This window comes from Rana temporaria, chromosome 3 (genome assembly GCF_905171775.1).
Source record: "Rana temporaria chromosome 3, aRanTem1.1, whole genome shotgun sequence".
Classification (NCBI taxonomy): Eukaryota; Metazoa; Chordata; class Amphibia; order Anura; family Ranidae; genus Rana; species Rana temporaria.
In genome coordinates, this window is record NC_053491.1 from 113,815,599 (window position 1) to 113,930,664 (window position 115,066).

Consider the following 115,066-nt stretch of genomic DNA (forward strand, 5'->3'; position numbering starts at 1 on the left):
AATTGTAATTTTCACAGTAAACAATGCATTTTTAATGCATTTTTTGCTGTGAAAATTACAATGGTCCCAAAAATGTGTCAAAATTGTCCGATGTGTCCGCCATAATGTCACAGTCACGAAAAAAATAATCACTCATCACTGCCATTAGTATTAAAAAAAAAAAAAAATATTTAATAAAAATGCAATAAAACTATCCCCTACTTTGTAAACGCTATACATTTTGCGCAAACCAATCGATAAACGCTTATTGCGATTTTTTTTTACCAAAAATAGGTAGAAGAAAAATGTATCGGCCTAAACTGACATTTTTTTTTTTTTTTTTTTATAGTTTTTTGGGGGATATTTATTATAGCAAAAAGTAAAAAATATTGCATTTTTTTCAAAATTGTCACTCTATTTTTGTTTATAGCGCAAAAAATAAAAACCGCAGAGGTGATCAAATACCACCAAAAGAAAGCTCTAGTTGTGGGGAAAAAAAAGGACGGCAATTTTGTTTGGGAGCCACGTGGCACGACCGCGCAATTGTCAGTTAAAGCGACGCAGTGCCAAATCGCAAAAAGGGGCAAGGTCCTTTAGCTGCCTAAAGGTCCGGGTCTTAAGTGGGTAAACCCCTGTGCCCGGAGAGACCGCCGTGATAGCGGTCACGCACCTTCGGTAAGGAGACTACGTTACCATCATTTGGGTGTCTTATTGGTGGAAGAAGATCCTAGAAGGACTTTTGCCTCTTTGGCTTATTGTTTGCACTTATAAATGTGGAACTTTTTCACTACTTATTTTCTTATTTTGCATCGCTGGTTTTGATTATATTCAGATATTTATTTACACTTGTGTTCACGTATCAGGTTTGTCACGGTTTATTTACTTAGCGCTGTACCTTGCTATATATATTTTTGGATTACAAATACGAGCACCACCTCACACGGCAGTATAATTAAGCTAGCTGAAGACAAGAAAACTGAAACTGGAGGAACTTTTAATACTTTATTCTTTCACAAGGCTTTACTGCTATACAATTGTGTATCACTCTGAACTGTACTCTGGGGGAGCCATTTAGCAACATACAATTGGAACTTCTAGTACTTTTATTATTGTGTTTCTGCGTGCAGTGGTCTGTGTGCTGAGGCCTCAGTGGGGAGGTGCTTCAATACAGGTATTAAAGTATTCAGAATCTATTCCACTGTGCACCTGTTCACATATACCCTTATCAGATTGCTATTGGATGCAGCGGTGTGACGTTATTGCTTTGAACAAATATCTCTGCCAATCAATACTTGTGTTATTCACACCATTCTTCACTATTTTTCATCATGGTAAACTTTTACAAGTTGTTCATTGATATCTTGTGCGAGTCTCTATTTACTGCCACAACTGATGAAGTGACAGAACCCAGGGTCTTGGTAAATATACTATATGCTCTTTCATTATTGTGTCACTTTCTGTTGCTAGGTTATACACTAACATTGTTAAGCAGGTGTGCCAGAGGCGTCAAGGCAGTTCTTGGGGTTGAGCGGCAGAGTGCAGAACCAAACAAATATTAAGCGGCTCCAACTGGGGTAGTGGTACATAGGGTAACTGCAGGATCAGATTAGTAAATCCAGCTGTCAGTCAGGAGATGGTGGGTGGAGGAGCCCTTGTTACGGAGAACCTGCACACAGATTATGTTTTTGTGGAGCTGTAGTTCCATTCAGGAGCATGTATGTAGGTAGGTAGGTAAGTAGAAGTGGCTCCAGGAAGACCTTGCAAGGTAGTGGAGCCAACCCATAAGCAGAAGTTTACTTTGCCAGATTTTTTTTTAATTTCCTGCACAACAGATAGCCCGGATAAGGAAACCATGCAGCAGCAAGCTAGCACATTATGTTTAATAACTTTATTATTATTCTAGTGTACAATGCTGTGCTTTACCCAACACATCAGTCCCAGGCTACACACCAATTTCCCCAACAGAGTCATACACAGTGACAAACACAAGCCAGTATAGGCAGAATTCATTTATTTCTGGGATCGTTGGAGAAATGGAAACACTGGAGGAAACCTAAACATACCTTTGGCTAATAGTCAAACAACATGCAATCATAATAGCATCCTGATAGAATGGAACCCACCTTGCTGGTAACCATGTTTCGCCACCTATGTTATAGACCTAGTGTTGCAGTGATAAGGTAGGACACTAGAGGGAGCTGGAAAACAGAATCTAAAAGCAGTCTCAGTTGAACAGAAGTATATACCATATCCTTTTTACCTCCAAGTCATCCATGGCATTTAGAAGCACTGTATGCAGATGGTGACTGCCAACATTATGAAATAAGCAGTTTAAAATGATATTAAATAGGGTTGTCCAGATACCGATACCAGTATCGGTATCGGGACCGATACCGAGTATTTGTGCTAGTACTCGTACTCGCGCAAATACTCCCGATACCAAAATAGAATACTTTTTTTTTTTTTTGTGACATCGAACACAAATTGGATGGCACCATTGGATGGCACTGATAGGTGGCACTGGCATTGATTGAATGGCACTCATAAATGGATGGCACTGATAGGTGGCACTGGCATTGATTGGGTGGCACTGATGAGATGCACTAATAAGCTGCCTCCCTGCACTGATGCACTAATGGGCACTGATCTGCACTGATAGGTGGCACTGGCTAGCTGCACTTTTGGGCACTGGCACCGATGAGCTGCACTGACAGTGATCACTCCTTCAATGATATGTAGTTTTCCAGTACCGTATGCTAAAAAACAGCCCCACACCATGATGTACCAGTTCTTCATAATTCTAAAGAAAATATCTTTGGTCTGTATTGTGGTTTGAAAACGGTCACATGACATTAAAAAAAAGTATCGGTATTCGGTATCGGCGACTACTTGAAAAAAAGTATCGGTACTTGTACTCGGTCCTAAAAAAGTGGTATCGGGACAACCCTAATATTAAACCTTTTAAAGCAATTTCAGCAGCTGATTTATTCACTTGCCAAGTATGCAGCTCCTTTATTTTCTGAAACTTGCCTATGTTCCAGTTAAAGCTGCTGCCTCAGGTTTCTGGTTTCAGGGCGGCTCCTTTCACCTGCAGCATCTTATGGAGCCACCCTTGCATGCAGAGACCAGAGTTGTGTCTCCCTACATTGCATGCAGAGACCAGAGTCGTGTCTCCCTACATTGCATGCAGAGACCAGAGTTGTGTCTCCCTACATTACATGCAGAGACCAGAGTTGTGTCTCCCTACATTGCATGCAGAGACCAGAGTTGTGTCTCCCTACATTGCATGCAGAGACCAGAGTCGTGTCTCCCTACATTGCATGCAGAGACCAGAGTTGTGTCTCCCTACATTGCATGCAGAGACCAGAGTTGTGTCTCCCTACATTGCACGCAGAGACCAGAGTTGTGTCTCCCTACATTGCACGCAGAGACCAGAGTTGTGTCTCCCTACATTGCATGCAGAGACCAGAGTTGTGTCTCCCTACATTGCATGCAGAGACCAGAGTTGTGTCTCCCTACATTGCATGCATCAATAGAAACACAGCCCTGTAGCCAGCAGTTTGCAGCTGTAAACTGCAAGCACTAAGGCAAGATTTCTCAGAAAAAAATGGGAAATGTTTATTTTAGTGTGCAGAGTTTGTCAAGCTAAAAAATGCTAAGGGTTTAATACGACTTTTGAGTGGAACTCCACTTTAAGCTCAAATTCCCATCTCAAGTGTGCATGGAAACAAGCAAACTTGATTTAGTGCAATCAGTCAGTAAGAGGAAGTGACAAATCTTTGATGGAATAAAACCATGTGCAATGAGAGTAAAGCCGACTATAGATGGAGTGATTTTCTTTCCTGTAACCACGAGTTGCAGGAAAGAAATTCCAAATTCCCTCCATTAAGACCGACTGAATCCTATCGATAGTTTCAAAAAACTATTAGATAAACACCAAAACGACTGCAAAACACAGGAGGATACAATGTAACACTGACATATATCACACACATAGGTTGGACCTTATGGACTTGTGTCTTTTTTTCAACCTCACCTACTATGTATTATGACCATGGGAAAGATCAGGTGGATCTCCAGATGCAAATGCTCATCTCTGCTGCTTTTTTAAATTGGATAATTAGAAGGCAATACAAAAATAAGTGATAACAAATCAGCCTCACTTACACCCTCCCCATTCAAAATGTTCTGTCTCCTCTTTAGCCCTTTAGGAATATTTCATTTCAATAAAAGGAGGATGGAGTGTAAATAGAATGACGCAAAGTTCAGCTTTTTAAAACTCTAAAATTTTAATGAATGCGTAAGCTTCGCCTTGCAACATTTATCTCAGCACGCTTTATTTATAAAATGGTTTACAAAGGTTCTTCCAAACAGGTCAGTAAAGTAATTCTAATGCATTCACTGTACAGGTTTGATAGAAAAAAAGTATCAGAAATAATCCTTCCCTGTGTACTTATTTACAACATCTACCTAAACGCACTGCAATGTGGATACTTGTAAGAAACCCAAAAAAAAAAAAAAAAAATAGGCTTGGGATAAATATACCAATACATATTATAGTACAAGGTTCGATTTATAATAACATATACTGTTTGATATTAGCTTTAAGCCAGAATAGCTTAATGTTGTGCATATAATAATTTACAGAACATACAAAAACCAAAAATATAGATATTTAAATTGCGATGTACATAAAGAAATATTTTAACTGTATAAATAGCTTCCTGCAAAAGAGTCTGCTATCAGGATTCCGCTAAACACTCAATTTACATATTTAAAAAAAAAAAAAAAAAAATGTTAAAAAAAATAATATTTATATATTGCTGATTTTCAGCATGGGGCAAGATGGATTGTACACTACAAGAAGATATTGTATGGTTTTGAAAAACAGAAGAAAATGAGAACAAAGTGGCAGATTCTCAGTGTCGGGAAACAGAAAATGTCAACCATGAAAAGGTCTGAAAGGTGATTTGCGTACCATACTAACCAGCCACACTCTTCCCTTCCTATGGAAAAAAAGACAGCTGGAATGGAATTGGCAGCAGCGTTTCTTTCAAACACTTTTATACATCAGACTAATGAAAAGTGAGAAGAAAAAACATCCACACATAGAATAAGCAGATTTTACTGCACAGGTCCTAGGAGTGGACTCAGTCTCAAACTTTTTCCTCTTTCCACTGAAGCAGATGATCAAGTGCATTTCTGTTTTCTTCGCTTCTATATTTATGTACAAAAATTATACTGATAAAAATATTGTATTCCTATGTGTATTCTCAATAATCCCACAATGCTTCACGACCTAAAAAATTAAGAAGTTAAACTGAATTAGCAAGCATACATTTCATGTATTGTATCAATGAGTTAGCGATTATACACGGTTTTGTGAAATTGGCAATACAAACCAATGCATCAAGCCAGCTACTTATTTCTGTCTATACAGTGAAACCTCGAATTGCGAGTAACACGGTTAACGAGCGTTTCACAATACAATCATTTTTTTTTTTTAAATCCTGACTCGGTTTGCGAGTGTCTAGCAAAACAAGCAGGATTCAAGCCTCTGCAGGGTGCAGTACCGCATTTGGCCAGAGGTGCGGGGCTGCCGGAGCCGATCGCAAATATTCCGTTCCCAAGCCTTTCTGAGGGTTTCAGAGTTCAGCTGAGCTGTCCCCGAGGCTTTCCGGCTCCCCCCCCACACCTCTGGCCACATGCGGTATTGCATGCAATAGAAGTCAATGCGGAACAAATAATTTTTCGTTTCCATTGACTTTCTTTGATAAGCCAGTGCTTTGGATCACAAGCATTCTCCTGGAACGGATTATGCGCATGATCCAAGGTTTTACTGTAGTTACATGGAAGGATATTTCCAATCTGTGTACCAAGATAAAATCAATTAACACTACTGCCCAACATTCCAATGCTACTTAGGTTTTCATGGCAGCACCCTACATGACTGCCACATATCCACTGCCACATTTCACGCCTAGTGATAATAATGTGCCGCACATACCAGAACCCCTTTTATAACTGCATATGCAAGAGAGCCACGTAAAAGCAGCATTTAAACAATACATGTATATAAAAGCAAACAAAGTATCAAAATTGAATATGACATTTTTATATTATAAATTATATTAGATTGAAAGCTCTAACGAGCAGGGCCCTCGGATTCCTGATGTATTGAATTGTATTACTGTACTGTCTGCCCTTATGTTGTCAAGTGCTGCGCAGACTGTTGACGCTATATAAATCCTGTATAATAATATATACATAGGTGTGCGCAAAGGGTGTGCTTGGGCACATTCTTATCAACCAATGTGCCAGGGCCCCTGATAATGCAATACAACTGGCCCTCCTGTACCGGGACCCCATCAGTTCAAATGGGGGGCCCAGGCACCTGCCGAGGAGGACCAGCTGAATTGCTTATATATGAAAGTATAAAAAAGGGGTTCCAGTGCACCCACTCATCCCTCTAAGCACCAATACAATCGAAACACATTCAAAGTGGTGTGACTTATGTTGCTGGAGCATTAATAAGCTACATAGTTCTCAGTAAAAGCTGCTTCCCATGGGGAAACTCATGGGTGCTTGCTTCCAAGCCCCGCTGCCATGTCCATTGACACGGACAGCAGGACTCGGCGGCGCGCCCCCCCCCCCCCTTGACTGGCTTTAATAGACCACGCTGTGAGCAAGTGGGTCCCAGAACCCCAGCAAAACCCATAAGTAAGGGGAGAGAAGAGCTGCAAACATGTACAGCACTGGATTGAATGAGGGCTCTGGTAGGTAAAAGCGGGGGGAGGGGGATGCTGTTGCCTAAACATTTGTTACCTTAAGACCCCTTTCACACTGAATAGTTTTTATAGCGTTTTAGCATTAAAAATAGCGCTATTAAAACGCTCTCCATGCATCCCTAGCGATAATCAGTCTTCTCCTGGCAGGGATGGCTTCCCTCGCCCCCAGGAGAATACAATGGCTCTGTGGAAGGGATTCCCCTATTATCACTGTCTGTGTTGAAGGGGGAGCAGTGGTTGCAGGAAAGAAATTCACTCCATCAATGGCCAGTCTTACTGTAAACTTGTTATAAAAGTTTAACTCTCACTTTTTAGCGTCTCGAAGAACTGATGCATACAGTAGTTACAGCACACTTTGTAATCTAAACTATACTCACCAAACAGAAGGCTGAAGCTGTACATCTACTTTCTGAATTCTTCTGATAAAAGTGTCCACATCATAAACAAGAATTCCATTCTGCTCCAACTTCTCAGCTTCTGTGCTTGGCATAACTGCATGTGAACAGGGCAAAGCTGAATTAATGCTGTCAGCAGTCCAAATCAATTACACATTTTTATAAAGTACTCCATTTGTATAAAAAATCAATACTTTATAACAGGTCCATTTCTTAATAGCCACATATAATGGCTGCATCAAAAAAAGACAAAATAAATCTGTGTCTAGGCTATGGACATTTAGGCATTTACACCAGTCCACGCTTTTGTGGAATCCACACCATCTGGTGCCATGTCCAAAGAGATCCAACTGATTTATTGACCTCTTAAAAGGAAACCTCCACCTTCCAACAAGTGACCACCTCCACTCCTGTGTAATAACTAAACGCTTACCGTAGACATGATCGGAAATTCTGACAAGAAAAAAGTCCAACACCCCCCTCCCCCGACGGAATGTTGGCTCAAACTTGCGTTGCATACGCGGTCACACAAATGCTGTTGGAAATTCCAATGTGTGTTTTTTTTGCGCATCTAAATTGCATACAGACGATAGGATTTTTTTACGTCGGAAAAATAGAGAACCTGCTCTCAATCTTTTGTTGGCGGAAATTCTGACAGCAAAAGTCTGATTGAGCATACACACGGTCAGAATTTCCGTCCAAAAGCTCACATCGGACTTTTTGTCAGAATTTCCGATCGTGTGTGATTGTGAGTGTCCGGGGCCGAGATGACAGCGGAGAAGACCCCCGGAGAGCGGAAGAAGACCCCCCTGCTAAAAGAGCTAAAGAAGACAGGGGGGGTCCCCCGGAGCTGACTAATAAATTACTTTAAAAACCCTGTGTTGTGTGTTTTTTTTTTCTTTTACACTTTGCCTCCAGGTGAATGGGTAGGGGTACGATGTACCCCATATTCATTCACCTAGGGTGGGGGGCCGGTATCTGGGGGCCCCCTTATTAAAGGGGTCTCCCAGATTCCGATAAGCCCCCGCCCGCAGACCCCGACAACCAACGGCTAGGGCTGTCGGGAAGAGGCCCTGTCCTTAGCAACATGGGGACAGGGTGCTCTGGGGTAGGGGGGGGCCCCCGCAGTGCGCCCCCCTGCCCCAGAGCACCCAACCCCCCCCATGTTGAGGGCATGCGGCCTGGTACGGCTCAGGAGGGGGGGTGCGCTCGTCCCCACTCCTTTCCTGGCCGGCCGGGTAGCGTGCTTTGGATACGGGTCTGGTATGGGTCGTGGGGGACCCCCCTGTCGGTTTTTCGGCATGGGGGGGGGGTCTCCTTACAACCCATACCAGACCTAAGGGCCTGGTATGCTCCTGGGGGGGGGGGGGGCCCATGTCGGTTTTTTATTTAAAATTTGGCGTGGAGTTCTCCCTCTCAGGATTCATACCAAACGCCGCAACTAGAATTGGCGGTAATCCAAGTCGGATCTCCCGTCGCTTCTATGATGGCTTTGTCTCCATCGCGGCAAGCCAGCTCGGCGCTGGCTCCCGCGATGGGGCTCGTAGGTGGTCAATCTCGCCGACAAAGGGAGCGAGATTGACACAATATCGCGGTCACCTACTGTATGTAAAAAAATTAACAAAAAAATTAAAAAATATATAAAAACTTCACTGTGCCTCGTACGAAATACCTTGGACTGTCTTTTTTTTTTTTTTTTTTTAAAGTAGAGGGGGTCATTCATACTGTCCTGGCATTTTTGGGCTTTAAGAGATGATTTTATATAATGTTATATATAGGTAGATAGAAAGATATATATATATATATATATATATTACACACACACACACACACACACACACTATATATATTATATATATATATATATATATAGTTCGTAATGGTGAGTAATGCTTTTTCTGTTGGCTGAAGTATGGATGAATTAAGGATTGACAAAACCATTCTGCGTTCAGTTGCATGCATAATTGACCTGGGTCTAGAATGAGAGGCTTGGGATATGGTATTCTGAAAACACTGGGCTATGGATTACCAGCAAAAAAACAGCAGGCTACCAGGTCTACTCAGGCTTTGCCAAACTAAAATTCAAAGGGGCCTTACAGAAACGCTGTGCCCCTTTGAGATCTGGATTTCCTAAAAGTAAACTGCACGCTGATGTAGCATCTAGCATTTCACTAAACAAATTTTGACATTTTAAAATAGAAGTTTGGTAAATATAACATATACAGCCAAGCAATAATACCTGTCAAAAAAACAGCAAGTCTTGAACGGATATGCTGGCTTTGGAGGCTCAACACACAATCGATATCACTTGAGGGTTCTTTAGACCTTGAGTCACACCGATGATAAGGCAGGATTTCAATGATGTTCGATTGCTGGTAAGACTTAAGCAAAGGAATCTTAACCCGAGAAGCAGACTCTGCCCTGAGAAATAAAATACACACAAATTCAGTCAATACAAGCCTCTGCTATACTTTGGATTGTAATAAAAAAAAAAACCTGACATGGCGTTCCCCCCACCAGTATGAAGGGAGCTTTGAAAGGGAACCCATTTCTTTTTTTTTAATTCAAATATCTAGTATCTAATCTAGTTTCTTTAAGCTAACGCTAGCTTTTTTAGGATGGAATATTTTTTTAACCACATAAAATGTATGCGTCCAAACAGTCATTCAATAAATGTATCAAAGTCTTATACAAAAAATGTCACACCATACATATTTTGATTGGTGAATTACCATTTGCATCTTCTGTTTTCTTATGGCTGCCTTAACAATAGACTGGAACAAAAATAAAATCCAATGCTAGGACTCCACTTGCAATTAAACATCACAAGCCGACTGTCAGCTTTCAGATAGAAGCGATGCTTTGCCTCCAGTTTCAATTGTCCACTATACTGGCTTCTGTGGCCTGGGTAGGTTGCATGATTAGATCCCTGTTGAAGTTGGGTATCACTGTAGTAGGCACGGTTGACTTCTGGGTTCCATGCCAAGAAGCTGCCCTGCTGTCTAATGACGGGCGGTTGCCCTCTTGGCACAGCCGTCATTAAGAACACTTTGCAATTTCTCAATCAATGCAAAGAGTTCTCTGATTATACGACAAAGAGGCAGGCTGGTGACACCACAATCTCCAACTTATCCAGAGAAAGCTTTGATCTAAAAAATGGAATCCCGACCACTACTTTTTTTTTCCAGGGTCACCGCTTTCAGAAACTGTAGACTGTTTAGGGCAGGGGTGTCCAAACTTTTTTCAAAGAGGGTAAGATTTGATGAAGTGAACATGCGTGAGGGCCGACTATTTTGCCTGACCTTCTTTGAACCATTAAAATTCGGTCTAAGTGTGTTCGTCCGAGCAACTAATACACGGCCCAACAAGAATTCTCTTGCCTTTGTGGCTGTGTGTGGTGAAGAGATGAGCTTGGGTGTATTATTTGGATATACTGTATATATTTCTTTTGTGGCCCCAACGAATCCCAGAGCGCTGCTTAGGACTAAGGATGAGCTTGGGCGTGTTATTTGGATATACCATATTTATCGGCGTATAACACGCATGGGCTTACCATTGCAACCAATGCAGCCTCACATGTGCCATGAATGCAGCCTTACCATTGCAATCAATGCAGCCTTACCATTGCAATCAATGCAGCCTTACCATTGCAATCAATGCAGCCTTACCATTGCAATCAATGCAGCCTTACCATTGCAATCAATGCAGCCTTACCATTGCAATCAATGCAGCCTTACCATTGCAATCAATGCAGCCTTACCATTGCAATCAATGCAGCCTTACCATTGCAACCTCACATGTGCCATAAATGCAGCCTCACATGTGCCATAAATGCAGCCTCACATGTGCCATAAATGCAACCTCACATGTGCCATCAGTGCAGCCTGAACAATGCCCATCTGCAGCCTCGGAGGGCAGAGGGAGGGGGGCGGGACGAGTGCCGACAGATTATAAACAGGAGAATCTCTTGTTTACTCTGTGGCCTCTTTAATACAAAGTCCCGCCTCCTATGATAGACAGCAGTCGTCCAATGGCATCCCAGGAGACGGGACTTTCAATAGAGACGCTGCTGAGTAAACAGGAGATTCTCTTCATGTAATCTGACGGCGCTTGTCCTGCCCCCTCCCTGTCCCCTCCAGGGCAGCGCCAATAAATACAGTATATAGCTTTTGTGCCCCTGGGGGCCACAAACAATATATATATATCCAAATCCCCAGGGGGACCATATTAAATGAACAGGGGGGCCGCATTTGGCCCACGGGCCGGACTTTGGACATGCCTGGTTTAGGGGTTTTAGCCAATCCCAAGGCCTAAATGTGCATTTTAACCCGTGTACAAGAAATGCAAAAACAGCTCTGACAGCAAAAAGGTTAAACATAAGGTTACCTTTTATCTTCCTTCAGTTTCCTGTAATCTCCGTAATGAATGAGCCATTTCCAAGCTGAAGTTCGGCTCAACTTCTCCAATATGGTCAGAACTTCTTTTAGTTTATCTACACAGAGATAATTAAATCAATAAATGAACAAAACATTTGCGCTGAATTCAATTGGACGTGAATAATATATGCTACATGTTCTCAAAATCAACAGTTATGCAATACCGTAATGTAAAGTGATGGTTAGTAGTGCTTGCAGAGCTGGCACCCAGAGTACTGGGGTACAATGGCTCATCACATATTAACTAAATGATAACGTGATTAATAGATACATTTTCTTAAACCTTTTTTTTCTGTCCAACAAAAACCCAGTGGTTGTAAAGGCGATTTGTAATAGTTTTGCACAGAGCAGCCCTGAGCCTCTTCTCAGGTCTCCTGCCAATGTTCCTCGCTCCCCCTCCCCCTGCTGAGTGCCAAGCTGCTCCCTTTGGGGGTACTAATGTAGGCTTCCTCCTGAGCTGCACTATGTGCGTCTATTGTCACATACAGTGTGGCCTAGCCCCGCCCCTGCTTACTGGCTGTGATTGACAGCAGTAGGAGCCAATGGCTCCCACTGCTGCCTCTGAGCCAATAAGCAAACAGAGAGCACAGGGCTAGATCATCATCAGGCCAGGTAAGTATAATGGGGGGCAGGGGGGAGCTGCATGCAAAAGGTTTTTTACCTTAATGCACAGAATGCATTAAGGGAAAAAAATATGAATCTGCCTTTAGAGCCCCTTTTAGTGGCATTCCCTGAAACGGATGCCTTGGCATTTCACACTTTTATTCAGCATGTAAAAAGGGCAGCCGATTCAAGCAGGGAGCCTATCACCCTGTAGTCCTCAAGAATACTGCACAAAACAGAAAAAAATACAGAATTTGATTGTATGATGCTAAGAAAAATGTAAACAGGACTGATAAATGCTAACCTATAGTTGTATTTTCCAATACAGCTCTATCAGATACCACAAATCCACCACTTTGAAGAAGCTCCTGGTACATCGATTCCGGCAGATCTTCAGGGGTGTCCACACCAGCAAACGTTACGTTAGGGAGAAGCCTCAGCTGTAGCAAGCATGGAATCTGGACAAACAATACACACAGACGATCAAACATGATTCATTTTATACACACTAACAAGATTTATGTATATGGTAGTACCATTTCAAAAATACATGGTCAAGTGATGATCACCTGACAAAGGAGTGCGCATGCTCGGTACGAGTCTCACGCATGTTCTGAAACGCTGAGCGCAAAAATAGTGGTATAATAAAATAAAATAGCAGTGAAACGTCCAATTAGAGAAAATAACACTAATAAAATATGATCTCCAAAGTGATGCAAAAGTGTAACGAATAGTGCCAAGTAGGCACAATGGATCTACAAAATCCAATGTGTAAATGATACAGATAATGAAAAAATAATAAAAAATGTGAAAAAAACCAATTGTGACAACAGTTCATATGTGACAGTTCATGAATCACAGAAGTGAATGACAATTCCAAACGGTGACTGTGTATCCAAGCAGAGTGATGAAAGGATCCACATGAGCAGCTGAGCTCACAATGTGCTTACCTCACACACATGCAATGACAGCATGGTATCTCCACAGATGAAATCCGACACGAGAAACGAATCCTCCTCACCTCTCCTATAGTGACACAGGTCTGTGGATGGTAGAGACGGCGTCCTTCTGGTTATGTCTGCAACTCCGGACTTCACCAAAATGGAGGCTCCGTATGCAAGTGCGCTTAGGATGGTCCTTTTGTTGCTCTGAAGGAGTAATTGTTTGCTGTCTTCACCACACACAGAGACAGCAAACAATTACTCCTTCAGAGCAACAAAAGGACCATCCTAAGCGCACTTGCATACGGAGCCTCCATTTTGGTGAAGTCCGGAGTTGCAGACATAACCAGAAGGACGCCGTCTCTACCATCCACAGACCTGTGTCACTATAGGAGAGGTGAGGAGGATTTGTTTCTCGTGTCGGATTTCATCTGTGGAGATACCATGCTGTCATTGCATGTGTGTGAGGTAAGCACATTGTGAGCTCAGCTGCTCATGTGGATCCTTTCATCACTCTGCTTGGATACACAGTCACCGTTTGGAATTGTCATTCACTTCTGTGATTCATGAACTGTCACATATGAACTGTTGTCACAATTGGTTTTTTTTCACATTTTTTATTATTTTTTCATTATTTGTATCATTTACACATTGGATTTTGTAGATCCATTGTGCCTACTTGGCACTATTCGTTACACTTTTGCATCACTTTGGAGATCATATTTTATTAGTGTTATTTTCTCTAATTGGAAGTTTCACTGCTATTTTATTTTATTATACCACTATTTTTGCGCTCATCTATCACTTTATTCATATTATTCATTTGTTGTTATTGCAATTTTAGATTTGAGCAGCATTAAGTTTATTGTATCATTCTTAGTACTTCATTTTCCACCCTGCACATTTGGGCACTGCTAGCGCTTTAGTTTCCCCTTTATATGTTCTGAAACGCGTTGTGGTTTCCCCTACACTCCTGGTGATGTCACACCCTTAGAGGCGCTGCACTTTGAGCCATACGGTACATCTATACCTGGTCCCCCATTGGATTAGCCGGCTTCCATCCTGGGATACCGCAGTTTCAGTGGCTGGTTTCCTGCTCACACAGGAGACGTTGTAGACGATCCCAGTTCACTCCATTCTCCAGGAGTACATCTTTCCTTACCTCCATGTAAGTGGATTCATTTCTACTATTGTACAATAAACATTGCACTCAGAGGCGCTTTTCTGTTTTCCTTTACATTGTTATCCAGAGTTGGCTTCACTCATGAGAAGAGCTTAGACCGGAGTGCATGTCTCACTTCAAGATACAGCATCATCATCGTTATTTTTAAAGATGCATCACCTCAACTCCTTTGGACTCATTTTATCCTGTTTTTTTTGGACTTTTTACAATTATTGTCGCCCTTAATTGTGACCCATACATAAATCCTGAACGCTGGCATCGTCGGGATGGAGAGGCCGCTTAGTGTCGGCTCTTGCTCCAGTGCAAGGGTGCATTTTCAGTTGGAAATTGAGTGTTATACGGGCCTTCTGCAATGCAAATCTTCTGTGTTTTTTCCAATGTCTCCCATTTGCCTTGTATAGCTATGTGTGAAGGTACTACCCTGTGGGGTACTCACGGAGTAGGCTGCAGAATAGGGTAAGAGTGTCCAGAAAGCTACCCAGGTGAAGACCGCCCTGTAGTGAATTCTTGAAGTAAAGGGATGGGTGAAGGGGCATAAGTGATACATTTCCCTTTGATATGTGTCATTTGAGAATCCATACTGGATTGTTTGTTTCTTGTGTCTGAAGCCTCGTACACACGCTCGGTTTACTCGGCAAGAAAACTGCTGGCAGAGCTTTCTTGCCGAGTATACTGAGCGTGTGTATGAGGCTTTCAGGTTTCTTGTGTAGAAAACTGCCTAAAATCGTGACGAGAAAAATAGAGAACATGTTCTCTATTTTCTCGTCGTGATTCTCGGTAGCATTTTCCTGCTGAGAAACCCGAGACTGTGTATACTTACCTGTCGCCGTGGAAACCCGCGCATGCTCGAAATGACTTTGTCGCATGCGCGGTAGCTTCCTAGGCATCAGTAGGGTGCAGCAAGATGACGGCATTGAATGTGACGAGCGCATGCTCGTCGTACGCGATGACGTCACCGTGTTCATGCCTTTCAAAGAACCGCGGTTCTTCTGAAAGGAGTGTCTGTACACTCGGGCGGCAAGAGATTCTTGCCAAGAATCTCGTCAGAAAAAACAACGTTTTTTTCCTGACGAGATTCTGGCCTGTGTGTACAGGGCTTGAAGCTTTTCACTTTTGAGAGTATATGGAAATTAGTTTTTACTAATAAATGTTACCTGCAGTAATGCACAAGGTTGGTGCACCCCCTCTTCCTCTTGTCTTATAACAAATGCCTGATATACATAAGATGTTCAGAATTACCTTTGACAAGGTTTTTTTGCATTGGTTAAAATATTACAACCCAAGACAAACTGGTTTGACCTGTTAATACATTGTTCCGCAATGTATACATGAATCATTTACAGTTTATAAAAGCGGATTCCTTTTCACAGGCTTCTCACATTACTAAAAAGGATAAAAATTGAAGGGTACAAACTGCTAATCATCTACCAACACAAAGCTACAACACAATGTCACCTTTAAACTAGAGCAAGCATAAGGTTTAAAAAAAAAAAAAGGGGGGGGGGATAGTAAATATATGTAATGTTTGAAAAATTTACCTTATGTATCTCTGAAGATACATTTTCATTCCTTATGATAACCAGAAGTTTTTTTGATTCTTCTTGCTCGCTGTCACAGAAGTCCCGTGGTTCAATTGGAGTGTAGCCATCTTTTATTAGCAACGACTGTAAAATAAAAAAAATAAAAAACAAACACACAACAATGAAAACATGTTACTGTCAGCGATTACATTGATGTTTTTACAAAATTAGAGGCCCTATGCACACTGTGGGGTTGATTTACTCAAACTGGAAAGTGCAAAATGTGGTGCAGCTGTGCATGGTAGCCAATCAGCTTCAAACTTCAATTAAGCTTTGACAAAAACACAAAACCTGGAAGCAGATTGGTTTCTATGCAGAGCTGCACCAGATTTTGCACTCTCCAGTTTGAGTAAATCAACCTGAGTTTCTTGTTAATATCCAAATTCAAGGCCCCAGCAGCAGTTTAGCTCGGAGCAAAGCATGAGGCTCTGGCATTTAGGTGCAGGTGGTGCACTGTCCAGCCCTGCTGCCTGTAAACAAGAGAAGCCGACAGCTGCTGTGTCTGAATGGTGCGCTTAGCGGAACTTACATTTAGAGCAATATGCGCCCAGGGATGAATACCTGGAATGCAAGCAGTGTGGGTTTAGGGCATTCATCCTTGATTGCGTACGGCCTTCGACATAGGTACCGTTAAAGAGGAACTGCAGTCTACTCACATAATTTGTAATAAAAACATATTTGCTAGTCTGAAGCTTCCCTCCAATCACTTATTTTATATATACACTGCAATTCTGTACTTGCCAAAATGCTGCAGAAATCTCCCTCAAGAGTCTGGCTGCATTCATTTTAACTGTGGGCAGCTGAAGCTGCTGCCTGTTCACTTCCTGGCTTTACACAGAGACACATGAGGCACACCTCCAGCCCTGCAGCTCTCATTGGCCCCCTTATGACCCATCACCCCTTCTTTCCTGGCAAACTCTCAGGAGAGTGAGAGAGCTGTGCACGATGTCCTAAGCCTAGGCTTTTTCCCAGGCAACAGGAAGTGGGCTGTATACGGTATTTACTGGCAGAAAAATAAAAAAGTTTACTATCCAAAGTTAAAAACAAGGGCAGAGAATTTAATAGGTGGAAAGATGAAGAAAATGACTGAAGTTCCGCTATAAGTCCACTGTCCTGCGGCCGCAGCAGCCGTCTGCCTCTCAGACTTTTACAGGCTGCCAGCAGCGGGGCCAAATGCTGAAATCTCCTCATAGTTTATATGCACCTTTAACAATTCTCCCTCGTGTAGATATACAAAGCTCTGGGATGGCTGCTGGGTACAGCCATCATGGATGTCAGCAGCACCAGCAGATATTACGCTATCACTCAAGTGACACCTCTATAGTATTCCCATTCAATGCTCCCCTGTCCGAGTGTCCGCTACATAAAAGGTTATGCAGCGACGGAGGTGAGGGGGGGTCGATGATGCTGGGAAAGCACAGAGCGTAAAAAGAGGGGGGGCTCCGATGTGCAATGAGGGAGGGGCTGCACTAGAAAGTGGACTCTTCACATTGCAAATGAATAAAAAATAAAATGTATGGAATAGAAATCACGTCACAAACAATAATTTAAATAGGTCTCCATTTTCTTACAGAGAGAAGCTATTCAGTGGATTACAAAACTATCAGCTCATGAAATTACCACAGAAGAGCGCAGGGATGTTTAAAGTTGAGCCTCGTACACACGCTCTGTTTACTCGGCAAGAAAACTGCTGGCAGAGCTTGCTTGCTGAGTAAACCGAGCGTGTGTACGAGGCTTTCAGGTTTCTCGTCAAGAAAACTGCCTAAAGTCTCGACGAGAAAAATAGAGAACCTGCTCTCTATTTTCTCGTCGCGATTCTCGGCAATGTTTTCCTGCCGAGAAACTGGAAAGTGTGTATACTTACCTGTCGCCGTGGAAACCCGCGCATGCTCGAAATGACTGACGCATGCGCGGTAGCTTCCTAGGCATAAGTAGGGTGCAGCAAGTTGGCGGCAACGAATGTGACGAGCGCATGCTCACCGTCACCGCGTTCTTGCCATTCAAAAGAACCGCGGTTCTTTTGGATGGAGTGTCTATACACTCGAGCGGCAAGAATCTCATCAGGAAGAACTATGTTTTTTTCCCTGACGAGATTCTGGCCCGTGTGTACAGGGCTTCAGTGTTTGAGATCAGTTGTGCCAAGATTGTAATGCAACGTGGCACCTTAGATAGGACTAGAACTGTATTAATAGGGTAAAATTACAGAAGAGGGCTTATTCCTTTACCTGTTGGCAAAACGAACGACCTGTAAAATCACTGAACAGTCTCCACTGATGAGAAAGAATTTACTACATTTCTGGAAACCTCTTATGTGAAGGTGTACTAAAGATTAAACGTTGTCCCCCCAATTTAGCATTAAAACAGTATTCAAGTGGATGTAAATCCTCCATACACCCAGTGAAGTGAACGGCCACAGATGATACACAGAGATGAATCAAATCTCCCTACATAGGTTTTAAATGTATATCTGCTGTCTTCACCTTTATATAACGTTTAGAAAGTTCAGATAGTGTTTTTTCAAGATTTTCTCTTCCTGTTCAACACAGAGTTTGTGATGTCTAGGCATACAGCCAAGATGGCTAAATTTGCTGATTGGAGGAAAGGCACAGACTGAGGTGTTTTGTAACAGGGCCAGCGCCCTGCTAATTTTAGCAACTTCCCATGACAGAAATGTCAGGCTGCTTTCATCTGATGTGTCCGAGAATTTGTCAGGAGTTATCAGGCTGAAAACAGAGGAACGGTTCAGGAGAGAGCTACGGGACTTGGCTCTTTGAAGAGAGATAACAAAAAACACTGCAGATATATGTGCCCAGCTCAAATTTCATGAATCGGGGTTACATCCACTTTAAACCTAAATACAAAAATGTATTAAATTGCAGCTAACCAATTCCTATATGTCGTGGCTGCAATAGTTTTCCTTTTTTTCTTACTTTCTTTCCATTCCTTCACCTAACCCTCCTGTATTGTAACCGTACTGGAGGGATTTTGGCTTGGAGAGTGTTTGCGGACCTGTGCACTCCTCCCCCCTACGTTCTGTGCATTACGTACCCTCTGCACCAACATACCCCCACCCCTGTGCCGTTTCCTGAGCTCTGCACTATACACCCTATGCTATGTATGTCCTACTTCTGATCACTGCACTGTTTCTACAAATTATTCTGCTGAAATGTATATGCGTCTCTTATGCCTAATACACACAGGCTGAATGTCGGGCAGCATCGGCCGGTTCAATAGAAAACTGGCCGATAATACTCCATACATTTGGTTCTATATACTTCATGAGAGAAGCAGTTATGCATTTTATTCTTTTCATTGTATTGTACCAATATGAATGGTACTATTCTTATGACCTTATGCTTTATAAAATATTCAAAACACAAAACTACATTCAGCCTGTGTGTACTGCAGATGGTCGGACAGAAGCTGGCCAATGGCTGAGAGCGATGACCGGGGTGTTCTGGCAGGAGGGCCGTGCCCCTGTCAGAACACAATAGTTCAGCAGGGGAGATTGGCGTACTAACATCGGATTGTTAGTACAGCGGCTCCTCCAGAGCCGTCGGTGTTTTTTTTTTCACCTCTGCTAGATTAACCACTAAACGCCCGCCCACTGTATATATACGTCCTATATTTAAAGCTGAATATCTCGGTAACGGCAGCAGCTGCTGCCAGAACCGGGATATCCACCTTTACAGTGGGCTGCCGTGTAAACGATAACGGCGGTCTCCGCGGCGGATTCGCCGCGAGATCGCCGTTATCGGTGGCGGGAGAGGCCCCCCCCTCCCGCCGCTTTTCCGCGCCCTCCGCCGCTTACTGGAGCCGTCGGTAGCGGCGGAGATCGGATGTTGCAGCCTGGAGAGTGAGGACTGTAGTGAGGGCAAGATGGCCCCCACCCGTCCTCATAGCTCTGCTGGGCGGAAGTGACGTCAAAACGTCAGTCCCGCCCAGCCTCTTAAAGAGACAATTTTTTTTTTGTCATTTTTTTAAATGACAAATTTTCCTTTTTTTTTTTTTTTTTTTCTTGCATTAAAGCCTAAATATGAGATCTGAGGTCTTTTTGACCCCAGATCTCAAATTTAAGAGGACCTGTCATGCTTTTTTCTATTACAAGGGATGTTTACATTCCTTGTAATAGGAATAAAAGTGATATTTTTTTATTTTTTTTATTTCAGTGTAAAAAATAATAAAATTAATAAAAATACATTAGAAAACAAAAATTTTTTTTTTTTAAAGCCCCCTGTCCCGACGAGCTCGCGCACAGAAGCGAACGCATACGCGAGTAGCGCCGCCATATGAAAACGGTATTCAAACCACACAAGTGAGGTATCGCAGCGATCGTTAGAGCGAGAGCAATAATTCTAGCCCTAGAGCTACTCTGTAGCTCAAAAAATGCAACCTATAGAATTTTTTAAACGTCGCCTATCAAGATTTTTAAGGGTAAAAGTTTGACGCCATGCCACGAGCGGGCGCAATTTTAAAGCGTGACATGTTGGGTATCATTTTACTCGGCGTAACATCTTTCACAATATATAAAAAAATTGGGCCAAATTTATTGTTGTCTTATTTTTTAATTCAAAAAAGTAAATTTTTTCCCAAAAAAATGCGCTTGTAAGACCGCTGCGAAAATACGGTGTGACAAAAAGTATTGCGATGACCGCCATTTTATTCTCTAGGGTGTTAGAAAAAAAATATATATAATTTTTGGGGGTTTTAAGTAATTTTCTAGCAAAAAAAACTGTTTTAGTCTTGTAAATCCCGAATCTGAAAAACAGGCTTGGGGCTTAAGTGGTTAAACAAAACTACTAGTAGTTAACTAGGCTTTAGACTCTTGCGTGTGGCACAGCAATTAATATTATTTGGTTTGGGTGCAAGGACTGTAGCATGTTGCAGTGTACACAGTGAGAAGGCTCGCCCATGGTTACTACAATTTTTGAACTGGATGGACTTGTCTTTTTAACCAAACTATGCAACTATGTAATTTTTTCACATTAGCATTTCACAGCAGCATGCAAAACTATTCATGGTCCTGCTAACAGGGGTGATTACAATGATGAGCTGTTTTCGCTTACTAGTCACAAGTAGGAATTGAATAGGTTACTAAAGTCGCAAAAATTCTCGTACAAAAAAAAGAAAAAAAGATGCAATGTGTTATAGTGCATCTGTATTGTATTTTCAGGGGACAACTGACCAAACGAAAATCGCATGATCTGGTATCATATGAGGAAAATTTTGCTTGTCAGATCGAATAATAATCAGATGAACTGTCATGATTGGCTCTTGAAAGCTCTGTACCAACGATCCAATTATTGTATGATCGCGTTGAAAGCAGTATTTTTCCTCAGATTTTCCGATCGCGTGTACGGGCCATAACTGCCTGTATTAAATGTACTGGCAGGCATCTACACAAGACAGTCTACAGGGCTGTGGCATTACACCCATGATCTGCTGATTGGGGTGCAATGCTTTAGTGGTCCCCAACACACACACAAAAAACGTGTTTTTTTTTTTTAATCTTTTTTTTTTTAAAAAGTGTTCCTATACTTTAACAACTACCCTACAACACTAAGCCCCCATTCACACCTAGGCGTTTTGTCGCCTGTAGTGTTACGCCGCTGCCGCCCCGAGACGCCAGAGGGATGATTTAACATTGCCCTCTATGGAGATGGTTCACATCTCCACGCCGAACGCTGAACGCCTGCCACCTGAAAAAAAGTCCCGGACCTTTTTTTCAGGCGGCTTTCGGCATAGGAGATGGGAACCATCTCCATAGGGGGACAATCTAGGGGCACATCTAGGCGTACAATCGCGGCGTTTTGTCGCCGCAAATCGCGGTACAAAACGTCGTTATTTGTCGCCGCAATTCGCGGGACAAAACGCCGCGATTTTGTCTGCCTAGATGTGAATGCAGCCTTAGACCCCTTTCACACTGGGGCGGTTTGCAGGCGTTATAAATAGCGCCTGCAACCTGACCTGAAAAAGCGGCTTTCACACTGGAGCGGTGCGCTAGCAGGACCACTCCAAAAGTCCTGCTAGCCGCTATACCGTCGGCGGTATTAAACCTTTCCCGGCCGCTAGCGGGGGTAAAACCGCAGTGCTAGCGGCCGAATACCGCCGCAATTCCGACGGTAAAGCTCCGCTAAAAATATTGATGCTTTACCGCCCACCGCACCACCCGTCACAGTGTGAAAGGGGCCTTACTGTAGCAACTAGGAAGATGCTTCACAACTGTATGAAAGAATCTGCTAAGGGAAGTATGAGGAGCTGTGAAATGTCACTTTTTTATCACAGAAAATCATCAATATATATATTTCCGGTTTTATACATTAAAATGTATGTGTTTTGATATTCTCTGAGGTGTACAATACCTTGTATGAATTTTCTCATCTATTCAGGTGGTATGGGCTTTAGAAAAATACACAAACAAGAGTGATGTTGGTAAGTGGTCACTAGATGGTGCTAAAGCACAGTTAATGAGCTCAGTGCTAGCTTTTAGGTTTATATCCCTGCGCGCTAGAGATTCACTTTCCACATTTGTCCCAATGAGATTTGTCCCAAGGAGATTTGTCCCAAGGAGATTTGTCAGGGGACTGAAGGTGAGGGAAAATCAAAACATTTTGCGTTGTCTCCAGAACAGGAATAAACAGTAATCTTCCAATGGGCAGACTTGCTCAGGGGACAACTGTCCGATAGGGGGAGTTCTCACTTTGTAGACCTCATTTCCTGTATCTATAGAACGTGAAGGGAAATCACTCCAAAAGGACTAAATGGCAAACACATACGCATACACGCACGCATGTTTTAACCATTGCCTACAAAGCTGAAGGATGTACTTTAAAATTAGTATTGAAGGCTTAGGTGGGGGTTTTTTTCCCCCCAGAAAAAAATATAACATATATTATACTTACCTGCTCTGTTCAAGGGTTTTGCACGGAGCAGCCCCGATCCTTCTCTTTTTGGGTCCCCTGTGGACGCTCTAGGCTCCTCCCCCTTGCCGAGTGCCGTCATAGCAAGCCACCTGCTATGGGGGACATTCATCCGTGCTTGCTCCTGCGCCTCGATTTTTGTGTTCAGCCAATGAGGCCGAGACCCAGGAGAGCAGCTGCTCTATTGCACGTCACGAGATTGGGCTCAGATAAGTATTGGGGGGGGGGGGGGGGGGGGGCGGCTGTGGGTAGAGCTGCATGCTGAAGGTTTTTTACCTTTATGCATAGAATGCATGAAAGTAAAAAAAAACAAGCTTTACACCCGCTTTAATTGTCCGAACTATAGCTACTGGCATGTCCCAATGCAAAGGGGTTTCTAACTTTCTTGCTGAAAATAAAAGCCCCTTAAAATAAACAGCAATATATTGCCTATTCAGTACAATCCACATGTAATAGGACATACCTAGTTAGTATAGAGAAAGTGTTTTAGTAAAAGATTAATAAAAACCACATGAATATTACCTTTGTTAATGAAAAGAAATCATCGCCTTTGTCATTATCCTGATCCACATTGGTCTTGCCAAGATAAAAGTAAGAGTTTGTTTGCGTAGACTCTCTTGCTATGCCGTGTAATCTGCTGCGTAGGTTAGTGCAAAGATCGGAAATAATATTCCCAACAGTCTTTGATTTGGTGGACGTGCGGTCAAATGTCTGTCTTAATTGTCGGTCACTCTCTTCTGGTGCCGAACAGGCTGAAGTCCTCTCTACAGGAGTGCCACCCAAGCCAACACGGCTCAGCTTTAGGTGATTGGACTGGGTGCACTCCCTAATAATCACTGAGATATCGCTGTTTGGTTTCTCCAGTGAGCTCTCATGCCTCAACCGGTTAAAATGATAAGGAGAATATCTACATGTTCTTACTTTTTTAGGAGTCCTAGAAGAATATGTAGGCTTGTCCCTTAGCTCACCCTCATAAGCTTGATTGTAAGAACTGCTTGGGAACAAGCCGTCATGCCCTCTATAGTCTCTCCTGTGAGGTGTACAACGGACTGTGATAAGAAGAGGGCTTATAGACTTCGTTCTGGACCTTGGGCAGCCTAGAATCCTTCTGGACTCAAACATTGTCTGAAAGGGAGGCTCAAAAACATGTAGATCTGTGGAAGATTTTCTTAAAACCTCTTTTAATTTACACATAAAACGCAAATGCTCCATGTCAATGGTGTTTTGGGTGAGGTCACTTGAGACCATTCTTCTATTCGCAAATAAACTGTCATAGTCAGATCTGCCACCATGGATGCTTTCTTTGTGGACCGTGGGCCGAGTTCTTCCAGCATCTCTTAACTTTTTAGTTATGATAAAACTCTTGTGACGTCTAGGGCTAGAATAATCCGGGTCTCTGTGGTATCTTGGTGCATGTTCACCCGTCTCCCGCCGTGATGCATTTGAGCCAGAATTCCTTTTAGAATGTTTTTCCTTTCTTGAACGGCTTGGTTCAGAGTGGGGTGTGGGCACTTCCACCGAAGGACTGGGGAACTCATGGCTTTCCTTCTGTAAAGGTTTACTTGTTTTATGTGCTAGAGGTTCTTTATAAGCTCGAACAAATTCAATGTCGTCGTCTGAGGTTTCTGACCAGCGATCATATTGCTCTTTACTTATGCTACCAGTATTTAATATGCAACAGATTTCAGACTGGTTCTGGCCAGAATCCTGATCCATGTGATCAGTGAAGTCATCACGAAGTGGGGATACGCATTTTTCTTGAGAAGCTGGCTGCTCTGCTTCCTGACAAACAAGAGATTCGGTCAAACTTATAGAAGAGTTATTTTCTGCTATTTCCTGCACTATTTCCTCTTCAAGAATGTCCAATTCGAGAGTTTGGTTCTCACTGGTGCTGTCCACAAGGTTTACAGTATTTATTTCATCTTTTGACAAACCCTCTATTTTAGTATCTGTCTGCTCCTCTGTGTGCTCCTCTGTGTGCTTTTTACCAGGTTTTTCATGAACAATGATGATCTCATCTTCAGAATTGGAGCTGGCGTGTTGGCCAATTCCTGAACCCCGGCATATAAGTTTTAATCTTGATAGAATTTCCTTACGAAGTCTATTTCTCTTAATTTGAATCGGGTCTTTAGTGCTTTTTTCTGACTTACAAGGAGAAAGGCTTACATCTGATGTAGAGTCACTCTGCGATTCCATGAGCTCATCTACACCTGTATCAACACATGTACTCACTGGCTCATTTGTGGCACCACCCGAATCTTGTATGGTTTCAACTACAGTAATTGCAGGAGTAACTTCGTCCATTGCCTCTGGTGCTTGGAGCACCTCACAGCTATTTCCTATTTCCATTATATTAGGCACCATGTGATCTTCTGTATCCAGATCAGTTTGCAGCAAAACCACAGATGGATTATTGTCCATGATTTCTTCATCAGCAGGAAGGATCTCTATGCCATGAATCTGTAATTCCTGTTCTTTGGCAAGTGTAGAAATCGGAGTTGTAAATATCTCCTCTGCAGCTTTTAAACTTAGCTTCTCAAACACAGAAATGCATTCTAAATCAGATGCCCTACTAGAATCGGAGCCAAGCAATGAGGCCTTTTCTCCTAGGCTTTCGGAATCAACAAACTTGCTGGCTTCTGAGCCATACGATAAGGGTTTTTCTACAAAATCTGTCTCTCCATCTTCCCCCAATGTTTCAACACTAATTAGAGGCCCAACTTCCTGGTCACAAGGTGTCTCTATGTCATCAAGAGGATATTCACTGTCATCTGCTTCAGAGATATCTTCCACTTCTATAGGCTGTAAATAAATGTCAACAGCTTCTGTGTCTTTCTCCTGAAAGTCTTCAGATACTGTGGTAAGGTTGTCGATTTTATCAGCACCAATGTCGCAGGGTTGGGAAGGACTTTGAACTGGTAGGTTTTCCTCCGTCTTGTCAGTTTCATTTATCTAGAAAACAAAAAGGCATATTTAGAGTACAGAACAGAAAGGACCACCAGATGGATGGTTTGCCAAAAACATTGAAATAAAATATTGAATCATCTCATGCAGCTATATTATATATTAAACGATGCCTGTTGTATGAAGAAAAAAAAAAGGAGTTGTAACCGATAACCATGAGCAAGACTGATTTAAATAAATTTAGGATAAATGCTATTGATATAGCAATTTCCCCTTTGCTTGTTTTAGATTACACGCATTCTGTGGAAAACACAGCCCCATAAAGGCAGGTGAGGCACCTTGTTTCACTATTAAGGCCGTTTAAAAGTGGTAGTAAAGTCTTTTTTCTCAATTTATACCTACAGGGAGGCCTATTTAGAAGGCTTACCTGTAGCAAATATCTCCTAAACATGCACTGTATAGGAGATATTTACTTTAGCAGCGCTGGTGATGTCATCGGCCTACACACACACTGCGTTCTCCATGGACGGCATGCCATCCATTGAGAGAGCTGTGCCGCATCCGTGACTCCCACACAGAAGCGACTTCATCATGGCTCGGCCATTCACACGGCCACAGTCTGCGAACCCGGAAAGAAAGACTGGGTGAAGATAGAAGCCGGGATCTACGAGTGGCTGTTCCTGCTTTACATAAGTTGATTAACTTCTATTGAACTTAAATGTTGATCGGTGTATTCTGACACTTAAGAGTGCCTGCTGAGAGATTTCAATGTCTCAGTGGAAAAGATTCCTCCAATTTGCTTGTTAAAATGGAGAAATCCATTTGTTTGCCATTTTCGTTATGCATACGATCCACCTATGGCCAGCCTAAAGCCTCGTACACACGCTCGGTTTACTCGGCAAGAACCAGCAAGAAAACTTCTGGCAGAGCTTTCTTGCCGAGTATACCGAGCGTGTGTACGAGGGTTTCAGGTTTTAGTCAAGAAAACGGCCTAAAATCTAGACGAGAAAAATAGAGAACCTGCTCTCTATTTTCTCGTTGTGATTCTCGGCAGTGTGTTCCTGCCAAGAAACCAGAGCGTGTGTATTTATACCTGTCGCCATGGAAAACCCGCGCATGCTCGAAATGACTTTGATGCATGCACGGTAGCTTCCTAGGCATAGGTAGGGTGCAGCAAGATGGCGGCGACGGCATCGAATGTGACGAGATGACGTTACAGCGTTCTTGCCTTCCAAAAGAACCGCGGTTCTTCTGAAAGGAGTGTCTGTACACTCGGGCGACAAGAGATTCCTGTCAAGAATCTCGTCAGGAAAAACATTTTTTTCCTGACGACATTCTGGCCCGTGTGTACAGGGCTTAAGATGGAACTGCCTAAATAGGGTCAAAATGTAAAAGTATTTTTATTGCACTTTGAATTTTTTATTGTATTCAATAAAGCGTTTATCTGGTTTTGAAAGGTACCGAGCTTCCACTTCTGCTCAGATCGCCAAAGCATTCTGGGACATGTCACTGGTCTAAGGCTGTGGGACCATTCACAAAGTGCAGTGGGAAGCTGACTGTGAAGCCCCAAGAGTCAAAGCCATCTTTCCACACTAAAGATGCTGGCCCCGGGGACTCGAAGACTGGTGAAGAACCAGCTTGGGTGAGGATGGTGCTGGATCCTTGGACAGGAAAGTGGCCTTATATTAAAAGTCAGCACCTACAGGATTTGTAGCGGCTGACTTTTAATTTTTTGTTCCTAGCTAAAGATCCTCTTTAATTCAATAGTAATTAGTAAATATAAGCATGACGTAAAAATAATAAACAAGATAAGAAACACTCATCTAGCTTTTATACTAAAAACATAATGTACAGTTGTTCAAAAGAGGACAAAAAGCTCTGTATTCGAAGAGTTTATCACATTTAATTAAAAAGAAAGTAACTAAAAGAGCTGGCATTCTATTTTACTTTGTTGCTGTCTTGTACAATCCCAATGTATTTGTAATCAATTTTTTATTCATCCACTAATGTTTCCTCAACAGGTCTGAAGCAGTGCACATGATCATATACCTGCCATTCCTCCCCAGGCCTGAGGAAAGAGGACAGCTAGCAAATAAAATATATCTGCTTAGCCAAGAAAAAGTATCAACCTTTTCACTATCCTACGTAGGAAAAAAAAAAAAAAGCCATTTAAAACCAGCAGAAAGCTTTTGTTTTCAAAATTATACTTACGTCAGTGCTATGATGTGTAATTTGTATGGCTACTGTGTTCCTGTTTACTTGGGACTGATCATTTTCAGGGCTTCCATCATCACCCTGGTGGAATGCAGCCACAGGGGCTTCTGAAGATGTATCTACCAGATCAGGATTTTTATCAGTATGCAATGTTTCCTCGACAGTCTTATCTGTATTTAGATCTTCAATGTCTGAAATATCACTGGAGCTTGGGCTTAATTCAAGCTTCCCCATGTTCCCAAATGGAGCAATCTATAATCAGAGGGTAAACAAAAGATAAACAGCACAAGAATTAAGCGCTTTTGGTATCATAATTAACAAGTTTGTTTTTTATGATCATTTTTGTTAACAATGCAGCTAGAAACTCTTAAAGTGAAAACGGACCTAGCCTCCCATCCTGCCGAATCGATCCCCCTGCTGTCCGGGCCCCCTACAGGAGGACTGATGGTACCCCCATCAGTGGCCCTGCCGGTAGCTTTATATATATTAAAAAAAAAAAAAAAATTATTATATAATATATATATATATATATATATATATATATATATATATATATATATATATATATATATATATATATATATATATATATATATATATATATATTATATAACACCCCATGCTATGTACTCAATCTTATGTCCTAAACTGTTGTTTATAGACAAAGGCGGTCAAGTATAACTGTTTATCCTATTTCTTACCAATATGTTTCTGTATGATTTTTGTTAAGTTTAACCACTTAAGGACCGCCTTATGCCGATATACCTGGTCCAAAGCTCTGTGACCGCGCCTGCAGGACCCGATCGTCGCCGGTGTCCCGCGATTGGTCACAGGAGCTGAACAATGGGGATAGGTGAGTGTAAACACACCTTCCCTGTTCTTCTCTGTGGCACTGTCACAGATCGTCTGTTCCCTGTAATAGGGAACGACGATCAGTGACGTCACACGTCCAGCCACGCCCCCCTACAGTAAGAATCACTACCTTAGGGCACACTTAACCCCTTAGCGCCCCCTAGTGGTTAACTCCTTCACTGCCATTGTCATTTTCACAGTAATCAGTGCATTTTTATAGCACTTTTCGCTGTGAAAATGACAATGGTCGCAAAAACGTGTCAAAAGTGTCAGATGTGTCCGCCATAATGTCGCAGTCACAAAAAAAAAAAAAAAAAAAAACCGCTGATCGCCGCCATTAGTAGTAAAAAAAAATTATTAATAAAAATGCCATAAGATTTTGTAAACGCTATAAATTTTGCGCAAACCAATCAATACACGTTTATTGCGATTTTTATCAAAAATATGTAGAATACATATCGACCTAAACTGAGGAAAAAATGTTTTTTATATATTTTTGGGGAATATTTATTATAACAAAAAGTAAAAAATATTGTTTTTTTTTTTCAAAATTGTCGCTCTATTTTTGTTTATAGCGCAAAAAATAGAAAACCGCAGAGGTGATGAAATACCAAAAGAAAGCTCTATTTATGGCAAAAAAAGGACGCCAACTTTGTTTGGGAGCCACGTCGCACGACCACGCAATTGTCAGTTAAAGCGATGCAGTGCCGAATCGCAAAAAGGGACCAGGTCCTTAACCTGCATATTGGTCCGGAGGTTTTTTTGTCTGTAAACCAAAACCTCAATAAAAAAATATTCAATAAAAAAATCTATCCCCTTCAAAAAAAATACAGCTACAATCACCTAGCATTTAAAATATATGTGGAATCACTGTGTGATTGTTTTTCCATCAGTGGGGTGAAATCGACTTTCATTTTCGACTGCAGTGAGGCGAAAATTCAAAGAAGCAGGATGGAAACAATTTCTAACGTGTATGTGGTTTTCGTTCGGTAAAGTCCATTCAATTCAAAATCAAACGGAATCTTTTGAACGACAAACAAATGTTCTGAGAATGTTTGTACGACCTTTCCTAACAATTTCCGCTTGACAATCTATTCATCTACGGTCAGTCTAAGGCCTCGTACAGACGACCGGATCTATCCGCTGGGATTGATCCGCGGATCAGTTCTATCAGATAGATCCGGACGTTTGTAGGGCCTAGCGGACATTTCCCCGCGGATTAAAATCCGGCCGACGGATCAGCGGACTGATCCAGTCGTCTGTACAGACTCACCGGATCAGTCTGTCCGCTCCCCTCCCTCGCATGCGTCGTAATGATTCGACGCATGCATGAAAGTATTTACCTTCCATCGTCGCGGTACGTCACCGCGGATGTATTCCGCGCGGATTTCGATCTGATGGTGTGTACAGCCATCAGATCCAAATCCGCCAGAGGATGTATCCGCTGGAAACGGTCCGGCGGACCGTTTCCAGCGGATATCCTCTGGTGTATACGGGGCCTAACTCTGCTATGGATCTATCGCTACATCCTTCCCAGGCTATAGGGAGCCTTTTCAAGTCTTTTGTTATTTCAGACACAGCGCTATCACTGTTGATTCGAACAGGGAAAATGAATATATCAATCATGCATCTCAAAGATGCATACATACAGTGTCTAACATGCTAACAGAGGACTTTTCCACAGGAAACCATGCTGACATTATTCCTGGGGAACTAAGCATTCCCATCCAGAGATTTTTTATATTCACTCACATTCTTCTATAGGAAAGGACATTTTCCTGTGTTGCACATTCTTCCTTCCAAAGAGAAAGATCAATAATTGTCTCATTCTTAGTAGGAAGTTCTCCTAAAGTCAGTAATAACGTATAAAATGTCACACTTAGACCCCTTTCACACTGCAGCATTTTAGTTTTAAAAATAGCGCTCATAAAACGCTCTCCATGCATCTCAATGGACCCTTTCACACTGAGTTCTGCAAGCAGCATCTTTGGAGCAGCTTTTGGGCGCTGAAAAAAAAAAAACGCTCCAAAAATGCCCCTCTCCATTGAAATTAATTGAAAGCGCTGTAAAAACGCCTTACCCTTTCACACTGAGGCGTTGCACTGGCGGGGCGTTGAGAAAGGTCCTGCAAGCAGCATCTTTGGAGCAGCTTTTGGGCGCTGAAAAAAAAAAAACGCTCCAAAAATGCCCCTCTCCATTGAAATTAATTGAAAGCGCTGTAAAAACGCCTTACCCTTTCACACTGAGGCGTTGCACTGGCGGGGCGTTGAGAAAGGTCCTGCAAGCAGCATCTTTGGAGCAGCTTTTGGGCGCTGAAAAAAAAAACGCTCCAAAAATGCCCCTCTCCATTGAAATGAATTGAAAGCGCTGTAAAAAACGCCTTACCCTTTCACACTGAGGCACTGCAAAAATGCCCTAAAACGTTAGGGTCTTAGCGGTGCTTTACCAGCACATTGGGATTGCAGATGAGGCTTCGCTCGAATAACGCTCGAAAAATGCCCTAGTGTGAAAGGGGCCTAAAGTATAGCCAAAACATTTGTTTTTGTTCTGGAGTATTGAGGCATTGGAACTCCTGGCAGGTTGAGATGTTCTATGTAATGATTAGGTACATTTTTGTTGGTGTGACTATTTGTCATTGGTGTAGAACAGGGGTCTCCAAACTGCGGCCTGAGGGCCAAATGTGGCCCTTTGCTAGCCTTTATCTGACACTTGAGGGACTATTCCTCCCACTGACACCTACAAGGGGGCACCATTTCTTCCACCGATACTAATCATGGGATTCCTCCTACTAATAGGGGCACCACTCCTAATGACCACCAACCCTGAGGCCATATTTATTTTCACCGATGCCTGGCCCTTTGTTTGAAAAGTTTTGGAGACCCCTGGTATAGTAAAATTGAGTTTTCAGCAAAACAAGAATAGAGGGGAATTTCTCCAACAGAGACACACATTCCAGTGACACCTGTCTAAAGCCTAATTCATGCTTCTGCAAACGGTTCCTGCAGCTGCAATCACCAGTAAAGAAAGCGCAGGAGATACCTGCGGCCGCCAATAAACCAAAAGGGACCCACAAGTACTGCAAACCAAGGCAGCTGCTTCCTGCACTGGAGTGAAGGGAAAACTCCCAAAAGGAATTTAGATGACAAAAGAAAAAATATTTTAAAGCTTTTAACCATGACCAAATCTTGTTAACATGTTCCTGCCAAGCGCACACATGCGTGACATCACAGAGGTGGGCTTTCTTCCATTGCACCGCATGTGATGCAGCATGTTTTTCTTCTGGGAGTGGAGTACTCAGCAGAGTCACCAAACCATCTCCAAAAGCTATTGGTCACTACCAAGGATGAACTCCCAATTATGTGATCATTGTGAGGTGTAATCACGATTGGGAAGCCCGTCACTAGATTCTGGGGGTTAATATCTTGCAGCAAGGCCCAGAAATAGGGAAGCCAAAACTTTTCATGACATTGCCGCTCAAACTAAAATTCAGCGATTTATGGAATAAATTAACAAGACATTTCTATTAAAGTGACACTTACGTCATTAGTGTCTTTTTTAGCAGGCAAAGGCTCATTTTGACACTCTTCCTGCTCATCTGATCTTTTTCCTAATACTTCATTTGTTGAAGAACTTGTTGTAGCTTCTTTAACGCTGTTAGCCGTGAGCTTCAAATCGCCGTTAGCCGCGAGCTTCAAATCGCTGTTAGCCGCGAGCTTCAAATCGCTGTTAGCCGCGAGCTTCAAATCGCTGTTAGCCGCGAGCTTCAAATCGCTGTTAGCCGCGAGCTTCAAATCGCTGTTAGCCGCGAGCTTCAAATCAATAATGGAAGCTTTACCATCATTACACTCAATGACAGTACAGGAATCCACTTTTTTAGTGTTCTCTGCTAGCAAATCAATGTTATTTTTCGCTCTGTCTTGACTTCCACTTGGCATACTAGATTTTTCACGGTGCACGAACTCCAGGAAAATTCTTGATGTGTTTGGCCTTTGAAGAGTCAGACGTTTGTCATCATTTAAGCGTATCCCAGACTCTAAAGCCTATGATAAAGTAAAATGTAGACAATGGAATAATTACCAAAAAATTTTAACTAGGCTACAAGATGCATTTTCACTCATCTTCTAATGATGGCCTTAAAACAAACCTGTAGATTTACCTTATTCTAAAAAGAGGCCCTAGGTCTACAGAGCTGTACCATCATGTGATTGCTTGGATTCTACTTGTGGGGGGGAGTTCTATTATACAAATATTGACCACAGCTTTTATGTTTGCACTGTGGTATAAGCCAAACACTGTACATCATATATACCCTCTCCACTGTAAAGCTGGATATACACATACCAAAAAATCAGCCGGTTCAGCTTTATTTCGGAGTGTTTAAACAGAAGCCAGTCCGACAACCAACTTATGTATAATAATAAAAAACAAAACAAAAAAAAAAACAAAACACAGCATTCGATCAGCAATTGCAGCCAATGGTCCCTGTCTCGGAATACAAAGAAAGTGAAAGAGATCCCTGCATCAACATCGCTTGTATTTATGCTGGGATGGATCTGAGTTTTTTTTTATGCCATTCAACCCGCTGGTTGAAAAAAAAACCCTCAGTGTACCCTGCTTAAACACTTGCCATCTACCCACAGTACATTTACTGCAGGCTGGCGGCAAAGTGGGAGGTACGCGCTGTCTACTCCATTGGACACAGCGGAGTGCGGATTTAGATACTCTGGGCCAGATCCACATACATGTAGAACGGTGCAGCGTATCAGATACACTACGCCGCCGTATCTTACCTGGCTCCAAGTCGAATCCAGGAAGAATTTGCGCCGTAAGTTACGGCGGCGTAGTGCATTTCTGGCGGCGGAATTCAAATCGGCGGGTTGGGGGGCGCGATTCATTTAAATGAAGCGGGTCCCCGCGCCGATTGAACTGCGCATGCTCCGTTTTGAAATTTCCCGCCGTGCTTTGCGCGAAATGACGTTGCAACAACGTCATTTTTTGAACTTCGACGTGACTTATGTTCATCCCTATTTACGGACGACTTGCGCAAAAAAAAAAAAAAAATCGAATTTTGACGCGGGAACGACGGCCATACTTTAACATGGCAAGTCTATGTATACGCCCCAAAATACCATCTTTAACTATACGCCGGAAAAAGCCGACTACAGACGTTAGAAAATGCGGCGTACGTTCGTGGATCGTCGTAAATCGCTAATGTGCATACCCGACACGGAAAACGCCACCCAGCGGACGCCGAAGTATTGCATCTTAGATCCGAAAGCATACGAACACGTACACCTGTCGGATCTAACCCAGAAGCCGTCGTATCTTGTTTTGAGGATTCAAAACAACGATACGACGCGGGAAATTTGAAAGTACACCGGCGTATCAGATACGCCGGCGTACTTCATCTGTGAATCTGGCCCTCTGGGTCAATGTAATTGGCCCACAGCTATCACAGCACCCTGAGCCATGTGATTAGCTGTAGCCAATCACAGATCACTAGTATTCACAGCCATCATGAACCTAACCCATTCATGACAGTTTAAAGCATTGCTGGTGCAATCTTCATTGTACCAGCAACCAAAGTGTAGAAAAAAAAAATCCCTGATCACCCCAAAGTAATATAATGTTACTATGGTAACATTGAACTACTGATGAACGTATGAAAAAAAAAAGTTAGATATTAAACATGCTGTCATCAGTCAGTGTCCCCGATCCCGATCCAAAAGAAAAAAAATATGCAATTCCTTCATCTTCTAAAAAAAAATGCAATTGCAAAAAAATTGCCTCAGATTGTCTACTTTCCAAAAAGGGGTAATTTGGGGGGTATTTATCTTGTCCTGACATTTTAAAAGGCCTCAAGGAATGATTGATACATTTTCAAATATATATATATATATATATATATATATATATATATATATATATATATATATATATATATATATAAATATTATACACCATAGTTTGTGGACGCTATAACACACTTAAGTTGATCAAATACCACCAAAAGAAAGGTATTTTTTTCTTGCTTTTGCGTCACATTTTTATGCTTTTACGGTTGTTATGCAGAGCGCTAGAACTGGTATTTAACAAAAACATCAAATTTCTAACCATTTATCCAGGGGTGTCAATACACTCAAAAACTAAGCATACAATCTGCCTAATGCAATTCTGATACATTTAAATCCAACATGCCTCTTTTACACAATTCTCTTTTTAATCTTCGTTTAGACTTAATTTCCATGCTAACAAGCGCATTTACATGCGTTTATACATGCAAGCACATGTTCTTGCATGCAGATTTGGGGATTCTGCATTATGGATTTGATGTTTATGCACCCGTGTAAATGGCTCCATTGGAAACAATGCAGCTGTGTTCAGATCGGTAATTAACCACTTCAACCCGAAATGATTTACCCCCTTAATGACCAGGCCATTTTTTGCGATACTGCATCGCTTTAAATGACAATTGCACAGTTGTGCGATATTGTACCCAAACAAAATTGATGCCCCCCACCAATAGAGCTTTCTTTTGGTGGTATTTGATCACCTTTTTTTGTGCAATAAACAAAAGAAAAATGTTGTACTTTCTGCTATAATACATATCCCCCAAAAAAATTACAAAAATATATTAATAAGAAAAAATTATTCATCGGTTTAGGCCAATATTTATTCTGATACATCATTTTAGTTAAAAAACATCGCAATAAGTGTATATCGATTGGTTTGCGCAAAAGATGTTTTACTAGTAATGGTGGGGATCAGCGATTTTTAGCGGGACTGCGACATTGCAATAGACAAATCTGACACCAAGTGACACTTTTTGGTGACCAGTTCTATAAAAATGCACCAATGTATAAATGGTACTGGCAGGGAAGGAGTTGTCAAAAGTCTTAAGTGTTCCCTAGGGAGGTGCTTTCTAACTGTCGGTGGACTGACTGGGAGTAGAGAGAGATCGCTGTTCCCAATCACTAGGGACAGCTAGTCCACCTTGCAGATCCCCGTTCTACCTCTTCATCGCCAACGCAGTTGGCCGGCTGACATCAAGTCTGCCAGACACGTGGGTGAGCTCCTTCAGCAGCGGGTATGCGCCCACTATATCTAAAGCGCGTACAAGTACATCGGTTCGCGCACCCGGGCCACACAGCCGCAGTATATGTGCAATGGCCGGTCCAGAAGTGGTTAATAAACACTTGTATATGTGTACCACTCGCTCTCTTACATTGTATGTTCCCAAGTGCTACCCTCTGCAAATTTCTTACCCCCATTCTTTCCCCTGGCTGCGGACAGATGCTTTGTTTTGGGGACTATACGAGTGGCAATTTGCAGCTGCCATGTTTGAGACGTTAAAATTTATACATCACAAAAAACTTCAAAATTTAAATATTTCCATTGCTTACCAACCAATGGAAAAGGCAAAATATAAAAACTAATGAATATCTAAACCACATATCTATATAATCGACAATAAATTACCTTTCCATCTTTCAAAGGACTAGCATTGGAGCCATACTTCAAGCTTTTCAAAGGCGACAGGTTTTCCCGAAAACTTGAAGATTTCAAATCCTTCGTTTGATTGTTTTCCTCACATAACCCCAACTTACTACCATTACTATTTGTAATGCCTAAGTGAACATTGGATGTATCCTGTTCTTTTTCTTTATTATGCTGTCCTACAGCCAAGTCCACATTAACACCCTGAAGCTTGGCTTCCAGTAAATCTCTGTCACCAACGGACTCTAATACAGATTCATGCTGCTCAGCGTTTGCCGATACATTTTGGATCTGGGGAACCAAAGGATTTCTCTTCTTGAGAATCTCTTCCTCTGTGTCTGAGTGGTCAGAATGTCCATCGTCCTCATGGAAGACATTTGAAGTACTGTTTATGTTTAAGGCACCAGAGGGGGAAACCTCTTTATCAATAGTGCTACTTGTAACAGAAGTATGCTCATGAGGTATGACCTCGGTTCTGGTTGTAGTTTGTTGGTTCCCATCACTAGTCAGGGATAATGTCTCATCATGAAATGTTTCTACTTGTATACGGCTCACAGGTTCGGGTGAAACAGGCATGTCGTTTTCGGCATTTTTAGAAACTGTTGAACATAAATCTTCATGTAACATACTAAAACCTTTTTCTGAGTCAATGGACATTTGTGTTTTTTCTGCACTGGAGGAATGTTTCGAAAATTCATGCTCGCTTTCTTTGGAGTCCGCCTAGAATTAGAGATAAAAAAGGGATTACAGTAACATAATGTGTACCAGTATTACAGAGGGTCCAATAGCATGTTCTCCACACATTATCCTCCCATATTTTGTACTGCACTGTGCCACAAGTAGTCTGCATTTTACAAAATAGCAGAAAGTGTATGGAACAGAGTACTTTAGATGCCATTGCTCTTTGGAGGCCTGGTCTCCAACTCACAAAAGAAGAATTTTGGCACCGAGGGTATCAACAAAATCTAGTATGCTCCTCCGATATTATAATTTGGTCCTTGTCCTCTTCTCACAAATCACCATCTTTGAATATCTGGAGCATGTGCAGATGTGCCAAAGGGTCTCTGCCTGGTCTTTTGGACCCAATAGAGACGTGTGCCACATCTGCACACGTGCAGGGGATCTCCGGCGCATGCATACACGTGCTGGTATCTGGGACTTTGATACATGCATCCTCTCTACGGGAAATACGGTCATGAGCAGAAGCGCCAAAAGACTCTGCACCATATTATGCGCATGTGAGGAAACCTGTGGTGCACATGTGCAGCAAAACTGCAACCTGGGACTACATTTCCCATGATGCTCCTGCACACTGCAGTGTAGTGGAGCATCATGGGAAATGTAGTTCCAAAACATCTGGGGTGCCAAGGTTCGCCATCACTGGCCTAGGCGATCAGCAGGGCTGTCTTTTCCATTGGGCACGCTGGGCAGTTGCCCGGGGGCCTCACTTGCCTGGGGGCCCCATCAGCTGCCCAGCGACCCCAGTAAAAAATGGTGGAGAGCGGAAGGTCAGAACTGTAGAACTGTATCGTGTCTACAGTCTCTGAGGGAGAGTCTGGAGAGGAGTCAGGAGTGGGAGTGCCGACGAGACGGGGGTCACGGGAGAAGTCAGACATGGGGAGACTGTAGGATAAAATCAGAGCAGCCAAGCTGGAGCCATCTGACTGAGCCTTGCACGGTGCACCTGAGAGGAGGTCAGTGATGTAAGGAGGGAGTGAATACAAAAATAGTGACCCCCCCTTACCTTAGTGTATTTACTCTACGGAAGGTGGTCTCTGGTCACCAGAGTGCCCCCCACATCAGAGTTCCTGGTGTTCCCCTTTAAATCAGAGTCTGCAGGATTCCTCCTTACAATGCAAGGGGGAACTTAGTCTGAGGACCCTGATGTAAGTGGGAACTCTGATATAAGGTGGTCTCTTGTCACCAGAGCCCCCCTCCACATCAGAGTTCCCCCTTAGATCATGATCTGCAGCGTTCCCCTTTACATAAGAGTTCCCTTTCACTGTAAGGGGGAATCCTGCAGACTCTGATGTAAGAGGAAACTCTATGCAGGCTGGGTTATAGTAACCTGACCTTCATGCTAATAGCACTAGCTATGTGTTTATAGTTTAAATACTGACATTTTCATTGTTTGGCACTGAAAACTGTAATTTTAGGTACTTTTTTGCAGTGAAAGTAAAAAAATGTGGTTCTGCCAGTAAATTTCATGATTTTTGTCAGTAAATTCTCGTGCTTAATTGTGTAGACAGGGCCCCGGTGTACTCTATTGCCCGGGGGCCTATAATGCTCCTAAGATGACACTGGCGATCAGAGCAAAAGTTCTCCTCCTCCCCCCTCGCAGTTTTCTAGGACAGTTCACAGGTCCTAGAAGACTGCAGGACCATTTGCAATACGCAGCGCGGCTTGCGGCTGTGAAGCCACAAGCTGTCACAGCCAAGTGCCCACAGTTAAGATGCTGGTGCCAGAGAACTGAAGGCTAGTGAAGAACTAGGTGAGGATGGTGCTGGATCATTAGATAGAAGAGTGGCTATTTATTAAAGGTCAACAGCTCTAGTTTTTGTAGCTGCTGACTTTTAAATTTTTACATAGGAGATTGGAGCTCCTCTCTAAATTACTGGAGGTCTGCCACTACTTACCATATTGGGAAATCAAATATAGGCTTTACTAAAATTAGGAGAGCTAGGTAGGACAATAGTAATAAAAATTAGTAAAAAAAATAAAATAAAAACACACAGCACAAGGGACATTACTTACCTTCAGGGGGATGTGTCCCTTGTGCTGCTGTGTCCTCTTTTCACCTAAATCTACTCATCTTCCAATCCCACCCCTGCAATATTCTGGTGCAGTGGGGGTTAAAGCCTAAGTTTACTTAAAGCGGATGTTCCACCCCAAAAAAATATTAAAAGCCAGCAGCTACAAATACTGCAGCTGCTGACTTTTAATACAAGGACACTTACCTGTCCTGGAGTCCAGCGCCGTCCGCAGCAGAGCACGAGCGATCGCTCGTCACCCTGCTGCTCCCCCCGCCATCCACGCTGAGGGAACCAGGAAGTGAAGCGCTGCGGCTTCACTGCCCGGTTCCCTACGGCGCATGCGCGAGTCGCGCCGCCGATTGGCTCCCGTTGTGTGCTGGGAGCCGAGTGTTCCCAGCACACAACGGGGGGGGGGGGGGGGGGGGCGACGGGATGCCCGTCTTTTGCCCGTGAATGCCGGGCCGGAAGTGGGTGCTGGGGTTGGGGGCATCTCAGGAGGAAGAAAGGTGAAGAGGGCACAGCAGAACAAGGGACATGTCTCGGTGAAGGCAAGTAATGTCCTCTGTTTTGATATCTTTATTTTAGGTAAACTTAAGCTATAACAAAACCATGTGGTCACTGATCACCCATCATATTGATTACTGAACTAGGAACCAAATCAGGGTGGCTTCTGATCTTTGGTGTTGGACCAGGGCAGGCAGTGACAGCAAGGGGGCCTTACTTTCAAAATTAAACTTGGATTAAAAGAAGTATTTTTATTTATTCTTTTGCTATTCATACTTACCTCGGTGAATGAAGCATCAGGCTGATGCTCCTGCTGTCCCCCGGCGTCTCTGCACTGAGAATCGAGCCACCGAACACCACCGATGGCTCGGTTCTCACTCCTCCCCGAGCAGAGCCATACTGACTGTCAGTCAGCATCGCTCCTGCTCTAGTTCTCAGTGCTCATTGGAGCGCCGAGCAGTGGAGGGGCGGGGAGAGGCTGCATCAGTGGCTCACCGAGACTGCCATCAATCAGGGCAGCTGGCAGATCCCGACTTGGAAGTCGCGATGACGCGCTGCCCCAACTGATGTCAGTGGAGAGCGGACTTCAGACCGCTCTCCGCTGAAAATGGGTTACAGGAGTGCAAAACTAATTGCACTCCTCTGACCCAGAGAAGTCCAGCCTCAAAAGCTCAGGCTGGACTTCTCCTTTAATGTTTCCTCAACAATTCTGCAACTTTGACATGCGTTCGTAAAACTGTACAGATCATCGCAACTACTTGGTGCATTCAGGCGAATTATACGTAGGTTTTCATTTTGTGGTACATTGTAATGCATATCGCCTGATTTTTTTTTTTTTTATTATTATCAAATGGAAAAGGACACAATATTAGTATTTTTTTATTTAGCTGTATATTTCTTGGTATTACCATAACATACAGCTAAAAAATATCCCCCAAAAAAGTCAACCTGCTCCCGACGATTGCAGCAATACCACATATGTGGATGTTATTTATTCTATGTACCTGTAGTAGAGCCCAGAACCAGTAGTGTGCATTTTGTTTTTGACCTTGACCCAAACTCGAAATCTGGCCTAGATCAAACCCTTAACTTGCTATTTTTATTTAATGGTTTTACACATTCACACACACACACACACACACACACACACACACACACACAGTTTACATCCTCTAGTAAGGAGAAAAGGATACTATGTAACTCCATATACAGGAGGGAAAAAAACACTGGGGAGGGGTTATACAGCGACGGATTACGGATAGCCAGACTATCGCAGCAAGCAGATGATTGGAAACCAAGCCCCCCAGTTGCTGATAGTAAGTGCAAGACCTGGGTATTATGCCGATTCTCTTGCTTGTATACTATGTGCCTCTTACCTGGATCAAGTGTAGAAAAAAGGATGCCTGACTGTACAGACGCGATACTTCTTACAGGTCAGTAACACAATCCTTACTGAACCCAGCTGATCAGTGTCCTAGCCAGACACCTTGTATCTTAAGAGTAGATTCTGAATCGCAGCCCCAACATGTCTGTGGGCTGGACAAAATGAACAGATTCCTCAATTCTATCAGCACTGATGAATGGACTCCCCTGACAGACTTTTTTATTCTGACGGCTGTCAGAATACCAGACCTGTGCCTGCATTTGATAGCACAGTCGATGTTTGGCCAACAAGCCACATTGATAAGAGCAGAGTGAACGTTTGATTTTTGCTGATAGAAGCGGTGCCGACCAGGCCATACACTGCCCGAATTTCAGGTGAGCCAGCGGGAATCGGCCAAAATTACAAGCAGGGTAAAGCCAGTTTAAGTTAAACAGGAAGGTAAAGAAAATGTGACCTACTGGGAATACCTTACAAGACTGAATACGGTTTATGTATAAATGTAAAAAAATTGGCAGACAAATGTTTTCCAATAACTCAAATACGAGACACACACGGACAATTTACCTTTCTAGAAGAACCACCACCAATGGGCACACATGTTTCAGATTTAGCAGTTAGTTCAGTGTTAAACTGCTTGTTGTCATCAGTATTGCACACCGTTGGAATATTGGCAGAAAATATCGTATTCGTGTTATTTGTAGGTGGTGAAGCAACTTTGCTTGTTGATGTCATTTTGCACATCACAGTTGTTTGAAGGCTATTTGTGTAAAGTGCACTCAAACTGCTCTGGTTATATACTTGGAAGATCTCACTTGACAATTTTATATTATAATCCTGTAATGAAACATTATGCAGATGTTTTGGTGGGGAGTAGAAAAGTCTTAACTTAGCCTCTCCAAAAACTAATGCAAAAATTAAGTATAAAAGGTGATCTAAACTTACATTAAAATTACTAAAATTACATTACGCAAAGCCATGTGGGTGCTGTAGTGACTTATCTAAATATCTACAAATTACAAGGACATACTATCCACAGGTTTTTCATTTCAATGTATTGGATGATATGTCTCTGAGTGGCACATACTATAAAGTAATCCTCTTCAATTCAGAGGCAATTCCCCAAAAAAAAAAAAAAATTATGAATTCTGACCAGAAGCACCATGTAGCCAAAGCAGGATCAGCAGAGACCCAACCAACCATCAGGAATAGTTTTAAAAATGTGAATAGAAAAAAAAAAAAGGCAGTGGCCCAGCAACTCTGGAGAAGGATCCATGCTAAATGCAGTAAAGAACTAAAGGACCCCGACCTCTAAGGAGAATGGGTGCAGGTAGAGAAAGAGGGACTCATCCCCCCAAAAAAGGAAAATGAAATAAGCTGGGTGGAAAAGGAGGGAGGAATCCCACAGGACGGCCCTGCGAGAAACAGAAAAGGGCTCCATTGGCAGGGTATTTAGCCAGCCTCAGGGAAGCAAGGAGGACTGGCTTCCAGGATACTTTGTAGCGCAAAGAGGAAAAACAGAGCTAGTTAGGGCTAACGGGGAGAAGAAGGTTATGGTCTTACAAAGGCCCCTTACAAGTAGACAATTTTAGTACAAAAGGAGGGCACTGTGTGGGCAAGAGCACCTGAGGAAAGCCCCAGACGGGCACAGAAAAGCCAGAATAGCTCCAAAACTGGATGAACTCCGGTAAATGTTATTACTACTGCAATGCACGTCATTCTCATCTACCTTAGCTGTAGAGTAAGTACAGGGCTGGCAACACTGCTTTGGAGTTCAGAGGCAGTATTATCAGCCATCAGCAAGTCAGGAGCTCACTGCAATAATAGCAGGATTAACTGGCATTTTATCTGCACTTGCAGCGTGCTTGAAAGACAAAAAATGGAAATGTGCATGAACTGAAGAGATGTACAGCATATGTTTAAAGTGGTTGTAAACCCTTACATATACCCAGTGACTGACCTCAGGTGACACACAGAGATTAAACAAATCCTTACAGAAGTTGGACAGGTTTATCTGCAACCTTCTCTTCAGCTATTCAAAGTCCAGAATTATTACAGCCCATCTGAACTTCCAGAAAGCCAGGGGCAGGGAGTGAAGTTAACACTGCAGAGCTCAGTGAAAGCCGATTGGAGGGAAGGGAAACACACACACCCCTTCACACAGCACACAGGAACAGAGCAGAGGCCGTCAATCACCAGCTGTGTGTTGGCGCTACCTCCCCCCTCACCTTTTTTTCTCTCGATTTCAGGAAAACTTGTCAGAAGTGACATTTGCAGATAGAAGAGAAACTAGACAGTAGAGAAAAAAGGCACTTTGTGACCTGGATTGCTACAAGTACACATAATAGAGGGATATGCTTTGTTCATATTTCATGTCCGAGGTTTACAACAACTTTAACTCTCTTGGAGACTTCAACAGTGCATTATTCTTTTAGCCTTTTGTCCGGCTCCTCACAAAAGTAGTCAAATCTCATTTAAATTTCACTCCACCTTGAAAAATCCAGTAGGCAGAGTGGAATGCCCTCCTTTCATTTTAGAACAAAAAAATGGTGGATGATTCAGAAATATAAACTCAATGGGCCAAATCCTCAGCCAGGCGGCGTAACTTAACTTTTACCATAAGTTACACTGGCGGAAAATTTCTACCTAAGTGCCCGATCCACAAAGCACTTACCTAGAAATTTTCAGCCGTGTAACTTAAATGTCTCCGGCGCAAGGCGGTCCTCTTCTGCAGGGGGCGATGACAATTTAAATGAGGCGCGCTCCCGCCGTACTGCGCATGCTCGTGACGTCATTTTCCCGATGGGCAGCGCGCGAAATTACGTTACGCCGGGCTTTGTGGATTGCTACGGGACAATAAAGTTGCGTCGGGTAAAAAAAAAAAGGTAGGCGCCGAAAAATAAAATAAAAAATTTAAAAAAAATCGCGGCGATTGAAAAAAAGGTCTGTTTTTACAAGGTGTAAACAGTTTACACCTGGTAAAAGCATCCCTAATTTTACGTATGCAAACGTAAACTTACGCAGAAAAAACAAAGCTGAAAAGCTTTGTGGATCTCCGTAAGTCCTCATTTGCATACGCAAAGCGGCATTTCAATGCAAAATGCCCCCAGCGGCGGATGCGGTACTGCATCCTAAGATCTGACCGTGTAAGTGTCTTACAGATGTCAGATCTTCTGCCTATCTTTGGAAAACTGCTTCTGAGGATCAGTTCCAAAGATAGGCACAGGGATACGCAGGCTGAACAGCAGTTCCGCCTGCGTATCCCTTTTGAGGATTTGGCCCAATGTCATTAATCTAATGCAAACCCCTCCCTGGAAGAATACATCAGCTATAGGACCCTTTTCAGCCTGTGCAGTCATCACTAAAGTGAATGGGATGGGGTTGTGTGGATGTCTGCTCTATGTATACTTTCATATTCAGAAGTTGGAGGCAGGACACAACACCCGCCAAGTGCCTACTTCTGTACCCATTGATTGTAACACAATGTGCAATCTATGATTAAAGGGGTTGTATGGGTTATTTTTTAAAATAACAAACATGTTGTACTTACCTCGACCGGAGTGGCCCCGATCCTCCTGTTCTGGGTTCCCTCTGTGGCGGTCTTGGCTCCTACCCGCAATAGCTAAACCCCCTCTGGGAAGCTCTATCCCAAGGGGGTTAGCTTCCGGGCGCGCTACCTGTCACACACGCTGCGTCCATATACACAGAGTGTATGGCTCGGTCCCGCCCCCCGGCAGCCGCGTCATTGGATGTGATTGACAGGAGCACGAGCCAATTGGCTGCGCTGGAAAAGAGTATCGCTCCAAGCCCTGCGACCTATGCTGTGCTCCCACCCTGTAGCACTGACAGATGCAGACTATGCGCTGATCCATGGAAAAAAAGAAATGTTCCTGGACTGCCGCACTCTGATAGGCGATTTATTGAAACAAAATGAACAAAGGATAAAATCCAAAGCTGTATAACATCCAAAAATTCATGCAACACTGCAATCATAGCTATGACTAAGCATCTATCCATGATGTGAAACATGTTAGCTTTTTTGTTCCCTATGTCCACTTTCTACCATTGATTGCAGTGTTGCATGAATTTTTGGATGTTATACAGCTTTGGATTGTGAGTGCGGCAGTCCAGGAACATTTATTTTTTTCAATTGGCTGCGCTGCTATCAATCTATCCAATCAGCGGCCAGACTCTGTGGAGAAGCGGACACCGGGGGAGGCGCACAGCAGGTGAATGAATTCAGGCAAGTAAACGGGGGAGTCGTCATTGACCGTTGTTTTTTCACCTTAATGCATAGAATGCATTAAGGTGAAAAAACACGAACCTTTACAACCCCCTTTAAATCATGTTATGGCATAACTTGCTTTTCTGATATTACTGGTCTATAAAAGTGCAACAGGCACAGCGGCTCAGTGGTTAGCACTTGGGCACTGGGGTCTATGGTTGGAATCCTAGCGAGGGCTCCATCTGCATGGAGTTTGCAATTTTTTTTGTGCTTGTGTTGGTTTCCTCTGTGTACTCCAGTTTTCTCCCACACTTCAAAGACATGCTGTTAGGATAACTAGCTCCTGTTTAAAGCAATTGTAAAGGCTCATTTAAAATAAATAAACAGGTTTTACTTACCTCCTCTGTGCAGTTGGTTTTGCACAGAGCAGCCCAGATCCTCCTCTTCTGGGGTCCTTCTTTGCTGCTCCTAGACGCTCCCTCCTTTGAGTACCCCTCAGCCAGCAGCTTGCTACAGGGGGCATCCAAGCCAAGTCAGAGCTCTGTGTATCCATTCAGACATGGAGCCCAGACCTGGCCCCACCCCCTTTCTCCCCCTGATTGGCTAACTGACTTTGATTCAGTCTCAGCCAATCAAAAGGAGTGTCCTGGATGGTTGAGGGGATCGTGGACATCACTGGAGAGTAAAGGGGCCCCAGCAGCAGTGGAAGATTGCAGCACCAGGGGTGGGGGGGGGTTGGGGGTGATCAGAGAATGGAGTTTTTAAAATTAAATATTCAGCCAGCAGCACAAGGGACATTACTCAAGTCAAATCGATGTGTCCCTTATGCTGCTTTTCTGCATATTTAGTTGAAATCCTGTCTTTTTTTTTTTAAGTAGGCTTTAGGAGTGAATACACAAAAACACAACAATATTAGCCAGCACAACAGCACATGGTACATATTTTTCGATGTAGGATATAGCACTTTCAACCCCATTGTGCCACAATCTTCTCTTCTCCTCATTTCTTATTTATCAAAATTTAGGGCCAATTCACACTATGTGCAGTGACAGATATTTTACCTCATGGTAAAACATTTATCACCACAGTGATATTCCAGTGAATGGGGTGTATGTTTTGTACACTTCAACTGAAGCTCATACAAAAGCATTAAAAACAAAGATAGAGCAGTGCGACGTGATAAATCATGTATAACACTGCCCCCTAGTGCAGCCGGCAAGGCAGAGCGGCTGGCGCGGTAAATAGCTCCGGCCGTTATGCGTCGCAGTAAAAATTGGCCCCAAGAGAATTTTAATTTTGCAACCCACCTCTGCTGTTTACTACAGACATCAACAAACTAAGATGTAAGTGGGAATAAAACAGGCATACATTCATTTGCCTTTGCCCATCTATACATTGTGGATTAGTCTAGACCTGTCTGAAACATTTACAGGCAGATCTAGACTAAACATTTGTGTGAAAGGGACCCAAGCTTGTATTTTATATCATAAAGTGTACACCAGGGGTCTCAAACTGGTGGCCCTCCAGCTGCTGCACAACTACAAGTCCCATGAGGCTGACAGTTACAAGCATGACTCCCACAGGCAGAGGCATGATGGGACTTGTAGTTTCCCAAAAGCTGGAGGGCCGCCAGTTTGGAGAGCCCTGGTGTACACGGTGCTGTCCTTCCCTACACTTCAAAGGCTAGGTGGATTTTGCCCTGTGAAGTTGATCACATACAAAAGATTTTCATACATTGATAAACATGTGCCATGGCGTTTGATATTAAATTTTGCAAACACTCAGCCCTTACCTAGACCTGAAACTTTGAAAATAATAAAAGTACACTTCTAGAGAACTGAACAAAGACTTTTATAGACTGATAAGCAGAATTAATAAGCCTGGAACAGAAAAGCCTTCTCATCATTTAATGCATATTTGAAGGTAGTAAATCCTTCTTACCTTTGTTTGCATTTTAGAAGCAACACTTAAATCCACAGGTTGATGGCTACTGTGTTTTTCCTTCATTTCATGCCACGCTGGGGAAACACCCGACATGATTCGGGGTGGCGTGCGAGGGGAATTCCTCAGGAGGTCGCTCTCATCGCCATTCTCGGCATCAGCAATATCAGTCTCTACAATCTCACAAAGTGGGTCATGCACTGTGTTGATGGAGACGTATTTTGCTGGGTTACTATGTTCTACAACTTTCCGAGAGCAGCTGATCACCGGCTGGCTTGGTTTACTATAAAAGAGAGCCAACCACATGTGCAAAATAATTTTCACATCCTCCACCTTCTCCTTCAAGTTGGGGTTCCACGGTCTAGAAAGGGAAAAAGTTTAAATTCAATAAGAAAATGTGAACCATTACATTAAAAAACAAAAACTTCCCACGTTTATAACGTTTAATATAATTAAAGCATTTGAAAAAGAAAAAGCAGGAGCTGGAAGAAGTCTCCCGTCGGTGAGAAGGTTGCAGTAAGTGGGATATCTAGCAGAAGGCTTACGATTATATAGAGAAGAATAAGCTGGCTGATTTTCCCTGACCCATCCACCATTGCATCCCCAACTTCAAGAGCGTGGAAGATTACAGTGCCCCCCCTTGGGTTGGATGCCGCAGTGCAGGTGGATCCGGTAGTGGTGGGTTCCGAGGCAGTGTCGGGGAAAAAAGCACATGAGTGGCTGACAGCTCTGTACTGAGGACTCCGGAGGATGTTCCCAGATCTGTGTGAGCAATGGAGGATAACCTATTGGGAGGATTTGAGCTTCTGTGCTACTTATAATCTGGTATCCTATCCAGGTGAGTGCAATTTGCTCGCTTGGTGAAGGAGATTGAGTATTCTTGGGGTTTTAAAACCACTATAGTGATATGGAAGATGGATTTTTTTGCCAGCGAACACCTACATTTTTGGACACTAAGGCCCAGATTCACATAGAACTGTGGCGGCGTAACGTATCGTAGATACGTTACACCACCGCAAGTTTTCATCGCAAGCGCCTGATTCACCAAAGCACTTGCATGAAAACTTACGCCGGCGTAAGCCCGCATAATTCAACGGGGCGTGTGCCATTTAAATTAGGCGCGCTCCCGCGCCGGACCTACTGCGCATGCTCCGTTTTGAAATTCCCGCCGTGCTTTGCACGAAGTGACGTAATTTTTTCGGACGGCGACGTGCGTAGCGTACTTTCGTATTCCCGGACGTCTTACGCAAGAACCAAAAATGTTTACATTTCGACGCGGGAACGACGGCCATACTTTATACAGCACATACGTGTGCTGTGTAAAGCTAGGGCAGCTAAGACGACTAACTTTGCGACGGGAAACTAGACTAGCGACGACGTACCGAACGCGAAAAACCGTCGTGGATCGCCGTAAAACCTCATTTGCATACCCGACGCTGGAATACGACGCAAACTCAACCCAGCGGCGGCCGCGGTATTGCATCCTAAGATCCGACAGTGTAAAACAATTACACCTGTCGGATCTAAGGGCTATCTATGCGTAACTGATTCTATGAATCAGTCGCATAGATACTCAGAGATACGACGGCGTTTCAGAGAAACGGCGTCGTATCTCTTTTGTGAATCTGGGCCTAAAGCTATAAGCACTTTTGGGACTTTATCACTATTGCACTTTATTTGTATGTTTCATATGTAGCGCTGCAATTTTTGTACATACTTCCAAAGCTGCTGGTATTTAGGATTCATGTTCAGAATGCAATATTTACTTATTTTTAGTTTAGTTTATGAATTGAATAACGCAGTTGAATTATTCTTATATATCTTCGGTGTGCATGGTTATCACTAGCTGTGGGGTTCAAGAAAACAAAGATGCACACATACACACCTGCATATTGCTGCCTAGAGAGGAGAGGAGGAGAGAAAGAAAAAAAAAAAAAAAAAAAAAAGGAGGAAGAATGCGTAGTACTTTGTACTTTTCTAAATCAGATCAAAGCATGAGAGCCAACATCTAAATGGTTGACAATGACACCGCACTATTCTTTTTGTTCTATCCTGCAGAGATGTACTGCTTATGTTTAAAGTGGATGTAAACCAGATTCATGGAACTTGAGCTGGGCACATATCTGCAGTAATTTGTTATCTCTTTTCAAAGAGCCAAATCCCATAGCTCTCTTCTGACTTGTTCCTCTGTTATCAGCCTGATAACTCCTGACAAATTCTCTGACATCAGATAAAAAGCAGCCTGACATTTCTGTCAGGGGAGGTTTCTATAAATAGATTAAGCAGGGAGCTGGCCCTGATCTGAACTTTCTAAACAGTATATAAATGTGAAGACAGCAGATATACATGTAAAACCTATTTAGGGAGATTTGGTTCATCCCTGTGTATAATCTGAGGCCGTTCACTTCACTGGGTGTATGGGGGGTTTACATCCACTTTAAATCTCTTGGAGACTTCAGTAGTACATTATTTTAGTCTTTCTTGAAGGGCCTATACCAAAGTCCTTTTAGTAGTGAGCTCTCACTTTAATTATACTTCACAAGCAGTGGAATGACCCTTGTTTTATATTAAGTATGATATTTTCTTAGGTCTTGGTGGTTGGCCGCACTTCATGCCACAACTCCACACATGTCAGTGACCAACAGGGAGATGAGAACAAGCTCAACTTGAATCTTTAGATGCCTTTATGTCTGGAGCTGATAGTTGTGATTGTTTACATAGTTTCAGCATAATGATGAGCCAGCATTGTCTAGGATTACAACATGGATAGTTTACCTCATTTAGCTGAATGGAAGTTTTCCCTGTTGCAATCAAATAGCTTAGCATCTTACACTTAAGATGACAGATGTCACACAATTCTTTGGTCATCACAGCAAGGGTATTTTTATTTAGAAGATAATTTTCAACATGTCACCTGCCATTTGGATCATCATTTCCAACGGGTTATTGTTTCTATAGGTATGCTTCATATTTTTAAAGTGGATGTAAACCCACTATTATCCCTTCTAAACTACTGCCATAGTGCTGATCTATAAGGATAAAGTGCCTCCTGCATGTATCCTTACCTGTCAAATGTCTCCCCTCTGTTACAAGATCTGAAAAACTGCAGATTCCGTGGGTGGGTCTGTTGTCTGGAGACTCCCCACCCACCTCTACACTTCCCTTGTCAACATGCATTTTTTCCTGTGTATTCCTTACACTGAATTCTGCTATGATCACTAACATCCATTTAAAATCCAGAAAAGTAACCACATGACTTCAGAAAAGGAGTGGGGGTGGGAATTAAAAAAATAATGCCCGTCTCAGGCTAGTGCATGAGCTATGTAAATAACCTGTCACTCACAGCAGGGGGGAAGAACGGACAAAAGTTTTCTCCCGTTTGTCCATTTATCTCACGGAAAAAAGAAAAAAAGAGGATTGCTCATAGCTGGATCAACTCTTTGTGGGCACAGATGATAGGAAATCTTATACTCTACATTGTGACAGCAAAAAAAAAAAAATTGGGGGTTTACATCCACTTTAAGTTCACATTTGCTGTAATACAATTATAGTATATACAACAAAGGTGTTTATCATCATAAAGGTGTCCAACATTTGTCCCTGCTTTTCTATAATATATAGCATGAATGTTCTTTTTTGGGTACCACAGCATTAGCTTTTACATTACTTACCCATGTAGAGCCCGATTTACTGTTTTTTCTAATGGATCACTGGTAAACTTGCTATCCAAATCAAAATCATATTTTGCTTCCCATTTAAATGTAATATAGAAGTTGTCCCGGAGCCTTGACCCGTCCCGAGGCTTTGTATACAAGGAAGGGCACCCAATATCACCGGTCAAATGCAGAAATTCCCTTGGAATGAGGAAGTCTGATGACTGGTCCAATACCTCTTCAATCTCAGGACTTGTCGGTTCTGAAACACACGGTGAAGGCTTTTCACTTGGGTCCTTTGTGGATTTATCTTGTGCATCGTCTCTGGGAAGCTGGGAGTAAGAATGCTCCAAACAAATCTTACTTGTGGTATTGTTTCGTGCTTTTGCCTTAGCGGCTGCAAGAAGCATTTTGTGGGAGGATGGTTTCTCAGTGTTCTCTGTACGTTGCTGTGATGGACTGGTATCACCCCCAGCCTTAGGCTGAACAGGCTCTTCAGAGGCACTGCTAGATTGTAATGGGGGGCTGTTATTTTGTGGGTATTCAACAGCATTTCCACCATCGCTGTCGGGAACCTTTTCCTGGACTACAGTTTCACTCATGTGAGAAGTATTCTCAGAGTTTATATATGAAATACTTGAGGAAGAGAGTGAATTTAAAGCCAAGTCAGCCAGGAGATTTAGGGCATGAGATTCATACATGCTTATCCGCTTCTCCATTATATCAGTCTCGGGAACTGGTGCTAGGTGAGCCGATTGATTAATGGTCAAATTGTGGTCCATGCTGGTCTTGCTGAATGAGCTAGCTGCTTCAAAGGGAACATTATTAATGGATACCGTTGTTTTTTTAGATTGCTTCCCAGACTTTCCTTTGTCTTTTTTTACTGGTCTTTTCGCAGTTTCTGATTTGGCTTTAACTTCAGTAAATTTTTTCCTGTTACCTACAAAGCGACCAAGAAGAAAACAAAATTAATAAAGAACAAATGAGCACAATGGAAAGATATACTTTACCACCACATATCAAGACGTATGTGTATGTGTATGTGTATGTGTATGTGTATGTGTATGTGTATGTGTATGTGTATATATATATATATATATATATATATATATATATATATATATATATATATATCGAGAGATCTATATCTAAATAAAATAAAAAATTTAAAAAAAAAAAAATTGTGCTCCTGGCTGTCATTGGTAAAAATTACATGAACAATGCCTAGAAAGTTTAGGCACTCTGCCTGATCGATCAGTCCTATGACAAAGACTAGCAAGTAAATATCTCTCTATAGCTTATTTTTTCTTCTTTACACGCTCACTCTAAGGGAAGCGTCACTCTTACAGGTGAGGCTTCTAGTGCATCTATGAAATAGGAGGTGGCACTTGGGCATTATTCTATGTCGAAATATAAGAAAAGACCGTTGCAGCACACATTTTTTTTATTACATTCAACGATACTAAGTAAAAGCAAGTAATGACAGTTTCAAGCATGGTATGCTCAAAACTGTTGCCGTTACTTAAATTGAAAAAAAAAAAAAAAGTGTGCGGCAATCATCTGTCCTTGGATTTCTCCCTCATAAAATTTATAGTGCTTCGTCAACCTTTTTAAAACCAGAATAGAGACATTGCAGCAATGTCCAATATCCCATTTACTGTACAAGTATAGGTACTTATTTCACTTAGACCCCTTTCACACTGAAGCCCTGCTAAAACAGCCACTAAAGCGCTGGTCTTTTTTGTGGTGCTTTAGCTAACTGGTCTCTTTTAAGGTCATGTGACCAAAAAAAAAAAAGACCCGTTTTGTGGTGCTTTTAAAGTGCTTTAAGGTGCTTCGGAAGCGCTGCCTATTCATTTCAACGGGCAGGGGATTTTTGGAGCGCTTTTTACAGCGCTCCATACATGCCCCAAAGATGCTGCTTGCAGGACTTCTTCTACCTCTCCGCAAGCGCACCGCCCCAGTGTGAAAGCACCCATTCAAATAAATGGGAGGCAGTTTTCAGGCGCTATTTTTAGCGCCAAAAAAAACCTGAAAACTGCCTCAGCGTGAAAGGGGTCTAACTTTTCTGGATGGAAGTACTTTTAGAGCCCATAAGGGTCATTAAAGGGGTTGTAAAGGTTCGTTTTTTATTTTCTAAATAGGTTCCTTTAAGCTAGTGCATTGTTGGTTCACTTACCTTTTCCTTCCATTTTCCAAAAAAAAAAAAATGTTTCTTTGTCTGAATGGCTCACTTCCTGTTTCTCCTCAGTTTGCCCCCATCATCTGAGCGGTTCTGGCTGGGGGTTAGTCAGCCAGAACAGCTTACCGAGGAGGAACAAGAAGTGAGAAATTCAGACAAAGAAAAAAAAACATTTAGAAGGGAAAAGGAAAAAGTAAGTGAACGATGCTTAAAAGGAACTCCTTTCAAAAATAAAAAAAACTAACCTTTACAACCCCTTTAAAGTGTAACTCTCTCTCAACCAACCATTTTTAGACGCTGCTAGCATTAGTAAATAGATCGATAAGTGTATCACATTTCTTGTTTTACATTTCTTCAGTTACTTTCTGGTTTCCAGGCCTAGGCAAATGATGTCATACATCCAAGGAGTCTTCAGGAGGGGTTTTCTCAACTAAGCACATCCTCCTGTCTGAGCCAAGGGCAGCCGGATTCCAGGAAGTAAATGCTACATGAATTGTCTGCACTTACTCAAGATGGCCACGGGCAGAAATGCAGAAGGCTGTTTTTCAAAGTGGTTTCTCATCAAAATAAAGCATGGAAACATGGTTGGGCAAGCTTGCTTTAAAGATTAAAATGTAAATAATATTTTTGGTGCAGTGTAGTTCCGTTGTAATGTAGATCAGGATTTCACACTTTTACACATTTGTTTTTTTTCCCCCTTTCCTGTATTTTTTTTTTTGTTACTTTCTGCAGTGTACTATGAATTTACACAGTTGTACTGGTGCTACATGTAATGAAGAGAAGTGGCTTCCTTCTTTTACCTGGATCAGAGGCCTTACGTTTTGGAGGTCTGTCACGCACAACGTGGGTGTCTGTTGAAGCCTTTTTTCTTGCTTTCCCTGTGATCAATTTATTTTTAAGAACAGCGCCTTTTTCTTGGCTCTTTTTGTTTGCAACTGTAGTTTCTGTTTCACTGACTTTGTCATCAATCACAAATTCAGCAGTCAACACTTCAGCACCTAACAAGCAAACAAGAAAGTATATAATAAAATAGAAATAAAATGACAGAAACAAAAAAAAGATAGCATTTTTAAAGTGCTAGGATTATTTAAAAAAAAAAAAAAAAAAAAATATGTTGTTGCATATTAAAACCTTTAAAAAATAAAATCCTTAAACTATCACTTTTTTTAATCGCAAACTATAAAAGCACGAATAAAAGAAAATAATGCTATTACACCTCTGGCTGGTGCACAGACGCCAGCTCCCTTTACTGCGACTGACGGGAAAATCTCTGTCTCAGCTTAGGAGCGGCACTGCAAGTTTCATTTGGATCAAAAACTATAAAAGATTCACATTATGAACATTTATATGGCCACTCCTTCTGAGTGCATTTAAGAGAAGGCAAGAACTACGAAATAAAAAAAATAAGCTCTCTGACAAAGTTGAAAAGCCCTACCAACAAACCACAGAGGAATTTTTATTCCCACAATGCCATAATGTGCCATTTGGGATCCCTTAATCAAGGCAACAGTGACAGCCTCAATTGCTTTGATAAAAGGGTTCCATGAGTCTCTAAAGCGTTACATTCTGACAAAAAAAAAATGTTCATTTGTGTGGGTGTGCTGAAGAAGCTTTTAGGTCCAGACATATTTAAAGTGACTTTATAGGCATTTTTTTTAAACGTAACAAACAGGTTATATTTATCTGCTCTGTAAATAATTTTGCACAGAGCAACCCCGCCAGCGCTCCTGGCTCCTCTCCCCATAGCAAACTGCTTGCTCTTTAATTTTTAATAGATATCTTGATATCTCTCATTTTATTTATTCCAAGAGTCAAGCTTTGTGTCCACAATACAAATTGTGTTCATCAAATATTCTTGAAACATTTAAAGACTATCCAAATCTTCCCAATAACTAGTGACGGAGGTGGGGGTAGGCGTTCCTGATGAATATATATGAAATCTAAAAATAATAAAATTTCGGTGACAGATGAGCTCAGCAACCAAGATCATATATTTTTCTAATGACATTATCTCTATAGTACACGTCACTGATAGCGGTGAAGTCATGTAGCTGTTCACAAAAATAACAGTTTTCACAAAAAAACGGGTTAACCACGGCACATCGTGTTTCACACGATCAGTCCGACCAATTGGACCCTCCATTCACCTCCAAGAGGTGGCAGACATAAACCGACTTGTGTTCTACCTCCAATAAAAAGTAAAAAGTATAATGGGCTGCGTCCGTGTCCGCTCTGCATACGTATGCAGAGCGGACACAGACATGCTATCCACCCTCTCCGCTCATTGTGGCCCGCGACCGGGTACCAAGTCGCTTAAGTGGCCCTCGCTCTTCAAAAGGTTGGGCACCCCTGGTATATGGCATATATTAAAAGTAGACATAAAGCAGTCTAATATAAATTCTCTGCATTGATTGTCAGCTTGGTGTAATGGTCAGTAAGGCAATGAAAGCAGACCCAGTACTAAAAAAATGCACTCAAATTATAACCAATGTTAAATGCAACTAAATTAGTGTTTGCGTCCTCCATTATAGGCTGGAATAACAGAGGCTTGGGGTTCCCTGAGGCTCCATTCACACCTAGGCGTTTTAACGCCTGAAGCCCGATGCTATTGCAGCCTAAAATACGCTGGAGGGGGGATTTAACATTGTTCTCTATGGAGATGGTTCACATCTCCACGCCGAACGCCGAAACGCTGTACGCCTGAAGCTCAAAACAAGTCCCTGACCCTTTTTTTCAGGCGGCTTCGGCGTTCGGCATAGCCGACAATGTGTAAATCACCCCTCCAGCGAAAACAAGGTTAAAAAACGACGTGTTTTGTTGCGGCAAAACGCCGCGCTAAGGTGTGAATGCAGCCTAATGCAGATAATGTTGTCTTCATAGAAACCCCTAGTGTTCGATATTATGTGCCCAGTGTATGCGCTTTAAAAAAAAAAATGCAGTTTTATACCCAATTTCAGAGCGCTGCTCGGCGCCAACGTGACTGCCCACCTCTCTCCTCTCTTGATCTAACCGCTACAGCGGGAGGAGCTGAGAATTCCCCTGACCACAATGTCAGGGTTCAGAAGACATGATAAATCGTGGTCAGTTTACAGAGGGGAGGGCAGCACCAGGCAGGATCACTTTAAAATGTCAGAAATAGGTCTAGCTACAAAGAGTAAAGCTGTCAAATTTACAAACCTCTCTTTCTCCTGTGTGCAAGAGGAGCACTGGCAAGTTTTACTGTGGTTCTGTTTGAAGAGACTGCTTGTTCCTGGTCTCCACCAATCAGCTTTCTCTTTTTGCTTGCAACCTGGTTCTCACTCGTAGCACTAGAAGGCGAAGCAGTTTGGTGTTTAAGCTTCCTTTTGCCTTTCCTGGCTCCTCGTCTTCCACCTTTCTTGAAGCTTCTCTTCTTGGCAGGTTGCTTTTTGTTTTCATTCAATACATGGTTTCCACTTGAACCATCGCTTTTAATGTTATTTGCGGCTAATAAAGGTGTTTTAGATTCTAAGGCAACAGAGTCCTTTCCTATTACGTTTTTGCCACATTTTTCAGAGTCGCTAGACAATGGGATCTCCTCCTTCAAGAGACTGGACATTTTTACCAGAGGAACACTGAAATTTACTGGTGATGAAATATAAGACTGCAGGCGAGAAAAAAACAACTGGTCAGTTTGATCAGCAATGTCTTTTCCATGACCAGAAAGAAGGAAACGGTTACTTGTTCCTGCTTTTAGCTCCCCGACACTGAAATTTTTCCCTTGAAGACTGGCAAACTGTTTGAAATGCTTTTCCACCAAAGTATCAGGATAAAGGTCTTTGCCTTTTTGCATCTGTCTTGTTTCTAGAATTGCATACTGAAGGCCAGGCAGCAATTCAGTTATTTTAAGTGAGATATCTTCCTTTACAAGCTTGTAACCCAAATCTTCACTTCCTATAGAAAAAAATAAATAAAAAATCAGATTAAACATTGTAAAAATTAAAGCGGACCTTATTTTTTCATCTTTCCATCTATTAAATCTTCTGCCCTTTTTTTCTGCCCGTAAATACCTTATACAGCCCACTTACTGTTTCTTGTCTAGTCATTAGCCTAGGCTTATGACATCATGTAAAGCTCTCTCGCTCACTCTCGTGAGTGTTTGCCAGGAACGGTGGGGGATGAGTCATAAGAGGATCAATGAGAGCTGGAGGTGTGCCTCTTTGTAAATCCAGGAAGTGAACAGGCAGCAGCTTCAGCTGCCCACAGTTAAAATGGCTGCAGCCAGACACCGTGGAAGGAGATTTCTGTAGCATAAATTTGGCAAGTACAGAATCACAGTATATATAAAATAATATGCAAAGTGGTTGGAGGGAAGCTTCAGAATAGCAAAGATGTTTTTATTACAAATTATGTGAGCAGACTGTAGCTCCTCTTTAAGTAAACTGCTGTATTTAGGGTTTACTTGTAATAGAAATAAGGTTGACGGGTCCCTCTTTATGGAGAGATCTTGGTTCGAAAAGACCTTAAAGCTCTTTACCTTTAAAAGCAAAAACATTTTTATCTTTTGCTTTAAAAACAAATAAAAATGGTTTACTTCCACCCTAAACTGGAAGTTAAATCATGCCCTCGCTTTGGTCCTCCAAGGCCAAAGAGGCGATCAAGGTAAACCACTTGCAAACCTCAATGTATATATACACGTATTGCAGTCAGCAAGTGGATATTTATGGTCACATTTTGCTTTTAGCATGAAGGGGAAGCGACATATAGTCATGTGCAAATATGTTCCAATTCTGAGTACAAAACAACCATTTTTTTTTAATAACAGTCACAGTACATCTATTACAAGGGGTACCACAGTACAGGGTGGAGGGACTTATGAACATTCCCAAATATCGGTCAAATTTGGTACAAAAGCATTATTGAAGATGAGGAGGAATTTAACCTTTCAGTATAACAATGACCCTAAAGCACACCACCAAATCAACATAAGAATGGCTTCACCGGAAGATCAAAGTTTTGGACCACCCAGAGAATGGACGTGGGGGGTGAGCTGAAGAGGGTTTTGCAGACGAGATTACCTAGCAATCTGACAGATATGGAGCCCTTTTCCAAGGTAAATGTGCAATCCTGATAAGACTCATACCCCCAAAAGACCGAATGCCGTTATAAAATCTTTGACAAAGTACTAGTTTAAGGGTGTGCATATTTATGCAACCGTGTTATTGTACTTTTTCCCCCTCTTTAAAGACTTCAGATTAAGTTACACAGATTATAGGTCACATTAAAAAGATGGAAAAATTCAAAAGTGATTTTTTTTTACATCTCAAAACCTGGCATTTTTACAGGGGTGTGAAGTTTTTATGTCCACTACACTTCAAAAGCAGGCATTATTTGCTAAAACAAAAAGTTATGACATTTCCTTAACCACTTCCATACAGGGCTTTTATACACACCTCCATACCGGGCCTATTCTGGCACTTCTCTCCTACATGTACAAATCATAATTTTTTTGCTAGAAAATTACGCAGACACCCTAGGGAATAAAACGACGGTCATTGAAACGTTTCATCTTGCACGGTATTTGCGCAATAATTTTTCAAACGCCTTTTTTTGGGGGAAAAAAAATTGTTTCATGAATTAAAAAAAACAAAACAGTAAAGTTAGCCCATTTTTTTTGTAAAATATGAAAGATGATGTTACACCAAGTAAATAGATACCTAACATGTCACGCTTTAAAATTGCGCACACTCATGGAATGGCGCCAAACTTCGGTACTTAAAAATCCCCATAGGCAACGCTTTGAAATTTAACGTTTACATATGTCGGCGGGACTTGCGTGTGCGTTCGCTTCTGCGCGAAAGCTACTGGGGACAGGGGTGTTAAAAAAAAAAATTTATTTCTTTTTTTTTTTTTTTTTACATATTTATTTTTTTACACTTTTTTTTATGTTTTATTTTTTTATTATCACTTTTATTCCTATTACAAGGAATGTAAACATCCCTTGTAATAGGAATGTGTGTGACAGGTACTCTTTATGGAGAGATGCGGGGTCAATAAGACCCCACATCTCTCCTCCAGCCTGGAAAGCATAAAATCGGTGAAAAAAAATTCACCGATCTCATGCGTACTGTTGCTTAGCAGCCGCAATTGCGGCTTTGTTTACTTACGGGGACCCGGGCGTGACGTCATCACATCGCGCCCGGGTCCTCCGATGGTCATAGAGATGACTGGTGACTATATGGTCACCAGTCATCTCTATGCTTCCTTCCAGCGCCGGACGATTCGTTCTCCGGGCCCCCGATGGCACGGGAGAGCCTGGAGAAGCACCGGATGGCGGCGGGAGGGGGGGGGGATGTCCCCTCCCGCCGCCTGTAAGAACGATCTAGCGGCAGAACCGTCGCTATGATCATTCTTACGTTGTGTAGAATCGCTGGCAGAAGAGAAGGATATCTGAATGATGCCTCTAGCTGCAGGCATCATTCAGATATCCCCCCCAAAGCCCAGGACGTCATATGACGTCCACTCTGAATGGTAGAGGTTCTTTGTGGACATCATTTTACAATGGGCCGGTTTTGAAGTGGTTAAAATGACAATTATTTTAAATTGCAGATTTTTAAGATGACATTTACTCTAAAAGCTGTGCCAAAAACAGACAAGCAAAGAACTAGTCACTGTAGTTGCCTGTGGGCTCCGTGCAACTGATCTAAGCTGCAGGAGAGCTCCAGCCCTCCTCTGGTCCTACTTCAGACCCTTACTTTCACTGTGATGTAAGGGAAAGTGGGGGACTTAACTTCTGATGGTGGGGTGGCTCTTGACATCTTATGTAAAGGGGAGGGGATACGCTGGACATCTAATTTTACAGATACAACCGGCCCTCATAATACTAATGCGGCCCACAATGAAATGAGTTTGACACCCCTGTTCTAGATGATTTCACGCTGCAAATTTAAAGCTATAGGCACGCTCAAGACCAGGAAATAGACTGCCATTTTCAAGGAGGAATATAAGACAAAAAAAAAAAAAAAAAATAGGATTTGGCCTTACCTGTAACAACGCTACATGACACAGGATGGTATTCAGAACTATAGAATTATACTGCCACCTCCAGGAGATTTGGACACTGGCAAACAAACCTGTAAGATGGCCCAGTATAAACCCTTCCATTCACAGCATGTCTCGGCTTTGTTAGCAATCAACAGTAAGAGTGGATATAAGCAACACACAGAGGGGAGGACCAAACCCCAAAAGGTTTACGTAACAACCAGTTAACAGTAGGAGTTTGAGAGAGAGCTCATACTGCAGCCTGAAGAACCTTACAACCAAACCTGGTAAAACCTAATTCATGGACAGAAGACCAAGTAGCAGTCCTGCATATCTGAAAAACAGATGTATGATGCTGAGAAGCCCAAGAAGAACAGATCGTGTAGACTAGTATACTTAAACAGGGAATGGTGGCATCTTGCCCATAGGCTTAAAATAAGCTGTAAAATCCACTTAAAAGTATTTTGTGGGGCGAGACACAGGTCTCCCCCCTGTGAGAACCCTTAGGATTGACAAAGAAATTCTGTTTGAAAGAATCTGTAGCTAAGAGGGAGACTCAGACAGACTCCAGACAGTGGAATGGGATAGCAAGAAGCAGGACATAGAGAAGGCAGCACAATGTGGAAGAGAGAAACAACCTTGGGGATTTTTGGTTTAAAACAACCTTCTCTCGCGAGTGGCACGCTTTGTCAGACAGCATCTTGTTCACTCACAAATGACTCCATTATAAAGGTTTTACGGAGATGGTATATGGTACCGACCAGATTGGCCACTTTCGTGCCTGGAGCCACAAAGTGCTTCAGGGGATGCGGCAAGGTGGGATCCATCTATCATATATGATGGACATGCCCAAAAGGTCAGGAGATTTTGGATCAGGGTGTACAACTTTATGTATACCCTTACCCAGATTAACCTGATTAAATCCGCAAAACACGCACTTCTGGGTGGCAGGGTAGCTGAAGCATCCAGACTCCAGGGAAGGCCCATTACATTTATATTCATATCAGCCTTCGATGACATATCGCCTTGTTGGGGTGTGAAGGGGGGCCCCCCGCAACCGGAGGTGCCGGACTCCCCCTGAAAGACAGACGGGGAGCTGGTTCTTCCCAGCCGGTGGGGGATGCTCTGGGCCCCGCAATAGGGTACAGGCTATAGGTCATGGACAAAATAGCACAGTAGATTGTGATATCCGGTTGTGAAAATGGGCCAGGCAGACTATGTGAGGAGGCTTCCTCAGATATTGGTATATGGATGAGTCTCTGTTGACTTTGTATATTTCACAACCAAAAGACAAAATATGTGTTTGTAATACTCTTAAAACTTTAATAGAAATTCATTGAAAAGTAAAACAACCTTCTCTATGCAGTAAAAAAAAGGGTTTCTTTTTTTTCAGTTTTTTTTTTTTTTACAGATTACGACCTCTAACTCCGAAACATGTTGTGCCAAATTGATGGCGACAAGAAAGGCAACATTGTGAATGAAAGTAGACCAGGTAATATCCCTGATGGACCAAAAAGGCTGAAGAGTCAACAAAATTGGTCTGACATCCCACAAGGTCACAGGGGAACAATGTGAGCAACGTCCTGTATGAAAGTCTTTCACCAAGGCGTGAGAAGCATGCGGTCTCTGAAAGAGAACTGCCGAGGCTGAGATCTGACCCTTGATAGTACTCAAAGGACAAATGTTGACACACACCAAGTTTGACGAGGTCTGAGTAGCAAGTCTGCCTGGGCCAGTTCAGTGCAATCTCAATCACAATACCTTGCCCTTGGATCATGATGGATAACAAGACAAGGAAGGAGCCACAGAGGAGGAAAGTGGAAAAACATTGATTCGCTAAAGTACTCTTATTTTTTGATGTTGAAGAAGAAGGCAGGTCTGTTATCTTGTGGAAATGTATGCTTTTATTTTGTGAATACTAATAGTAATTTGGGGTCTATTTATAAGTCTTTTCAGTCAAGACTCACCTATATATCCAAGATTTAACACACTTTTAACAAAAGATTCAGTTAGAAATGTGTGAATCTTGGGCGACATTGGATGAATCTTTGGTTAAAAAAAAAAAAAAAAAAAAAAAGACTGATACATAGACCCTTTATATATAAAGGAATGTAGGAGTGGCTGCCGTGATTGATTGTTACACATTTAAACACACACATCTCCCTCTTTCTCTCATTCAGTTATACAAAAAATTGCACTAATTTTGTTTTTGTTCTTAGTGAAACGCAAAAACATTGTGTTTACAACCTTGACGAACAAAATACGAGAAGTAAAAAAATATGTTTGGTCGTTTTTTGTCTAAAATGTATTTGGTCGTTTTTTTGGTCCAAAATCTGCTTACTCATGTACGCAAGTACATGAGTACGGAATATAAAATAGGTACCTAGAAATGGAATACACATGTAGTCAAGATAACCTCCTTACCTGTATTATCCAACAATCGTGAGTTGGGGAATAAAAACAAGGCAAAAAGCTGGAAAGAATCTTTCACACTGAGACCTGAAAAGAGAAAACACGGATTACCTTTTTCGAAAGTATCTAAAAACTAAAAATATTAACAAAGTCCACAGCTAAAAGCATTTACCTTCGCTGCACTGAAGTGCCGAAGACGTCAGCAAAATCAGCAATCCCTGGTCATGTAATACTTTAATTAATGCCTATGAAAATTGGAGTACATGGAGATATACCAGAATTACTAAAAAGACAATACAAAATCAATACTAGCATAGATGTATTCAGTTTTCACTTCATGCATTGTGATGTCATTTTACAGCAGTTCTTGTTATAGTTTAACCAGATATTGTGACCTGTAGGTACACAGGGGACAGCAGTACGATCCACAGCTAGATAAAGTGCTAAACAAACTACGTTTTTTTTTTCAAAGGATAATATGCATCATGAGAGTGCTGTGGTTTACCGTGATAAATAGATACTGGAGAAATCTTCACATTAGGACTTCTGAAGCACCCATTCAACTGTGGGAGTAGCCATTCAACACACACAAACACACACACACACACACACACACTTGTCAGGGATACAAATTCTCACCAAAACACAAGCAAATATCTTTACTAGCAATCACATTACAGAAAGTATCCGATATACCACTTTAGCTATATGCAATCAAAAGGGCAGAGGTCTAAACACTTCATTCTAGGATAGACACCTGCTTTACTATAGCTTGCAGGATTGTGGACAGTGTTTATGTGTCACCTTGGTGTGCCTCACATACATATAGCAATGGGTTTCAGTGTTTACGGTCAAAACAAATACTTTTTACATGCTGGGTGTGCCAGACTGAGGACTATACAAACGGGGCCACCATGGGACAGTAGGCAAATTTTTGGATGAAGGTTGAATAACTAAGCAGGGTTTATGGTTGTTTTGTTCTGGGTCCTGGAGGCTTTGTAAAGCTTCGGTTGGGATAAAAGACAAAACTCTCTCCAAAAGTATTCCTACTGTCACATCTCACCTGGAAACCAGACCTCATTATTAGTGTCAGCTGTCCAGAAGTCCTATTATGTGATTACTGATGGTCCGGGTTCTCTTATCTGTTGGAGACCAATGCTCCATGAAAAGGCTGACTTGTGTGACCCGTTTGTTCTGCTGAAGAAATTGGTCAGAAACTGACCGGAGTTTAAGTAAGGGGCTCGGAAAAGCAGATGTTTTATGCTATGAATTTGCTGTACAAAGCACTCCTGCATTGAAACTATCTTAGCTGCCTTGCTAAATAAAAATGCAGGACAAATCTGCTTGGACTCGTCCTGGGTGTCTCTATCATGTGCATGGTTATAGCTACCACTACCAGTTGAACTTGCCCTCTTTACGCTTATATTCGTTTTTCAAGGCAATATTATACGTTCTCATTTATCTTAGTAGGTGAGGAAACAGTAATTCTTTACATTTTAACCACTCAAGACCCGGACCAAAATGCAGGTAAAGGACCCGGCCAGTTATTGCGATTCGGCACTGCGTCGCTTTAACTGACAATTGCGCGGTCGCACGACGTGGCTCCCAAACAAAATTGGCATCTTTTTTTCCCACAAATAGAGCTTCCATTTGGTGGCATTTGATCACCTCTGCGGTTTTGAAAACAAATTCAATAATTTTTTACTTTTTGCTATAATAAATATCCCCCCCCCCCAAAAAAAAAAAATAACTAATATATATATATATATATATATATATATATATATATATATATATATATATATATATATATATATATAAGTTTTTTTCCCTCAGTTTAGGCCGCTGCGTATTCTTCTACCTATTTTTGGTAAAAAAAAAAAAAAAAATCGCAATAAGTGTTTATCGATTGGTTTGCGCTAAATGTATATAGTGTTTACAAAATAGGGGATAGTTTTATTGCATTTTTATTAATAATTTTTTTTTTTTCTTACTACTAATGGCGGTGATCACCGATTTTTTTCGTGACCGCGACATTATGGTGGACACATCGGACAATTTTGACACATTTTTTGGGACAATTGTCATTTTCACAGCAAAAAATTCTATAAAAATGCATTGTTTACTGTGAAAATGCCAATTGCAGTTTGGGAGTTAACCACTAGGGGGCGCTGAAGGGGTTAAGTGTGACCTCATATGTGTTTTTAACTGTAGGGGGGCAGGGCTGAACATGTGACGTCATTGATCGTGCTTCCCTATTTCAGGGAACACACGATCAATGACAGTGCCACAGTGAAGAATGGGGAAGCTGTGTTTACACACAGCTCTCCTCGTTCTTCAGCTCCGGGGACCGATCGCGGGACTCCAGTGGCTATCGGGTCCCGCGGCCACGGCGCTTCGGACCGCGCGCCCGCGACTGGGCACTTAAAGAGGACGTACAGGTACGTGCTTGTGCCCAGCCGTGCCATTCTGCCGACATAAATGTGCAGGAGGGGGGTCCTTAAGTGGTTAATGTATATAGCTATTTATTCAAGACAAATAACTTTACTACAGTAAATGTAAAAAAAAAATGTACAACTAAAATCTAAACAAACATTTTAGCTGCAAACAAAACTGAACTCCAACTGCCTTTAGAAGCAGCTAGAATAGATTTTAAAATACGTTCCACATGCAGTTGTACAACCCGACAGTTACTTTCAGTTTCTCAGTAAACAGAAAGTAGAAATAAGCATATTCATACAAAAGAACTCTACCTGTGTGCATATTACTGGAAATCAGACATGCTGCAGAGCATAAAAGAATGCTGCCTGTGTCCATAATGAAAATATAATTTACTCCCAGTTTCTCTAAACTGAAAGTGGAAGTAAAAAAGCCATTTGAGAAACAGCAGCAGGCAAACAACACATCTATAAATATTCCAGCTCAAATATATGGACTTTGAATACCAATATGATCTTCGCATTACATAAAGAACCGCTAAAAAAAACAACAAGGGCTACAGGTAAGTTTTGTGTTGTGCTTTAAGTCTATTGGTATTTTGGATGTGGTTTTTGAATGGCCAGAGATATTTCATGATAGTTGCTGTTGGGCTCCGTTACCCTCTGGTTCAGAAATGTCTTCGGTAGCAAGGTGACTGAACCTGCACTCATCACAAAAACACGTGGCTTAGGGCCGGTTCACACTGCTGCAAATTCTATTGCAAATTTGATCCATTGCGATTGCTCAACTTTGCATGTCATTTTACTAACATAGTTTTCCCATGAGTGCCGTTCACATCAATGCGTTGCGAATCTAAGCTGCGTTAAAAAGGGTCCTGTGCCAGTTTGATCCATGTGCGATGCGAATTCAGCTCTATAGACCGGCATTCCCTAACAGCATGGCCGTGAATCTCGGCAAAATCGTGGCCGTGAAATTACGGTAAAAACCCACGATTTTGAAGACGCAGTAGTGTGAACTGGCCCATATAGTGAAACTTTCATGCAGCGGTGCTAGCAAGGATGTACAGTATCTCACAAAAATGAGTAGACCCCTCGCATTTTTTGTAAATATTTTATTATATCTTTTCTTTGTGACAACACTGGAGAAATTACACTTTGCTACAATGTAAAGTGGTGAGTACACCCCCAAGTGAAAATGTCCAAATTGGGCCAAGTGTGTCAATATTTTGTGTGTCCACCATTATTTTCCAGCACTGCCTTAACCCTCTTGGGCATGGAGTTCAGAGCTTCACAGGTTGCCACTGGGGTACTCTTCCACTCCATGATGACATCACGGAGCTCGTAGATATGAGAGACCTTCCGTTTGAGGATGCCCCACAGATACTCAAGCGTGTTTAGGCCAGGACATAACCTTTAACCTCAGCTTCTTTAGCAAAGCAGGGGTCATCTTGGAGGTGTGTTTGGGGTCGTTTTGTTGGAATACTGCCCTGTGGCCCAGTCTCTGAAGGGAGGGGATCATGCTCTGCTTCAGTATGTCACAGTACATGTTGGCATTCATGGTTCCCTCAATGAACTGTAGCTCCCCAGTGCTGACAGCACTCATGCAGCCCCAGCGTTCGGGACCACTTTGTGCAAAACCAGTGGAGGCAAGTATGATATGTTTGTTATTTAAAAAAAAAATTTTGAACCTTTAGTATCACTTGAAGCTTTGACAATAGAATAATTAAAAAAAAACAAAAAAAAAACACACACACCTAAAAACCTGGAAGCCGATTGGTTTCTATGCAGAGCTGCACCAGATTTTGCACTGTCCAGTTTTAGTAAATCAATCCCACGTATCCAGATCTACAAGGCAAATAGCCCTGAACTTACAGAGCTGCCTTCACTTTACAGTGTCTTTGTGTGCAACATAACCCGTTTCTTTCTTGTAGAGGCTTTAAACCCAAAAATGTTTGTTTTTATTTACTTTCACCTAGTGGTCCTGCCAGCAAGTCAGTTATGCTATTTTTCAACTTAATTTAACAAACAGACCAAGCTAACCAGTAAAAGTGCAGTTACAGACTTGACACAAACCATTTACCTCTGACAGGGGCACTTAAAATAGTCAGCTTTTATTTTTATATATAAAACCTTTATCCCAAAAAAAGAAAGAAAAAAAAACAAACAAAAAAAAAAACACAGTTGGCGCTAAGGCTTATTTAGACTTGCGGTTGGGGGGGGGGAAGCTAAAAACACAAGGATGGGTCATGTTTTAGCTGCCACCAACTGCATCCCTTTAAAAAAGTAACTCCACTTTTGTTGTGATCCCCTCTGGGTGATCCATGTACATTACATGGATTTTGACATACGTTGTTCCAGATTTCTACACCTTTTGTTATTCTGAAGAAATCACTATGTGTATGTGTCCATGGGCTAAGTGAATCTAATGGGAGTGGTTTCATAATTATCAATCAGCTGCTGCAACTGCAGGGCTCCAATGAGGAAAATGGCAGGGTCAGCATTCCTTTAGATTTCCTGTTGGGAATATCTGACCAAAAATAATTTTTTTGTTGCAGGGGGTGCCCGACTTGCATCTTCGTACAGACTTCTGAAGATATCAATGAGCCAATCACACAAGCAGGAAATTATGTTTCTGTGGGACGTTCTATACACAGAACGCCTCCAGAAAGCCATATTGCATTGCATTTTATGGTAAATTATAGTTCCGCAGATTGAAAAGGGAAGGGGACATTTAATAAGAATCAATTACAGTATGACTTGAGTTGCAATTGTATATGCTATATATTTTTTTATTTGCTACTTTTTTCCCACGAAAGTGGAGTTACCCTTTAGGCTACAAAGCCAGCAAACTGGGTTGTTCACATGCCGTAGTCACAATGCTTTTGGAACTTTTGACAACTTGCACTGAAGGCACCATCTTTTTATCCATTGATTCCAACTTATATATATATATATATATATATATATATATATATATATATATATATATATATATATATTTTACACATTTGGTTGTCTATTTAACTGTATATGAGCTGCTTGAAAGTCCCACACACCTATAATTTATCTTTTGGCTACTGGCAAAAATCTTACCTGCAGTCCTTAGGAAGGACCTATTCCTGATCTCACCAAACATGAATGGAAATTGGTTTCCTTGATCTTTTTGCTACATGTCAAACTATTGCCAGAGCCTTGAAACAGCCAAGATTACATTTCTTGGAGGCAAAAGCAATATTTCATGGGAACCATGGTACACGGGAAAAAACTCACTTCCATTCTAAATGATACCCACTTGAAATTCTGGAAAACATGGTCTCCTTGGTTGAAACACAATCAACACCTTAAAGTAGTTGTAAAGTCACATGTATTAATTACTTTGATTTACTCGGCTTTAGGTCCCTGCTCAGTACAATGTGTGTGTTTTCCTAAAATTATAATGCTAAATACCTTCTTTGCAGAGTGCTCTGCTGCACTGTCATGTGACCTCCCCTCTGTTTTCCTTCCCAAGTAGAGTGGGAGGGTCTGAGATTCCCCTCTGATGAATGCAAGCTGGCAGAGGGAGGTCATGTGTCTGCACGCAGGGTTTTGCAAAGAAAGTATTTAGCATTATAATTTTAGAAAAACACACACACACACACACACACACACACACACAGTGCTAAACAGGGACCTAAAACAGAGAGGATCAAAGTAATTATCGCAGGTTTCTTTACAAACACTAGAGCAGCTGCATGGGATAGAATTACACAGGCATAAGAGGAGAGGGGCAGGGAGGAGATCGGCTCACGCACAGATTAAACTGACAGAAAGAGAGGGAGATGGACTGGAAACAAACATAATTAGTTGCGCAATACCGCGTGTGTCCAGAGGTGGGGGGGGCGCCAGAGAGCCTTGGAAATACTCAGGGACAGCTCAGCTGATCTCGGACACACTTGGGAACAGATTATTTCTGAGTGATTGAGTATTTCGGAACATCACCAAACCCCCCGCACCTCTGGCCAAATGCGGTACTACACACCCCATTAGCTTGAATTATGCTTGTTTTGCAAGACACTCGCAAACAGAGTCAGGATTTTAAATAAAATTTGCTTGTCTTTCAAATCGCTCGTTAACCGCGTTACTCGTAAACCAAGATTTCACTGTATAGTATGAAAAGGGTATGTGAACACATCTGAGGTCTAAAACAGGATTACAAATATTTTGAAAGGTAAACATTTTTAGATATATTTTCTGTTGTGGTTTGCCAGTCAGACTGAACAATAAGCTCACACTTACTAGTTTCACATTAACAACCTTAGTAGTCACTTTCAGTTTTGTTACCACACTTTCAGTTTCTACTTTGAATCTCAGAAGAAACTGAAAGCTCCCTGGCTGGCAGAGAAAAAGGACATAAAAAAAGATCTCTAAATGAAAAATTATATTTGTTTGACACAATATATTGTAGTATATGGCGTTTCGCAACTTTTCTTTCAAACTTGCTTATTTAGGAAGCACGTGTACATGACATATATGGTATTTCAGACAAAGGAAGAAGGCCATCATGGTTGAATTGAGAGGAGCAAAAAGATGTAGGAAATGTTAGGTTGCAAAACTGACTTTCCTGTTTCTGTAAAGGAAAAAAAGGAAGGAGGGAGATGACAAAATTTCGAAAAGTGGAGAAAGGTATTAAGAGGTGTAGTTAAAAAAAAGAAAAAAAATAGATAAAAGATAAAAACAGGGAGAAGTCTCTCTGCAGCTGTCCAAAGATCAAAATTTGGCTGATTCAGCAAGTACTGACAGAATTTCAATCCATGTCCATCTAGTTAGTGTGCTAGAGAGAGATAGCATTTTTTGCTAGTGTAGGTAAATTCTCAGGATTGGCTGGCAGCCAAGCCTGTGCGTTTTTCTTCATTGTCAGGGTTGAGTGACCCGGTGCGTCTCCCTCTCCCTCCGTCCGTCCGTCCGTCTCTGTCCGTCTCTCCCTCCGTCCGTCTCTCCCTTCCTCCCTCCGTCCGTCTCTCCCTTCCTCCCTCCGTCCGTCCGTCTCTCCCTTCCTCCCTCCGTCCGTCCGTCTCTCCCTTCCTCCCTCCGTCCGTCCGTCCGTCTCTCCCTTCCTCCCTCCGTCCGTCCGTCCGTCTCTCCCTTCCTCCCTCCGTCCGTCCGTCTCTCCCTTCCTTCCTCCGTCCGTCCGTCTCTCCCTTCCTTCCTCCGTCCGTCCGTCTCTCCCTTCCTCCCTCTGTCCGTCCGTCTCTCCCTTCCTCCCTCTGTCCGTCCGTCTCTCCCTTCCTCCCTCTGTCCGTCCGTCTCTCCCTTCCTCCCTCTGTCCGTCCGTCTCTCCCTTCCTCCCTCTGTCCGTCCGTCCGTCTCTCCCTTCCTTCCTCCGTCCGTCCGTCTCTCCCTTCCTTCCTCCGTCCGTCCGTCTCTCCCTTCCTCCCTCTGTCCGTCCGTCTCTCCCTTCCTCCCTCTGTCCGTCTCCCTCTCTCGCCATTTTAGAATTTCAGTCAGCTTTGTACCGGCATCTTCCAAGGAGGTAAGAGAAAGTAAACAGCCAGCTCGTCTCAGTGAGGTGAAAAGCAATGGAAAACACACCTCCTTCACATAGGCTCATGGGAGTGTCTCATTACAGGCAGTTGAGTCTTGGTGCTGAAAGCTTTCAATGGTTAAAACAGGCATCTAGGAGAAGACATGTCGCCTCTGAGCCGCCTGTCACATGCCTTTGAAAAGCGATTCATTACAGCAGGATCAGCCCTCCATCACGTTTTCACACCAGCACCTCCTTTTATTTTCCATTCCTCTTTTCTGCCATTCATGTTGCTCAATTCTAATGGATTTACACATCCATTACAGACATTCACCCACACCTTGACCAATCACTTGGTTACACCCTCAAGATGGCAACCTGTGCTCTGGGGATGGCGCCTGTGCGGTCTGCCCTGCACAGGACTATAAACCACCTCAGCTCCTGGACAAGCAGCCTCTTGGTCCAGCCCCCACACATACCAAAGTTCGACCAACATCGTGAGTACCCAGAATCAACATTTGTCTTTTCTGGCCACCCTTAGTCATGTATATGACTTTGTTATACTCCGGTATTACAGATACCCTATGGCATCTGTCCCTGAGGAAGAGTTTTATACACGAAACGTGTTGGGCATCAATGATGTAGCTACATGCTTCAATAGGATTCCATCCAGATATATCATTTTTACTACTCATACAATTTTACATCTATCTATCTATGTATATATATATCTATCTTGTTGTTTTGTGCTGCCCAGGCTATACGTGTATACTACCATTTATACAATTCTGACTATTTTATTACTATGTGCCAAATATTGATATTACGTACATGTTTCAATGTTGGGTAATTTATGTGCGGACTGTACATGCAATATACTACCAATATGCACCCATGTAAATCAAATTTGACTATTTTTTTACCCACCCCAATCAGTCAGCTGCTTCATTTAAAGTCCCAAACTTTCCCTTTTTTATTCATTACAGCAGGGGGAGCAATAATGGCTGCAAGTGCAAACAAGCCCTTTAAGGTTTGTTTTCAAACTAAGCCGTCAACCTGCTGGGTTAAATGGAAAAAATATATAAACATTGTGGTGTGTACTAGGCTTAAGGCTTTACATACACTTTAAGGCTCCTCAGCCTGCTAGCCTTTTTTGTTTGATTGGCCTGCTATAGGCTTGGCTTTATTTATGTGTCCAAGTTTAATTTATTAATGGTCGAAACATAGGGACCGAAGTAAAAAACAACGTTACTAAAATGGAAAACATTTCTACAAACATTACTTCTTTGTTAAAATCTAGGCAGTTATTCTTACCAATTCCTGATCTTTCATCCACTCCAGCAACTTGTCAATGTCAAATCCATCTATACTTGACGATTTTACTGCGTAGAGTGTGTAGTAGATACTTTCGAAACAACCTATAATGTAAGCCGATGAGATCAGTAATAGTCTAAAGACAAGTAACAAAACTCTGATTTAAAAAAAAAAGTAATGGTTTGGTATGTGTCATTTTGTGTTTAACAGAATCGTATTCCAGGGCCTGTAGAGGAGGCTCCCTCCTACCTGTGGCAAAACTGTAATAGGCTCAGCTATGTTACTTAATTTACTGACCTATAAAAGTCCTATGCAGTATTTGATTTTTGGCAGAATCCACCTAGTTTCTGCTGCCATGAAAACAAGTAGACAAAAAGCTTAGCTTAACTGAAGTAAAAGGAGGGCACCGGAAATCTGGAGACCATGCAGCCAGAAAAAAAGCCCTTAGACACAGGATAACTATAATCCAAACTGGGAGGATGCTGACTCGGTCCACTGACCCTGTGACCTGAAGAAGGGGGTTAAACCCCCAAAAACATGTAGTCCTGGACTCTCAGGTTTGGATTATAGTTATCCTGTATCTAAGGGCTTTTTTTCTGGCTGCATGGTCTCCAGATTTCCGGTGCCCTCACTGTGTGTATCTTTTGCGGAGCACTTCCGCCAGCAACCGACATCCCCTCTGAGTCTGTTCTGGTTTTCTCTGGCCCCGTGAGCGTGTTTCCTGTGGGTCTCAATGGTTGTCACTGGCTTCATGCCTTGTCAAGCCCCCTCAGAACATACAGGGGCTGAGCCATCCATCCATTTGACCTGCCAGTGAAGTGCACCTTACCATCTATGCGAGTTATTGAACACTCCTGTACATCTCCACCTTTATTTGCTGCAAATTGTTACCATGCACACAATTCACTGTGATAATGATTCTTTAACAATAAATTGGATATCTGCTTTGGATTTCATGGATTTAGCCTGGTTTCTACTACTCTGGAACAGTGCTCCTTTTTGTGTTTTAATCCCTTCTCATTGGTCTTAGGAGTTGGGGGAACAGCGCCCAGTGTTGTATGGACTGCATGCAGAGGGGGACATGGGATGGAGGAAGAGGAGGACAGCATAGACCTCCTAGATGTGAGGCCAGCAGTGCCAAGTGCTGTGGTTCTTCATCACTTGGTCTGATCCAGGTGGTAATATAACACAGCACGCTGATGGAGACCCCCCTCCCTGTTCCTACTCCCCCTAATCTCCTTAAATGCCGAAAATAGGTATCGGTGAGTAGTTATAAAAAAGTAATGGTACTTGTACTCGTTGCAAAAAAAAAAAAAAAAAAAAAAAAGTGGTATCGGTGCATCCCTAGTTTTAAGCATATGCCAGTCATTAGAAGACAGACAACTGACAAAAACCATGCCCTAAATGGGTACGATATATGGGATTGCAGAAGTTTAAAGTGGTCTTTCCATGTGAATACTTCCTAACTTTATGTGCAGAAAATGTTTCAGTCAGTGAAATGCACTCATTTTTTAGTACTATAGTATGGAAGATCTGCAGGAGTAGCAAGACCCGGTCAATGGGTTTGAATTGCTAAAACTGGAGCGAAATCTGGTGCATCTGTGCATGGAAACCAATCAGCTTCCAGTTTCTTTGTCAAAGCTTAATTGAACAAACTGAAGTTAGACTCGCCAGTTTTAGTAACCAAACTCAGTATTTAACCTATGGAGTTTCAAGATTTATGTAGCCATAAGTTTACATAAGATGTTGTATGTGTACTTATTCAATCAAAAATAATTACCTTCTTGACCTGTAAAACTGATCTGATCGAAAATTTGAACTGGCAATGCTTTTCTTAGTTGAGATAATTTTATGGCTTCTTTTATTTCTAACTTGTTTGGCCTGTGTTGGAGGTAAAAAAAAAAAAAAAACAGGTTAGCAATCAAACATATGAATTTACATCAAAGACAAACTCAGCAGTTAACTAGTACACTAAAAAAAGACAAAGAACGGCGCCTTCTTAGTGCAGCAAGTTTACTTTAACGTAGGAAATAGATTAAAAACACTCACAAGAGAGAGGTATATTCCAGCATTACTGTGTATACATGGGTTTCATCTGCACAGTCCCAAGAGGTTATAAGGCATCAATGGCTGATGGAGGCGACCGGGTATCCTGCTTCTATTCGGTCGTACTGTATGCACACAGTGCTTCCAGGAGGCTGGAGCGTAGATCGATGATGCTCCGTGACGTCGTTACTTCCGGGAATGCCATCCTTATTGACATTATGATTATTACGCTTAGCCCCCGTTAGTCCTACTAGTATCCTGTGCCAAATAGTATTATGTATTATTGTTGTGCTATCTAGGTTTGCCTCCTGCTATGGTTACAGAGCAGACTTACAATCCTCCTCTTCTTCCCGTGTGGTTTAACTGGCCCACACAACGATGGCTACCAGCAAAGCCTGAGGAAGGAGCACGCATGCTCCGAAAGCGAAGCACCATCCACGACCCCGTTCTTGGAAGTGAAGACCGGACAGAAGCAGGATACCAGATCGCCTCCGCCAGCCAGTGATGCCTTATATCCCCTGGGCACTATGCGGATGAAACCCATGTATATAAACCGTAATGGAATATACCGCTCTCCTGTGAGTGGTTTTTAATTTATTTCCTACATTAAAAAGTAAACTTGCTTCACTTAAAAGGCGCCGTTCTTTGTCTCTTTGTTCCAGAGCCTCTTCTAGCTTTTTGAACCTAAAAAAACAGCATACTATCATCCTTATATGGACATATTGTTATGGATTTGTTTCAATACCCAACTTACCCCTTGTTTTAGCTAGTAGTACAAAGCCACATGCAGAGTGCGCCATATTAACCAATTGTTTTAACTAGTACACTAGAAAAAGGGTTTGTACCTTTTCTGGTTTGATTTTTTTTTTTTCTACATCAATTTGAGAAGATTCCCCTCACTTTCTGTTACAATGGTCACTGAGACAGTAAGTGGAAAGTAAGACAACATTTTTCCTGCTTGTAACCACTGACTGGTATAGCCCAAAGCATAAAACAAGTTTATGTTGCTAGTGAAGTTCCTAAAAGGGGGAAGTATCGCTTCAAGCACTCCTCCCCGTCCTATGCCACATTTTTTGGGGGGTACCTAGTTTTGACCGCATAGATGGTCAGAGTGGAAGTACTCCTCCCCTTTCCTTCCCTGCAATCTTCTGGAACACATCACAGGTCCCAGAAGATTGCCCAACAATTCAAAGAGTCGCAGCAGGACTTGTGCATGCGCAGGGCGCTCCCGGCTGTAAAGCCGCAAGCTGTCACAGCCGGATTGCCCACAGTTGTAATGCCGGCGCGAGGAGAGGGAGGGAACCGAGAATTTGGGCGGCCACATTGCTGGATCCTGGGACAGGCGAGTGTGTGTTTATTAAAAAACAGCAGCTACACTTTTGTAGTTGCTGACTTTTAATAAACACAAAAACGTCTGGAGCTCCACCTTAAAGTGGTTCAGATCCTAGAACGGTTCTTTAAAATATATTGTCTGCAGAAGATAACTTAATACAATATGTGTTTTATTTTGTGTGTGCAAGCATGTTATATCATGATCCTGAAACCTTTTAATTTTGCATGACTGATAAACCCTATAAAATGTATCAACAGCTGTTTCAGTAAAAGCTTAAAGTGGTTTTAAACACAGAAAACAAAGATGTACTATACTGCAGCTTACCAATCCTTAAAGTTCACCCTGTACAGAAAAATCTCAAGCCCACATGTGAAGTACACAGCTGGATTAAAAGACAACCTGGCAATGTGCCATATGTCAACGCCATACCCTCCGTTTCTCTCCAACACCATCGCTCATGGCAAATGTATAAACAAAAAAGTCAGTGCTACCACCCATACATCACATGGAAAGCAGAGCTTCCGGGTGCGTAGAATAATGAGAAAAAGATCTGCACTCTGGTCGTTGCTCTTAAACAATTGACGTATTTATTGACAAGCCACAGTAGACAAAAAACGCAAATAGGAAAGGTTGACGCGTTTCAGCCTATAAGGCCTTAGTCATAACCACCAACCACCACCATGGCAAATGTAGTTTTGTGGCTGCCTGCACATCAAGGTAGCAGAGGGAAGTCTCTAAAAACCACTGATGCTCCCCAGGCACAATCTAAAGACATTTTGCAAGGAATGCTGGAGTAAAGCAGACATAGCATTTGCACTTGTATTCGAGGTCAAATGCTACAGATTTAAAAAAAATAAAAAGAAAGAAATGGTTGGAGAGTTTACATCAGCCCACTGTATATATGTTTGTCACTTTGATTTGTAGTAAGGGTGCTAAAAAGCCAGAAATCTGTACTTACAGCTGTACAGGAATGCTGCAAGAGCCCGATGACTTGAATTTAATATTGCAGGCACGCTGTTCCTGAATATATAACTCTCCTTTCCACACATTATAAAGTTCTTTAAAAAAGGGGAAAAAAAAAAAAAAAGACATTAGTAACCAACACAACATTTACAAAATCTGTCACGCACACACAAAACACACACAAACACTTGCATCATACCTGTATTGTTCAACTGGTGCCTGTATTATAAAAAAAGAAAAAAAGAAAAATAACTAATGATAAAATAACGGATATCTGTATTTAATAGACTTAAAAATGACAGGCACTTCATTGCATATACACTTAGAGGAAGTACATACCAGATTAGCATATAAAAAACACACACAGGTCTTCTCACTTAGACTTTATTAATGCAGAAATCGTTTAGACACCAATCAACATGGGGTATCTTTTCTAAGAGGCGATATTAGACAACATTTAAGCTGTACCGGATTTTACTTTCTAGTCACCAATGTAGGCACTGACAGAATATTTGCAAGTGCTGCTACAAGTGAAAAGTCTATAGTCCAAGAACTAGTCCAAAGTAACCATTCGGTTCTTAATTTACATTAAATACAAACTGAGCTCTGGGATTACTCATTACAGGCGACACCTCCACCTTTCTTTACAAAGTTTTTTTTTTTTTTTTTTTAGAACACCTAGAGATATTAGGAAGACAACTTCAGGGGTTACTAAACATGAACAAATAGACAAATGCTGTATATAATGTATTTGTCTGCAATTCTTAAAAAAATAAAAATAAACCAAAAAAAAAAAAAATATTAAAATGTTCCTCTTGCGCAAGAGAAATTTGAAGCAAGTAATTGCTTACATATCAGGGTCCTTTAATACTGGCATGTTACATCTATGTCATTCAAAAGGAGACAGTTATATAATGGAGGTTTGGCCTTGGCTGTAGACGACTGCCATTGTTATCCATACGCTCAAGACTGAAAGATATACAAAACAGTAATCTATTAGTACAACTAACGTGCCATACCCAACTACAAGTCTGCAATCTTTAGCCACAATTTGCAATTCTGAAAACTTTGAAAGCAAGTAGAAGTGCCTGAAAAACTGCCATAAAAGATTTATTACATTTACCGACCAATATGCATGGTATGACCAGAGTTCTTCGTAGATTAAAATATAAAACTGTATGTTAGTACATAGCAAAATGTAAACCTCAATAATACTAAATCAAACATATTTTCATCAATATTCATATTACAAAGCAACCTAGCTGATGCCCATTATTACAGTGCTGTGCCAATACATTATCTGCAGGAAAGATCTGTACAACTCTGGATGCCAAGCGCCTTGAGGCGATTAAGTTCGCATTTGCTGCGCTATACAAGTTACTCACTCACTCAGGAAACCTGTTGCAAAGAAAAGTTATACAGCAACTTGTCAGCTGTCCATGCAAACACCAACTCTAAGGCCTCGTATATACGATGAAAATATCAGAGGAACGATCGCCCCATTTTTTTTGCATGCTAGTAATGTAATCTTACATTTCCGAGCATGAGCGGTCGGTCTTGCTCTTCCGTTATTTTTTCGGATGAATAATGATCCGATTAAAACAAAAATCGTATGATCTGGTATTGTCCGAGAAAAGTTATTGTGTTTGTCCCATTCGATGAACTGTCGCGATCCACTCTCAAGCTGTGTACAACGATCAGATTATCATACGATCGTTTCAAAAGCTGTATTTTTCATCCGATTTTCTGATCGTGCGTACTAGGCTCGGGTTACTTCCTCTTTGGGTGGCCAATTGATGAGGCCTCGAACAAATAAGGTCCTTTCACACTGATGACATCAGTTCAGTCATGTTTTTTGCGAAGAAAAAAAACTAAGGGAGTAACGATTCAAGTTACATCAGTGTTTATCAGTTTGCATATTCGTATTACCGGTAAGTTTACATATTCATCTCCAGTTCAGTTTATATCAGCTTGCATGCACATTTGTCTTCAGTTCAGTTTAAAGCGTCTGTCTTCACAGTTTACATCCATTTATGTCCACAAAAACCATCAGAAAAGGACACAGCTTATTCCCCCATTTTTCCACCCAATCTGCCAGACTCCAGTTTTGTAGCAAGCAATAAGGAGAAACAGAGGACCATTGGGGAGGGACCATTGTCTTGTCCTGTACGCCAAGACATGGAATTGATATGTAGGTCAAGATTCCAAGTATCCTAAATCATACAGTACAGGGCCTTTATTTATAGACATTGAATGTCCTCAAATGATAAACGGCTGCCGTTTGCCACGTTGTTACCCACCCCTCAAAACAGGCCCACAAAAAAAGGGGTCACCAGACATGAAACCAAGATGACAGCTTGAAGCACCTTGCAGCCAAAGCTGGCACCAGAGGCTTGAAGATCCACCTAATACATACACTTTAAGGTATGAACAGAAGGCCAGGTGGTCACCTTGCAAAACGGCTGGTTGATAATGAAAAGGCCCAAGAAATACAGACCGATTTATTGGAATGGGCCCTGATAGGGAAGGGAGAAACCTGCTCACTGAGGGAATGAGACCGGGAAATTAGCTACCAGAGACATCTAGCAAGGTGGAAGAGAAAGCAGGATGTCCCTTCTGGGGCCATCAGGGGGGAACAAAAAAAGACTGAAGATGTTGCAGTTAGGTGAACCTTAAGAGCCGGTTCACACTGGGGCGACTCGTCAGGCGGCTGAGCAGCCTGACAAGTCACGTCCATTCTATGCAATAGAACCGTTTTAATAGGAGCGACGCAAGTCGCTCCGACTTGGAAAAAGGTTCTTGTACGACTTTGGGGGCGGCTCGGGGCGATTTGCATTGACTTCTATACAGAAGTCATTTTGCTAAATCGCCACTGAAGTCGTCTTTAGGACGACTTGCAGAGTCGCCCCACAAAGTCGTGCCGCCGCAGTGTGAACCGGCTATAACGGCTCTTACAATATCCAAGCAGTGGAGTTAAATCTCTTGGTGCATGTTTTGGTGCAGGATATAGGGAAGGAGGATAATCCTTGTTGGAGTAAAAAGAATAGACCACCATGGGGAGGAAAAAGGGTCTGAGTCTCAGGAACACTTTATCTCTATGCAAGATAAGAAATGGCTTGTTACAAGAAAGTCACCAACTGGAAGACACCTGACAGAGGTAAAGGGCACCTTACTGGCGAGATTCCCCAACGGCATACCCAATCGGGTTCAAAGGGAGATTTTTGAAGAACTGAAAGTGCCAGATTAAGCTCCTGTGGCTCACCACACTAAGATGGCAGCTGACAGCTCCTTGAGTCCTGTGTATGCCAGGCCACTGCAAAGTACAGATCATCCGCTCTGAGGGCACTAACTCGGGAGCGCTGGGTTGTTTAGGGTCTTCAGAGTGGATGATGTGTACTTTGCAGTGACCCGGCATACACAGAACTTGAGGAGCTGTCAACTGGATCAGCTTAGTGTGGTGAGCCACGGTATGTGGTTCTCTGCCCAGGAGAGGATCAGGCTCTCTTCCTTCATGGCTGCCTGACTTCTGGTACCCCTCTGGTGGTTTATGTAGGCCACAGGCCATTGCCTGAATGCATCCTGACTGGGTGACTATGTAGGAGAGTCAGTCTTATGGCTCTCAGTTCCAAAGTGTTAACAGGGAGCATCAACGTCTGAGTTGTAGATCCTAATACTACAGCCTTTCAGGCTTGCTTCAGTCGCTACCAACTTCCAGGGAGAGGGAAGGAAAAAGACTCTTGGATTCTGGGGGCCGGGTTGGCAATCCAGCATACCTGACAGGACAGCAGTAGTGGGCGATCTAGGGAAAATATTTGCTTGTCCCACCTCATAAGAATGTTGAGATGCAAAGGTCTGCAGGCAAAAAAAAAAATAAAAAAAAAAAAATCACATGGAAGAAGGTCATCCTGGGGCCCAGAACCCTCATACAGATGCAAGTTGAGGGATGCCCGTTTTACCCAAGAATTGGCCCTCAGAGAAGAAATATTTTCCTGGGGAAGGAAGATTTTGGCCTGGGACATGTCCAAGTTAAGCACCAAAAACTTCACACGATGGAAAAAAATGGAGGGCAGGCTTCTTGAAGACGATGACCCATCCACATTTTTGAAGGAACTAGATTGAACTTTGAATGCTGGAAAACAGGATTGTGGCCGAGGAATCTTTCAGAAGGTGGTCATCCAGGTACCCCATGGCATGGATGCCCTGGGATCCTAGCAGGCCAGGAGCAGAGCAAAGTCTTCCAAAGTAAAACATATGCAATTTTAAGGCTTTGAAACGTTCGTTATTTGTCGCAACATCATCTTCTATATTTTACCAAAAAATTGGTTAATGCATTTGTTTTGTGTGCACTAAAGTTAACTTTAGTGCATTTCTTACTGAAAATATGCATTTTGTAAACATGTGCGCAAAGATCATTTGACACAAAACATTGCAACTACCACAATTCTATTCTCCAGGGTCTTTGCTTTCAAGAAGTATATAATGTTCCAGGGTTGACCAACTTTCAGGCCTGAAATTAGCATTATAACATGTGTGCAAAAACTGGAAAACTGATAAGGAAGTGGTTAAGGACTCCTGCAACACTGCATAGCCAGGAAGATCACTATTTTCTGGTTCAGCTTCACCACTTCCTGGAGTCACCTAACTACTCACTGGACACAGAAGAGGATGGTGAGTCATTGTCCAATGGGCAGGCAGTAGGCAGAGAGATGACACTGGAATCTGCAAAGCTAAAACAGAAAATTTGGTTATCACCTGCTGGCTATGCAATGTACCAAAAGTGTGTACGTCACATAACTGGCTAAATACAATAAAGACAAATCTTAGCCAGGTAACCTAGTAAATATGTATAAATGTAACTGTATTTAGCTGCTTACCTAGAGTTTTGTTTTAAAAGAAAACCTGCGCTGAGAAATGTACAGGGGCTACCATTCTAAAAAGAACAGCTGTCTGTATGTGATGCTAATCCTCTGACTTTGATCATTTCAGAATCACTGATCTAGAAGAAACGCAAATAATGTTGAAATACCCGATCTGTAGATTTGTTCCAGGTAAGTGAAACTACTAAAGCAATTATACAAGCATTAAGGCCAAGCAATCAGCATTTTCAAAAGTGGGGCCAGCAATGAAAGCCGTTGCACTTCTCACGTCACGTTTCCTTTAAGCCTATATTAACTTAACATATTTTTTTTTTCCCTCTGAAGATGTGAAATGGCATCTGGATAAAAGAAAAGAACGTCACTACATTCATTTTCAAATGCCTTGATTAGACTACAGCGACAAAGATATAATCTACTGCAAGAACATTACAGAACAAAAAAAAATAAAAATAAAATAAAAAAAGACACAAACATGCTCTTGGCCCTTTTAGACATGAGGCATAGCACAGTGCTTATGCCATGTCAATTTTCTTTCTATGTTGTACAATACCTGGTTGATCCTACCTGTTCCCATCTTCCACAGTATCGACTGACCACGTTTATCGTGGCTGCTGAACCATGATACAGAGGTCAGCTTAGATGCCTGTCATCCTGCTCTCCCCTCAGTTCTGTAGTCTGTGTGTGAGACAATCAGCCCCCGCCCCCCCCCCCCCCCCCCCATCTCATGCCTCTGTAATTATGTTCCCTGTAGCTGCTCCAGTGCTTGTAAAGTAAAGAAACAGGTTTAATTATTTAGAGCTTCTCTATTTTAGGTCCCTGTTCAGTACAGTGCGAGTTTTCCTAAAATTATCATGCTAAATACCTTTTTTTTGCAGAGCCCTGCTGTACAGACATGTGACCTCCCTCTGCCAGCTTGCATTCATCTCATCCCCTCCCACCGTAATCACATCAGGAAGGAAAGCAAGAGGGAGGTCAAATGACAGCACAGCAAGGCTCTGGAAAGAAGGTATTTAGCATTATAATTTTAGGAAAAACGCACAAATGTGCACACACACACACACACACACACACACACACACACACACACACACACACACTGTACTGGACAGTGACCTTAAAACAGAAAGTATCAAAGTAATACATGTGAATTTACAACCACTTTAGGATCTCCCAGAGCAACGTCCATAAAACATGATCTAGAAACATGAATATAACAGTAACAGAGCTCCAATGCACTGATAGAGATGGTGGGGAGGGGAATATGAAAGTTAAACTCACCTCTATACCCTCTTTTTCAAGTTTCAGACCCACTGACCTATGCTTTCATCTCCCTGTGCAATACAGAGCTTCCTCACTGGATTTCATTGACATGACCCTGAACAAAGTGAGCTGTAAAAGATTGACAGGTAAACTGGTGGAATCTTTGTATATATAGGTGTTTCTATACATCCAAATATCTCAAACTATGTCACTTTGAAAGTTGACCCTTTAAAATGTATTTATTTTTGTTGCACAATGTCTCCTAGTGGATTACTCTCTATATACCTTAAGGAATTTGATACGGTTATTCTTTGATCTGGAAGTAGTGGTGCAAACCAAAAATAAAACTAGAAACTTTTCAATACCCGAAGGAGTCTGTTCCTTACCTATACTTTCCTTGCCTCACATATTAAGCACTTAGTGGGTTGGAGCATCCCCAAAGGACAAAACTATCAGACCAGTTCCATCCTCTGTATTTTCTAAGGATAGGTTGATTGTTTCGAGATTCCAGAGGCATAAACACATACCTTCCTTAACTAGGAGTCAAACTCTGGCATGAAGCAACAACCTCTTTTGCAGTATTCAGGTTATATTAGCTATACCTTATTCTTATGACAATTTAAATTATTTGGAACTGCTAAATTTAGAGGGGTTCGATAATTAGTCAACATGATAGCCTCTAGTGTATATTATGCAGCTATACAAAGATGGTGCTCTAAAGAACCCTCAAATGTTGAGGAAGGACTTGTGAAAAAATAATAGCCACTTTCCGACCGCTGCATGTACATGCACGTCAGCAGAATGGCACGGCTGCGCAAAGTCATGATGATTAAAGAAGAAAAAAAAAAAAATAATCGCAGGTCACCGCCATTACTAATAAAACAAATTATTTTAAGAAAATGCCATAAATCTATTCCACTATTTTGTAGACGCTATATATAACTTTTGCTCAAATCAATATACGCATTTTTTTTTTAAGACAAATATGTAGATTTTTGGGGGATATTTATTATAGCAAAATGTGTGTGTGTGTGTTTAATGAGAATTTATTTTTTTACTTACCTGCAAATTCCATTACAGTACAGAACACAGGTAGAGTATTCAGGCAATAGGACACTGGCAAACCTTTAGCAGACAAGCTACCCGAGCACCTGCCCTATATTCTACCCCCACTTCTTATTAATTTCTACAATGCATTGCAAAGGCAGAGTATTCATACACCATAGAATGTCTCCAGGCAATGAATAAAAAAAATAAAAAAATAAAAAGTAGGCCACAATGAGGCAAGTATAACCAACAGGCCCAAACAAGAGGAATTTTGACTTGCCTATAAACTCCATATCTTGAAGTACAGTATGGAACACTGGTCTCCCTTCCTTTTGATTCCTTGCTACAAAACTTGGGATTTGTGAAGGGTAGAAGACCCAGCTTTAGAAACTTCAGAATTCATAATGGAGGGAAGATGTAAAGAACTGAGACAAGGGGATTACCAAGGCATCTAAGGCTAGAGTTAGAGGATACCTGGTTCTGGCAACAAAGGTAGTTTGTTGTTAAGTCTGGAGGCTAGGATGTCAACATCCAGAATCCCCTTTTGGCATATCAAATTGAAGACATTTGGATGATCCAGGCAATGGCAGCCGAGGTAATCCGCTTTCCAGTTGCGCACACCTGGGATGTAGATTACAGAGATCACTGGACAACCAGTTTCGGTCAATGAGGTTATCTGGTTTGCTTCCTTCAAGGCAGAAAGGCTCCCAATACCCCATTGATGGTTGATGTAGGCCACAGTCATGACCTTGACTGAGTGTTCCTTCAGAAGGGGGTCCAGTGCTGCAGGGTCATCTGAACTGCTGCTCTGAGCTTTAAAATAGTGATGGGGAGCTTGGTTTCCCCAGTGACCATGTCCCTTGGACTGTTAGGGATTGGAACATGATTAACCAAGCCAGAGAGACTTGCGTCTGTTGTGATAACTTGCCAGTGATAGGGAAGCATAGGCAAATCGAGATAAGGAGCCTGCTTCTTCCAGGTTTACCAGAGGTTTTGTTGGAAATGTCATGAATGGAATAGAGTGAATGGTACTGCCTCAAATTGTTGCAATTGCTCTGCAACAGCATGATCCTGAAATACAATTAGCTGCAGTTTGACATACTGAAATAGCAGCAAGATCTGGTTGCAGGGCTGGACCTGCAAGAGTAAAGAGAGCCTTTAAGAGCAGCTCAAATTTTTTGTCTGCAGAATCTATGAAAGAATCTTTAAGAAGTGCAGTGAGGTGTTTGCGTAGGACAGAGACAGCAGGATCAACTACAGGAATAGCCAATTTTTGTTGCAAAGAAAGACCCTGGATCTGTATAGCACTCTGCAGCTAACTGAACAAAGGGTCAAGGTGAATGCCCATGCAGGATCCATTGCCTGAAGTAACATCGCAGACTAGCCCCATACTACATGAACCAGATACAACTGCAAAAGTTCACCAAGTTGCAGTGATCCAGATACAATACTTTTGTGTGGGCACAAGAGGACAGTGGGGGCTGACTGAAGATTTCGAGCACAAAATAATAATAAAAAAAAGTAAACTAAACTTGGGTTTACCGAAGGCGAGTTTCTCTGTGAAGGAAAAATGGTTCATCACCTTCAGACACTAGCACAAAACTTAGGACACATGGAATAAAGTAGGGTTATAGGGGAGGCACCCAGGGGGCATGTTCTCTAAAGCTTTGCCAGTGTCCAATGAGCTGAAGATACACACCTACAGTATAACCCATGGGGTATGAACACTCTGTGTCCTGTATGATTAGTATAGTACATTTTTGACTTACTGGCTTGTGTGCAAGTTTCAGTCACCTTCCACTTTATCCAATTACGTGGATATAAAAAAGGTCTACACACCATTGTAAAAATGCCAGTTTTTTTTTATTTTCAATAGATTTTTATTCAAAAAACATTGGCGTTTAATTAAAAAAAAAAAAAAAAAAAGGGAGGAAGAGATAAAGGAAAAGAGAAGAAACAGTGGTCCTCTCGATCCGGGTGCCTAAGGGGCCTGGAGGTATTTAATCCAGAGGTTCCATACATTCTCAAATTTGGTTTGCTTGTCTTTAAAAATACTTGTTAGTTTTTCATTAACCACTTGACCACCGCCCCATGTCAAAAAGACGTCCTCTTTTTAAAGTTGAATATCTCGATAACGGCGGCAGCTGCTGCCACAACCAAGATATTCATCTTTTCAGGGGGCGGTGGTGTACACGATAACGGCGGTCTCCGCGAGATCGCCGTTATCGGTGGCGGGAGAGGGCCCCCACCCCCTCCCGCCGCTCTCCGCCGCTTACCGGAGCCGTCGGTAGCGGCGGAGGGGATCGGATGTGTCCGGCAGCTGAGCGGGGACGGGACTGAAGGAGAAATCTCCTTCACCCGTCCTCATAGCTCTGCTGGGCGGAAGTGACGTCAAAACGTCAGTCCCGCCCAGCCTCTTAAAGAAACCTTTTTTTTTTTTTGTCATTTGAAAAAATGACATTTTTTTTTTTTTTTTGCATTTAAGTCTAATTATGAGATCTGAGGTCTTTTTGACCCCAGATCTCATATTTAAGAGGACCTGTCATGCTTTTTTCTATTACAAGGGATGTTTACATTCCTTGTAATAGGAATAAAAGTGATCAATTTTTTTTTTTTTTTATTTCAGTGTAAAAAATTATAAAACTAAATAAAAATAAATAAGAAAACCCCAAAAAAAAATTTTAAAGCACCCCATCTCGACGAGCTCGCGCGCAGAAGCAAACGCATACGCGAGTAGCGCCCGCATATGAAAACGGTATTCAAACCACACAAGTGAGGTATCGCCGCGATCGTTAGAGTGAGAGCAATAATTCTAGCCCTAGACCTACTCTGCAACTCAAAAAATGCAACCTGTAGAATTTTTTAAACGTCGCCTATCGAGATTTTTAAGGGTAAAAGTTTGACGCCATGCCACGAGCGGGCGCAATTTTTAAGCGTGACATGTTGGGTATCATTTTACTCGGCGTAACATTATCTTTCACAATATATAAAAAAATTGGGCAAAATGTATTGTTGTCTTATTTAATTCAAAAAAGTGATTTTTATCCCAAAAAAGTGCGCTTGTAAGACCGCTGCGCAAATACGGTGTGACAAAAAGTATTGCAATGACTGCCATTTTATTCCCTAGGATGTCTGCTAAAAAAAATATATAATGTTTGGGGGTTCTGATTAATTTTCTAGCAAAAAAATTGTGATTTTCACATGAAGGAGAGAAGTGCCAGAATTAACCCGGTGGGCAAGTGGTTAATCATAATCCAGGATATTTTGTGTTTAACCAGCATGATATTGATAATGGGCGATTTCCATGCCCGTGCTATCGTGATTTTAGCTGCTGTATATATGAAAGGTGCCTGGGGATCTCATCCTAAAGGTCCGCGAACAGAGCAATTTTTAAATTTTTTGGTATGTTCTGTCTTGTCACTGAATAAATTAAATTGAATACGCTGATCCAAAACCTTTGGGCCTTCAGACAAGACAACCAAACATGAAACATATCTCCCACCTGGCCACAGCAACATTGGGGTGAGGCTCGAGGAAAGAATTTTGCCAACTTTGCCAGAACATGCCATCTGGATAGCACCTTAAAGTTCACTTCTACTAAAGAGGTATTGATTATTCCTTTATGTACCAAAGTGGACACCTATCTTCTCACCCAGGTCCGATTCCCATGACGATTGGCGCACACACACACTTTTTAAATCACATTGGAGAAAAATCAAAAAAGTGATCTATCTTGGTCTTTTTTTTTTACATTTGAAAAACCTTGTATTTTTACAGGGTGTGTTGACTTTTCATAGCCACTGTACATGATTCCAGTAAATTAATGGCTGGTGAAGTGAAAACAGCACAGAGGTCTGTTAGCCAAACATATTAAAGTGGGGAGCAGAAAATGCCATTTATATTACTCAGCTGGAGAGCTTACCTCTTCATTAACCGACGTACGATTTGCCAGATTGCCTTGACTGCATAGAAAACCTCACTGGTCACCTCCACCGGCTGAAAAAGAGAGCACTTCATTGAGTCCATAATACATTCCCAATCAAATTGATATCAGTAGCCAATAAAAAGACATTGAAAATCCATGGGCATATTTCTATGCTTATATTGATATTTTCTTTTAGAGAATACATCCATTTTAACAGTTTATTTTATCTATAAAGCTGCCCTGGACCATTTCTCGCCCCTTGTCATAGTTCGCCAAGGGAGAAAAGAAACAGACTTAGTTTGCATATCCCCCCCCTTGAACAAGCTGAAGTTAGAAACCGATTGGCTACCGTGTACAGCTGCACTAGATTCTGCTCTCTTCAGTTTTAGTAAATCACAATAATCTTGATTTTACTAACCATTATGTGCATTTCCACACAATGTCGCTGCACTGAAGTCTCTTGCAGTGTGTTATGTTGTCTACACTATTTACACTGTGCTGCACATTATATACTCCGTACCATATGGAGGTAGAAACCTGCCATTTTGTTTAGGGGCCTATTTGACCTTAGGCCCCTTTCACATGGGCAATCAGTTTTTGACCTGTAATTAGAGATCAAAAATAAAAATAAAGACTGAATGTCGGTGGAAATAGGCAGGCACACATCTGCTTACATCTGGCCACCCATAGGGATTACATTTGTACAGTAAAACCTTGGTTTGCAAGCATAATTCGTTCCAGAAACATGCTTGTAATCCAAAGCACTTGTATATCAAAGCATTTTATTTACAGGGTATAAAAGAGAAGAAAGGCACCTCTAAGTGTAGCAATAATTTGCTAAATGTTGTACCTTCATTAAATGTAACCATATTGCTACACTTAGAGGCTCCTCTCCTTTTTTATACTCAGTTGTGACATGACGCTACTCTTATATCAGGACATCGCTTGTATATTAAGGCAAAATTTATTAAAGCATTTTACTTGTCTTGCAAAAACGCTCTCAAACAAAGGTTTTACTGCAAGATTTGTTTCTGTTCTGATCCGACACAGCAGGGGGATCAGTCCCCTGCTGAGGCAGAAAGAAAGACACTAGTGCGAAAGGGGCCTTATTTAATCTGGTTATAAATAAACTTTATTTTATATATTGCCTTTACAAGGCTTATCTGGAGGCAGGGCCAAGGAAATCAGTCCTTTATGCTCTTACAGATCTGCAGGTATCTAGCACTGATAGAGCCAAAATGATACAGTCACTTATGCACTCTTTCATTTGGCAACTTTAAACATTGGCTCTCATCATCCCCAAATATTAAGGGGGGGGGGGGGGGCGGGACACCGTACCATACCATAACTATGACTAAAACGGCAGAATAGCCAGCGAAGCAGCAATAGAGTTGTCATTTATCCCTCTGGAGGTTTTCTATCTGCAGTCTTGCACACAGGCAGAAAAAAAAATTGCCAGCTCAATCTGAATACATATCTAAAATGTATTTAGATATGCATTTCAGATTAGTTTTCAGAGGGAGAAAAAAATAAATGCCCCAAACCTGCGTTTTGAAAGAAGCTTACTGGCATAATTTTTACGTAAACGCATCCAAATGCGCATAAATGCATTTTACTGGTTACAACTAAAGAATATTCTAGCCAATAGAATGAGATTACCCACATGTTCTTCTACAAGGTCATATACCTGTAAATACACAAGTGCGCAGAATTACGCACCAACGCAAGCATCTTTGTGCTGAAATTTTCTTTATTTTTTTACCAGCTCTCAGAAGACTCCAGCTTAGACTGAAGATTTTATTACATCCGTGTGCATGTTTAAAGAAAAAAAAAAAATTCCATAGCCGATTACAACTTTGTATATTACGGTGTGTATAAACGCTACTATGATGAAGATCTTTGCACTCGCATATATGAAGAATGCAGAAGAAATATTTGATCTGCTTGTAAAAAGATTGATGCAAACTAATGACCTGTTTCAACTTGTCTGGATCAGCATTACAGTCTAAATCACATCCTTTGCAGAAAATGGAGGACTATATTCACACACATGGGGGTTGATTTACTAAAACTGGAGAGTGCAAAATCTGATGCAGCTCTGCATAGAAACCAATCAGCTTCAGGTTGGTTTTTCTTTTGGTCAATACTCAATTGAACAAGCTAAAGTTAGAAGCCGATTGGCTACCATGCACAGCTGCACCAGATTTTGCACTCTCCAGTAGGAGCTCTTTCACACTGCCAGTGCCCGAAAAACGCTGTAAAAGTGCCGCTAAAACCAACGGTGCTTTACCAGCATTTTTCGGGCGCTAGCGGGGTGCTTCTAACCTGCTGCAGAGACGCTTTGCCGGCGCTGCCCATTGATTTCAATGGGAAGGGGCGCTTTAGGAGCAGTGTATACACCGCTTCTAAAGCACCTCAAAGAAGCTGCTTGCAGGACTTTTTTTGACGTCCTGACAGCGCAGCGCCCCAGTGTGAAAGCATTCGGGCAGATTGCAGATGAGGCATTTTTCAGGTCCTATTTTTAGCACTAAAGCGCCTGAAAAATAGAAAAATCAATACAATAGTTTTGATTTTACTAACCATTATGTGCATTTCCATACCATATCACTGAACTAAGGTCTCTTGCCGTGCGTTACACTTTTACGCACAACAATGCATGTCACTGTAGTACATAGACTTGAATGAAGTGTCAAAAAGATTATAAAAAATAAAAGTAACCAGTGCAATAACAGCTTTGAACCCAGATAAGGGAAAATGCTAGTCGCTTCTGGGATCATTCACCAGAGGGAAGATTAGCGAACAGATGTTCAGGCTTACAACTGCCTGAATCACTTGCCCCAGAAAGCAGACAATTGGCTCGATGGTAGCAAGTACAGTGGGGGAGATTTACTAAAAATGGATGCATGTGAATAGTAACCAATCAGCTTCTAGGTTTTAGCCTAGTTTCACATTGCTGCAGGTTAAAAATTGTGCGAGTTCAGCTAAACTTGCATGATTTCAAACAGGCATTGCAGTCCGACTTCGGGGGGCAATTTGACAGACACCTGTGTGGGTTCCTGCAGAAGTCGCCAAAGTAGCACCGGAACTGTTGGGAATCCGTGCGGCGTCGCACCGATTTCGACGGTGCTATAGCCTGGCATAGCCACCGATTTGGCATGCAATTTGACATGTCAAATCATCTCAATGTGAACGTGGGCTTATTGACCAAGCTGAACATAGAAGCCGATTGGTTACTATGCACAGCTGCACCAGATTCTGTGTGCACCAGTTTTAGAAAAACTCTTGCAGTTTGTTTAAGCCCCGGTTCACACTATTGCGATGCAGGAATCAGCGAGATTTCAGTGCGGGTTCCTGCATTGCATATCCCTCGCAGACAGTTCACACTGCCTTCTGTGAACCACTACCGGTGTCAATACAAAGTTAATGACGCCCCCAGAACGGTTTGCAGTGCGAACTGTGAAATCGGATCACAGTACGGGATAAAAAAGGTTCCTGCAGCATTTTCATGCGAATGCAATCTCAGCCATACAAACTGTATGGCTACATTTGCATTGCATATGATCTGCACAGCAATGCAGTGTGAACCACATGCAATGTCTGTGTACACAATAGTGTGAACCCAGGCATAAAACCCTTGCTTCCAGCTACCATTTATAAATAGTACTGGTAGACAAGTGGTTAAAGTCAATTTGGAAAACACTGAAATACTGAAGACTTCCATTCCTGGCTCAGTGAAAATTCTAAATTTCCTGGCCATTTTAATAGTTTGAGTCACCGACTTAGAAAAGTGATGCAGTGAAGTCAGGAAACCAGGAACTAGTATCTTCGGAAGACGCTAGTATGGCAGGAGATAGAGACACATAGGTCCATATATATATTTGGACACAGGCACAAATATTCATACTTTTGGCTCTGTATGCCACCAGAATAAAATTAAAATGAAACAATCCAAATGAATTTGAAGTGCAGACTTTCAGCTTTAATTCAAGGGGCTAAACAAAAATATCAAATATCAAATCAACAAATTTTAGAAACGGCAACCATTTTTATACACCACCCCCACCCCAGGGGCTCAAATGTGATTGGACAAATGAATATAATCATAAATAAAATGGATTTTTTTTTATATTTTGTTAAGAATCCTTTACTGGCAATGACTGCCTGAAGCCTGGAACCCATGGACATTACCAAAGTCTGGGTTTCCTCCTTTCTGATGCTTTGCCATGCTCTAACTAAAGCGGTCTTCAGTTCTTTGTTTGTAGGTCTCTGCCTTTAGTTTTGCCTTCAGCAAGTGAAATGAATGCTAAATTGGGTTCAGATCAGGTGATTGACTCGGCCATTGCAGAATATTCCACTAATTTTCCTTCAAAAGCTCCTGGGTTGCTTTTGCAGTGCGTTTTGGATCATTGTCCATCTGTACTGTGAAGCGCTGTCCAATCAACTTTGCTGCATTTGGCTAAATCTGGGCCGACAGTATATCTCTAAACACTGCAGAATTCATCCGGGTATTTCTGTCACACCATCAATAAACACCAATGACTCAGTGCCACTGGAAGCCATGAATGTCCATGCCATCACACTGCCTCCACCATGTTTTACAGATAATGTGTGCTTTGGATCATGAGCCGTTCCAAGCCTTCTCTACACTTTTTTCTTCCCATCATTCTAGTACAGATTAATTTTGGTTTCATCCATCCAAAATAATTTTTTCCCAAAACTGGTCTGCCTTTTTTAGATGTTTTTTGGCAAAGAATAATCTGGCTTTTCTATTCTTCATGCTTATGAATGGTTTGTACCTTGTGGTGAACCCTCTGTATTTGCCCTCATGAAGTCTTCTTTTGATTGTAGACTTTGACAATGATACGCCCACCTCCTGGAGTGTCCTTCAATTGTCTGGATTTTGTGAATGGATTTTCTTTACCATAGAGAGGATCCTGTGATCATCCACCACTGTTGTCTTCCTGGACATCCAGGCCTTTCTATGTTGCTGAGCTCACCGGTGCATTCTTCTTTCCTCAGAATGTACCAAACTGTTGATTTGGCCACTCCTAATGTTGCTGCCATTTCTCGGCTTGGATTGGATTAGTTTTTGAAGCCTTACAATGGCCTGTTTCAGTTGCATGGACAGCTCCTTAAAACCCATGATGTAGGTTCACAGCAAGGAGATTCCAAATGCAAATACCACACTTCGAATCAACTCCAGACCTTATACCTGCTTAATTGATGAAGAAAATTAATGAAGGAGTAGTCCACACCTTGTCATGAAGCAACCTTTGATTCAATTGTCCAATTACTTTTGGTCCCTTGAAAAAAAAAAAGGGGGGGGTGGCTATTCTTAGAGTGGTTGTACACCCTTACAGACCACTTTAACCTAAAGGTAAGCCTATATCAAGGCTTACCTGTAGGTGGCAACAAATATCTCCTAAACCTACACAGTTTAGGAGATATTTGCAAAAGAAAGGCACCGATGTCCACGGCGCATGCGCACAGACAACGATCGTGCCATTAGTGGCGGCACCCATACGCGGGAGTGACATCATCGCGGCTCCGGCCAGTCACAGCGATATGCCAAAGTCGCTCGTGGAGAGATGGCGCTGACGGAGGAGGTGACCGAGCACCACTGAGGGGGCTTCAATCTCAGGTAAGTACTTCATAATGAGCTAGTATGCTATGCATACTAGCTCATTATGCCTTTGCCTTGCAGGGTGCTTTTAAAAAAAAAAGGGGTTTACTTCCTCTTTAAGAGCTGCAATTCCTAAAACGTTCCTCCGATTTGGATGTACATACCCTCAAATTAAACCTAAGAGTGTGCACTTTCAGCCCATAGCCATTACATAACTATAGCTTGAATATGTTTTGGCAAATACCTGAACAAACCTAAAATTGTGCCTGTGTTCAAGTGTGAGTGCGTGTCCTTTAATCAGAGCAGCAGCAACCTAGGACAATCAGTTCAGTCGCAAAGCTTAGAAAATGAAAGCAACTCAGATATGAATTTGCATTTCCTTGTTTCCCCTTCATTAAACACAGAACATCTGTTTATTACTGCTGCACACATTTGGCAGTATTGTGCAAGCTGTCAGCCTCTATCTTTACATGCCTGTGATATGTGCTAACAGAGAAGTGTCACCTATGTGCAGTAAGAAAAATGGAGAAAGATATATATAAAAAAAAACAAAAAAAAAACAAAACACACAAAGAACTGTCCCAAGTGACTACAAAGCAGCTGTCATATTACAACTTACACAAGGGGAAAATAAACGTATGGATATGCAATTAAATCTGAACACAACCTCCCACCACCACCATATAATAGCAGGTAATTGGGCCAACCATGAGCACATGTCATTTCCCCAAGGTTACTGGTAAAATACATCATGCTATGAAAACACACCATAATATATTTAAAACCACCCGCAAAAGTGTCGCTGCCCATTCATTTCAATGGGCAGGAGCAGTGTATACACCACTACAAAGATGCTGCTTGCAGGAGTTTAACGTCCTGCCAGCGCATCGCCTCAGTGTGAAATCCCTCAGGCTTTCACAATGAGACTGCAAGGGAGTCATTTTTCAGGCACTATTTTTAACCTAAAAGGCGCCTGAAAAACACCTCAGTGTAAAAGGGATCTTACAGGAGAATAATGTGCAAGAGGTCTAATAGAGATTTACCTTCACTTTTGTCCTGTATACAAAACAAGTGAAAAATCTTTCCAATGTGAGGGAAATGTCTCTTAGACATGCTCATAGTGCCTTAGTATGTACAGTATACGAGTGCATGCGAGTTAGGTACCCTAGATTGTAAGCTCCTTGAGAGTGATGACTAGGGCAGATTACTGATTTGATTAATTGGATATAAAAAATAAAAAAAAAAAAAAAAAAAAGTGTGGTGTATAATTTAGTTGATACGTAAAGTAAAAAAAAAAAAAAAGGGGCAATTTATTCTTAAAAAAAAAAAAAATGCAGTGGTAAAAATAAAATAACCAACTATATGGTTAGTGCCGGTTCACACTACCGCGACTTGGGATCTGACTTGTGTCGCGCGACATGAGAAATTCAATTGAAGTGAATGAGAGCCGTTGTAAAAGGTACAATTTTTTTCCCTAAATAGCTTTCTTTATCTTAGTGCAGTCCTCCTTCACTTACCTCATCCTTCCATTTTGCTTTTAAATGTCCTTATGTCTTCTGAGAAATCCTCACTTCCTGTTCTTCTGTTTGTAACTACACACAGTAATGCAAGGCTTTCTCCCTGGTGTGGAGTGTCGTGCTCGCCCCGTCCCTTGGACTACAGGAGTCAGGACACTCTCTGCGTTGCAGATAGAGAAAGGAGCTGTGCGGTAGTAGGCATCCTGACTCTCCTGTAGTCCAAGGGAGGGGGCGAGCACGACACTCCACACCAGGGAGAAAGCCTTGCATTACTGTGTGGAGTTACAGACAGAAGAACAGGAAGTGAGGATTTCTCAGAAGAAATAAGGACATTTAAAAGCAAAAATCGAAGGATGAGGTATATGAAGGACTGCACTAAAGGTAAAGGAAGCTATTTAGGAAAAAATAAATAATTGTACCTTTACAACCCCTTTAATGTACACTACTGAAGTCGCTCCGACTCCAGAAAAGGTTCCTGTACTACTTCAAGGCGACTTGTAGGCAACTTGTTTCCATAGATTTCAATGGAAGTTGCCTCCAAAGTCGGATCACTGTCTTAACTGAAGCAACTTTACAGGAAGAGAAAATAGTCAGGCAAACCCCTCCCTCCCACAGAGCTGATTATTCTTTGATTGGCCACAGCCAAAGTCGCCTGTCCTGGAGGCAACTTTAACTGCTTGCCGACCAGCCGCCGCAGTTATACGGCAGCAGGTCGGCTATGCTGGGTGAGATCACGTAGATCTACTCGTCGCTCAGCCAATAGGGGCGGGCGCGATCACCGCCGGGCACCCACAATCGCTCATTACAGAGCGAGTACCAGGAGCTGTGTGTGTAAACACACAGCTCCCGGTCCTGTCAGGGGGAGAAATTACTTATCATCTGTTCATACAATGTATGAACAGTGATCTGTCATTTCCCCATGTCAGTCCCACCCCCCTTCAGTTAGAACACACCCAGGGAACATGATTAACCCATTCCTCGCCCCCTAGTGTTAACCCCTTCCCTGCCAGTGGCATTTTTATAGCACTGATCGCTATAAAAATGCCAAAGGTCCCAAAAATGTGTCAAAGGTGTCTGCCATAATGTCGCAGTACCGATAAAAATCGCTGATTGCCGCCATTACTAGTAAAAAAATATTAATAAAAATGCCATAAAACTATCCCCTATTTTGTAAACTATATAACTTTTGCACAAACCAATCAAACGCTTATTGCGATTTTTTTTTTGCGAAAAATATGTAGAATAATACACATCGGCCTAAACTGAGGAAAAAAATATATGTTTTTTTATATATTTTTGGGGAATATTTATTATAGCAAACAATATTCATTTTTTTCAAAATTGTCGCTCTATTTTTGTTTATAGCGCATAAACTAAAAAACCGCAGAGGTGATCAAATACCACCAAAAGAAAGCTCTATTTGTGGGGGGAAAATGGACGCCAATTTTGTTTGGGAGCCACGTCAAACGACCGCGCAATTGTCAGTTAAAGCGACGCAGTGCCGAATCGCAAAAAGTGGCCCGGTCATTGACCAGCAATATGGTCCGGGGCTTAAGTGGTCAAGTCGCGCTGAAATTGCCTTGCAAAGTCGCGCTGCAAGTCCGGTTGCCCCTGTGTAAACCGGCTCTTAGGGAGCAAAATCTCTAATCCACTCTGAGAATAACAGACAGAAGAGATATACTGTATATACTATTAGAGGTTAGAAAATTATTAATTTGTTTTTAATTAAAAGACTGTTTTTCCAATTTTCAGAGAGAACTGTAATATATTATGTATGACAGACTCCCTTGCCATAGGCAGGTGACTTGATAAAAGCTACCTGTGTCTGCTGTCATTCATGCTAGCCATACAAAAACATTGTTTTCGACCACAGTGACGGGAAAATTCGAAGAAGCAGAATAGAAAACTTCTTGCCCAAATACATTTTCAGACAGTGTATGTCAGTGATATGCAATTAGCAGACCTCCAGCTGTTGCAGAACTACAAGTCCCATGAGGCATAGCAAGACTCTGACAGCATGACACCCAGAGGCATGATGGGACTGCATAATTGCATATCCCTGGTGTATGTGGTTTTCGTTCAGAAATTACATTCATTCTAAAACTGAATGTTAAAAGCAAGTGAAATTTCGAAACCATTTTTTTTTCATTCAGCGAATGTACAAAGATTTTTCGTATAAATATTCTTGTCCAAAAAAAAAATTGATACGTGTACTGCACTAAGCTGTATGTGTGTGGCACTGTATTTCCTCGGAGCTGAAGAACGGGGAGAGGTAAGTGTAAAAAAGACTTTTCCCTTTCTTCCTAGTGGCATGTCAGTGGGATCAATGGTGTCAAATGTGTCCGCCATAATGTCGCAGTCACGATAAAAAAATAAATATGATAGATAGATAGATAGATAGATAGATTTTATATAGATATAGATTGATATCTATATCAAATCTATATATATATATATATCTATATATATATCTATATATCTATCTATATCTATATCTATATAAATAAATAAAAAAAAAAAAATCGCTGATCGCCACCAATACTAGTAAAAAAAAAAGCCATAATTCTATCCCCTATTTTGTAGACGCTATAACTTTTGCGCAAACCAAACGCTTATTGCGATTTTTTTACCAAGAATATGTAGGAGAATATGCATCAGCCTAAACTGTATGCAGGGCAACTAATCCATTATGAAATTAGTTGTTTCGCCCTAGTGGTGACTAATGGGAACGTACAACATGTAAACTGCTGCGTAATTTGCTGGTGCTACACAATTCCCAGTAATATATAAATGTACCTGGAACATGTGTCCTCCACTATTACATTCCCCTTCTATTGGTGTCTGAATTTTGCCATACTTTAACTCCTAGTGGCAATAGTTTCCAGGACAAATAGGGTTAATCTTACCAGTGCCAACAGACAGCAAGAAGAAACTGACAACATTACTAACCCCTTGCCTTCCCTAGTTTATCCGGATAAAAGTCACAGACTTTAAAAACGCATTTAAAAACATGGCAACAGTTTATGATATAATGCAGCGATTTGGAAATGTAAACTGTCACCAGGTTAACACCCCGCCCTTCCTTTCATTAAACTCACAACCCCAATGTAATATTTGCTTGTAGTAGAATTTCATTAGTTTTTAATTATGACATTGTCTATTCATTAGTGAAAACATGTTCTGTTTCAACAACGGTGAGGAAAACATTTAAAGGAGGATGAAAATGTTATCCCTTAAACTAATTTCTAACAGTATTAATGTTTTTTGTTCAATAAAGTTCATCTGCTCCAAAATTGAATGTTAAAAACAGACAACATTTTGAAGCATTTTTGAACAACATTTAAGTTGTCGAATGTACCGAGAATTTTTTTTACAGCTGTTTGTACAAACGACTGTTCATAAATCTACTAGTGTCTGGCAGTATTAGTCACAGTTACTTGCCTCTCTCTTTTATCTTTTGTCCGGTCCCAACGGTCTGCCCCACCCCCATGTGTCAGAAACTCACACTGCTATTTAAAAAAAAATAGGAAGTCAGCAGCAGCTGGATCCTTCTTTCTCCTCCTCCTCCGACGGCCTGCCGTTGACATCTAAACCCTATTTTGCACATGTGCAGCATCTTATTACACTTGTATGTTATGTAAATAAATTAGTAAATACATAAAAAAATAAATACAATTCTTCCTTTGTGTCTTGTGAAAAAAAAAAAAAAATTTCGCAAGTTTTTTCCCCATATCTTTTATTTCTTAACAGATGACTGTAACGTGGTACAACACATGCATGAGGTATCACATGACCGTCTGTGCCTCATCTCTCACATGTGCAGGACTACATTACATTCATTAGTTAAAAAAAGCGCTCCCCAAGATCTTGAAAGTTTTTCCGCATAAGATAAACAAAAATCCTTCCCCATGCCCCTCCCATCCCCCCATTTTTTCACAAGACCCTAAGTGACGGTTCACACAGGGGCGACTTGTCAGGTGACTTAGCCGCCTGACAAGTCGTTCTCCGTTCTGTACAATAGAACTGTTCTAATAGGAGCGACTCAAGAAAAAAGGTTCCTGTACGACTTTGGCCGATTTCCATTGACTTCAATACAGAAGTCATTGTGCAAGTCGCCTCTGAAGTCGTGTGCAGATCGCCTTGCGAGTCACCCAGCAAGTCATGCTGCCCCAGTGTAAAGCGGCACTAAAAGGGGGAAAGGGTGTTGTTATGATTGCTAAAGATTATTTCCACAGGCTTTTTTATTTTGCAACAGATGAGTGTGACAAGGTAAAGTGCATGAGGAATAGACATTATTACACTTCGCATGCATTTTTTTTTTCCTTTAGGAATGGTTCACACCAGATACTTTCCAGTGTGCGAGAGTGTGTGTAGCGGACTTCCACCCACATCTTTGATTTTTTTATATTACTGTTAAAGCGGAAGTAAAACCTTCAATTTGATAGTTACAAAAAACAGTTAACATTCCCGGCATGCCCGAATTGCTAGCTGTCACATTTGCTTGTGCTCTCAACCAAACGGTCAAACCATCCAATGGCTGGTTTCATAACAGGTCACATGTACAGCATTATGGCAGTTACAGATTAAACAGAGGTCAAGATGGCCGCTTCCTTGGCTGAAAACGATAGGAGGGTTTACTTCCACTTTAATCTTGCATAACGCATATCAAGCTATTCTGATCACCAACACTGCCTATATTATATAAGGTCAGTAAAAAAAAAAAAAAAAGTGTGTGATAGATATACACACACCTTGGTTTGAGAGCGTTTTGCAAAGAAATGTAATACATTTTGACTTGCTATACAAGCGATGTCTTCATATACAAGTAGCATCATGTGACAATTGAGTAAAAAAGAGAAGAGAAGTACCTCTAAAGGCCCGTAACACACGATCCGATTTTCCAACAACAATGGTCTGACAGACGTGTTTTATCGGACAATCGGACCGTCTGTACGCTCCATCGGATAATTGTTCTTGGAATTTCGGACAACAAATGTTCGCTCTGCATGCTCTCAAATTTTCCAACAACAAATGTGTTTCGTCGTATCATCCGATCGTGTGTACACAAATCCGCTGGATTAAAATCCAAAGTACAAACACGCATGCTCAGAACCAATGCTAACCATCAGACATTAACAGAAGTTGCCCAAAGGGTGGCGCTAAAGAGCTTAAAAACCACGTAGTACGTCACTATGTTTGTGTTTGTTGGCTGAAAAGGTTCTGCCATGTATACACATACCAAATTCACGGCCAACGCCCTTCGGAACTAAATCAACGGAAAAGTCAGATGGAAGTCCGATCGTGTGTACGGGGCTTACGTGTAGCAATATGGTTACATTAATGAAAGTACAACATTTAGCAAATGACATGGTTGATGAATAAAGCAGACACATCCAAGTATGCAGGCATCCGGAATAAAGATGTCCCATAGACCATCTCCTCTCTGCCAGCGTCCCTTCCACGCTGCGCTCCACGAGCAGTTCAATCCTCGCTTTCAGATCGCTCTACTGCAGGATAGTCTTCCCGGTCACAATTGTAGACTGACAGCGGTGAGAGCTGGTGTTTCGTCACATATGGCTACACATCACATTTGGCTATACGCTGGAGTGCGCATGCGTGACGCTGCCATATGCGTTTTACATATTTACAAATCAAAAAGCATTTACTAAAACGTTCACAAATTCCTTTCAGATAAATTCTCTAGCTATATTCTTGGTCACATTCGGCTACCCATCACATTTGTAAAAGTGTTGGAACGCATATGGCGGCAACGCGCATGCGCACTCCAGCGGGTAGCCAAATGTGATAGTTAGCTATATGTGACAAAGCACCAGAAGTGCGAAGGATGGTCTATGTGGACAGCTTTTACCCAGATGCCTGCATACTTAGAAGTGCCTCTTTAAATCATCAACCATGTGAGCCGATAAATGTTGTACCTTAAAGGGTTTGTAAAGGAAATTATTTTTTTTATCTTAATAGCTTCCTTTACCTTAATGCAGTGCTGTTTTCATGTCCTCATTGTTCGTTTTTGCTCTCAAGTTGCTGTAATTCTTCTCTGATCTCCACACTTCCTGGTTGTCTGTTTCCTGATAACCACAGTACTGGGAGCTTTCTCTCTGTGGTCACTAATCAAGGAGGTGTGATTACTGTGTGTCTAAAACCCCACAGCACCAGTTTCATTTTACAAACCATCACTGCCCTGTATTGGCTTTGTGGCTCTGTACATCACAGAAGCAGAAACAACATGCAAAAACAAAACTAGAAACTGCAGGTACATTATATGATTGATTTTTATCTATTTTTAATCGTTTTTAAAAGGAATCAGTTAACAATTATGTCTCTATACCCTGTAAACAGTCATTTCAGCAAAACAAATGTTTTCCTTTACAACTCCTTTAATTAAATGTAACCATATTGCTACACTTGGAGGCGCTTCTCTTCTCTTTATACTCTGGAGCTCCTGCTGGATTTGGCTTCTAATCCCCTTGTGGAGGCTTCCATTTGTGGATGGACATTTTATGGTTACACAACCTATCACATGCTTTTTATATGGAATATAGACTGAAGGGCCTAAGAATAAATGGTTGTGGAACAAATCAGTTGAGTTTACATTATTTCTTAGGGCTCTTTCACACGGAGCGGACCGTTTCTGGGTCCGCTCCGTCGGCTCAGCGGGGATCCCCGCTGAGCTGTCGGCGGGTAGGGCGGTCCCTGCAAAACCGGATCCCGACGGACGCGGATGCTAGCGGATGCTCCATCCGCTAACGGACGCGATCCCATAGGGATGTATTACAAGTCTGTTAACGGACTTGTAAAAACGGACAGGCGGAGCGGACGTCTGAAAGGGGCCTTATGAGGAAATTCACTTGGATTTGCAAGTGCTTTGGATTACAAGCATGCTTCCGGAACCAATTATGCTCGCAAACCAAGGTCCAAGGTCGGTCGGTCGGAGATTATATATATATATATATATATATATATATATATATATATATATATATATATATATATATATATATATAAAATTGTGTTCATCAATAGCAGAAAAATGAAAAGATCAGAGCATAATATTAGATGATTATGCGAACCATCATAATAATAAATGTCAGGGCTGGAATGTTGATCCTAAATGGCAGGCCATGGGGCTGGGCCTGTGTGAGGAGTCTGCTGCACATCCTGTGTGATTGCAGAGGACGGATATACACAAGGGCCGCCCCATCACTTCCTACTGCCAGGGAGAGGGGAAGCCGCGCACACACATACGTAGCAGAGGGCAGAGCGCTGCGCTCCTATTACACAATCCCTCACACACACACACAGATTGGAAGTGAAGATCACAGACGATCACAATACACAAACGATTCCCCCCCCAGACAGGCCCCCACCCTTCTCCCTCACACATTTCTCCCCTCTTACGGGGCCCGAAGCGTCAGCCTCCTCCGATAACCTTTCTAAGAGAAACGTGAGGTAAAAGCAGTGCGAAAACTTCTAGAACAATCCCGAGCATCATAACCGGTGTAAGAACCCCAAGAGTAGACCGCGGAGAAGCGCCTCTACACGGCCGAGCTCACCTTTCCGACTCTTCCCTAGATCCGTATACAACAAGACACAGCACTCAGAAAATGTCTGACGATCCACGGCCACACAGTCCTCGGGAAGGGGAGGAGCGCCTGCTGCTCCGGAAGTGTTTCCTGCAGAGGAAGTCAAGAAGAGAAAGTGAAAGCTCACCCGGAAGTGGAGTGAGACTGAGGCTCTAGTGCTGGAAGGACTGTGCCCACACTGGCGGGGAGTCACTTCCTGTAGAGTAGCAGCGTCAATTCGGCGGGGTGGCCGTGGTCTACACACACTGATTTGCCGTTTGGAAACTTTGATGTTATAATAAAATTGAAATGTACGATGTACCTACATCTTAGAATCTCTTTTTTGATTCATGAGAGCTTTCTGCTGCTAAAGCTATCTTTAGCATTAGTGCTGTTGGATAATTTTTTTATTATTATGTGCATTAAAGGATATTATAGACTTTAAACGTTTTTGACTCTCGAATTATATAGCTTTTGAAGCTCGGAGACTATAGGATACTAGAATTTGATTCTGCATTCCTGTGAATCTTGCACAAATATCAACCAAAGCCAGATATTCAATAAAAATATGAATATTTGGTATTCACAAAACCTTAAAGTGAATGTAAACCCAATTCATGAAATTTGAGCTGGGCACATATAACTACAGGCCCGGATTCAAAAAGAAGTTACGCTGGCGTATCTATTGATACGCCGCGTAACTTCTAGGATGCGCCGGCGTATCTTTTTTCTGTATTCAGAAAACAAGATACGCCGGAATTTTGCTAAGATCCGACTGGCGTAAGCCTCTTACGCCGTCGTATCTTAGTTGCATATTTACGCTGGCCGCTAGGTGGCGCTTCCGTATATTTACGCATAGAATGTAAATTAGGTAGATACGCCGATTTAGAAATGTATGTCCGCCCGGCACATTTTTTTACGTCGTTTACGTAAGGCTTTTACCGGCGTAAAGTTGCCCCCTCATAAAGCAGGGGTAAGTCATGTTAGGTATGGACGTCGGAAACGTACGAACATCGTCGTATTTTACGTCGTTTGCGTAAGTCGTTCGCGAATAGGGCTGTACGTAAGTTAAGTTCACGTCGAAAGCATTGACAGTTTGCGGCGTAATTTGGAGCATGCGCACTTGGAAACGTTCACGGACGGCGCATGCGCCGTTCGTAAGAAACGTCAATTACGTGGGGTCACAAGTAATTTAAATAAAACACGCCCACATCATCCACATTTGAATTAGGCGGGCTTACGTCCGCCCATATACACTACGCCGCCGTAACTTAGGGCGCAAGTTCTTTCTGAATACGGAACTTGCGCCCTAAGTTACGGCGGCGTAGTGTATCTGAGATACGCTACGCCCGCCGAAAGATACGCAAATGTATCTGAATCCGGGCCACAGTGTTTTGTTATCTCTCTTCAAAGAGCTAAGTCCCATAGCTCTCTTCTGACCCATTCCTCTGTTATCAGCCTGATAACTCCTGACAAATTCTCGGACACATCAGATAAAAGCAGCCTGAAATTTCATGTAGGGAGATTTGGTTAATCTCTGTGTATCATCTGAGGCTGTTCACTTCACTGTATGGAGGGTTTATGTCCACTTTAAGTCTAGAATTTCAGTTATGCAAACAATCGGGCAGTATTGTCTTAACCACTTGCTTACTGGGCACATAAACCCCCTTCGTTCCCAGGCGAAATTTCAGCTTACGGCACTGCGTCGCTTTAACTGACAATTGCGCGGTCGGGCGACGTGGCTCCCAAACAAAATTGACGTCCTTTTTTTCCCCACAAATAGAGCTTTATTTTGGTGGTATTTGATTTTTATTTTTTGCGCTATAAACAAAAAAAGAGCGACAATTTAAAAAAAAAATATTTTTTTTTTACTTGTTGCTATAATAAATATCAAATTTTTTTTTTTTAAAAAAATATTTTTTTTCTCAGTTAAGGCCGATACGTATTTTTCGACGTATTTTTGTAATAAAAAAAAACAAATCGCAATAAGCGACTGGTTTGCGCAAAAGTTATAGCGCCTACAAAATAGGGGACAGAATTATGATTTTTTTAAATTATTTTTTTTTTACTAGTAATGGCGGCGATCTGCGATTTTTATTGGGACTGCGATATTGCGACGGACGTATCGGACACTTTTGACACAAATTTGGCACCATTCACATTTATACAGCGATCAGTGCTATAAAAATGCACTAATTACTGTATAAATGTGACTGGCAGTGAAGGGGTTAACACTAGGGGGTGAGGAAGGGGTTAAATGTGTGATGAAAAGGGTTTTCCCAAATGGGGTTGTTGCGCAGCTTAGATGGAAAGAAGTTTATACCATGTAGTAAAAAATATATATTTTATTTGATTCACATGTAAAAAATGGGAACATAGAGGGATAGCACAGTGGATGGAACATGAGTTATAGCGGGTACACAAACAGCTTTAACATGAGTGTATAAAAGGGTACACAAATGGTGTTTATATGATCAAAAATATGCATCGTAATATAAACAGTCTAACGGACGTTTCGACCTATTAGAGGTCTTCTTCAGAGAATTTTGTGTAGCTGAAAGGGAACAAATAGTGGTTAGACATCTCATGGTTGTAATTTGGATATTGGGAAATACATTGTTACGTTTTAAGTTTGTGTCTGCTAATGCAGAAAAGCCTAAAAATAGGGAAGCAGTGAGCTATAATGTAGTACAAACAGTTCATGTGTATTTAGTACAGAACAATGATGTTGAATGTATTTTTTAGTGGATTTTTAGTCCCCTTACCTTGATGTGGTGTATCAGGTAAATGCTGCGGGCTGGACGGCTGGATCAAATGGCCCACCCAAAAACGCCTCCCATCCCAGGCAGTGTGGCAGCTCGCCACGCCGTTTGGAGCTCCTCGTTCAGCACCACAAGAGGTCACCCCCAAAATAGGTGGGGCGGGTGATGGAGGGACCGTGCAAAAGCTCATTGTAACTCATGTTCTATCCACTGTGCTATCCCTCTTTGTTCCCATTTTTTACATGTGAATCAAATAAAATATATATTTTTTACTACGTGGTATAAACTTCTTTCCATCTAAGCTGCGCAACAACCCCATTTGGGAAAACCCTTTTCATCATACTTTTCGGGGTGAGCAGCCCCATTCTCTCCACTTCAGTGTCCAGTCCCTTCTATGGGGTTAAATGTGTAGCCTGGGTGTGTTCTAACTGTGTGGGGGGAGGGGGGTGACTGGGGGAGGTGACCGATGCTGTGTCCCTATGTACAAGGGACACAGATCGGTCTCCTCTCCTCTGACAGCACGTGGAGCTCTGTGTTTACACACAGAGCTCCACATCCCTGCTGTCTTACCGACGATCGTGTGTACCCGGCGGACATCGCGGCCGCCAGGTACACGCATCGGGTCCCCAGCTATGCGCCGGGACAATGCTTACCCGCTGTGCGCCCCCCAGTGGCGCGCGCGCGGGTAATGCTATTAAATGACGTCCAAAGACGTCCTGTTGGCACTTGAGAGCCGCGCTGTTGACGTCTTTTGTCAATAGCGTGGGTCTCAAGTGGTAAACTGTAGGATAATACTAAAACATTGGTGTTACATTAAAGCTGAACTAAACCCTCCTATCCTTTTCAGTCGTGGAAGCTGTCATCTTAGCTTCTGTTTGATTTACAATTACCACAGTGCTGCAAGGGAAAAGGGGAGTAGCCGCTCCAGGTGGGAACCCAGATGAATATCCTCCGCAGACAACTCAGGTGCAGGCAATGCACTTAGCAAAGCAGGAACAAAAATTGTTTCTGGACAGCCGCACTCTGAACAAATTGTAGCCTTTATTAAAAAAAAGACAGCTCTACAAGTCACAGCAATATAAAATAAAACCCGACCACTGACGCGTTTTGCACTGAAACTAGTGCTTAGTCATAGCATGCCAGAAATGTAACTGTTTTTTGAAACAGGTGAATAGATGCGTTTAGTAAAGTTCCTCTCTAAAGCCTAGCTCCAGGTTTGAGTTAAAGTGGAACTAAACCTAACAATTTAACAGTTTCCCAGAACAATTAAATTCAAGGCACATTTTGAATGATAACTGTTACAGTTATTTGTGTGCTTATGTTAGCTTTTAACCAGTCAAGCCATTAAATGACTAGTGTCATAACTGATCACGTGTGCAGCCATATGGCAACTGTAGATCAAACAGAGGCTAAGATGGAAACTTCCTTGAATGTGAAGTATAGGAGGGATTAGTTCCCCTTTAACCACTTGACCTCCCGAAGTGTTACACGGCAGGCCATTTTTTGTGATATGGCACAGCGTTACTTTAACTGACAATTGCGCGGTCATGCAGTGCTGTACCCAAATGTAAACTTACAATTTTGAAAAAAAAAAACTATATTTTTTTGCTTTCTGCTATAAAACATATCCAATAAAAAAAATAGAAAAATAAAATTTCTTCATAAATGTTTTTCCCTGTCTACAGCTCCACTCTGCTTTCCTATCCACAAATCACCTTAGCGACCCCCCATACACAACTCACTTTTGCCTCCCCATTATCTCACCTCTGCACCCTTTCACCACAGCTTACACCCCAGTCCCCAACTCACCTCTGCACCTCCATCCATATTATCTCTGCCCCCCTTCTGCACCCCCATCTAAAGCTCAACCCAATCCACAGCTCTCACCTTTGCCATGTTTCACATCCACACCCCCAGTCTCCCCCACCGTTCTCACCTCTCCACAACTTGCCCTCCCCTCCCCCCTCCACATCTCTCACTTTGCACAATCTGCCTTCTGCCCTCTGCAGCTGGCATCTCTTCACAAAGTTTCCCTCTTCCCATTTCTTCTCTCTGCACAAATTTCCACCCCCAGCTGTCCGCTCTGCTTAAATTCTCCCCCCCCCTCTCCTCTCTGTATAAATCCCCCCCCACACTTTCCCAGCTCTCCACTCAGCTAAAAATCCCCCTTAGCCCACCTCAATGCATAAACTCCCCCCCATACACACACATAGGCTTTCCGAGTTCTCCGCTCTACAAAATCCCCCTCAGCTCTCCTCTCTGCTAATCCCCCCTTCACAGTTCTCCTCTCTGCACAAATCCCCTCCACCAGTTCTCTTTGCACAGATTTGCCCCAGCTCTCCTCTCTGTACAACTCCCCCAGCTCTTCTCTCTGCCACAAATTTGCCCAGCTCTCCTCTCTATACAAATCCCCCCAGCTCTCCTCTCTGTACAAATACCACCCCTCCCCCCACTCTCCTTTGCACAAATTCTCCCCAGCTCTCCTCTCTGTACAAATCCCCCCCAGCTCTCTTCGCTGCTAAAATCCCCCCACACACACTTTCACAGTTCTCTCTGCACAAAATCAGTCGCTGGAAAGCTCAACCCCCCCCCCCCTTTTCATTCACAGCTCACTCACCTCTTCCGCCACCACCAGAGGGGGTTTAACACAGCCAATCAGCGACCTGTCAGAACTATAGGTGAGGCAGAGTTTCAGTGCTCTTCAGCTACAATGTGAGTAGCAGTGGCAGGTAGCGGCAGAAGCTGCCTCCTAAATCACCACAGGCAGTTGTAGGTTGCGGTGCTGGGACCCAAAGAACTCACCAGGCCTCGAGGGCAGCAGCCCTGGGTTCCCAGCACTGATACATAGGAGCCAGTAGAGCAGTGGTTCTCAACCTGGGGGTCGGGACCCCCTTGGGGGTCAAATGATAATTTGCCAGGGGTCACCGAATCCTCGGCCAATCCTGAAGCCCGCACCACTCTCCCAGCCTTTTTGCAGCCACCCAGCAGGGCTGTCCCTGGAGCCTGCGGCTGCCCAGCTGGGCTGTTCCTGTAGCCCGCGGCCGCCCACTCAGCCTCTTTGCAGGCGCTCATTCAGTTCACAGTATGGCTGGGGGCAGAGACTAGAGGTCAGCTGACTGGTGAGGAATGTGAAGTGGGATGGGCTGGAGGAGACCCCATCTCCTGATTTCGGCATAAGTGTCACTGCTGCGAGACACCACAAAGTCAGAGACACAGTGAAGCCGGAGACACAGTGAGTGTGATTATAGTTGCCATTAAAAGGACTCAGGGAGCGCTAAATGTCTGTGGTTTAGGCGCAAATTACCTGTCATGCCTTGGGTGCTGACAACCCACGCTAAAAAAATAATTTTACTGTTAGGGGTCCCCACAACTTGGGAAATTTTATCAAGGGGTCACGGCATTAGAAGGTTGAGAACCACTGCAGTAGAGGAAGTAAGCAGTGCAGAAAACATCCTCTACTGGCTTCTGTGTTAAATGGCAGGTATGAAAGGAGAGGACTGCCAGAGGTGCCAGAACTCAGTTCTGGCAGAAAAAAAGCCCTGCAACTACGTGAGAAAATATATAGCACTCAAAGCAGTATTAAACCCAAGCAAACATTTTTTTATATTGCTGCTTACAAACTGTTAGATGTGATAGCTGCAGAAACTATTTAACACTGGAAGTGGTTCTCAAAATGATCAGCTTTTATTTATTTATGTAAAACCTTTATGACAAAAGAAAAATAAATGTTTGCTGTAACTGATATAGAGTATGAGCTGGAGTTTGGCTCTAATTTGTTGCTGTTTTTAAATCTGCTAGTCCATCTAACACTCCCCTCCCCCCAGACTGACAATGCTTTTGTCCAAAGTTGACCCCTCTGCTCTTTCATCCAGGGTGGGGGCACTCTAATATAGGAGATCAGCAGGTGAAAAAAGCCTACAAAAAGAAAGCTAATGCAGCCACCCTATCTAATAATTAAAATGCTGAAGTAAATTACATTTTTGGTTTTGGGTTTAATACGGTTTTAAAGTGCTTGTAAAGGTATTTAAAAAAAAAACAAACAAACATGACATACCTACCTGCTCTATGCAATGGTTTTGCACAATGCAGCCCCATCCTCCTCTTTTCGGATCCTCCACTGGCGCTCGTGACAACTCCCTCCTGCTGAGTGACCCCATAGCAAGCCACTTGCTATGGGGTCATTCATTCAGGCTCTTTCCCAAACAACACTGTGCGGTACGACCCCACCCCCTACTTCCTCCTCACTAGCTGTGATTGACAGCAGCAGGAGCCAATGGCTATTGCTGCTGCCTCTGAGCCAGTGAGGAATAAGAGAGAGAGTAGTCTCATGCACAACGCTGGATTGACATCAGGCTCAGGTAAATATATGGGGGGTTGGGGGAAGCTGCAAACAGAAGTTTTTTTTTTATACCTTTAAGTGGTTGGAAACCCTTGCACTCAAAATAGTACAGCCCTTATTGCATGATTAAGTGATCAATGTGCCCCAAAATACAAACACTGCTGTTTTTCTACCTTTATTTTGCCTGATATATTGCCTGTCCCGTGATCACAATCGTCCTGCCTTCTGAGCCTGGAAGCAGCCGGTGGACGTGTCTCACTTTTGGCTCTTAGTCACTCCCACAAGCCAAAGCAAGGCTAGAATGATTGCTGGAGCTGCTTTCCCTGTCTGAGTTTTCTCATGAACAAGGACGCATGAATATCTTCATTCATCAGAAAGCATGTGACGTCATGAATGGGGGAGGATGGTGCACGGCTGGGAAACAAAGAGGAGGAAACAAAGAAGAGAAGAAGATTGCTGAATGTCTGGATTGGACAATTGTTTCCAACTGTCTATCAGCAATCCAAAAAGTGGTAAATATAAATGTTTATTTTAATTAATAAATAAATAAAGGGGAGATTTTCATTTTTGACAGGGATGCCACCTTAATGTATAGAATGTATTAAGGTAAAAAAACAAAAACCTTCTGCCTTTAGAAAGGGTGGCGCTGAAAATGATGATTTTGATGTGATCAACAAATATATAAATAGGTGAATAAGAGGGTGCTGTCTATATGAATTGAACCATTAGACTGCACACTAATGTGCTAATTTCAATATACACACAGAAGATAATAAATGAATATTAATAAAACAACCAAAATTAATGGTGCATAAAACATAAAAAACTAAAATCCTGATAAACAAAGTGTATAGATGTACAAAGAGATACAGTGAGGAAAATAAGTATTTGAACACCCTGCTATTTTGCAAGTTCTCCCACTTGGAAATCATGGAGGGGTCTGAAATTGGCATCGTAGGTGCATGTCCACTGTGAGAGACATAATCAAAAAAAAAAAATTCCAGAAATCACAATTTATGATTTTTTAACTATTTATTTGTATGATACAGCTGCAAATAAGTATTTGAACACCTGTCTATCAGCTAGAATTCTGACCCTCAAAGACCTGTTAGTCTGCCTTTAAAATGTCCACCTCCACTCCATTTATTATCCTAAATTAGATGCACCTGTTTGAGGTCATTAGCTGCATAAAGACACCTGTCCACCCCATACAATCAGTAAGAATCCAACTACTAACATGGCCAAGACCAAAGAGCTGTCCAAAGACACTAGAGACAAAATTGTACACCTCCACAAGGCTGGAAAGGGCTACGGGGAAATTGCCAAGCAGCTTGGTGAAAAAAGGTCCACTGTTGGAGCAATCATTAGAAAATGGAAGAAGCTAAACATGACTGTCAATCTCCCTCGGACTGGGGCTCCATGCAAAATCTCACCTCGTGGGGTCTCAATGATCCTAAGAAAGGTGAGAAATCAGCCCAGGACTACACGGGAGGAGCTGGTCAATGACCTGAAAAGAGCTGGGACCACCGTTTCCAAGGTTACTGTTGGTAATACACTAAGACGTCATGGTTTGAAATCATGCATGGCACGGAAGGTTCCCCTGCTTAAACCAGCACATGTCAAGGCCCGTCTTAAGTTTGCCAATGACCATTTGGATGATCCAGAGGAGTCATGGGAGAAAGTCATGTGGTCAGATGAGACAAAAATAGAACTTTTTGGTCATAATTCCACTAACCGTGTTTGGAGGAAGAAGAATGATGAGTACCATCCCAAGAACACCATCCCTACTGTGAAGCATGGGGGTGGTAGCATCATGCTTTGGGGGTGTTTTTCTGCACATGGGACAGGGCGACTGCACTGTATTAAGGAGAGGATGACCGGGGCCATGTATTGCGAGATTTTGGGCAACAACCTCCTTCCCTCAGTTAGAGCTTTGAAGATGGGTCGAGGCTGGGTCTTCCAACATGACAATGACCCGAAGCACACAGCCAGGATAACCAAGGAGTGGCTCTGTAAGAAGCATATCAAGGTTCTGGCGTGGCCTAGCCAGTCTCCAGACCTAAACCCAATAGAGAATCTTTGGAGGGAGCTCAAACTCCGTGTTTCTCAGCGACAGCCCAGAAACCTGACTGATGTAGAGAAGATCTGTGTGGAGGAGTGGGCCAAAATCCCTCCTCCAGTGTGTGCAAAGCTGGTGAAAAAACTACAAGAAAGGTTTGACCGCTGTAATTGCAAACAAAGGCTACTGTACCAAATATTAACATTGATTTTCTCAGGTGTTCAAATACTTATTTGCAGCTGTATCATACAAATAAATAGTTAAAAAAATCATACATTGTGATTTCTGGATTTTTTTTTTTTGATTATGTCTCTCACAGTGGACATGCACCTACGATAACAATTTCAGACCCCTCCATGATTTCCAAGTGGGAGAACTTGCAAAATAGCAGGGTGTTCAAATACTTATTTTCCTCACCGTAGATAAATATCTATATTGAACATCAAGGTGATTGTGTTAATAAACACCAAAGTGACAATAAGCCAAATGTGTTGGTAAACAAGTGAGTATAAAGTCCAAAAAATTCCACTGAAATGAAAATAACTACTGTATATAATCAGTTGTCTGTAGGTAATCCACCACCGTGAAGATTGAAGGCTTACCAAACGAGTTGGACCCAGCGAGGCTTACGCCTGATGAGTCAAACGGGCTTGTTGGTGTAAAAGGGATTGGGCCACATAGTGTAATTCCGTTTCAAAATGAGAACAATTATTCAAATTATAAAATGGTCACTCACATTTGAGAATACATATTAAGCGGGTCAGATGATGCCTTATTAGGAGAAACGCGTCGGGAAGGGCTCCGTTTATGCCACTGCGTTACTTTGATTTTATTCGCTTTATATGTCTTCTCAAATGTGAGTGACCATTTTATAATTTTAATAAATGTTCTCACTTTGAAATGGAATTACACTATGAGGCCCAATCTTTTTCCTTTTACTATATGTTACATTGGGAGGATTTATATGTGAAGTACTGCTGCTCCATCCATGGTCTATATTCATTGATGTCAACTCTGTGATATATCTCTGCCTGGTTCCATTGGAAGTCGTACTTGTTTAATTCTTACTGAGTGAGATACACCAACAAGCCCGTTTCACTCATCAGGCGTAAGCCTCGCTGGGTCCAACTCGTTTGGTAAGCCTTCAATCTTCACGGTGGTGGATTACCTACAGACAACTGATTATATATTTATTTTCATTTCAGTGGAATTTTTTGGACTTTATACTCACTTGTTTACCAACACATTTGGTTTATTGTCACTTTGCTGTTTATTAACCTGCCTGGCGGTATTCCAGAGTCTGACTCGGGGTTAGATTTTCCTGCTGCGAGCGGTAACCCCGAGTCAGACTCGGGCTTGCCTCGCTGGATCCACAGGGAGTGTTTACTTACCTTGTCCCTGGATCCAGCGATGCCACCGCACTGTGCGAGCGAGCGGGACCTCGCTCGATTCACACAATGCCTCTGTGTGACGCCGATCTCCGTTCCCTGCGACGTTACGACGCACGGGAGCGGAGAACGGCGCCAAATTCAAAAAAGTAAACAAACACATTACATACAGTATACTGTAATCTTATAGATTACAGTACTGTATGTAAAAAATACACCCCCCCCCCCTTGTCCCTAGTGGTCTGCCCAGTGCCCTACATGTACTTTTATATAATAAAAACTTTTTTTTTCTGCCTGTAAACTGTAGATTGTCCATAGCAACCAAAAGTGTCCCTTTATGTCAAAAATAGTTTTAGAGCAGCTAAAAAACAGAAATAATAAATTATAATCACTTGCAGAATTGTGCGATAGCGATTTGTGGGGAAATTCGTCATAAAAAAATAATAATAATGACAGCGACAATTCTGCAACTGAGCAAATTTCAGTGATTTTGATTTGATTACATTATTGAATCATTTTTATTATAATTATATTATTACTTGTTATAATTATTTATAATTATTTATTATATTATAATTTATAATTTTGTTTTTAAAAAAATGTCATACCCGGGATGCCTATTAGAATCTTGTTTGGTCAGATTTAAGTGAGTTATTTCTAAAAATTACAGGCCTACAGTATAAAACGCCAAATTTCCTTGCAAATAATGGTACCGCTTTCAGCACCTTTTTTCTGAAAGAATCATACCGCCAGGGAGGTTAACACAATCACCTTGATGTTCAATATAGATATTTATCTATCTTTTTGTACATCTATACACTTTGTTTCTCAGGATTTTTGTTTTTATGTGTAATCCTAGTTGTTGCTCACTCTTCTCATTCATTTCTTGAGGGCATTAATTTGGGTTGTTTTATTAATATTCATTTATTATATTCTGGGTGTCTATTGAAATTAGCACATTAGTACAGTCTAATGGTTCAATTCATATAGACAGCACCCTCTTATTCACCTATTTATATATTTTTTGATCACATCAAAATCATAATTTTCAGCGCCGCACTTTACTATTTCCACTTTGCCTATATACAGTATACCTGTTGTGCAGGCAGCTATTATATATATATATATATACATACAAATATATATATATATATATATATATATACCACTTGACAGCACGGATTTACTTATTTTCTTTTCTTCTGCCTTTAGAACCACTTTAAGCTTGGTTGTGCAAACAACTATAATCACAATCTCATGAGAATGAGCTTCAAGGAATCCCATACATCTGTGCTTTCTCAGGTTACACCTGCTTCCTCAGGGCAAGAGAAGCCAACATACTGATTCTGAAGCTGACTCAATTCATAGGCTTACTGTATATGCAGTACAATAGTATCCAGGGATCTGAAAATAAAATTGTGTGATTTATATATCCATACATCATAGAAATCAGATAGGGATACATATCCTGAAAATATGTCCCACAGCTCTTGAAATATATAACATAAACCAGCGGCGGCCCGTCCATTAGGGGTACATGGGCGCCGCCCCCAATACATGTGTCATGCCCCACTAATCTACATGCAGGGTGCCAGAGGCATGGATTCCAATTGGAGGTGTGCTTGAAGCATGTGATTAGAGCCAGAGGCTCTAATAGGCTTTAAAATAGGGTGGGCTTGGGGCGCAGAGCATTGCGCACAAAGCCCACACAGTTGTGTGAGAATAGCAAATTTAATATTCGCTATTCTCACACTGTTCCTCCTCCCAGCCAATCAGGAAGTGGGTCTTGAGACCTGTTTTTTGATTGGCCGAAAGAATCAATTCTATTGGCCGAGGAGGGAGGAGACGCACAAGGACCGAGAGACTGACCCACCAGCCACCCCCATGCAGAGTGCTGTCAGCTCCTCCTGTGGCTGCACAAGAGAGGAGCACAAACTATCGCCCCTGTGAGACCGCAGACACCTTATCGATCCACGCCGACATCAATCCCCCCCTGCCGCCGACCCCATCTGGTATCCCTGGCACGGAGCCTGCACAAAGCCCCCTATTATCATTATTATTTACTGGCAAACGGGTGGGGGGTGGTGACCGGCGGGTGGTGGCGGGCTGGAGCAACGAGGTGGGGGTCAGGACCATCGGCCGCCTCCATGACCGATGGAGCACTAGCCGCCACTGACATGAACTATAAAAAAAGCGGGGCTGAAAAAAGGCTGCAAAAGCAGATAAAGTGGAACAAAGAAAAGGCCCATCCCATATAAATGGAACCTCCAAGGCAGCTCAGTGCATGACTGCTCCCTTCGAAAAAAAGAAGGGACTAATGTCCTACCCTTAAGGCATTTATCCACAGCCCCCCCAGGAACTGACCTCACTTCTAAGGTGGACAAAGCCACTACAACCTTTGGTCGTCACCTATAGCTCTGAGATTGAAGGTAGCTGGGTCACTGACGTCCCCCCCTTCCCTAAGGAGACATAACTTCCAAACCTGGAGATCCAATCAGTTTAACCTTTAAGACTCTCCCTAATAAAATCCCCTTTAGACTTTAAGCACAATGGGCCAGATCCACAAAGAGCCGGCGTAACGTAAAAATTCCCATTTAAGTTACACTGCCTTAAAATTTCTACCTAAGTGCCCGATCCACAAAGCACTTACCTAGAAATTTTCGGCTGTGTAACTTAAATTCCGCCGGCGCAAGGCGTTCCTCTTCAAATGGGGGCGATTCCCATTTAAATTAGTACTGCGCATGCTCGTGACG

The 115,066-nt window shown here is 42.1% G+C and overlaps 1 protein-coding gene and 1 long non-coding RNA gene across 7 annotated transcripts; one reads left to right on the forward strand and one right to left on the reverse strand.

The window, feature by feature from the left end:
* Nucleotides 1–4,246: 4,246 nt before the first annotated feature.
* On the reverse strand, nucleotides 4,247–101,862 carry TASOR2 (transcription activation suppressor family member 2). 6 transcript variants are annotated; one of them, XM_040343284.1, is made up of 25 exons: nucleotides 101,757–101,862; nucleotides 87,043–87,116; nucleotides 80,587–80,663; nucleotides 76,788–76,905; nucleotides 76,136–76,155; nucleotides 75,932–76,031; nucleotides 73,375–73,475; nucleotides 71,595–71,698; nucleotides 62,515–62,587; nucleotides 62,355–62,429; nucleotides 56,109–56,843; nucleotides 53,732–53,929; nucleotides 50,768–51,689; nucleotides 47,097–47,457; nucleotides 41,498–41,767; nucleotides 36,275–37,012; nucleotides 32,335–32,835; nucleotides 27,941–28,195; nucleotides 23,348–25,777; nucleotides 15,864–15,989; nucleotides 12,506–12,659; nucleotides 11,549–11,654; nucleotides 9,402–9,583; nucleotides 7,145–7,259; nucleotides 4,247–5,278 (listed from the first exon to the last, which is right to left on the reverse strand). In XM_040343284.1, exons 4-25 carry the CDS (start codon nucleotides 76,811–76,813, stop codon nucleotides 5,272–5,274), a joined length of 7,599 nt encoding a protein of 2,532 aa, XP_040199218.1. In that variant the 5' UTR covers nucleotides 76,814–76,905; nucleotides 80,587–80,663; nucleotides 87,043–87,116; nucleotides 101,757–101,862; the 3' UTR covers nucleotides 4,247–5,271. The 6 variants fall into 6 exon arrangements, with proteins under 6 accessions (XP_040199218.1, XP_040199219.1, XP_040199221.1 ...); XM_040343285.1 differs by lacking the exon at nucleotides 80,587–80,663; XM_040343287.1 differs by lacking the exon at nucleotides 41,498–41,767.
* Nucleotides 80,760–89,097, forward strand: LOC120931645. The gene is made up of 3 exons (XR_005747880.1): nucleotides 80,760–80,984; nucleotides 82,158–82,219; nucleotides 88,811–89,097. It is a non-coding gene; the product is annotated as an uncharacterized LOC120931645 (long non-coding RNA).
* Nucleotides 101,863–115,066: the final 13,204 nt, after the last annotated feature.

Coding starts and splice junctions, on each gene's coding strand:
- TASOR2 (XM_040343285.1), bottom strand. CDS start 76,813: ATGCCAGTATTAAAGGACCCTGATAT. Junction 53,930..56,108: donor TGCACACAGGAGAAAGAGAG/GTTTGTAAATTT, acceptor TTTGCTTGTTAG/GTGCTGAAGTGTTGACTGCT. Junction 37,013..41,497: donor GTGGTGGTTCTTCTAGAAAG/GTAAATTGTCCG, acceptor CTCTAATTCTAG/GCGGACTCCAAAGAAAGCGA.